Source organism: Mauremys reevesii, linkage group 9 (genome assembly GCF_016161935.1).
Source record: "Mauremys reevesii isolate NIE-2019 linkage group 9, ASM1616193v1, whole genome shotgun sequence".
In the NCBI taxonomy this organism is placed as follows: domain Eukaryota; kingdom Metazoa; phylum Chordata; order Testudines; family Geoemydidae; genus Mauremys; species Mauremys reevesii.
Window position 1 is genome coordinate 87,081,198 of NC_052631.1, and position 140,500 is coordinate 87,221,697.

Below are 140,500 nucleotides of genomic sequence, written 5' to 3' on the forward strand. Positions count from 1 at the left end.
TGTTTGCACAAGACTTCATTTATTTATTTATTATTAGAACAACAAATACTCTGGCTTTGAAATTGAAAAAGTCTGTTATTTTGATGACTTTTTTTTTTTAACCTGAGGAATTCTGCAGAACAGGGGAATAAAGAAAAGGCATTGCCCTGCACTTCTTCTGATCACAGCATCTGATGGTCTTTTAATTACTAAATCACTGAATTATTTAAAATGAATGCAGTTCCAAAACCCACATCTATTACAAGCGCTAGCAACAGTGAAGAGAGGGAGCGCTACCCCTGGCTGAAGTGAACTGATTGAAAACACCGATCTTGAGTTAGAAACATGTTGAGATTTTTCAGTTATAATGCTCATTTCTGCCTCTAATGTAATTAATGCTGTTGCATGTGATGGTGCCCTTAGAAATAAGTGAAAAATATATTTTATCCTTCTGAGCAAAAGGGTCCTGGGGTTCTGCAAAACCCTTGCGCAAATCACATACAGACTGCAGAATATGGCTTACGCCCCACTCAGGAAAAAGAATTTAAGCATGTGCTTAATTTTAAGCAAGTACTTAAATCCCTCCCAGATCAGCAAAGGCCTTAAGCATGTGATTAAGCAGGGGCTCAAGTGCTTTGTTGAATTAGCACCATGTTGTATTGTAGCATACAGGGGTTGTCTATGCTGCAGCTGGGAGGTGTGATTCCCAGCAAAGGTAGACAGACCTGTGCTAGCTCAGCTTGAGGCAGCACGCTAAAAATAGCAGTGTGGAAGCTATGGCATGGGCAGCAGCTCAGGTTAGCTGCCCAAGTCCAAGGCCATTTGCCCCTGGGTCCGGGTTCCGATGGCTAACCTCAGCTGCCGTCAGTTCCACACTGCTATTTTAGCGAGCTAGCAAGAGCCTGTCTGCCCACACCTCCCAGCTGCAGTGCAGACACACTCACAGAAATTAAGAAACAACAGTTCAAATCTGCCGTCTTTACTGAGGTCAGGGGAAGTTTTGTCTGAGTAAAAACAGAGGGGTTTGGCCCAAATACCTGCACTAAAAAGTTAGAATCGTATGGTCCATTCTGTATCAGGCTGCTATTCCCAGAGGCAGATCAGCTCACGCTAACAAAGATTTACAAATGGGATGGCAGATTCTTCAAAGCACCAAGTGCCTGGTTAGATGGGATCCTGCCTCTTTAAGGTATAGCAAAGGAAGACACCAGGGGAAACAGTCTTCCTTTTTCCAATGAGTAGGCATTAAAGCTCTCGCTCATAAATCGGCTGTGTCCAATAGCTTGGAAAAATCCAACTGATCAACATAACATTCCAACCACGTGGATCTCTCATGAGAAGCACATGGACTAAAACCACTTTCCTTGTTTACTTTTCACTTTGCCATGCTACTGAGTTTCATCTGAATGCTCCACTGAACCAAGCTACATTTATAATTAAACAAAAGTATTAGGCCTGGTCTACACTAAGAAGGGGGTTCGAATTAGGGTACGCAAATTCAGCTACGTGAATAGCGTAGCTGAATTCGAAGTACCCTAGTTCGAACTACTCACCCGTCCAGACGCGGCGGGGTCGAACTCCGCGGCTCCCCTGTCGACTCCGCCAACTCCTTCTGCCGAGGTGGAGTACCGGAGTCGACCGCGGCGCTTCCGGAGCTCGAACTATCGCGTCTAGATCAGACGCGATAGTTCGAACTCCAAAAAGTCGAACTCTCCGCGTCGAACCAGCAGGTAAGTGTAGACGTACCCTTAGAGTTGTCTAATGCTTCCCTCTGGCTTAAATAAAAAGAGTGGTTGGATAAGGCACTGCTGAAGGACGCGTGCTGGACCACGCCTTAAGCAGATTCCCTCCAAAAGACAATTTAAAAAGAAACTACAGCCGCAGTTGCTGTTAGCTAGACTGCCCCACCGAGGGCCACACCTCCTTCTTCATCTCTATTCTTTATTTTTTTTAAAAAAATAAATAAATAAAAATAACTAAATACTAAAGAATTAGCCCCCGGTTAAGGAAGGATGCATTCTGTGCTTCAATAAGCTGCGGTTTGGCTGATTCACTAATTAGTACTAAAGAAGGATTTTCAGACTAGCTAACATTTTCAGATGTAAAAACAATGAGGAGTCCTTGTGGCACCTTAGAGACTAAAGATGTGTCACTGTTAAAAGATAAATCCATTTCCAGGTGCTTTTCAGTTTCCTTCTCCTTTTTGGCTGAGGGTCAGTGATGAGTGTGTTTAAGTAAATACAGGCTCCTTCTTTCACTGTAATACCTTTTTTCTCCTGATATTCTATGATGGAATAGCTGATCTACAAGGGAGTGCAACTGTATTCAGACTGAAACCTTGAACAATAACTGGTTAACACACAAGTGTACTGAAAAATAACACCATTACTCTAGTTTGTCACATTGTAGAATTCTCCATTTGAGTAAAAAGGAAAAACCCACTTGTTTGCAAAGACACATTTCATTGTGATCAAGGTGCACTCAGCACTGCTTTTAACTTTCACCAAAACCCAAACTCAGTTGCTTGCACTTCCCCACATTATACCCACACGTTAATGCCAATGAGAGTTACCACATATACCTGGGGAAATGGATTGCTACACTGGATCACGGGGGGAAAAGTTAGTTTCTGGATAAAAAGTGAAGGTTAAAAGCAGCACGGCCTTGTTTGATCAACAACTGCAGGGTCAGGCTGTGGCGCCAGTGGCAGGCAGGAGGTACATTGACACTAGATATAGACCCACATTCAGGGATATTCAGATCCAGGTTTATGGTTCAGGCCCATCTCTCAGAAACACTGACAGAAAAGACACCTTCTAGACTCCTCAGTGACCCTTCAGTGCATCTGCCAAAGTTTAAATATTTCAAAGAAGAATAGTGGGGAAAAACAGCCCCCCTCTATTTTTCCTTAAAACTTTTGACTTTGTATTTTTCTGCTCCAGAGTATTTTTTACATCATGGAAGAACATATTCCAGTAAAACACAGAATGTTTTTTATTAAAGCTTTAATTTAAAATGACTGAGATGCTACCTTGCTATCACTAAGCATTTGGGGGCCAGGCCAGTGTAATGCAATTTAATTCCCACTTCTAGGGTAGTGCCTGCTTTGACTTGTACCTCTCTCCCTGCTCCTTAGGGTTCTGTTGTCTTGCTGTAAAGCTCACCTGGTCTTGTGTTTCCTTGTCAGTATTTCAGTACGCACAAAGCACATTCAGCCACTGATCATTTGCATAGCCCAATAGACACAGGCTGATATCTTGCCTACGTCCTCAAAATAAAGGGAATGCTTTTGGGCAGGAAGGCAAACCTCCATGCCAGCCTCCACAGAAGTGTGCTCTGTACCACTGAGCACAGGCAGGCTCCCTGAATCCTGCCTCTTGTGCAGCAAAACTGCATCCAGGATAAAGCTGGTTGAAGATTTCCCTTTTTCTAATCCGTTTATCAACAGAAAATTGGGTTTTCAACAAAATTACAAATTTTCACTAGAAGTGCGCTTTCTGCAGAAAATATTGAGCTTTTGTCTATACTTTTCTGGCCAAAATTGGCATTCTTCAGCCATTTTGGGGGGGGAGGGAAGAGTCAACATTTTCCGCAGAAGGCAGAAACACCCCATTTTCCAAACAGCTCTAATCCATGACACTTAGTGCCTGCAGATTGGGATGTGTGATTTGCCCCCAAGTCAATGAATGCACAGGTAAACGCTGTCATTCTCACTAGCAAAACTGAGCAAACATTCATCGCAGAGTCACAAATGTGTCTTGCTCTGATGAAGTAGCAAGAACTACAAACACTTCAGCTATCTTGAGGTAGGAGAAAATGATGTTTTCATCAGCTAAGCTGCCCTCTTCTAGCGGTACAGTGAGAATCAGGTAGTCATCGCTTTCAATCTTCCTATGGGCTCAAATGTGTGACAATAATACAAAATAAGGGATGCATGAAACATACGACAGAAGCTTGAAAGGATGTCAGAGTCATTTCTTTGACATAAACAACATTTTTTCTAATCCCAGTTTGGTAATTCAGCATTTTTTGGATGTCGATAATTTACAGTAACATAGTGTGATATCAGCAGGGATGAGGAGGAGGAATGTGAATTTGGATCCAGCATGAAGGAAAATCCTTCATAAAGTTCCTGATTCTGAGGTCCTTGCTCCCAAGAGTAGTCCCGGTAAAGCCAGTGGGATCTCTTGCATAAGTAAAGACTTCAAGACTGAACCCAATGGGATAACTGAAGGGTGCTGCACTTTCTTGATTTGAACTGCCTGTGCACATCTTGAAATAAGGATTTTAAGTAAATTAACAAAGTTAAATACATTATAAAACATACACTTATCTGATCCTGAGATTGTCCCCATAATAAACACCAAAGGAGATAAGCTTCCTGAATACATGTCTTGACATTGTTGAAGTGTATTAAGTGGCTTTTTTACATAGGCAGAGTTGCTTGCCTAACATTGCTCCTTCCCTCATTATTACCTGAGTGCCCGACTAAGACTGTGTTTCCTAATTATCTCATTTGCTAGGATGAGGCTAACAAAACACTCGGGTGGGGTCGATCTCCCTTATCAGGAATTTCATTTGCATTTCTTCTTTTGCAGTTCGGACAAAAACAGTTTTGATATTTTGCCAGGATTTCCAAGACTTGCAGAGTCTTCCTTTTTTTTATTTTTCGGTCAGCAAAGAATTGTGTGTCAGCAGCTTCCTGTCAGAGGAGCTGCTGTGTTGTGCTGAAGAAAGTCCTCACACGAGAGAGAAAACATCGGGAGCAATTGGACGGAAAAGGTGATGACGTGAACCGCAACAGAAAGAAGAAACTCAATATGATGAACGTCAGTCGGGGTGCTGACTACCACGCATTCCAGTTCCATCAGTGCAAAGACCTATTTATAGTCTCTAACAGTGTCACTCAAAGTCAGACATTATATCTGGGGGGGGGTGAAATATTCTCCAAAATTCTGTTTGCTTAAGCACTATATATATATATTAAAATGTTCTGCTTTTTATTATTTCAGTATTTTAGCCCTTGGTCGAATAATCACCAACACCTGTCTGATACCAGAATCTATAAGCAGCCTTAGCACCTGCAGTATTTGTAGAATATCAAAAAACAGCCTTAGCAACAAGGAGTTACCTAATACAGGGAGAAGGCGGGGTTAAATAGATAAATGCAACATGTAGTGGCATTTGTTACCATTAAATGTGTGGCTCCCACAATCAGGCCATAAAACTGTACCATGCAACTTGCTTGCAAGGGGTGGCAAAGAAGACTAAGGTGTTACTTTAATAATCTTATAAACCACTCATTCAACATAGTATTTCCAGCTGAACTTGAAGGTTTTTCCTTAAAAATGTCATTCCTCTTGAGACCACCAGGATCTTACACTCTGTCTGCCTTTGAATTCTGCTGTTACAGCTGTTTGGTTAACAACCTTGTTCCAGTGCAAAAAACCAAACCCCAACCCTTCCTCCTTTAAACTTTAGATTGCCTCACATCTGTCCATTCCTGTTTAGTGTTCTGTAGGGCTTGAGTCTTCTGTTCATCTACCTGGACATAGTCTACTCTCTGCTCTTCCGAGAGAAAAGGTTTCTGTAGGACAGACGAAGAAACAATTGTTTTATATTAGAGAGAACATGGATGCTAGTAAAACTGGTTTTGTTTTCTATTCCTCCTTTTCTTTTTTTCCTGGTCATTTCGTTTCACCTTGAAGTGACATCAGCTGACAAGAGCATTGCTTTGCAGTCCGCTTTAGATAGAATTATCCATCTGTCACCTTGTCACCCTGCCCAGCACAGTGAGATATGGAAACACTCTGTATGGGCTAACTCCATCCCAGAGCAAGGGTAATTATTCTCTTGCCTTTAGTAAGATCCTGCTACACTGATGACCTGTGTAAATTTTAACCATAGGAGGGTTTAAATTAAAGGAGGCCTAGCAAGCATCAAGTCAATCCCCTCAAAGATATATGAGCAAAACTGATGATTGAAATGATGTAAAACAAAAACTCAGCAATCTATCAGGATAGTCTCTACACTTCACAGTAAATTTATTTGCTTTCACTGTATTCCTTCTTTGTCCACCATTGTCTATTTAAATTGTAAGTTCTTTGGAGCAGCAGAGATCTTATCTTTTGGCTGTGTCTAAAGAATCTAAGACACTTCTGCAATGACATAAATAATATTAATACATATTTTTGCCATGTTACAAGATCTCCTATAATGTCTTCCTGTGACCCTGCTGTTAGTCATACTCACGTCACAGAAAGTTACTGCAGATGGGATTTGTGGGAAAATTGGCAGGAAAGTTTTGTGGGAAACCGTGTTTCTTTTGAGAATGAAAAAAGAGCTTGCCGAATTCCTGCAAGCACCTACACATTTTCCCATATATTCTTACTACTGTATATTCCAGTGGAGCCACTATGCCTAATGTGATTCCATTCACATTATGGCATGATACTGGCACCACTGTAATAACTTTAATTGTGGTTTTATCACGTTGCCAGTATGTTCATGTTGAGCCTGTTATGGATGCAATCAGCTGGAAGAGCATGACAGATTTCATTCTGTTGAGGCTACCCAGAAGTGAGAATCTCTGTCTGTTTGCCTCCATCAGAGAGACACCAGGATGTACAAAAAAGGGTGGTATTTGCATAAATGATTCTTACCTTTTGTACAGGGGATGGGGAAGCGGAATTAAAATCCAATGCTAAGTAATCAAGGTTGGACTTCCTTGACCATGGGAAAGCACCACTGCATGGAGATGTTGCCTGGCTGTGCTCCTGTTGAGGAATGAGAGAAGCTTTTAAAGAGTAATTCAAAACCCTTAAATCATGATCCTAAAAGGAAAAAGACCAGACTGTTTAGTATTACTCCTAATCCAGCAGTAAGCAAAGAAGGAGAGCTCTGGCCCACATCATTTGTATAGTATGTCAGGGGATGCATTCATCAACTAATTGCAAGATCCTAGCAATGTCTAATTACATGACTGTACAAAGAAATTCAGGAACTCTGATTTGGGGTAATTACAGTAATATGGGCAAAATGGGGCGGGGGTGATTTTCATTCAGGTTTAGCAAAACATCAGTAAGGATTTTGTTTTGCAAAACCAAAACCTGGGATGGCTTACATCTGGATCCCATTTCATCTAAGCCATTGAAGTTCTGGGAGGTATGGATAAATGGTTCTGATTCATCTCTGTCAATTGCATATCAAAATGGAGAGTCACAGATGATGACAAACATGTTAAAGGTTTTAGCTTTTTGAACAATACAATTGGAGTGTGATTATCACTAGAGCTGAGCTGAGTAGCTATTGTATAGGTTCAGATCAGCTTCAGGTTTAGTCTGGAGTGAGGAGGTAAGATTTCTGTTTGGAGCAGCCAACTGTGTAAACTCTTTGTGCAATCATTCCCAAACTAGAAGTGGAAAGCTGGCCCCTTCGGGCTTTGGATTTGGAACTAAATCTGCCACAGCTGATTCAGATCTAGGAATTCTAGATCAATTCCCACCTGAAATTCGAAGGGGATTAGGTTCTGGCCTATTTCTAAACATGGCCAAAGAATTAATGAAGAAAAGGAAGCCACAACGTTTTTGTTTTATGTAATGGGAAGTAGGGTTAATGCAACTAAGACTTTAATAGGAGTTCTCTTTCTATACAACATTGTGTGTGTTCCTTTAGGAAGTGCACTGAAGATTGTCTGTCATTTCCTAGGAGATTCTGCAGGGGGCCCTTGTAAAAGGTGAAAGGACTTAGTTTTCCTTTGCCTTTAATGAGTTCTCATGTAAATATGCCTGATCCCAGTGATCTCTTGGAACTGCTCCGCGGGGTGAACAGCTGAGATCTGCATAGCAGAAAAAAGGCTTCTCTTATCTCTTTGTAAATCAGACCCAGTGTCTTTAGTTTAAAACCATTTGATTTTTTTTTTTTTTTTTTTTTAAAGAGGGCAAAGGACAAACCTGCTGAACATTTTCCTTAGAAAACGAGCTTCAGAATTCTCAGGGCATGTGACAGAGCAGAACAGAGCACAGGATAGCTGCGTGAAAATGAAGATTACCATTTGAATGTAACTTTCTTCCTCTTCTCCGGAAACTGAATTGCCAAATATTCTTGCTGAATTAATACCGTCTCTATCTGGAGAGATAAAGCTCGTTCGATTGCTAGGAAGAAAAACACAGGAGAGGTTAAGGAAGCATCTAACAGATGCTCTGAAAAGAAGCCAAACTCTGACATGGCCCATATGGTGAATAAACTCACCCTAATTCTGAAGCCTTAATGGAGAGGCCATCCAAAAATGTTTTTTAGCTATAAAGCATGTTACAGTTACATCAACAACATTTCTGGTGGATTTTCTGGGATTTATCTTGACACTATAAAAGTTTGCCAGCTATGGCAGGACAGAAAGCAGGAGATATCAGAGCAATTCTCCAGCAAGGAACGCAAATGGAGGCAGACATTCATCTGTGTCATATGCGCTGATGGAGCAGTTACTTTGTTGTATGGGTACCACCATTTCTGAGATTGAAATGAATTAATCAGCTACTGTAGCTGCCTGCAAAGCAACTTGGCTGGCTTTGAATGCAGTACAAACACATGTTATCTGTGCTTTGGAGCTGTCTGCAACTCAGTTCTTTTAAAAGAAAAATGTAGCTGCTAATCTAACTGTCAGAAGCAGTCTGTATAATGTAATTCAAACCTACTGCAAATTATCACTAAATTACTGCAGTTTGGCCAATATGGCTAGTTAACCAGAGATTAGCTGTGTACTTCACATGGCATAAACAATTTAATCCAAACAGTTATCCCTTTGGTTTTCACTTTATTTGTTCTGAGCACATTTGGTCATTTAAACTCTTGTTTGGATTGTTTAATAGAAAAAAACCTGATATTTAGCTTACAATGAATGAACTCCTCAATGCTCCTCTTCCCTGCAGACCTTGTATAGCAGTTGAATGTGTCAGAGTTCATTAACCATGGCACGCTAGCAGGGACGTTCATGAGGCAGCACTGAACTTGTGGGATTGCCCAATATGCCAAGTACACAGCACCTCAGGGGTTAGCCAGTGTTTAACTGCTAACCTGGAAGCCTGGGGAAGATTCTGATTGCTGGCACCAGATTACCTGGCTCTGGCAGACTGTGTCAGCTTCTCCCAAGAGAGCAAGCACTTCCTCTGAGTACCTGCCACATTAGCTAAAAAGGCAGTGTTTGGCATGCCACTGTTAAAGTGCCAGGCAGTAAAAGGATCCACACAGGAAGGCTTGTGAGAATTCTTTGCTCACCCAGGTATTTTCAAGGGGAAACTGGCAAACCCCTTCCAACTTTCCCCATCAGCTCTGAGAACTTACTGCCACCATTGCCTGTGGCCTGCATGCTTCATCTCATGTCATTGCTTCGATCCTACCAGCTAAGAATTCCTGGCTGTGACTCCCTTTGGGGCACACTGATACTGTGGCTTTGTCATCATTTGGGGAGAGTGACCTGAGGCATTCCCTCCACCCCACAACTGGTTTGCAGTGACATTAAATGAGGAGCAAGAATCGAGTCTCCATTTCGGTATGGCAGCACGGAACATTAGCCCCAGGTCATCAGGCCTCAAATTAGGTTCGTTTTCCCTTTGCCATCTTAATCTTCAAGAACAAAGATGTCTGCTCTCCTCTGGAAAAATATTAGAAGGCGTGAGGGCTAACATTATGGCAGCTGTACCAGAGAACAGATTAGCTCCAGCCTTCTAAAAAGTTACATAAGGAGGTTTCACAAGAGACAATTTAGGCTTTGAGGTAGTGCTAATTTGCAAGAGATCCAAACCACAGAATTTCTCACGGCACAGTCTGAAGGGAGTGCACTGTGTCTGTCTTTAAAAGGAGCCTTTTTTTATGGCAGCAAAAGCCTGTAAAATGCTGGCAGGAGTCCCATGGAATTTGCATAGCATGTTTGTTTATAGACTTTGCCAACAAACTATTTCTTGCGGAATGTGATAAGTTATTTATAACTCCATTTCACAATGCTCATGCTTAAGAGGTTTCAATGTCAGGTTTCTCATCCACTTACTAAGGCACAGTCCACATCCTGGTCAAGGTAGCGTGTTCCCGGATTGTGGAGAGGTTTCTCAGATCCAGCGGAGGGGGTCGTGCTGCAAATGGGTACAACAGGAATTTTAAAAGCAGGATTTATTAATGGCTCCAACATAAATAAATGGGAGACACCTCCCCCAACTCTGGGGGCGCCAGAAGCCAGGTGGTGGCCCCCCCACGTGGCCTTGGTGAAAAAACTGCAGAGAGGAACCAGCCAGAAACTCCAGCTGGTAGAGGCAGAAGCAGCCAAAGCAGGAACGTTCAGATGCTCAGAGAACTTTCCACTTTTCTCACTGGACCTACTCTGCCTTGTGCTGAATGGCTGTTTGCTCCAACTCTCTCAGTCTCTTCACCTCAGCTTCACTCCAGACCTGCCCCTCTTACCCCTTCTGCCCTGTCCTGTTCCCCTCATCTCCCTTCCTTTCCTATTTAGCTGGTTGCCTCCTAACTAAACCCTCCATCCCACCCTCCCAAAAGTCCTGGAACTAACATGTAATTTGCTGCCATCACATTATTCACTTTGCTTGTGTGCTCTACCCCTTCATCGCCTTGCATCTGTGCTGTGTGTTTAGACCAGGGGTCGGCAACCTTTCAGAAGTGGTGTGCCAAGTCTTCATGTATTCACTCTAATTTAAGGTTTCGCGTGCCAGTAATACATTTTAACGTTTTTAGAAGGTCTCTTTCTATAAGTCTATAATATATAACTAAACTATTGTTGTATGTAAAGTAAATAAGGTTTTTAAAATGTTTTAGAACCTTCATTTAAAATTAAATTAAAATGCAGAGCCCCTGGATCGGTGGCCAGGACCCAGACAGTGTGAGTGCCACTGAAAATCATCTCATGTGCTGCCTTCGGCACACGTGCCCTAGGTTGCCTACCCGTGGTTTAGACCATAAGCTCTTCAGGCAGCGACAGTCTACTCCTGCGTTTGTACAGTGCTTCGCACAATGACGCCCTATTCGTGGTTGGCACCTAGGCACTATTGCAACAAACAAGGTTATACAGCCTAGCATTTGTGCGAGATTATACTCAGGAAATCTTGTGGAATAAATGGACCATTTAAATCTGCCTTGGCGACTAAAGTCCTCTGTGGCTCCTAAAACAAGGAGCTAAACATGATGGGCAGCAGGAGAGCAGACTCTCCAGAATGACCGGGAACACGCCTGAACCCGGGTCAGCAAGTGATGTCTCCACAGGGGAGGGGCTACTTCAGTGTCCAGGTCCAGCCAACCCTTGGCCTGTCTTCTGAGACGGTTGCTGCCCATAGGGGTGCCAAGTGTGGTGGTGCTTTTTGTGTTGTGAACATCTCTCCACGGGGAAATGGATTGAGGCCTTCAACTCATTTAACCTAGGTCACTAAGCAAGCCTGAGGCAGTAACAAATTTCTATCAATAGCCGCCTGGGCTGCATTTGAACCAGCAACCAGAAGTGAAAGCCATAGCTTTACCTTTCCCCTGAGCCAACCTCTCCCATTTCACCAGGTTTCTCCACATTTTCTACATGGAAACAACATCTAGCACTTGTTCTACGACCACTCAGGGAGAGATGGATGAGTTCCACATTGGAATTTAGCTTATCCACGGGTGCTAACTCAGGAAGGAGTATAAAACCCTTCAGTCCACTCCAGAACATCGCACAAATCCTGTGGTGTTCCAACAAACAGGCAGAACACTCGAGTGTGTGCATGTTAAGCAGCTTAATGTAGCTGGGTGAACGAGAAATATCACATATTTTGGATCCCTGTGGCACAGGCTGTGGGAATAGAAATGAATTTTTCCTCTTCTCTTGTCTACTTAATGGGCCAAATTGTGCTCATCCTCTCATGAAAGCAGGCCCATAAGGAGTATGAGTAAGGCAAGCAGGGTTTGGTCCAATAAGTAAACCACTTGTAGTCTAAGGAGCTTATGCCCCCAAACTCCCCTCTGCTTCTGACAGGGGATGTGAGCTTGCACTTCCTGATCCCAGGTTGAGGGTGTGTGGAAATGGGAAGTGCCACTTCCACGGTATGCTCCTCCCTCCCCCTCACCCAGTGGAAGCCCCTCTGTATGGGTTCTCTGTTGGGGTTCCAGCTCCATTTGTGGGAAGAGAGAGCGAGCCTGTAGGTCTCCACCAGATTCTCCACCTGCCTCCCCAGCCCCCATGACAAAGGAGTGTAACCTGCAGTGCTTTCCCAACAGTGCTGTGGAATTCTCTCCTCCCCAACCAAGGATCATTCCAGGGGCAGCTTAGTTCCTCCAGGAGCCCCCAGGGAGCTAGAAGGTCCATGGGACTGTGCAGAGACAGAGGGCTTCTGCGAAGATGGATTTTGTCTCCGGGTGGATCCTCCAAATGTGTATGAATCACAGAGGATTTGGAGGTGGCATGGGGCTTGGGGAAAAAATTCTCCCTTTCACCAAATCAGTGGAAGGACATTAGTCCTGTCTACCTCCCCAACCCCCGGGGAACTGTGGTCGGGATCTGGGGTTGGGAGTGGGGTTACGGTTGGGGCCAGGTCCAGGGCTGTGGTTGGGGCTGTGTCTGGAGCTGCGGTTGGGCCAGGAGCCAGAGGCTGAGGCCAGCCCGTGAGCCCAGAACCAAGGCCACAGCTGGAGGTGAGGCTGGAGCAGAGCTGGGGACAGAGCGAGTCCTGCCGTGCCCCCCGCAAACAAGGGGGCATGCTCCACAGTTTGGGGGCCACTAGATTAAAGCATGTCACTCAGCATACCCCAAATTTAACACAGCCAGTACATAGCAGGTTATTGCACTAGGATCTTTCTCCTAGGATCTTCAGCATCCCAGCAGAGTGGATACTATCTTGTTTTTTTTTTAAATTCCATGGCACTTTTAATGAGATAAGAGGTTTGCCCATGTGATCTTGGCCAAAAAAGTTTTCCCCTCAAGGCTATTGGCTACCATCTTCCACCCTAGAGCTGGCTGCATCTATAGTATGTGAAGTGCTTTGTGATGCCCTGGATGCCAGGTGCCATGACATGGAAGTTAGTGGTCAGTGATAGCAATGTACCTTAGCTTTGAATTGCTTACTAGATTGGTCTAATGCCTTACATTTCCTACGGGGCTTGAGATCTCGATTCACTGGAGGTGGTTCCAGGTCTGTGGGAAGTTCCGGCAGCGGGCTGGAGAGTTTGTCATTGGTGACTACAGGAAAGGTAAAGGTCGCTGAGCTTGGGCTCATGGGAGTGTAGCCATCGGGTGAGCAATCTGGTCCTGGGATGGGTGGAGAGGTGCTGGGGTGCATGGGTACATAGCTGTCCTCCGTATTGTCCGATGCTGAAGAGTAGAGCGGGGTGAATCGACACGGCTTCCGAAAGGAGAAGGAAAACAAAGAGCATTCCAGTCAGCTGAACAACTCTAATACTCAAGCAAGGCTAATCCAGACATTGCTACAAATTAGCCTGAACTAAACCCCATGCTTGAACACCCCCATCTGAACTTTTGGGGTGGCCTATCTCTGGAATGGCAGGAGCCAAAACTACCAAGACAGACATCCATGCCAACTTTGGAAAAGTCAGATCTGAACTTGGCAGCTGAGGCCCATGATTGCTGGAAACGTGGGCATAAACGAACTGTTGGCATAAGCCGGTTCAAATCTACTGACTTCCAAGGAAGAGCACTTGCCTACACCAGCAGCAAATCTGAGCCACAGAATGAAAGGAGGCTTATAATGTAATGAGCACTTTCACATGTCAATCATCTGGTGAGTTATTCCTTTGCAAAGGTGAGAGCCTGAGTGCAGAGACACATGCACAGGGATTGCCTTGGATAGCTGAGGATTAATCCTGGGGATTCATGTCACACAGGTTAATGCTGGTTGTGTATCAAGAGACACTGACTACAGATCGGGTAAGATCAATTTCAAATGTGAGAAAAACATGGCGTCCGTCAAAGACAACAGAGCCTGCATCTGGCCTAGCAGCCTAAAGGCAGCATAGGGCCTTCCCATTTGGGAGAATCCAGTTCTGGCTCTCAGGATCTCTGGACTGGTGAGGCAGAGGCAGCATGATCAGCTCTAGGGGGGAGGGAACATCTGGTGGGAACGTCACTGCCTAATGTGTTTTCACATCAACATTGACCTGCGTCAGCTAATTCTCTGTAGTCAAAAACTGGGTCACCACATTATAGGGGATTTTGAGGGTTGGGACAGTTAACGGGTCCCCAAAAGGAGGTAACCCGCATGACTCCAAAGTGATACAGAAACTTGCAACACATGGACTCCATTCTCGGTTGTGACCTATCCCCTTAACATGGAAATGGACCCCAGGAAACACCCCTTAGTGCAAGGGCCTCTGTGAAGAGCTGACCTACATGTTCAGCTCTGTCTCCAGGCCTGCAGCATAGGGGATGTCTGATGGGAGAGAAGCAGTATTCTAGGAGTGTCAGGAGGGGGCCTGCCCAGCATGTTAAGAGGGACCCCGTAAGGGGCTATGAAAAACCCTAGTACCCTAGTGTGAGGCTTCTCTAACTTACAGCAGGGGCTGGGAAAGCCGCCACACACTCCAGAATATAGGAGGTGCAACTATGATATAAAGTCACCTGTGCCCTCCTCTTCCATTCCTGTGCTGAGCACAGGAGAGGAGTAACAGAGCATCAGGTCACAAGACAATTAACTTTAGTGCTTTAGTCTGTTTTGTGCCAGTGTTTAAATATATGCAAATAGAGTACGTACCAAATTCAAACTAAGCCTCTTATCTCGACTTCTGAGAGAGCTTCCTTCCGTGCCGGCTGAAAAAAAAAATACCCACAATGATTAACAATGTAATAAGCAAAAGGGGAATGGAAGCTGAAGGATATAATTCTGGAGCAATGCATATGGCATTAAAATAATTATGACTTTCTAAAGCTCATGAAATATCTTGTTAGTCTTCCTGAATTGGGAAAACCTGATGAAATACGAGATCAAAAATAACTCTCTATAATTCTATGAGTGGGCTACTTATAATGCTATATTAGTTTTAAGCACATTGAAAACAAGAAACAGTCAGCACACACCTATAAACCTATTCTGAGTTTTCTCTAATCACATCTAGATAAAGTGTAAGATTCTTGTCTATGGGAAAAGAAGTCAGGAGATAGGAGATTTAATTCCTGTTCGGTCAGCAACTTGTTGTATAACCTTTGGACTTTCCTATATCTTAACTTCCCATCTGTAAAATGGGGACAATTATACCACAAAGGGGTGCTGGGAAGCTTCATTCATTATTGCTTGTAAAGTGCTCTGAGATCCTCAGATCTAAGGCACTAGGGAAGTGCAAATTATTTATAGATGGAATACATGCTAATATACACTATGAGAGGAGAAGTATGTGTATGTGTTAATGATGAACGATCATAACACACCAGTGGTTTAGAATAAATCCACCTCCCCAACAAGTGAAAAGGTCTCTGTCACAATGCCTGCTAGTGCAAATTTGGCTTATGATACTTATAGTGTTTTCTTTTTGGTTCTTAATAGGTTTTCTTTGCAAAACAGAGGCAAAAGAGGTTGTAAAATGTATTCAGTGTTGATCAGCTGCTGGACAGAACTCGTGTGATTGTTTCCATTGCATGGTGGACAGAGGTAGTGTATCTGTGGAGCAGTAGTGGGACTGGGTAGCAGATTCTGTTAGCTGGGTCAGATTTTGCTCTAAAGCTATGGCTGTATATTGCCATTTGCTTTTGGGGAGTTTGTTTACAGAAGAAAAAAGGTAACTCAGAGAGTGGGAGGGCAAATGGCTGCCTCTTTCCACTCAAACCCTTATTTTTCTCCCTATGCTTAAACTGTCCATCCTTTTCCCTTTGTAGAAAACATCTATAAATGGAGAAATGGGCCATTTCCCTACTGAGATCCTGTAGAGCTTTTCTCTGGAATACCATAAAAAAATTCCATGAGGGTAAATAGTATATAATGGAGTATGATACAATCGGCCTGATGTAGAGTTCTATCTCGTAGTGGGGTATTTTTTTTGTAGTAATAACAGTGTAATGGACAATATAAAGATGACAAGATTGAATGAAACTGTATCATTGGTACCCAAAATAAACAGCTTTCTAGACAGCTGTTATTAGCTACCTGTACTTTCTCAGTTACATGCAGATTTTGTACTTGTATGACTGTGTTGATTAGGGGAGCTATTTTTTACCAAAATAGTTATACTGATACAAGCTCTAGTGTGCATACCATTTTACTGCTATAAAAGGGCCTTAGACCAGCATAGATTAGTCCCCTTCCCATACGGGAATAAACTACACTGGCATAAAGCATCTTTATACTTGTACAACTGAGTTCACACTAGGGGGTTGTACTGCTTTATCTAGACTGGGATAGTTAAAGCAGTACAACTTGTATGTGTAGATAAAGCCTACGAACAGACAACTCACCAGGAGTGTGCTCACCTCGCCTTCTCAACTAGCGAGAAGCAGCTGGACCATTTGTATGTCTTTTGCATGTCTCAATTTTGATTCACACTTGTATTTTAAAGTCAGAAATAGTATTTTTATACCTTATTTTTCTACCCCAAAAGTTGGGGTATAAAAATAAGAAGCAACACTTATTAATTCATTGCTGCCTCCTGTCAGGCTGAGATAACCTTGCAGCACATCCACAGAATACGACATTTGGGCATTTAATCCTCTGAAATGCACTTCAGTGTAAATTAGAACAGAGAAATAGTAACTGTCTCCAGCCAGATTGTATATGTGTGTGAGACACACACACAAGTACCCAGAACATTTCACAGGCAGCTTTCAATCATAACTGATTATTAAGAATACTATTTCCAGCTATGGGTGTTCCTTCTAAAAGCTTCCAAGAATTGCTTGAACACTGATAAACGGGGCTGGGAAAAAAACTCTCCATGCTTTGGGTTTAATAAGAAGAGCTAAACACCTTGGGTCTGCACAATGCACAAGTGACCGTTTAAACTGCAGAATAAAGGAAGCCAATCAATAATGCTGAATACAAATACCTGTTGTTGCCTCCACTTAGAAAGTTATGGCTCCTGTACTATACATTTGATAGTTTCCAACTAGACATTTTATCTGCCCATTCTGTTCTAAGACTCTGCAGAATACAACTGTATTTGGGTCATACTGTACCATGGCTCACACTTCCTTTCTTGTTTGTTTTTTTTCCTTTTCTTTTTAAACAATGTCTCAAGAATGGGTGAAATTATCCCGCTCAGCTCCAGGGCAGCATAGCATCCTGCTTTATTCCCAGTTTTCCAGCTAGGCCTTATTGAGATGCAGGGACATCAGCTGATTCGCTTAATATCACACTGGGCGCCACTGGTTCTTCTGGGATTATGTCCCATCGCCAGCTTCTTCCTGTCTTCCAGTCCCTTGCTCTCTACATGCTAAAACACATCCTCCTTCCATGGAGTGTACTACCTGCAGCAGCAGAGGTGTTGCACTTAAAGGATCCCTGCATCCGACGAAGTGGGTATTCACCCACGAAAGCTCATGCTCCAATACGTCTGTTAGTCTGTAAAGTGCCACAGGACTCTTTGCCGCACTTAAAGGGGCACTTAACTCGAGTAAGCCTGAATTTTGACTCATCTAAGGATGAAAAAAATTCCAAGAGCCATGTAAGTGGACGTTTGAGCTTGGAATTGATTGACGTGTGTGTGTGTGTGTGTGTGTGTGTGTGTGTGTGTGTGTGTGTGTGTGTGTGTGTGTGTGTGTGTGTGTGTGTGTGTGTGTGTGTGTGTGTGTGTGTGTGTGTGTAATTAACAAACCAAACTCACAACAGCTGTCTGCTGACTGGTACTTACACTGTTAATTCCACATACAGGAGCAGGTGCTTTATGTAGCTGAGGGATACCACTTCCGCCTCAATCAATGTTACAATGATACTTGGCCTTTATAAACCACCTGTCAGTGATTGACTGAGCTGCACGGTGGTCCTAGAAGCTGGGGATACTAAGGCACAGAAGGGCCTGAGTTTGAAAAGTTCTTAGCTCCTATTTAGGCACCTGAATGCTGTGGCAAGATTTTCGAAAGTTCTTAGCACCTGGGTCTCAAGAGGAGCCGAAATCCTGGCCACTTCATTCAGGGCTCACCCAGGGTGACTCAGGAGGTCACAGAACCAGGAGGAAAACACATAAGTCTTGTCTCCCACTCTCATTGGGCAGCACAACCTCTAACCACTGCCACTTGGACCCCACTTCATGCAGAGCAGGAGCCTGTGCACACTCACGAAGGCGTTCGCTTGGCTTTAGACACAAGAACCTCTTTAGATGTGATCACACTGTCACGGCACAACAGCTCAGGAGGGGAAGGGAAGAGTTACCTTTCCAGTGCCGCATATTATCCAAACTGGACAAGGAGATTCTTCTTGGCACCAAGGCAATCTGAGCCCCACAGATCCCACCGTGTCCATTCTGAAGAGCCCCTTTGGATAGGTCCTCCCCGCTCCGGTCTGAGAAATGGGTTGGTTTGGGTGGCCGGGGTGGTGGTGTATTAGACAAAATATCCAGTTCGGTTACGCCATAGGGCAGCCCAGCCTGGCTTTTGTCAGTCTGAAAGGTTGGTGTTAAAGGAGGCCCTAAGAGTGGAGAGGAGGAGAGGACATCATTGAACGGCCCGCTAACGTCTATGCTTCTGGGTATAATCCCATGATTCGCTGGCTGGCCCCCATCCTGGTGCATGATGCCGTTGCTGGATGACAGTACGTGAAGGGAGGGTTGAGACTGCAAGGCATCAACGAAAACATCATCTGATGAGGTCTGCTCCAGGGATCTGTCAGAATTCGACCAGCTGTCACATCTGGATGGAAGACAAAGACCAAATTTTATATCTTCATTCTACCACTGTTGCAAGTGAGCTAGTATGTACTCCAATGAGTTCACACTGTATGAGAGGTACACATACATGCTCATTGGTCCACAATAACACAGCCAACCCAAGGCTTCAACTGCTTCATACAATTTTCTTTTCTGGGTTTTTAAATTCAAAATCCAGTCTCATCAGATTTAAGTCAGTTCTTGAGACCAGCCTCACACTTGGGCTTTTCTATCCCACTTCTGAAACTGCGCATTGATCATTTAATTTCATTCACCCATTGTAAGCACCCACCCTGGGAGTGCTGTGTGTGTTTGTCTTTACTCATATTGCAGGAGCCATTTTCCACAAAGGGTCCAATCCATCGAGTGGCAGATTCAGCCCCTTTGTCTCTTTACAAAGCATGTGGTGCAGTGCAGCTGTGCAGCGAGGGGGCACTGGACATAAGGGGGCCATGCAGCGGGCTCACACGCTGTGTGGTGTAGAAACCTGCTCTGATTGAACTCAGTGTGGGACAGCATGTTGGGAAACCAGGGTGGAAACAGAAAATCCACTGCTGTGAGGAACTTCCCTTCCACTTTTATCAGGATGGGGGGGATTGCATGGGGCACTTTGTATAGTCTACTCCAGACATCTTCTTGGCACTTGGGCTGGGGTTCTGGGCTTTGGATGTATGCCTGAAGTCTTAAGTGATGTTACGTACATGCTCATCCGCAGGACAACGTGCACTTTGGGGGTACAGCTCAGAGTAACCCATGTCATTCACTTTTACTTCCTGTTTACTAAACCCTTGTTCACCAGCCAGTTAACAGTCTATAGTAGCAGCCATGATTCCAACTAGGGTCTGATCCTATTCCCACTGAAGTCAATGGGAGTTTTGACCTTTCTGTCAAAGTGACTGGTAGTATATATGAACAAGGAAGACAATTCTTGGGTCACGTTGCTTCTGGAGTTTCAACCTCAACATCGTAGCCAAAGAGGATCTACTCACCCAGACTATAGATAAGTGGCCTCCACAACATTACTTCAATAACGCATGCAGCTCTTCTTGTTGCTCCAACCCAAACCATGGGGGGCTTTCGGGACAGCCAGGGAAGGATTGAGACTATGGTGCTTGGCTAAGGCCTGTGTCACTTTTCATTGCGTAGTGAATGCTGATGGAAGAATGATGCTACCTGCCCCAAAGCGTACTATGGGCTATACCCTGCCCTCTCCTCCATGGGTATGGAGGCCCCCACCCCAGAGAACAGAGGAGGTTGCACTTGGAAGATATAGGGGGCAGGATTAGGGGACTCAGCACAGTGCTAGTTCTGCAGGGGCTCCTTGCACCCCAGCACATGGAGAGGTTTGGGAGCAGGCTATGGGCAGCCGATGGATCCCCAGATACAGGAGTCCACCAGGCTTTCAGCATGTGAAGGGGTAACATGCCAGATACCACCACTACTGCGGCCACTCAGAGGCCTGGGGTAGGAGGCTTTCTCCTCCACAGCCCCCAAGCAGCAGCACAGCCGTTAGTGCTTCCTGCAGGACAGGCGATTGTGTATCTATATTTGACAGATCTATACATAGGAATGATGTCACCCACCACTGAAGAACCACCACTTCCAGGGAGGCATGCAGCTACTGTTTAACACCACATAGCAACAGTCCTAACTGCTGGGGACTGTATCAACCACAGAGTCAAGCTGGGGGAAGGAATGTTCTTACCCCACCTATAGTGTGTCCTGGACACTGAGGTTAACAGCCTAACTCAGGAAAAGTGCCTGGGCCCTTTAAAAGCCACTGACTGTCAGAACCCCAGTTTTACATCCTGTCTGAGAGATGGCACCTCTAGGAGCACCTGGCCCTCTAGCTGCACCCCCCGGGCCTTACTTCAGTACTGGCTCCCGGGGGGACAGCAAACCCTCAGTACCATTTCCTGAAGCCCAGCGCTCCCTAATGCCATGCTGGGGTATTGGAACCAGAAGGGGCAGAATGAGCTGAGCTTTTCTTGGATCTTTAAGATTTCATTCAACCATTTAGAGGAGAGGGACAAAGGGACTCAGGACGAGCGGAGCGGAGAGGGGGACTGTCAGTTTGTTGGGAATACAAATCCTGCAGCATATTTCTGGAAGTGCAGTAGCCCCTGTATGCTGCTCTGGGGATGTAAAAGGGCTGTAACCAGCCCCCAGGGAATTTCCTTGGTGCAAGAGGGTATCGGGAGGGTGGGGGGGTGCAGAACCAGGCCAAAGCCCTACTCCTCACCCTCCTGCAGCTCACAAAGGGGACGTTGGGAGGAAAGGGTCATGGCTGGAATATGCTGCACTCCAGCTAGTCTCACCGGCAGAAAGGCCCCTATAGAGCTGTTGTAGCCCAGTGTAAGTTAAATCAGCCTCAGGGCTGCTCTAACCTATGCTCGGGGCTGCAGCACACCATGGCAACACGAATACGGAAGGCACACAAGTGGAATGAAGCCCCTTTGCCCCCGACTCTGCTTCCTGTGTCCAGCGCAGGAATGGTGGATGTGGCTCATTGGCAGAGAGACATATCAACTGTAACATGGCTTTAGAGCACGACCTGCGGTTTACCTGATATGATTGAACTTGCCCGTCTCGCAGTTTGATAGGAAGAGGTAATCGGGGAGGAAGACGGACTCCGACTCACTCCTGGTCTCTTCGGAAGCAGAGGCGTCTGTGGTGGCACTGCCTACAGAGGAGGAGGGGTCTGCGATCCTTGAGGTATGGGTGGAGACAGCTGGCGAGGGCTGGAGGGACGAGGTGGTGTGAGACAGGCTCTCCACAGAATCTGCAATGGAACAGGATTGCACCTTGTGATGGATTTGCACAGCCTTCCTCCCCCGAGAACGCTGCACACCCACCCATTCCTTAAGAGCATTGAGCAGTCACAGATCACACCAGGTGTTGATACTGACTGGGAACGCTGCCTCCCTACCCCATAAACAGTGTCTGGGGAAGGAGGCCAAGACATTAACTCATGTAATGGTCTAAGAAGTGCAGTATTTACTCAGTAAGAGACATTAGGGTCCAAAAATCACGCTTCCCACAACCACTCTGCATGGACATTCACTAGAAAGAGCGAACAGGACTAGGGAGCATGGGATTCCAGGCCAGGACCCAGACCCCAACATCTGCGCTGAAAGGCAGCCCTAAAACACAAGCAGTTTGTGTCCGTAACAAACTGAATTCAGCAAGTGCCGGTGGCATTTGGAAATCCCCAAGGAAAATGCCGTGCCTCTGCCTCTTGGCAGCCTCCCTGTCATTACCACAGTGGTTCCTGAGGTTGGACCCGGTGCTCCCTGCACAGACAGTACAGAGAAGGAGAGCGCTCAAGTTCTAACTGTACCGTGCATTACATGTAAGTCATCCCACCCTAACAGCCATTTCACAGCATCCATGTGAATGCAGATCCTTCCTAGGCCAGCCCTGACAGCCCCTGAAGATCCTTTTTGTTCTGGGGAAGCATCATCTTAAACTAGAGATTAGCCTAAAACAAAACCTCAGATCTAAAATACCCCTGAAACCCTGGGGGGATTTGGATCCAGACTTTCTGGCTGCCCTTCACTCTGAATGGCCTGAACCAGAACCCTAGATCAAAACTTTGCTGAAATACAGAACACTGGGGATCCATCCAAATCTTGTGGCTTGGAGCCATCTCTCCTTGAAAGCCTTGAAAACTCCCTTTCTAACCGACTCGGTTGCTGCACTCCTCTCTCAGGTTGGGAAGAAAACAAATCACTTCCTCTGAGGAAAGCACCTAGCTGGAGCAGTCAGTTTTATCAAGTATGGTTTTAGACTTCTCTAGCACAAATAAAGAACCATGAGACCCACTTGAAATTAATGGAGACTAGAGAGGGTTTTCTTCCCACTCTCCAAACCTCTGAGGATGAAACTGATCTTTACTTTCTGCTTGCAGAATATCCAGATTTGTTGCACTGCAGAATTTGTTTGCGGTCTTCTCGTCTCTCTTAATGTTGGACAAAGCCTACATGAGCCAGGGATGTGTTGCAATATGATCCACACAGTTAGGGGCTCAGCAACTTAGTCTACTTACACAGCAGACACATGCTCCTTTTTCCATGAGCCGCAAGGTATTTGGGAAATGGGGATTACCAGCACAAAACCCGATGCTTGCACGTGGCAGTCAGCTGCATGTATAATGTGCCCAATGCTCTTTAAAATTTTGTATGGAAAAAATCCTAGGCTCCAAAGGGTTAAAGCCAAGTCTAAAACCACTCAGAAATTATGGCTAGAGTCATCCTCCACTTTATGAGGACCTACAATTCCCCCCAGGGGCGGTATTTGCAGTGCAGCACCCATCGGAAAATGAAAATCTGGCACCACCAGTATAATGACGACTTCTCTTTTGATTGGGTGCTGTGACTTTTTCAGTCTGCCCATGTGATGTGCTTGTGGGTTCCCTGACTGCTCCTCTTATAGAGCCCGATCCTGCACCCATTAAAGCCAATGACAAAGCGTGCGTTGGGCTCAATTCTCCCTGTGCCTGAGCTCTGCTTGGGGCACAGGCAGGGACATCAGGGAGACAGGGCCCCCTTATTGGGTGCCACCTGGCCCCAGCATTAGTTAGGGACTCCTGAGAGACTGAGTGCCAGCAGGCTGACAGATGCCACATCCCCAATGGCAGGGCTGGTGCAGGAGCAGCTTCCACAAACTTGATACCAGCACTGGGTTTCCACCCACCAGGAAAATTCTCAGAGGGCTGATTATGGCCAGGATCTGGCCAATTTGTGTCTCCAGAGCAGCACCAAACAGCCAGAGCAGAAAGTATGTCCCTTTGATTTCAAAGGGGCAGGATCAGGGCTAGGGTCTCTCCTTCACACACAGTGTCCTTCGTGTTTTAACCCCTTGGATACGTTTGAACATGGAAGTAAATAGCTTAGTGATCAAAGAATGGAGAACAACCTAAAGCCGGGTCTGAACCATAACCTAGATACGGTCTCCATCCTCCCCAAACTTTGGGGGAGTTTCGTTCTGAATCTGACTCCCCCAATTTGCAGTTTGGGCCCATTTGTAGCTGAGCAGCTATGGAACAGTGAGTTCCCCGTGGAATTTGTACACAATTCCCTGGAGGTTCTGGCATAATTCCTCCTCCCCCCACTCCCAACAGGCTGTGCTAAAAGATCAGATACATGGGAACTCCTGAAAGTATCTGAGAAAAAGCCTGAGAAGCTACAAAAGCCATCCAAGAAAGAATTATCCTCTTTCCCTATCGGGTTTTGAATGTAATCCAGCAATAAGATTTCATCGGAGTAACTGGTGAGCAATGGAATCCAAAATAATTCCTATGATACTGCACTACCCCATTACGGCCGCCAGATGGTGTGCATCTTGTTCCACGACCAATTGTTTCCCTATTGTTAGTGTTACTCTAACGTTATCAGCAGGTATTTACCATCCAGGGCAAACCACATGTCTCAAAACACCTACACATTTCATAAATCAAAGCAGTTGTATTCCACCAAAAAACAGCAACTGATCAATACAGAACTCCACAAGTACTGTATGCTTTCAAGGTCCTAAGTATTGTTGCATCAAGATTCAGTAGTAGCAAGCTTGTCAGTTTCTCCAAAGTCCCAATTTCAGGGGCTGCCTGTTAGAAATCCTGAAGACATCTCCTGGTCAACTAGCATTAAAAGGTGGGCCAGATCTTACTTTGTGGGCTAGATCCTGAGGTCCTTACTCAGATTTTACTCAGTCCTTCGCTGGACACAATTCCAACTGACATCAATGTTCTTGTGACATATTTGATGAATGTGTATAGCTTCCATTTTTGTACGCCCCTGGAAAGTTGTTGATAGATGCAATGTATAAGTGTAAACACATCAATAAGGACAGAGCAAGGATTTGGCCCTGTATACTTTGATGTTCGATAACCCCCACTTTCCACCTCACCCCCCCAAACAAACGACCCCCCTGCCATATAATGAGCACAGAAGTACACTTCACCCATGGCAGACTCTAAACCAGCTCCTCAACTGGCATAAATGCAGCATAGCTCCATTGACTATCTAGTCTAAGAGTATAAAAACCCATTCAGAGCCACAATTTGCCAGCCTAATGCTGAGTAGTAACATACTCTGCTGACTTCAGTGAGACTAAGGGAGCAAGATAATACTCATACGCAGTATGCCAGCAAAATCTGGCCCAGAGCAATCAAACAGCTACTTATCAAAGGCCCCAGTCCTGGTACCTTTATCAACGGTTCTCAAACTTTTTTTTACTGGTGACCCCTTTCACACAGCAAGACTTTGAGTGCAACCCCACCCCCTTATAAATTAAAACACTTTTTAATATATTTAACACCATTATAAATGCTGAAGGCAGAGTTTGGGGTGGAGGTTGACAGCTCGCAACCCCCCTATAACAACCTTGTGACCCCCTGAGGGGTCCACACCTCAAGTCTGAGAACCCCTGCTTTATATAAAGTTTAGCAATGGAGTTACTGGGGATTTGTTTTTTTCTTTTCAATATTGTGTCTGACAACTATTTCTTCTTGCTGAATTAGGACCCAATCCTACACACAGTTAGGCCCCGATTCAGCAAAGCATTTAAGCATGTGCTTAAATCTATGCCTTTCACATTCACTTGAACTTTAGGCACATGCTTAAGTGCTTTCCTGAATTTTGCATCGAATGGTTTCGATAGCACTGTTCACAGCATGAAGCATTACATCCGAAAGTAAGTGTTTCCAGGATCAGGCTCTTAAAGTGTATTACATCTGCTGGGTAGCGTTGATGGCTCAAAGTATTACAAACAAGCTAAAGAACTTTTCCTGAAGTTTTACCACCAAGACTCTCTTTACAGGCTCAAATGGTGAACTGAGCTATTCAGACTTTGAATTCTTAGAGCTATATCCTAAGCTGTGGCAACTCAAATATACACTGAGCTAATTCTGTGGGAATCTCAGTGTCACCATCTGACTGCACCGAAAAAAACTCACAACAAGGAGAAATCAGTGGCTCTCTGGATTATTAATACAAACACAGAATTGACAGGCACTAATTCCATCTGCTATTCACTACCTTTAGCATCAGAGTTGTCCCACTGGTAAAGACTCTTAGGTCTGGAATACATTGTAGTCACAGTCAACTGCACTGATGGGGGGGAAGGTGGTTGTGCCCTTTTGTAACCTTTGGGCTGTCCTGACATCTGTAGTCAGCTCCCAAGAGACGAGGTCAGCTTTGCGGGCTTTGCTGGTAATAGAATCGGTGTGCATTAAAGTTATCCTGCAGCAGCCAGGGAGAATAAATTATGCATGGCCATTTTCTACAGAGAGAATGCAGAGAATAGGCTTTATGCTGCTTTGACTCCTCCCACCCCACCCCAACAAGAAAGCGAGCTGACTCTGCTGCCAAAGTAACTGCTTCATTTAGTGTGAATTGCCACAAGGGAGAGCTGGGGAGTGGGAGGGGGATTGGTTGCATGTTTTGAATGTAGCACCATCCTGTATGGATTTGGGCTCTGTATTTTACAAAGCGGTAGCAAAGCGGCACCGTTTTGTAGAGGAGTTCATTTGCAAGTTAAGCGACGGCAACGAGTAAAAACCCAACCTCTGTAGTGCAGTAGATCCTGGAGGACTGATCTCCCCGTTGCACCCTTAGTTGGGGGATCTCCCTTCAATGTATGTGCATAACTCCCCTCAAGGGAGGTTCTTTGCCCCTCATTTGCTGGTTCAAATCCTGTCCAGGGACTGAAAGTCGTTACCACCTGATGGCTGTTTGGGGAGGTAGGTGAAATGACTTCCCCATCACAGCACACACCTAGCCGGGTTCCATGTTGGCCGTATCAGCAGAAAAGTCAAGGAGATGAAAGTACCCTCCCACATCTTGTGGCAATGGACCAGACCATGGCATTAAAGAGGCCCTGGGTCACACTGCCCCTGGGTGAGCTCAGGGAGGTATTAGTCCCTTACAGAGGGATTAGTCACTGAGTTCTCCAGTAAGCACTGGGAGGTGCCTTGACACTTCCCCTCATGCTCACACAAGGACCAGAGCCATCTAGCCCGATGAGGATAAGCTGGTTGTGCTGCTGCCTACACCATCCCATGCTGCTTGGCGGGGGGAGAGGGGAGGGCTGTTCTGTGGGGCATCTATCTTGCATGAGCACTAAATTCAGACAGAGGGAAAGGAAAAAAAAAAAAAAAAGGAAAATAAGAACCCCTCCCCTGGAGATGAAACCTACCCCTGCCCCAACACACACACACACACAGAAGTGAACAGCCCCTTTGGAGAGGTGTCTTCAACAGCAAGGTGTTAGGCTGGAGCCTGAGAGGTGCTGTGTAACCCACTCTTCTCTGTCAATGGAGGTTGAAGGTTCACAGCCCCCCTCAGGAACTGCCCTGCCTGACTATCCTATGTTTTAACCAGAGAGAAGCAACTGCTACCGCAACAGCTGCATTGCCAAGGCCCCTGTTGGAGTTACAAGAACAAATCACACCAGATCCAGCTGGGAGCTGAACACCAGACAGGTTTATATTTTTCAAGAAAAGGGTGGAGGTTCCCAGGCTGAGTCTGCAGTCAAAGCAAAACCTGGTGGGGCCAGAGGACAGAAGAATCCCATTAGAAATCCACTCATTAACCGTGCATGTTCCCAGCACAGATCCCACACTGAGGAGCCTCCTGGCTTGCACCGCTCTCACCGACATCTGCTCAGTGCTTTGCACCTGATGAACTTTGCTTCCCCTCTTGTGCGCTGCTCGTGTCCATTAAAATGCCAGCGCTCACCTCTCTTTGCCTTCCATTTGCCACTGATTCCAAAGCATGGGTTAGGGGTGGGTTTATTTGTCACCTGTGCTCCTTCCTACTTCCAAGCCCTGAAACAAAAGGGGAATCAAAGAGCAATCATGACAGTACTGACCTTCAGAGACACTAATTAGCCCGTCCTCATCACACCCTAATAAGTATAATTTCCATTGCACAGAGGGGAGCCTGAGGCAGAGAGGTTACTTACCCAAGCATTCAGAGACTCACAGTCAGAGTTCCTGGCTTCCAGCCCTCTGCTCTCAATACTCACTTCTCAAGTCGGACTCACTCATTTCACATTTTTCTAGTTACCCGCCACAAACATCATGTCTCAGCACCACCCACAATGGAAATGCAGCATATGCTTTATGAGCTGGAATAAAATAATTCCTCCTAATATCCTGATGATCAATAGCTATCTAAAGAGAGCTGAAGTTATTCGCTAGAAGTCAATTTTTCTGCTTGGCTGGTGTGATTTCAGAACATCAAAATGTGGCATGAGGGAGCCTCAGGGGTTGCTCTCTTATGGAAGCCAGGGGCTTCTCCCTGGATGGCCCATATGGAGGACCGGAGTATTAGCCCTTCGCCTCCGGAAAGGACGGTGTTAATCCAGCAGCTAGTGCTGACTGTGATGGTGCATTTTTTCTGGCTGGCTTGCCACTAGCATTAAGCCGTCTCGTTCAAGTGTGTTCATTGCACTTCCATTTCCAGATTGACTCGCTTCCGTATATTTGGGTTACCCCACTTTCCCCTATTTGCAGATAATTTATTGTACAATTTCCCCAACAGACTCCAAGCATGACCTCAAAAAGACAGAAAGACAGTATCCCCAGGCACTCTCTAATAATGGCCCTTTGAGCCATTATTAATTGGCTGGTTTTTTATAGGAATTGTGGCAGGTCTGATCCATAGCACCTGATGGATCACTTCGGGGAGGGTGTTCCATACATGGGGGGGAGGGGGTGGTCTGGAAGAAGGCACAGAAATGTGTTTGTGAGGAGCTAAGAAGGGGGCTGATGAGGCTGGCATTACCCGCAGACCAGAGGAGGTGGGGGCAGGGCAATAAGACACAGGAGCACACAAATAGGGAGGTAAATATTATGAAGGATAAAATTACACACAGAAAATGCGAATTTATTTTTCAAGAGGTCATGGTGGCTAGTCAACTGGACATGAGCTCCCATGAGCTAATGCAATCCTTGGATGTATAACGGGGAACATAGACTAGAAATAGAGAGGATATTTTACCTCTGTATTTGGCACTGGTGCGACCACGGCTGGAATACCATGTCCAGTTCTGGTGCCCACAATTCAAGAAGGATGTTGATAAAGTGGAGAAGGTTCAGAAAGACAAACCCCGAGAATGGTCAAAGGATTAGAAAACATGCCTTACAGTGATACACTCAAAGAGCTCAGTCTATTTAGCTTAATGAAGAGAAGGTTATGGGGTGACTTGATTACAGTCTGTAAGTACCTGCATGGAGGAATATTTTGAAATATTTTGAGCTCACCTATGCAAGGCATCAAGCCCAGGGATTTCACTCTAGACTCTGTGGTACCTGGAGCAGCTTATGGGGCGGGGAGAAACACAGCGATTTTTTGGTGAGCGGAGACCAGTGAGTTTCAAGGATGTTTATGACTGTATCTATTGGATTTCTGGGAACTGGGTGGGCGGAAGCCCGCCCAATGCTAAAGGATCCCCCCCCAGCCTAAGGGGAGGATCTACAGGACCTCAGAAACCCACTAATTTCGGGGGACAACTAATAAAAGAACAGAGACAGGAGTGCGGTCAAAGGGTCATAAGAAGGGAGCCTGACGGGGACACCGAGCAGAGAACCCCAGACAGCGCCCACTGCTCCTCGAAGGCGTCAAGGGAGCCAGTGGACACCGCCCAGAGGAACTCCGCCCGGATACGTGAACGGACTAAGGACCGGAAACAAGCCCCACAGTCGCAGGAGTCTCCATTGGCCAACTGCCTCTCCCTGGTCACGTAGATGGCCAGGTGATTGCCTTTGTAAGCAAGGAGCAGAACAGTCACACTCAATGTGAAATGTTACCGGGGTCACATGGAGGAATTTGAAGAGAGAATTCAAGATGAAAGGTCCCTCCTGGGCTGAGGAGCTCCTGGAGGAGTTTTTAATGCAGAGTTATAATCTTTGAAAGTAGGGCATGGTAATGAAAAAGCCTAAACAACCTTAACAGGTTCTCCAATGAAATCCTGTTAGATTATATTGCTCCTGTTAACCATCCTTTCAGCCTGCATGCAGTATGGGGCGTGTTGCGCTTCTCTGCTGCCTGGTCCTCTCTTCCTCCTCTCCTCTTGCATGGGCGTCTCTGCTCCTTGGTTCCTTTCTTCCTTGGACATGTTGCCCAGCCACTTGGTCCTTTACTCCTCTCGTTTCCCTGGGTGCCTGCCTTGTGTAAGCAGCAAGGCTGGCTCCTGCTTGTTCTCATCTGATTTTGTGGTTCTTCTTTGCCTGGCAGCCTGTAAAAGCTGCTGGGAACAAAGATGAGAGCCAGCACCACATGGCCAATCAGCAGTGAATCTGTAGATCACCAGCATGTGCTCTGTGGACCACAGTTTGCGAACACCTGGTGTACAGCAAAAGGGTGACTCAGCAGCAAGTGGGGTTAGAGTCCTCTCTCTGGGAATGGATCCTGCCATTCATGGTGATGGGACTTGGTGATCTGATAGGTTTTTCTATGTTCCTGTACACTGGTACCAGCGTGCCCTATTCATGCTGTACCTGCACAGGCCTCTGTGGCCTGTGATAGATTATACAAGCCTTGTTTCCCTATCTGTTTAGGTTTTTATATCACTTTGGTAATGTCTTAATTATTTCTCCCTGGCCCATTTTAGGCAGTATAGGCAGAAGTGCTTCCTAGGGATTTCTGTCCTGTGCTTCTCAGCTATGCCAGGAGTGGGAGCAGGCTGTTAAAGAGAGGGAGTAGGGAAATACTAGTGTGGAGTTTCACAACTCCAGCTGGACTCCACTACAGCAGAAAAGGGTGCAAAGCAGAAACACGATGGACGATTGCACAGTTCCTTCTCTAGCTGCCATTTCCTAGTGTAACCAGTAAGTGGCATGGTTTCTTGGGTTACTCAGATGTTGCAGCCTGAACACTCTGGCCTGGTAAACCCTTCCCGACAGCTATGCACACAGGTGCTTCCTGACATCTGTTTGGAACTTGCATTTCTCTTCACTTATTCTTTGCTGTCCCTCTCTGTGTTGACTCAAAACAGCTACTTGCGGTGGGCAGTACGGACCCTGTGTAGGACTCACAAATCGCAATTCGTGTCTGGCCCGTCTTGGCTGTAGAAATGCCAAATTAGTAGCTCTTTCATCGTATGAGCCTGGCCTATTAACCCCGATTCTTCTCCGTTTGAAGGGGCTAATTCGAAGCACAGGAGCGCTGGGCATATGACTAAGTCACTGAGTAAACCTGCCACTGCCCTTTTGCACCCATCATGAACAAAGAATCTGAAATTAGATTCTGGCCCAACAGTCACAAACAAATGAAAAAGGTACATGGAATAAGAATGATCGGGTTAGCTACATAATATTGGTTTGGAGATTAATTTTTAATGCACTGAAAAGCTTATTAAAATTTCCCGCAATTGACATATCTTTGATATGATGATTCACTCCAGGGAATATTTTTACATACAAGACTTCAAGTCAAAAAAGCACATGGCATTTTACAGCTCTGTTCTCTTCTTATATTCATGTTTAATGGTAATTTGTTGAAACTTACAGACACTTTGGGGATTGAGGTGCTTCTAATAAGCATGAGTAATCAGCAGCGGCTTAAATGTTGATGTACAACCTATGCAACTTTATAGGCGTGGTGGTAAACTGGCCCAGAATATGGTCCTGAATCCACCCCTTCCCAATCTTCACCAGACCACCAGGCATTTCAGGATAAACCAGGTATGGTCCTAATGACTCTGGAGATAATGACTGCTCTTTAAAAGTCTGAATAAGGGGGAAGACTCCTATAGTGTGGCAGCAAGACTCAGGGCTTGTCTATATTAGGGAAATGCGCACAGGCATAACTACAGATTCAGTAACTGAATTAAACAACATGGATGCAAGGCTTTTAAAAACCAATTTAAGAGTGCCCACACAAAGAGGCTGAACCAAATTAATCAGTTTCTAAAGCAGAGGTCGGCAACCTTTCAGAAGTGGTGTGCCGAATCTTCATTTATTCACTCTCATTTAAGGTTTTGCATGTCAGTAATACATTTTAATGTTTTTAGAAGGTCTCTTTCTATAAGTCTATAATATATAACTAAACTATTCTTGTATGTAAAGTAAATAAGGTTTTTAAAATGTTTAAGGAGCTTCATTTTAAATTAAATTAAAATGCAGAGCCCCCCAGACTGGTGGCCAGGACCTGGGCAGTGTGAGTGCCACTGAAAATCAGCTCGCATGCTGCCTTTGGCACCCGTGCCATAGGTTGCCTACCCCTGTTCTAAAGCAATTTAGGCCTGGTCTACACTACGCGTTTAAACCGAATTTAGCAGAGTTAAACCGATTTAACCCTGCACCCGTCCACACAATGAGGCCCTTTATATCGATATAAAGGGCTCTTTAAACCGATTTCTGTACTCCTCCCCGACGAAAGGAGTAGCGCTGAAATCAGTATTGCCATGTCGGATTAGGGTTAGTGAGGCTGCAAATCGACGGTATTGGCCTCCGGGCAGTATCCCACAGTGCACCATTGTGACCACTCTGGAAAGCAATCTGAACTTGGATGCACTGGCCAGGTAGACAGGAAAAGCCCCGCAAACTTTTGAATTTCATTTCCTGTTTGCCCAGCGTGGAGCTCTGATCAGCACGGGTGGCGATGCAGTCCCAAATCCAAAAAGAGCTCCAGCATGGACCGTTCGGGAGATACTGGATCTGATCTCTGTATGGGGAGACAAATCTGTTCTATCAGAGCTCTGTTACAGAAGACGAAATGACAAAGCATTTGAAAAAATCTCCAGGCTATGATAGACAGAGGCCACAGCAGGGACTCAGCACAGTGCTGCGTGAGAAGCGTAACGGAAAGCCAAAGAATCAAATGGACGCTCATGGAGGGAGGGAGGGGGTACTGAGGACTCCAGCTATCCCACAGTCCCTGCAGTCTCCGAAAAGCATTTGCATTCTTGGCTGAGCTCCAAATGCCTGAAGGGTCAAAAACATTTTCCTGGGTGTTTCAGGGTGTATGTCATCAATTTACACCCTTCCCCCCGCCCTGAAAGAAAAGGGAAAAAAAATCGTTTCTCGCCTTTTTTCAATGTCACCCTATGTCTACTGCATGCTGCTGGTAGACGGGGTGCTGCAGCGCTGAACACCAGTATCCTCTTCCTGGTGGCAGATGGTACAATATGACTGCTATCCATCATCATCATCAGCCCGTGAGTGCTCCTGGCTGGCCTCGGTGAGGTCGGCCAGGGGCGCCTGGGTAAAAATAGGAATGACTCCCGGTCATTCCCGGCAGATGGTACAAAAGGATTGGTAACCGTCCTCATCATAGCAACTGGGGGCTGAGCTCCATCAGACCCCTCCCCCTTTCATGTCTAAAGAAAAGATTCTGTACTGCCTGGACTATCATAGCAGCGGGAGGCTGCACTCCTCTCCCCCCCACCCTTTAATGTCCTGCCTGGACTATCATAGCAGCTGGAGGCTGCCTCCCCCAGATTTTATCTCACTAAAAGTCAATGTTTCTTATTCCTGCATTCTTTATTACTTCATCACACAAATGGGGGGACACTGCCACGGTAGCCCAGGAGGGTTGGGGGAGGAGGGAAGCAACGGGTGGGGTTGTTGCAGGGGCACCCCCTAGAATGGCATGCAGCTCATCATTTCTGCGGGATCTCTGGGGCTCTGACACGGAGCGGCTGTGCTCTCTGGTTCTTTAGTACACTTGCCCCATATTCTAGGCAGGACTGACTCTATTTTTAGACAAAACAGAAAGAAGGGAATGACCCAGGGAGTCATTCCCATTTTTGTCCATGCGCCCCCGGCCGACCTCAGCAAGGCCAGCCAGGAGCACCCATGACAGCAGCAGACGGTACAAAAGGATTGATAACCGTCATCGCCAATTTCCAAATGCAAATGGTGCAAAATGACTGATAACCATCATCTCATCGCCAATTTACAATGGCAGATGGTGCAATAGGGATGGTTATCATCTCTGCTACCTTGCAAAGGCAAATGAATGCTGCTGTGTAGCACTGCAGTACTGCCTCTGTTAGCAGCAGCCAGTACACATACGGTGACAGTGACAAAAGGCAAAACAGGCTCCATGGTTGCCATGCTATGGCGTCTGCCAGGGCAATCCAGGGGAAAAAGGGCGCGGAATGATTGTCTGCCGTTGCTTTCACGGAGGAAGGATTGAGTGATGACATTTACTCAGAATCACCCGTGACACTGTTTTTGCCCCATCATGCATTGGGATCTCAACCCAGAATTCCAATGGGCGGGGGAGACTGCGGGAACTATGGGATAGCTACGGGATAGCTACCCACAGTGCAACGCTCCGGAAATCGACGCTAGCCTCGGTACATGGACGCACACCGCCGAATTAATGTGCTTAGTGTGGCTGCGTGCACTCGACTTTATACAATCTGTTTTAAAAAACTAGTTTCTGTAAAATCGGAATAATCCCATAGTGTAGACATACCCTTAGACCTTGCATACAGCTATATCGGCATAGTTAAACCAACAAAACGATCTAGTGAGGACACAGTATTATTAGTATCAATGTGCTTATACTGGTGCCCTTGCCATAAATTATATCAGCATATCAGCGCCAAAGGCTAGGTCTACACTACACTTCTGCTGACATAGCTGTGTCACTCAGGGTTGTGAAGAGACCTTATCCCTGATCAATACAGTTGCACTGGCAGAAGTGCCTAGTGCAGGAGCTCTTTATGCCAATAAAACTTCCAAGGATACACAAAGCCTTAGACTGGAGCACAAACTGTGAGAAGGTAAGGCCTGAACGTTGCTTGAGCACTAGCTCTGAAGGTATCTTGATTTCAGACAAACACTTACTGCCTTTATAAAAGGATCTCTTCAAATCTCATTGGAGAGATCCTTTGAGCGAAATACACCCGAGGCCTAGCCAACTAGGCCTCACTGAAACAAACCTTCATCTATCCTGTTCTTTGCCTTTTGATGACTTTACTTCTTTGACTCACTTTGTCTTTAGCTTCACAGGGACAGTCTTATCCTCATTTTAGACTTTTTGACAAAATTATACATACAGTAATAACAACAATGCAGCACCCAACCTCCCAAACCTTACAATTTCAGCAAGGTTGAGAGAGTTTGTTTCTGAACCATCCTCATATTTCATCCAAGCTCAGGTGAGCGAGTGATTCCAGCCCTCTCAAGGCTCCTAGCTCATGTTGCCTGTGTCTAAGTCCGACTTTGCTAGTTGGGAGTTACGGCTATACACTGGCACATACCAAACATGACACCAAGTTTTCCTGACGGACTCTAAACTGAATGTGAAAATTGCAGCTATCAGGATTATAATGGGAACTCTGCCAAAATCTCCCCACTCCCTTCCATTCCTCCTCTGAGCATACTAATGAAGAGAAGATTAAAGAATGCACGAACTGGAATAGAGGAAATTAAAGCATCTCAGCATGGTCTTCTGTCTCCTTTCAGGTTTATGAGATTAAAAGTGCTATTATCCCTTTTAATGAGACAAGTCTTTCAGTGAGTTCCCCCAGCATCATCCACTTCTGTTGTTGCAATGGCCTTCTTCATGACCATGCGACTCAATCTGAATTATTTCCTTTGCTGCTTTCAAATCACTGCTGTATCTGCCCCTTGGAAATATCGGGGGAAATACAGTTTGCATTTATCTGAGGCTGAATTGCTCATTTTAAAAATCAAGCTAATGATACAGGTCCCTGTGTTAATTAATGGCCAGATTCAACCTGTAGTGGCTAATTCTAGGACCTGCTCCAACAAATTAACTGTAATGAACTATCTTACGGGCTCTTTCTCCATATGGGTGGGGGCCTTGACAAAATACTTTGTCCTCATTTTCACGGGCAGGAACATATCTTGGATCTAGACACACATTCCTACCACACTCCTGGAGCATTTGATTCTCTGCCTCTTTTTTCTGCCTTTTCTTCTCTTTACAAGAGTGAGAGGGCTTTACAGCGTTAGCATTAAGATTTATAGATCACATCTTATAATGCTTGAGACAATGTGAACTTTGTAGAACACTTTCTCTCTCTCTCTGAGATGGGTGATTGATGTTAAGTCAAACTAAATAAATACCGAGCATGTAATGAAACATAAAGTCCCATTAGATAATGTTCAATCAGTATTGTACATAAACAGTACCTTCTTTTATAAAAAAAAATCTGTTGGTTTATTCAAAAAGGAGTTAGTTCACGGAAGTGAGACCAAAACCAATTGGCTATTATTTATATTCTGCAGAACTGATATCTTTGATAGTTTTAAGCAATCTTTCTAAACTCCAACCAATTACCACAGGTACTATGATGTTCCCCAGCAGGATAAGTCTCCACTCCCCTCTGGCCACTGTGCTGCCTGAGGGAGATTCCAGCTCCAGGTTATTTCCACAGAGCTTGAGCCATGATTCCGTTCCTACCTGTGCCATCTTCCAAGTGTCCAAAGTTGCAGATCTGGCTGATGTTGTGCACCCATATCTGCATTTCCTCCTCCGTTTTCGCCACCAAGTAAAAGGAGCGGTAGGTGGTTTTCACAATGAAGACAAAGTTATTCTGGAATTCTTTCTTGATGAAGATGGACCCTGAATGCTTCAGCACTTCACATTCGTTAAGGTCTATGATCCGAATGGGTTTCTTTGAATGGTTGTTTCTGTAGTACTCCAGAACGTCTGGGTTCCCACTCATGCGGCCCCTGCGGAGCACAAACCAGCGCTTCCGCCATGCCTGCAGGAGATACAATTGGACACATGTCACAGATGGGGGAATTTGTTTCCTGCTTTAGCCTTCAAACTGGTTGTCACATTTTGTCAACAGATCTAAATATGCATATTTTCTTTAGCTTCTATGCTTATCTTAATCACCGGGCTGAATGGTGACTGGTGATTTGAAATCCGTTCCCATACGGTGCGTCTACTCTAAGAAGAAAGGTGGGCAGTTGTAATTTTAACATCAGTTTGCAGGGCAGGTAAGCTATAGGCTTCTCCATAGTCTCTACCTCGATCTAGTACCATGTGTTAAAGCTACAAATGGCCTTGTCTTCACTAGGATTTTAGTTGCTACGTTAGCTAACATGAAGTAAGAACACATCTTTTATCTTAGGATAAAATCCTAGGCATGCCTTGTCTTCACTGTGTTAGGTCTGGTCTACACTTGAAATTTAGGTCAACATAGCTACAGTACTCGAGGGTGTGAAAAAATCTACACCCAAGGGATGTAGCTATGCCGACCTAATCCCCAGTGTGGATGCAGCTAGGCTGACAGAAAAATGCTTCCCTTGAGCTAACTACTGTCGCAAGGGGAGGTGTTCCTATAGCAACAACAACAACAAAAAACCTCCATCGCTCTAAGCTGTGTCTACATTATTGGGTTATGCCAGGATAATTATGGTGCTGTAGCTATGCTGCTACAGTCCCCATACTGTAGACATGGCCTTACTTGCCATGTGTTAGCTAGCACCTGGTAGATAACACCTTTTCTCCTAGTGAAGACAAGGCCTTAAGATGAACCCAGCATGTTTCCGTCAGATGGTTTTCTGTGCTAATAAAGAGCCGTTAATGAGCTGACAGTTACTTATGCAAATTAAGGAGAACAGACCTTGAGGGGGCTGCAGTGCTAAAAAGTTAAACAGATGACTTCAGAATGCTACAAAATCCTGTATATCTCACAAAACGGCTTGTATAACTCTCTCTGCCCAAAACTGTAAATTAATAAATATTTATCTCTTTTTGGCCCAAATGATTAATAGCCTGGATTTCACACAGGGTTAAGTAAAGTCACATATAGATTAAGACACCATATGATTTTATAAAGCTGTATGCAGGATTTGTGGGGAGCGGGGGGGGGAGATATTTTTCCCCCTCCATTTCACCAGCTGTTTCAGTTCACGTACAGTGCTGTGTTGGTTACAGCTGTCACCAATATACTTACTACAAGACCCAGAAGTGACCCCCCCTCCATATTTCCCATTCCATGGATAAATATTAAACTAAGAAATTAGGAGCTCTTCATCTACTGAATTTGTATAAAGAATGTGATTGGATAAAATCAGGTCACATGATCAAAAATAAAACAATGCTGTTTGATGGCTGGCCCAAGGAAATAGGACATGTCCCTGTGATGTCACCAACCTTAGAGCTGTTTCCTACCTTCACAGAGCTTCAATTACACTGTATAAGAAACTCCTGGCCAACTAAGAACATCTGTTAACACTACCCTGCATACTTGGTCAGCTGGATCTTCAAAGTGACAGCAGAGACAAAACTCAGATTTCTTTGCTCCAAAAGCACTTGAATGAAAGGAGCATCTTCACTGGCTGCAAGCAGTGTAGGAGCTATGACCCTTAGATGAGCAATTCTGATTCCACCCACTAGACAGCAGTGGGGCACGCGCGCGCGCGCACACGCACACACACACACTTTATCCAGTTCACTACATCTACTAAATGGCCACTGGCTGTGTCATACTTCATAAAATTCAAAAGGAACAACAAGAAAAACAATTTGAACAACAACAGAAGAGATGAACTCCTTGCCTGAATCTTACTCAACTCCTGCTTGCAAAATGACTAGTCATCATAACACAAAACTGAGCAGTTGTCTGTCATTTGAGAAATCTTAGCATGAGCTATGATCACACCCATTTTGTGGTAGGAGCCTATTTTTAAGCTGGCAAACAGGTCCAGCATCTCTTGAGACCAAGCAATCGGTTGCAAAATGTTTTAGCTGCTATGTAAAAATCCTCATTTATGTACCTTAAAAGTCAATACAATTACTACAGTTTTTGCTGATTCTCATATCCAATGGGTACAACGGCCACTAAAATATGGAAGAAAATAACCCCTATGGCCTACATTAATCAAGAAGGAAATGTAACATGACCCCCAAAGTAGCTGCCTGACAGCGAAGGCTTTGAATCTGATTTCCATTATTCTCATATTTTTTTTTATGCAAATAAACTGAACGTGAGGGGTGTCCAGTCCTCCCGTCAGGACACCTCAAAGCTTTTGAAGTCTACCATCAGAGATGCACATGGAATAAATACTCCAATAAAATATTAATTGACTTGCTTACTTAAAAGCATGTCCATTCAGCCAGCTGTACCATGACCTACTGCTAAAGTGCAAGGCTATCCAAATCAGGGCAGAGACTAAAGTAATATGTTAAACAAGGCTTTTGCGAGCCTGAACCATCATTTGTCAACCTATGAGAAGAAGTGGGTTTTGAGATGGGACTTGAATGAGGCCTGGTGGACCGGGTCAGGAAGGGGGTGTAGGGTGGAGAGCACAAGCACTGGCAATTCAAGCTTTCCCCTCGCTGCATACTGCCCACTATGGTATACTCTTGATCTTTTGACCTCTAGAAGTCAGACGGTGATTTGATCTCTTTGCCCATTGGCTCTCCTGTTGCATCTTCCAATCAGGTTATTAGCTAGCATGGTTGTGGTTTTTGATATGTGGAATCCTGTCCTAGAGGCCACCAAGGACTGTTTCTCACAAGGCCTGGAGATTCAATCTCTTAAGGACAAATTGTGATATTTCATACCTTAAAAACATGATTATGCAAATACAAATACTGTAAAGTTTTTGGTTAATGATTAGGTCTGTAAAACAGGACCGGTCCTGACAGCTTGTCAAGATTTAAACATCTGTTTCTTTGTTTGTGGAGAAACTCAGGGCACCTGCAGGACAACACCAGCAATTTTTGAAGTGCTGAGGTGTATAATATATCCATAGAATACATATATTTCTCTCCTAACCAACTTCTGGGTTTCTCTACTATCATGCACAGTTCCTGAGTTGGCAGTTGATCGGACAGACATGTCACTAGCCTCAGTGAAGAAGCACAGTTATATTTTTTTCCACTCTTTTTTTCAAGCCACGTGCTTTAATGAAAAAAAGAATACTGGTATGTAATATTCGCCCTTCCCTTCCAAAGTGCCCTCTTAATTGCTTTCAAATGCTGGCACTTAGGATATGCCACCTAACTGTGAATTTTTATCCAACCTTTCGAAAATACGTAGAACCTCAGAGTTACAAACACCGGAGTTACAAACAGGTCGGTCAACCCCACACCTCATTTGGAATTGGAAGAATGCAGTCAGGCACCAGAGACAACAACAACAACAACAAAAGCAAATGCAGTACAGTGCTGTGTTAAAAATGTAAACTACTAAAAAAATAAAGGGAAAGTTTAAGAAAAGAGTTGACAAGGTAAGGAAACTGTTTCTGCACTTGTTTTGTTTAAATTAAGATGGTTGAAAACAGCATTTTTCTTCTGCATAGTTGTATTAAGTCAATATTCAGTTGTAAACTTTTGACAGAACAACCATAACCTTTTGTTCAGCATTACAACCTCCATTCCCGACGTGTTCGTAACTCTGAGGTTCTACTGTAATTACTGTTTATGTGGGGGAATGCCCAGAAGTTTCAGATGTATCTGATCTCATTAGAGCCAAAGAATTTATGGACAAAAACCCAAGAGAATGCTGTTCCACAATTTAAAAAGTGGGACGTTTCCTGAATAACCTAGCAGGGAACAGCTCAATACTCAGTGAAATATCATGCTTATATCATGAACAGCCCATCACAAAACAAAACATATAGGACTCGATTCTTTGGTACAATTCTGGCTCTAAATGATCAGCAGAGAATTCCTATTAAACTCCCTGCTGTCATAAACCGAGAGGAAGCACTCCTGTGCCAGCTGCTCTGATTCCCCCAGGGTAGCTACTCCAGGCTGCGCTAACTGATGCTGGAGCTGGGCTGGCACAGAATCAGGAACTGTAAACTGCTTCCTCCACCCTCTCCGTGCTGAGAATGAAGTACACAGTCTGAGACATAACATTCCTGAGTAGTTCAAGGTACAGTGCAGGACAGCCCTATGTCTCACTTTGTTTAGATTTTATGCTTTGCTGAATCTAAATTCCAGAGAGCACAGTATCGTCAGCTGGAACAGAACTCTGTACAAAGTATTTCAAATCTGCCATTTCAAAACCTTGGGCCAGATTCTTCACTACTGTAAAATGATTCTAACTGGATTGGTTTCACCTTCACATCATTGTGGCCATACAACTCGATTTTTATTTTTTTGATTACAAATATGTGATAAAATTAACATTATTCTTAGCTCTATTATAAAGAATGTGTGTCAGGGAATGCTGGAGGGGGATGGACAGTTAAGCATGCAAGACCCAACTTCAATGGAGGTCTGGGTGTGCAAGGAACGCCAGGTTAAGTCTCAGGGTGACGTGCTGAATTCTGTACGGTGACACAAATGAAAGCAGCTACATGCTTAGCAGTAATGTAGATTCCAAGCAGAAGACTCATTTTCTCTCTTCACTGCACAATGTCTCTTAAGAGCACAGATGACTCCAAACCTAGTCATATAATCCATGGCCAATTTACCCTCCCTTACCAAATCTATAATGAAAACCGAGCTGAAAAAGAGATAAAACAATGTAGGGCCTTTGGTTCTTGTGAATCCCAGTCCTGACATTCAGAAAGATGACTAAATTCCTAATGTGCTTTCAGAGAGCATTTGAAGTAAACAACCATAGCAGAAGGCAGTTTCTACCGCGACACAATTTCTTTTTCTCTGTAATCAAATGTTTGGGGCTAGTAAGCTGCTCTGTGGTTTCTAAGGATAAAGAAAATGAGTAATAGAACATGCATCACAAAAAGCCACTGCCTTCGTCCACGTCAGCATACATAGCAAGTCACATATGTGCTACAGAGCCCACACAGCGGAGACACCCCTAGATTCCACAGAAACCCACCAAAGAGAACTGAAAGACCTCCGTGGAGATGAGCGGGGTTAGCAACAGGCCCCACAACTCATGACCAGGGCCCTTGGGTTCTACTCCTAGTTCTGGTTCACCATTTTAGCCTGGGGAAGTGGCTGAACTGTCCAGTGCCTCAGTCTACCCATCAATAAAGTAAGTCTAAGACCTGCCTCATGTGGGTGATGTGACACCGGATTCATTAGTGATTGTAAAAATACTAGCACGGTGATCCTTAGATAAAGAGCATTACAGTACATCTACCTTCCTTGGTGTTTAGATGGCCTTTATTACCACAGGTATCTGAATGTATTTATCCACACAACACTCCTGCAAAGCAGGGAAGTGCTGTTATCTCTCTTCTACAGACCAGGAACTGAGTCACAGAGAAACTCAATGACTTGCCCAAGGTGCTGGAGTAGGGACTTAAATCCAGGTCTCTTAAAACCTAGGCTAATTTCTAATCACTTGGCCAACCCTCCTCTTTATAAGTGACAGGTATTGTCACTTGTTTTCAACCGACATTACTACTTTCTAAGGGCCCACTACACGGCATGTCTCAGACCTCTGGGGAAAGGCCACGTCAGGCTTTTACTTGTATCCGGGTTTTTATTTGGTTAGTGAACCTGTTTTTCACCTCTTTTCCCTGTTTAAACTTTCATCATACCACCATATCATGGTACAGTTAACAGCTACCGTAGAATGGGTTATTTCCATTTTAAAAAGCTTTCTACATTATTATGCCTCTGATCTGCCAAAATATTTTTAACCTAAAAAGCTTTTGCACATTCAACTATGCTAAATGCATTCATTATGTGTTGAGAGTTTTAAGCACCCATGGACTGCATTGCAAACCTCATCTGAAATGGTTACACATTTGCCAATATGTGATATTCATGCAAGTCTATGAGATATGCAAATCTGGCTGACTTTGAATGCATACTAAAGAAAGCCACTCACATGATATCACCTTTATCTGCAAGCAACTACAGGGGTCAAACTTTCTCTGCCTTTTCTTGGGGTGTGTTTACAGATGGTTAAAGGACTCTCCTACCGCAGTGTAAGTGGGATCCAGAGATTGTTTTAATTCATTCCTCACAATCCACTCAAAGTGCTGCTCATCGAGCTACCAGAGTTGCAGGATCACTTTGAAATAAAGTTGCTTCACTGTCTCAGTTTCTGTTGCTGCTCCGGTTTGTCAATACAAAACTAGCAAGTGACTGGCACTTTGAGGGGCAGGGCAATATTGTGCATGCTGATCGTGCTGAGCTTCATGGACACTTCAAAAACTAGCAAAACCAGAAGTGGGAGCAGGGAGGTGGGGATAGTTTGGTTTCATCTGATCAGAGCCGGTAGAGTTTGGAAAGAGGATTGTTTTGTTTATGGGCTCAAAACTAAATACGGTATCAAATCTACAGGGGAGTTTAGTTCAACTGCAGTGGGAGAAGGGCTGGGACCTCTCCCACAAGGAATTCCCCAGTTTGCATTTGGTTTTGCTATTGTAACATAGACAGTCTCCAGGAGAAATATTACACGTATTTTGGTGCCTTTCGAAATTGTTGAGGACTTCACTATATGTTTATATAGCTTCAGAAGTCTGCCATTGTTGGCACTAGAAAGCCATCTTTGTCAGAAAACGACAACTATCAGATAAGAGGTAACATAAATTAGTAATAATTTTCATCTGTCCTTCATACGTGGAATGGTCCATTGCCAATGAGAGGAGAGGTTTTAGAGCAGCGTTGGTCTGATGCCCAGGTGTTGCTGTGTGCAACACGAGACATCAGTGTTTTCTGCTTGCCTCTGAGTTTTTAATGTCAGGAATCTCCACAGACACTTCTAAAGGAATACCTCTGTCATTATTATTACAATAGCGCTCTTCCATAAATAACTGCTGCTCCCGCAGACCAATACCTTTATATCTGCCAAATAAGTGGTATGAAGTTGGTGTGAGCTGTAAACTCTTGCTCTAGCGTGGATATTGCACTGTCAAGTAAGACAAGCCACAAACAAAATAATAATGTACTGAAAAACAACCAGAGCACTAGTAAACAACAGAAGAACAAGAGGCGTGCCAACAAGGGTTAAGTTTCAACTGAAGAGGTGACTAATGAGCATTTTGTTTGGTGAACATATTTTCATTTGTAAATACTTGTGCAAAATACACACCAACAGGTAAGCACAGATGAGAACACATACTAGCTATGTGATATAACATTAGCATAAAGTATGCAGTTCATACTTTGTATTTTTTAATCACAACCCCTTTCATCCAAAGGTCTAAAAGGTCTTCACCAGGGTGGATAAAAATCAATGATTTTTTAAAAAAATAATAACATTAAAAAAATCAGATTTTTATTTAAATCCAATTTTTTTGATAAAATGCTTTTTGGGGAAAAAACCTATCTAAAGAGAGTTTTAATTACGATATCTTTGAGCGATAATGTATCTCATCATAGAATAGGGATTATTAATTCTACACTATGAGACAATATATTCATGTAATGTTTAAGAAAAGTTTTGTAAATGAGTTCCAATAGTTCTTGGATTAGGGACCCAATCTTATCGGGTTCCAGAGGCGTCTGTATAGATTATTTAGGTTAATCTTTCTATCTACCCAATGGGTCTCAGTACTCAGTCTAGAAGATACCATCAGAGATGCTTAGTTTTGCAGTTCTCAAACTGTGGATTTGTGTCTCCAGAGATAACATGCTTGTTAACAGCAAAAATGTTTTTAAATAAATAAATAAATACTATATAGAGATGAGAAATAACAGACCTCAACCCTACTGTCCCTCTGCAAATTTGTGTACATAGAGTCAATCCCTTACCTCTCTATAAGTGCAAAGTTTCAAAAAGTTCAATGAATAGAAGATTGTTGGGAGCGGAATAGATCTGGAAAAGGAGAAGTCGTCTGGAGATAAATGTGAGAAGGGAGGGACAGGCAGTAGAAATAAAAGTGAAACTGTTTGAGCAGCATATTCCAGAAGTCTTGAGGTCTTTCTGAGTGTACCCTTCATTGATTTGAGATCTACCATACCATTCTCTCACTAGAAGGGAAAACCTATAATGGCAGCAGGCCGTAAAAGAGACCCGGTTTGGGAATATTTTCATGAAGTTCCTCTACCTGTGGGTAAGACAGGCATGCATACAAAATGCAAACAGTGCAACACAGAAATGCAAGGCCTGGTTGCCCAAATGAATTAACATCCTGAGAAGTGTTCCTTCTCAGGAGGAAGCTGCATTGAAGATGATGAAAGGAACATGTCTGAACATGCAGGATCTTCAGGTTGGTCAACTTTTTTATTTCATACTACTTTCTTAAGGACCGCCTGTCTTTCTTCTGGACTATTCTTGAATTCTTGAGTTTGAGCAAAAAATATAATTGTTACTCTGTGGTACTATCATTTTAGATGCAGTTGTGATAAAAAATAAATAGCTGAAATAGGCAGATCTTCTTTTTACAATTTCACCTTTAAAGTAGTACTGAGTGTCAGTGAATGTAATGAGTAATACTAAATGAGCAGTATGGTAATAATAATTAAATAACTGCATTGACTTATTTTGTTTAGGAGAATCCATCCTCAACATACAGGATTCTGAAGACTGTCCACCTTCAAGATCACCATCATTTTCTATAGTTTCAGAGTTATCTGCCAATGATAGTGTTTCAGTCGCATCATGTATGTCACATAGCCACAGTATATCACCTGTAGCAAAAAGAAAAAAAAATGTCCGCCATCCAGAAACAACCACAGATAAGTTTGTGATAAGAACCAGCAGGTTACAAAAAAAGGTAATTGATGAAAAAATTGCCCGGTTTGTTTATGCAACAAACTCTCCTTTCCATATGACTGAGAACCCACACTTCATTAACATGGTTCAGTTATTAAGACCAGGATACAGTCCACCCAACAGAGCAGATGTTGCAGGCAAATTGCTGGATAAAGTGTATGAAAGAGAAATTGAGCAGTGTGCAAAAGGTCTAGAGGGTGAAATTGTTAACCTGACTCTTGATGGGTGGAGCAATGTCCACAATGATCCTGTCGCATGTGCTTGTGTGACAACAGAAGAAGGGAATGACTTCCTTACAGAAACAATTGATACATCAGGAAATGCCCACACAGCAGAATACTTACAAGAAGTAGCAGTAAAAACTATAACAAACTGTGAAAAAAAATTCAAATGTCTAGTACGCAGCATGGTCACAGACAATGCTGCAAATGTATCCAAGATGAGAAGAAATTTAGAAGAGAGTGAAGAGAGTCCCCAGCTAATAACATATGGTTGCAGTGCTCATTTGATGCACCTCCTAGCCAAAGACTTCAGTGTTCCAGAAATAAAGGCTAATGTTGTTGAAATTGCAAAATACTTCTGTATCAACCACTCTGCAGCAGCTGCTCTGAAAAAAGTGGGAGGAACCAAGCAAACTCTCCCACAAGATGTGTGATGGAACTCAGTAGTGGACTGTTTTGAGCACTATATCAAGAACTGGCCTAATCTGATGACAATTTGTGAACAAAACTGTGAAAAAATAGATGGCACTGTCATAGCCAAAGTTCTCAACATTGGGCTTAAGAGAAATGTTGAACACATGCCTGAAACCTATTTCTGTAGCCTTGAACAAAATGCAGGGAAATAGCTGTTTTATTGCTGACCCTGTTGAAATTTGGACGGAATTGAGTGAGATCTTAAAAAGAGAAATATGCAATGACAGAGTTAAATTACAAGCATTAAAAAAACGAATGGGACAAGCACTATCTCCAGCTCATTTTCTTGCAAATATTCTCAATAATCGGTACCAGAGTCGAACCTTAACTGCTGAAGAGGAGGAGTTGGCTATGACATGGACATCCAGCAATCATCCCTTCATAATGCCAACTATAATAAACTTCAGAGCTAAGAGTGAACCAGTCAAGAAATACATGTTTGCTGATGATGTTTTAAAGGAAGTCACACCAATGAACTGGTGGAAGTCACTTAAGTGCTTGGACTCAGAGACTGCTGAAGTGATAATCTCATTTTTAACAGCAGTAGCTTCTTCTGCCAGTGTAGAACAAAAATAAAACAATTTAAATGTCTGTCTAGTGATGTTCTCCTCCTAACACAGCATGGCAAGAAAATCCTCCAAATATTAATGATTAACCTGTAGAACTGGGGATATTTATGAAGTCATTGGGAGGTGAACTATCGGCTTCAATTACCTTTGGTAAATGAAATAACCAAACAATCATTCATTTTCTGATATAGCTGTAAAACTAATCTTTTGAAAACTTTTCAAAATAAATCACTTTAAAAATGTGTGTACCTTCTAAAAATGAAACCTACAGCTATCTCTGAGTTGTGAAGAATATGTATTAAGGTTATAACAACCAACAAGAATGCACTTTTATGTAGAAATCCATGATTAAATAGAGTGTTCCTGACTAGTGACTTAAATCATGATTTAAATCAATTTGATTTAAATTAAATCCACCCTGGGTCTTCACCACCAAATTAAGACTCACAGCTCCTCTGTGAGGCAGGGAATTATCTTATTCCTTTTACAGATGAGAAGTTGAGGCCAAGAGAAATTAAGTGACTTGCTCGAGGATGCCTACAGGAAGTTTGGGAAACAACTGATGTTTCCTGACTTCCAGTCCCATCCTTCTTGGGAAAGTGATTTGTGTTAATCTATTAGCCTACAATGGACAGGTTCAGAAATGAATTCGTAACATGCACACAAAAGGGCAAAAGTTCAGCAATGGGTGAAATTTAAAAGAACTGAAAGCTTGCGACAGGTCTACACGTAGAAGTTCCCATATTTAACCAAACTCTGCGAGGCCCATCTGAGCCTCTAGAAATAGCTGGGCTGGAAATCTCACATGAACAGGATCGGGCAACATTTCACTCCCGTTGAAGTTCTGGAGCAATGTGATCATGCAATGAAGCATCAAATTACAAAGAAACAATGCAACGTGATGTGTCACAGGGCACAAGGGTGATTTTGGAATCCAGGCCACGAATATCCTGCAAGAATGGCTCAGGAAATGTGAAGTGATGATCGGGCTGATCTGGGAGAGCCCAGGATGGAAAACAAGCCTGAACACAATGGGAGAAATGAACTGAACTAGTTTAAATGCTCCGAAAAGGGGTACATTTGGGTTCAAGTCAAGATCTGACCAAAGTTTTGGATTTAAATTCATTTTAGTTGAGCAGGTTCAAACACTCCTAATTACGATACTAAGGGCTTAGTTCTGGCTGCCCTGAATGGCTGCACTAGGGAGCGTGCTGGGAAGAATCCCTTCCCCCACCACCTCTTACTCTACAGTCAATAATATAGAGGGAGTGCTGGGGTGTACATAGGGTTGTTAACTTTCTAATCATGCAAAACTGAACACCCTTGACCCGCCCCCTGACCCGCCCCTTGTCTGAGGCCCCACCCCCCACTCACTCCATCCCCCCTCCCTCCATCACTCACTCACCCTCACTCACTTTCACTGGGCTGGGGCAGGGGGTTGGGGTATGGGAGGGGGTGTGGGCTCTGGGCTGGGGCCGGGTATGAGGGGTTTGGGGTGCAGGAGGGGGCTTGGGGCTGGGGCAGGGATGCTGGAGGAGCTGTGGGCTCCAGCTGGGGCTGTGGGTTCTGGGGTGGGGCTGAGGGGTTTGGAGTACAAGAGGGGGCTTAGGGCTGGGGCAGGTGCATGAGGGGGTGCAGGGCTCAGGCTCTGGGAGGGAGTTTGGGTGCAGGATGGGGCTCAGGGCTGGAGTTGGGGTGCAGGCTCCAGGAGGGAGTTCCAACCTGGGGCAGGGGATTGGGGTACAGGAAGGGGTTTGAGGTGCAGGCTTCGGCCAGGCGGTGCTTACCTCAGGCACCTCCCGTTCTGCAGCGCAGCGGGGCTAAGACAGGTTCCCTGCCTGCCCTGGCTCCACAGGACTCCCAGAAGCAGATGGCATGTCTGGCTCCTAGGCGCAGGGGCAGCCAGGTGGCTCTGCATGGTGCACGCTGCCTGCGCCTGCAGCTCCCATTGACCGTGGTTCCCAGCCAATGGGAGGTGCAGAGCTGGCGCTCAGGGCAGGAGCACCACATGGAGCTGATTGCCCCTGCACCTACGGGCCGCAGGGACATGCTGGGCGCTTCCAGGAGCTGCTCAGAGCTTTTAACAGCCTGGTCTGTACCAGCTGACCGGAGCCACCAGGATCCCTTTTCGACCAGGCGCTCCCGGTCCTGAAAACCGGACACCTGGCAACACTAGGTGTACAAGGAGTGGTTTCAAGTATCAGAGGGGTAGCCGTGTTAGTCTGGTTCTGTAGAAGCAGCAAAGAATCCTGTGGCACCTTATAGACTAACAGATGTTTTGCAGCATGAGCTTTCGTGGGTGAATACCCACTTCTTCGGATGCAAGCAGTGGTTGCAACTTGACAGTGCTGCAGCATTCTAAGCCCCAGACGCAGCATTCTGGGTAGGGCCTAGTGCAGTGGGCGTGGCTGCAGAATGGCATGGAGGATAGGGGGACTCCCAAGTGGACAGACCGGGGAAGCGTATGTACTTGGGTGCTGCTGCACTAGCAGTGTTCCTCGTGTACCCACTGTGGCTGAGGCTTCTAGAGCGATGAGACAGCCCTGAGGCGGGTACCCGAGCAGAGCAGCAAACCAAGTCCTACGCATTCGAGACTGAAGTTTTCAGTGCTTAAAAAAATCAAGCATGGAAATGCTTTAAAATGGGTCATTTGAGGGGAAAACGTTAAGAGGAACCTTACAGCATTTCCTATAAATGATTTTAAAGGAGGAAGTTAAAATTCATACATAGCTTTGAGAGCAGCTGATGTCTAGCCTATTGAGGATATATACGTCAAACTAGTTTCTCCCTCTGCACCAGCCCGGGGAGAGATGGGACTGTGGGGCATGGGACTGAGGAAGGAGATTTGCCTATGTAAGGACCTCAGGACTGAGCTGCGAGGAAGTATGCCCGGATTCAAAGGGAATGGGAAGATACAGTCGGTGTGTCATGTGCTGTTGGAGCAAACACTTTACAAGACAGAAATCAGGCAGTAGTTAATAAACCACGTTCGCTTGGGTTGTAAGCGCTTTGTAGCAGGGACTGTGTCTTCCCTTCCATTGCGTACTATCACACACAGCACTGTGCACAGAAATCTGAGATGAAAGAGACCAAATCAGCCATCTAGTCCATCCCCCTGCCAGAGCTATTGCTGAGCGATTTCAATCCTGGCTCCCGTCAGCTCTGCATAATAGATCTCTCTCTAATGCGGCTGCCTGCTTGTGCCTTCTAACGTGTCTCTTTGCAATACTCTGCAATCAGCTTGGCTGTTTTCACTCCTGCCCATACATTTAATTCTTCACTCCTATTTTTTGGTAGTTGACTTACCTACCTAGATCCACTAATTATCTATCTAGGATCTCACCCCGCACCCATCTCCACAGCATTGACATACCTAACGCTGTGCATTATGGTTGGAAAAATTCAACGAAGATCTAATTTAAAGGTGAGAACATCCTTCCTCCAGGAGACAAGGATTCCCTCTGTCTCTGTGGCCATGTAATCCCAGCAAATGCAGCCCAGGGAAGGGCAGAAGAGGGAGTGTGTCTTCTGCAATTGCTTCCTTCCTGTTGACAATCAGGCCGTGGTCCTAGTGATGAAGGTGAGAGTTCGGCCTACGAGTTAGAGCTAGATGCAGGGTAGGTGGGGTCCAGGAAACAAGTCAAGGGTCAGTATTAGAGGGGCAGAAGCCAAATGCCAGAGCCAGAGGATCAACTGGAGTTGTACACCAGAGGCAGAGTCTCGATCGAAGCCAGAAGGAAGCAGGGGCTGGAACAGAGCAGGAGCAGGGATTGGAAGCAGGCTGGAACAAGGGCTAGAACAAGGGCAAGCACAGCTGCAGGCGTGGTTTGCACTGAGCAGCCACTGAATGGCTACGCAGGCCAGGCTGGGAAGCAGGACTGCAAACCCAGCAGCCCATTGGGCCTGTGGCCACTCAGAGTTCTAAGGCAATGCAGTGGGGCTCACGGGTTGTCCAGCAATGCAATTAGGGAGCAGGCCAGCAGCTATTCCTAGCTGCTCGGGTCCCTGACCAGGATGGATTTGATTTAAATCATGATTTAAGTCACTAGTCAGGAAGACTCGATGTAATCCTGGATTTCTACATAAAAGTACATTCTTGTTGGTTGTTTTAACCTTAATACATATTCTTCACAACTCAGAGATAGATGTAGGTTTCATTTTCAGAAGGTACACACTACACATTTTTAAAGTGATTTAGTTTGAAAACTTTTCAAAAGATTAGTTTTACAGCTATATCAGAAAGGGAATGATTGTTTGGTTATTTCATTTACCAAAGGTAACTGAAGCAGATATTTATGAAGTCACTGGGAAGTGAGCTAACTCCAATTCAATAGGTTAATCATTAATATTTGGAGGATTTTCTCGCCATGCTGTATTAGGAGGAGAACATCACCAGACAGACATTTAAATTGTCTTATTTGACTAAAACAACAATGTTATGTATTCTGGATTTTTTTCTTCAACAGCAAACATATAATATTTTAACAAAACAAGCATATGAATTATTGAATTCAGTTAAACATTCAAGTTTTTAAAAATCAGGTTTGTTTTCATTAAAATTGTTTTTAACTAAAATAGTTAAATGAAATTTAAAAAAAAAATTACATTGACTGGGTCAGCCAGGCCAACATGAGAAACTTAAAATATTGGCTTCTGCAGCTAACTCAGTCATCTTCACTTTCATTTTCCTGTTTGTTCATAATCTGGAAAAGAAAAACAAGCTTTCCTGCTTTTTCAGGTCCCAAACAATTTCTCAGTTTGGAATGAATTAGTCCAAAGGAAGAAAATATTCTTTCTACACCCAGCGGAGGAAGCTACTGCTGTTAAAAGTGAGATGATCACTTCAACAGTCTCTGAACCCAAGTGCTTAAGTGACTTCCACCAGTTCACTGGTGTGACTTTCTTTAAAACATCATCAGCAAACATGTACTTCTTGAATGATTCTTATTCCCAAACTGGATCTCTTTTACGGCCTGCTACCATTATAGGTTTTCCCTTCTAGTGAGAGAATGGTATGGTAGATCTCAAATCAATGAAGGCTACACTCAGAATGACCTCAAGACTTCTGGAATATGCTGCTCAAACAGTTTCACTTTTGTTTCTACTGCCTACCCCTCCCTTCTCACATTTATCTCCAGACTTCTTCTCCTTGTCCAGATCTATTCTGCCCCCAACAATCTTCTAGTCACTGAACTTTTTGAAACTGCACTTTTAAAGAGAGGTAAGGGATTGACTCGGTGTACACAAATTTGCAGAGGGACAGTAGAGTTGAGGTCTTATTTCTCACCTCTATATATTATTTATTTATTTAAATACATTTTTGCCGTTAACAAGCAGGTTATCTCTGGAGACACAAATCCACAGTTTGAGAACTGCAAAACTAAGCATCTCTGATAGTATCTTCTAGACTGAGCACTGAGTCCCATTGGGTAGATAGAAAGATTAATCTAAATAATCTATACAGAAGCCCCTGGAACCCGATAAGATTGGGTCCCCAATCCATGAGCTATTGGAACTCATTTACAAAACTTTTCTTAAACATTACATGAAATTATCTCATACTATAGAATGAGAATTTATAATCCCTATTCCATGATGAGATATCTTTGAGCTATAATGTATCTTAATTAAAACTATCTTTAAGTAGGTTTTGTCCTCAAAAACATTTTATCAAAAAAATCAATTTAAATGAAAAAATCCAATTTTTTTGATTTTTTTTTAAATCAATGATTTTTATCCGCCCTGTCCCTGACGCTTCCTTTAATTAAAGCCCTCCACTGGGGCCCCGAGGGTGCTAGCCTCTATTCACATGGGTAAGGGCCTCTGGATCAGGCCGCAAGCCAGGAAAAGTAGTAGCAAGAACACATTATGCGCTCCTATCCCGAGCCCTCTGAAACGTCCTCAAACCAGAAATTCCAAATTTCAGCTAGCTTTAGTGCCAAGTGCTGGTTTAGTGCTTTGGGAGTGGTCGAGGCACCTCACCAATGTCATAACAAATCTCTGAGGGCACCAGGCTCCAAATAAAACAGCAGTAAAGCCACTTGTGTCTCACCTTCCATGCCAGGTCCTCAGAAGCTTTTGCCAATGCCAGCTCCAGCTGGGTTACTTTCTGCTTTCATTTCACTAAATGGACTGCCGAACCCTTTCTGTTAGTGAGACAGCTTCACAACATACCTGACTTTCTGCTACCCTGGTTACCCAGCCTAACTGCTGCCAATGCAACCATACCAGTCAAGGTGCGAATTCTCCCTTCCCTCTCCCCGCTACTCTGCAGTTTGGTTTCTGATGGTCCTGCTGCCACCAGCCACCTCAAGGCTAGTGCCCATTTAGGAGCAAAGCGAGCCTGAAGTTACAAAGCTAACTTTGTACTGAGACCAAGAATGGTGCCTCTCATCTTATGGCAAATGACTGAGCTGTGATCATTTTAGGACAGACTGTCTAATCTCATTGCATTGCCATCTGCTGAGAAGTGAATCATTTACTGAGTTTCAATACGACTCTGAAATGACCTTATTTCAGGAAAGCCAGCAGAAATCTTGCTCCGAGGACCTACTAAGTTTCTAGCCGTGCAGAGTCAGAGGGGAAATACCTTGTTCCTTTCATGGTGATGCACACATATTTAATTGACTGAAAGCACTAGTCTGAAAATTTCCTGCACCACAGTGTGTGATGAGTGCGTTATAATAAAGCACCTGAGATGACGTCTTCATGAACCAGCAAGATTTTCTCTGTTTCTGTAATGCACAGAAAGAAGCCTATGGTTTGCACAGAAAGAGAAGATTGCCCCAAACTGAATAAAACCAGAGCAAAATGTTGCCTGCTTCCCCAAACACATTCCCATCACATATTCCACATCCTAATCCATAATATTTATGGTACTTTATATATACGAACATCTGCAACTGAGTGAGTCACTGCTATTTAATAAACATGCAAATTCTTTGTAAAGCTAATGTTCCTTTGGGCATGCAGGGTCAAAGTCAAAGTGACCTGAAAGCTCTGGAATGTCATTACTTAAAAGGACCATTGAGAAGATCTCAAATCAAGTTCTTAACATTGAAAAAATGTGTCTAAATCTATCTAGATCCAGACACATTTTTTCAATGTTAAGAACTTGATTTGAGATTTTGTGAAAACTGTGACGACTCCCGTTTCTTTGCCCACTCTTGACTAAAATGACACTTAAATGATGTTTTAATCAAACATCTGCATTTGCCCTCCCCACAAAAATCTATCTTTGTGGGGAGGGCAAATGCAGAAGTTTGATTAAAACATCATTTAAGTGTCATTTTAGTCAAGAGTGGGCAAAGAAACGGGAGTCGTCACAGTTTTCACAAAATTGTTGATCAGCGACTTTCTTGTAGGGTGTTGCCAGGAAAAGAGACTGTCTCCTTCTTTCTCATGCAAGTACTGCAAGCAAAGATTTCCCATTAGGAACATCCTGGACAACAGAAAGTGGCTCCAGTAACTGCCTCTTCCACTTTGTCTTCGGTTACATCTTAGGGCCTTTCTGAAGACAAGCTGTGTATAGCAAGAGCCTCTCCAGTAAATAAAGAATGTGAATGTTATTGGCACAGGGATAGGGTGAAAATAGGAAGGATATTGACTGGACAGGTGATTCCAGCATAAAGATAACTTGCTACAATACAAAGCTCCTATGTTGTTGATCCCAATGCCAGTAAGTTTTATGTCAGTGGGTCTAAATCTGTTTTAACACTGCACAGAATCAGGCCCTGTCCTTTTACAGTGTATTCAGTGCTTGCACTATGAGTGCTATAAGAGAGGAGTTTCATTCTTTGGTGGCTTTCAGAGTTAAATGCTAGCCAGCCTCTGATGGTACACAATGACTGAACATGGGTCCCGTCTTGTAAACCTTTACAGGAGTAGGCTCATGCAAATCCCTGGGGTCGAGACACATAAGTAAGGGACTGCAGGCCTAGACCCATTTAACTGGGCTCACTTAACAATGAAGTCCAAATATAGGTCATAAATAAGCAATGCTACTAGTGGGCACCCCAAAGTAGGGTTTCCTTAACCATCCCGGAGCAATGATGAAATCTTGGCGCTCTTCTGCCAAAAAATGCCTGTGAATATCTGAAGGCTTCTTTTAATTCATTTACTGAACGTGTAAGCATGACTCATTACTAACAAGGTACATGTTTAGTGTGTTGGGTCCTGTTTATTATAAGCCCAAAGTCTGGGTCCCTAGTAAAACTTTCCTAATGGTAGCTGGTCTTTGGAGCTGATCTGGGGTTTTTTTTTTTTGTTCTGTGCTTATCTTCCAAGCTTCAGTAAAAAGGTACAAGATAATAACCACATAAAATGACATCTTTCAAGCACAGTCGGGATATTATTTTACTATGACTAATGTAGAGTGGAAACAGATTCAGGTGACAACGTTCTGAGAAAAGTAATAGTGATTGTCTTGATTGAGCGTCATTTTAAAAGCAAAGCCTGCAAGGATCTGCAGACTGTCAAAAACTCAGTCTGAGAACAATCAAGCCAACCTTTGTGTGAAATCTGCTGAAGCACAGGGCACATCCATCCTTTTTAAGGTATCACATGGAATTCCTCTGAGGATGGCAATCTCAATTAAACTGCTCACTTACTGCAGGCTTGACTAAGGTTCCCTGAAGGCTACAGGATTCTTTTCTTTTTTAAATCGGGGTGTAAAGTAGATTCTGGTTCAAAAGGTAGATCCCAACGGCAGGAGAAACAAGTTGAAACAACTGGATACAAGGGAGTTGGGTTTAGGTCATTTGATGGTCTCCCATCACCCTTGGGCGCATTCCTCTTCTCTACCCACAATGGAGCACCCGCTTCTCTTTCCTTCCCTTCCAGGGTATGCAAGCTGAAAAAACTACTTCTCTCTGGTCCTCCCCCAAATTGCACCTTCTGAATGCTGCCGAATTCTCCCAGGCATCTGAGCTTACTGACAGTGAAGACTTACAGGCAAGGCTCTTTATGTGAGGATGTTTACAGATAAGCCAGCTAGCCAAGAGTTTTAGTTCCATTCCCCTTCTCCCATCAACCGCATATTTATGTGTAATATCTTAGATATTACACATAAGGCTGTAACTTAGATTCCTATATTTCCTTTCACTCAAAAATCCTAAAGCACTCGACAAATTGAACAAGCTGATTACAAGTTACATATGCAGTGACTAGTTCACTCATCACTGAAATGCGTCCACCTCTGGGGTGGTGATCAACTCCGATGTAAATCAGGCCACTTACTTAAGTGACCAATTATGGGTGTAGGTGCTTAAACTTTATGCATCCAAATGTGAACACTTTGATCTTCATCTCTATGTGGCTCAGTTTCTGCATCTGTACAAAGGGGAAAATTAAGGTGTAAGGTGGTTTGAGAGCTATGGATGGAAAAGCACTAGAAACATGCAAAGGACTAATATTGCTATTCTATTCAGTTTGGATCTCATTCTGTTTGACCTGAAGTCGAAGTTAAAGTAAAACTTCCACTAATTTCAAAGGTGGCTGGCCTAGGCCCTTTACATAAACTGATTAAGAAACAGGAAAATTTATGAAAGAACCAATACATTTTTCCCATGGTGCTCCTGGATTTAGATATGTAGCCGTCATTCACAATTATGCCCGTGATGATTTCTCCTGCAATATCGATGTCATTATTGTAAAATGACATGGGTACACTGGCGATTTCTCCAATTCATTTACAAATGGTTTATTAATGATCAATAAAGCAGTAAGGCCATATAATACTGAATATAGTACAGGTAAATCCCTATCGCCTATTAGGGAATCCCTATTAGTTCCATCTCTGAAATGTCTATGGAATCTCAAGTGATTTTCTGGATGTACCCTGAGAGCTTCATAAAAACCGCAGTTACCCTGTTTTGTTTATTCCCCCATGTAATTTAAAAGGACAACAGCACTGAAATGCACACATCTGGGGACAAATTCTCTGCTGGTGTAATGCAACTGAAGTAAATGGAGAATTAGCTTCTTATTCTGAGGGGTTGGGTGGGAAGTGGCTTGTATTAAGGGAACTGAACTTTTGAGAAATTTGGAGTAAGACTGCTAAACTAATTGCTTTTATGGAAAGCCTCCAAAGCTTCTTTGCTGAGGAAAAAAAAAGAGTGGGGGCTAATGCCCTTTCTTGTAGCATGCGAGCTTACTGTAAATACAGATGTGCAGAGCAGTTAAAGGCTGAAAAGATCTGCAGGTGTCTAGAGTCTGTAGATTACGTTGTGTCTTAGGCTATCTGGAGTCTCTCTCCTTTTGCTTTACCCAGAACTGGCAGTTTTCTCAGTACATTCTACAGAAAGAACAAATTTTGCTATTTCACCTTAACTGAGCATGTGGTATGAGGTCAGCAACAGTCTCTCTTTAACTGTCTGAACTCACATGATGCTACAGTTCTGAAGAGAAGGAACATAAACAGGAAATTGGGCAAAGCGTCTCTGGTAGCAGGAGCCCCACAATACTGTTAAATAAACCCAACTCTTCAGCAATAGTAACATTTTGTATTTAATTACCAAGGTAACTAGAACAGTGGGAGTTCAGAAAAAGCCACAAAGGTCCGTGCTGTGATGGTGATGGCTGATTCTTTACATTATTGTTGAGCAGCATTGTTAGTAAGGATTGACTTCCATTTATCAGAGGGGTAGCCGTGTTAGTCTGGATCTGTAAAAAGAGACAGAGAGCCCTGTGGCACCTTCTAGAGTTTTTAGGAAATTCTCACAGCTTGACTCATAGCAGAATAAAAAGATGACAGATCGAATATATTTTCTAAACTATTTTTGGGGACCAAATCTGGATGGTCTTATTCACACCTTACTGCCTTCACTAGTACTACCTGCACAGTAAAGTGAGCAGGATGTGTCTCTGCATCCTGTTTCCCACTGAAAATTGCCTGGAGAAAGAAAGATTCATCCAAGTGACAAGGGGAAGGTCTCTATAAATAACTCCTTTGGGAGGTGATCAAATCTGGAAATATTTGTGTTGTTCTGAGATTTCTTCAGGAAGCTTCAACACTCTCCCTGTCATAAATGACTAGGGTGTCCAGGGCGGATTTGTCCTAGAGACTATGCCAAAAAAAAAAAAAAAATGCTGAAAAGAAGAACTAACATTCCCACCATATACACAAAGAAAGGAAGATGGAAATAGTAATATATCATCACTAGGCTCCAATCCAGCGAAGCACTTGAGCATGGGCTTACTGTTAAGCACATGCTTACTGTTAAGCACCTGAGTAGTCCCGCTGACTACAAATGGGACTCCCTCACGTGCTGAAAAATTATGCAGACCCTTAAATGCTTTGCTGGATTGAGGGCAGAGTAGTCAACACCTTGAAGGACTGAGTCCTGTAGGAAATATCCAGTCTTACTGGGTGAAATCCTGGCTCCACTGAAGTCAATGGCAAAGCTCCCACTGACTTCAGTGGGTGCAGGATTTCATCCCTCAGGCCTGTAAAAGTGGGGTAGAAATCTCATGGGAAGAGGCCTTCTGGTCAGATTCCTGCCACTTCATGCTTCAGGGCAGACTGGGAAGGGAACACCCCTGATGAAATCCTGGCCAAACTCCAGTGGACTTCAGGATTTCACTCCATGTTTTGAACAATTCCAGTACCAGTTGGAACTGAGAAGTGATGGGATGCACCCACTGAGGTCAATGGGAGCTTTTCCACTCACGTCAATAGGGCAGACTTTGTGTATACACTTACTCTCAATGAATATTACCTAACTTCACAAATAGCCCTATAGATTTCAATGGGGCCACTTGTGGACTAAGATATTCATTGGACCAGGAGTGGTTCTTGTGTTTAATCTACAAATATTTGCCTCTTGGCCTCAGTTCAAGTTTTGGGAAAAGATTACTTTCCCATCTGAACTGGCTTGCACACCCCTGTTGTTATACAGCTATATTGTCCATATCTGTCTATAGCTTTATAAATAGCTCTGGATGATGTCGATACATCCGTCTATACAGGGCTGGCACAACCCATTAGGCGACCTAGGCGGTTGCCTAGGGCACTAACACTTGGGGGGCGGCAGCCGCCCCGGTCGTCGTCAGTATTTCGGGGGCGGGACCGTCTGCTGCCTCTGTCAGGGGTGCCATTTCGGGGGCGGGACCTTCCGCTGCCTAGGGCGCCAAAAAAGCTGGCGGCGCTCCTGCGTCTATAACATACAGAAGAGCGGTATGCATACATATAACACTGCATACTATTTTCCAGAAGTATTTGTTTTAATTTTGATATGAATTCCTGTCAGCTGAATTTATGCCCCATTCTCTGAAGATTCTATCCCACAAGTTTACTGATAAGAGGGGTTGTGGAAATAGCAAGATTTGAGCCAATACTGGAAAAAGATATGGTGAGCTCTCTGGGAAGGCAGTAGCTTTTCATTTATGTGTGGACAGCGCCTGGACATTGTGGGCAGCACCAGGGCACAAGTGATAAATAATTATCATTTTAAATTTGTAAATATGAGTACTTGCCCTGGAAACTTGATTCTACCAGTCATGCTGATTCAATCAGTGAATAGAAACACACCATGTGATTTGTGCATCCAATCAAAGCTAACCGTCAGAGCTCAAATTTCAATAATTGAATACTTACAAAAACCCGACATTTGAACAATTTACAGATTAAGACTTATGTGTCAGAATTATTCAGTCAATAATTCTAAGCCTGAACTCACTCAAGAAAATAGTTAGCTGCTTGCAGGCAATTCACAAACAAAAACAAACAAGACAAAGTGGTGACATCTGTTGAATAAATTATTTGCTCAGATTGTATATACATGTATATTACTGGTATGTATAACATGTTGCACATACATAAACCACCCCCCTGACCACCCACCCAGGATAGGCCTGAACTCTGCACAACAGGTAAGGTAGTTTGAATTTGGATCTGAACTCCATTGTAGGCCCATCTGTACTTCGTACATTGGCATTATTTGAAAAACACTGAAGATCAAGCAATAACAATAGGAACCTCTGAATAGTTGATATACACGAGACTGCTTAATTCAGAGTACAGTACTAGGATAATTACAAAATTACCCTAAGGAATTTAAAAAGCTTATCTCCGTTGTTTTTAACTGGATTTTTACCACCTAAGAGGTTTTTTTTTCCTTTCTATATCTAATTAGGAATAGTTCAGTTAAGAACTTATTTTTTTTCTTTTTAAAAGCTACTCTGAATTATTCTTCCCTGATCTTACATTTCATAGGAGCTGGATGTCTACACTTTTTTTAGAATTACTTTTTGGCCTTATTTAGTTTGTGGGATCATGCTGGTCATTCATCGGACTGTCTAGGATAACGCATCCACATTTGTCTGCCTTTTTCATTTCAAAATACATAAATGTAATACAAAATAAAAACAAAACTATCTGCCACTTTTGAGTTTATGTAATTCATTTATTTTTAAGAATTCCTTGTGAGTTGTTGCTAGTGTGGTTTTTTATTTCTTTTCTTTTTTTCTTTTTCCGCATTTTCTTGTGCCTGCAAACAAGCAGCATTCTGAGTGGAAATAATTTTAAAAATTTGTATTTTCATTCCTTATACGAAAAAAAAACTACTTTCCTTTGAATTCTAGCTACCATTTCTAGCTGCATTCTGCACATGGGTAAAGTTGGCTCAAGCATCTAAGCATTTATTACTTAAACTTCTCATGCTCATGAGATAAGCCTATGTGAAGTTTCACACTCTGGTGTGGAAAGGGAACACTGGATGTGAAATTCTACAGACAAGTGCTTTGTTTCTCAGTGTATTGATTTCACCCTCTGCCTACCCTATACCAGTGCACATGTTAAAAGGGTAAATTGGAATTGGAACTTATGCCTGATCCAAAGCCCATGGAAATCAATGGGAGTCTTTTTGTTGCCATCAGAAGGACTTTGGAATGGATCAGACAGCACTGTGCACTTCACTTACACAACTGGTTCACATACAGGTTAAGTCTTTTTCATATTGTTTGCTAATATTGGTGTGCATTGTGTCTTTCAGTTAGACAATGTGTGACTGACTTGCATACTTTGCATAACGTTGCTTTTAATTTATGGACTGTGACTTACCTAAGGTAATGGAAAGTCATAAGACTAAATCAAATACTAACTAGGGTGTATTTGCTGTTTGTTTTAAATTACATTACTCTCAAACTTCCCTTGCTTAACCAAACTATGAAATCACAGTGCTCAAAACTATTAAATCATTTCCTCACCATCAGAATATAATAGGTCAGACATGGAAAACAATTAAAATTGGCACATTGCACACAGAACCTTCTTAGAACTGTGAATTATACATTTCCCTTTATATTTCTGATTCATATACAACGTTACACTCCTATCACAATATTATTGTGAGCTAACGTGTCCCTAAATCTATTTCCTTGGAATTCTCAGTTCTTCCCTTCATGGTCCGACTCTTCTAGGCACAGCAAAAATGCAACTGCCTAAACTACAGGCAGACAGGACTGTATTCCCAAACGGGTGCTCTCTCTTTGGGGTTACCTTATGCAATTTGTTAGGAGTTTTTAAGGCAGGCTTTTACCAGTGCAGCAGAAGTAAAACTCCATGTAAAACTCTATAATTAACTAAACAATTTTTTTTGGGGGGGGAATGCTTTGGAAAGAAAAGTTCAGAGACTATAGCTTGATCTGTTGGGAACAATGGGCAATTAAATGTGCTCAGCGATACCTTAAATATATGTAATGTGGGAGAGGAGGAATAGCTCCCTTTACTTCATTTCACAAACTGTCACAATGCTAAATATTTGAAACAGGGCCAAATTCTCAGCTGGTATAAACGGGCATAATTCCTCTTAAAGTCAATGGAGCTATGCTGATTTACACCCGTTTTGGATCGGGGGTCTTTATCTTTTTTAAAACAGTCACACCATTCTCAGTAATCAGCGTTGATGATAAAAATATATGTTTGTGGAATGGTTACTTGAGTTCACATCCACGAAAGTGCTGATAACAAACCAACAGGGTTTTTCCACAATCATTTTCAGAACTGCAGCACTTATTTCTGCTTTTCTGTAACGTCTCTCTCACTATCTACTGCTTCATCTCCTCTCCATCCCTTCCCCGTCCCTTCTTTTGCTGAAGTCCCACAGCGCTATGGTTTTTACTTCCTGAAGTACATCCAGTGACTGAGGTCACAGATTAATTGTAAAGCCTCAAATCCCAGTTGGCTAAACATTTTCTGGTGGCTTTGCATGTGCCTTCTGGTTGGCTTGACCCCAGCCACTGATCCTGTGCATGCACCTGACTAGGGCTAGAGCAACAGTGATCATCTGGGGACAGAAATAGGGAGCAATGCTGAATGTTTGGTGGACTGGGGTTTTTAAATAGCGTTTATTCTTTGTATTGCTGTGGCATGTCAACGCCGGGGCCCCATTGTGCTACGCACTGTACAGAAATAGAACAGACAGTTCAGTGTTTTTCAGAAGGTAAGTACGGGGAAGTGGGGTGTTGACACGGGGGCAGATTCTCTGACCTGCTCTGCTCCCATTGTGCTGCAGGAGTTGTGTACAGGGAGCAGAGACTAATCCTAAAACCCCTAGCTGAAGATACCCCTCGTGCTAGGGAGACCTCAGCTGGTGTGGTGCTGGCATATCTAACTACTATGCAGCTTCTGGCATAGGGAGTAGGATGGGGCAAGCTTGGAAGCTGCCCTAACCTATACGCAGGGCTGGGAGCAGGTAGAGAATAAGCAGGGCCGGCGGTCGCCTAGGGCGCTAACATTTGGGGGCCGGCGACCGAGGCGGACAGACCTTCCGCTGCCTCTGTTAGGGGCGGCACCTTCCGCCACCTCTGTCAGGGGCGGCATTTCAGGGGCGGGACCTTCCGCCGCCTCTGTCGGGGGCGGCATTTCGAGGGCGGGACCTTCCGCCGCCTAGGGCAGCAAAAAAGCTGGTGGCGCTCCTGAGAATAAGGCAGCCATCACCAGCTACCTGCCAAAGCTGTTTACTGACAGAAAACTGGGTTTGTGTTTTTGCAGAAAGCATCTGCTTTTGTTGGTGACGCTGATGTCCTAGAAGTGTGTCTAAACCAGCGTTACCTTGAGTCTCTCATTCAAAGGGAAAGTTAATGAGAAGGTTAGGGCCAAACTGAAACATGAAGGGAAACATGGGGAGCCCCAGCCCAGTAAAGCATCAATGCCACTTCATGAAGGATGGGAGTGGGTGGAACAGGAAAGCTGATCCAAGAAGGAAAAAAGAGGGAGCAAAATGCAGGAGTCAGTGGGCGTGTGGAGAAATGACTGGGTTCTTCAGAAGCACCAGAAGACCTTTTCCTTTTAGTGGGTCAGTCAGAGAAGCCCATTCCTAAGGGGGTTCAAGGCTCATCAAGGTTAGGAAGAGCTCTATGCATAGAGGAGACCCCTGACAGGGGAGTGAGGCACCAGAAGTTACTGCGATGGCTTTGGCCTTCCTGCTATACAGCTCTGTCCAGCTCCAAAAGTCAGTGCTTATGGGTCTTAATACACCTCTACCCAGATATAACGCGATCCGATATAACACAAATTCGGATATAACGCGGTAAAGCAGTGCTCTGGGGGGGCGGGGCTGTGCACTCTGGCGGATCAAAGCAAGTTCGATATAACGCGGTTTCACCTATAACGCGGTAAGATATTTTTGGCTCCCGAGGACAGCGTTATATCGAGGTAGAGGTGTATCCCTCCCAACTCTCCCTTTCCGTCAGAGCACAATTGTGATCACAGAAACATGGCTGCTTTTCAAAATCAGATCCTCAGTCTTTCTGGTGGGTGGAGTAACCCCAGCTCACATGGGACAAAAGTAGGGAGAAGGCAGTTACTTAAACTGTATTAGATTTTTCTGGCATGACAGATCATTGAAACCTGCATCTTCATCTGGATTTTGAGGACATTTAAAAAAATTATGTGATGTAATGTTGATGGATACTAAGGAATTAGGAGTAGTCTGAACGTAATGCCACCAAAATGTCATCCCATTAAAAATATCCTACGGGTCAAGAAATCCAAGGAGCTTTAGAAACCACATTGCAATAGGAGGTTTTCCTTATGCAGAATGGCTTTGCTAGCATGCAGGGACTGAAGGGTAAAAACTAAGTAGGAGTCATGTTAAGAGAGCTAGATTACATATTGCTCCGAGAGGATGGGGATGTGGCTAGGAGCCAATATTAATTGCTAGGCAAGAAAATATTAGAGTCCTGAGGGACAGTGGGCTTCATGGAGCTTGAAGAGAGCAGCTTTGGTAATTTGGCTGTTATATTTTCTTCTTCACTCTCCCAGGGCTGACTGACACAGCTTCCATAGTCCATTCTGAGCCACCACTCACCTTCACTTTGGGAGCCTGTGACCCACTGGGAACTGGAGTCCAGGCATGTCAGGATGAGACTGAGCAGAAGGCTGGCAGTCACCAGGACATGATTTCTTGCTACATGCTCCTCTCTGTTCTGCCCTGCAGTTGCTGCTGCGATTGCTAGGGCTGATATTGCTGGCAAAGCTGCAGCCTGGTGTTTTTTGACCTTTTACTCTTCCAGAGATAGAAATGGGATTTGTCTGAGGCTTGGAATAACTTCCTGTGATTGTGCTGGAGAGGGCTAGTCTGACTGGCTAGATAGCTATGTCTGTAGGGCCTGCTTAGGAAAGGAGAAAGCCTTTACTGTGTGACTAACAGGAGAAAGATATAAAAGACCCTGAAGAGGCCACATGTGTATTAGAATTGTGCAAGGACTCAGTTACCCAACCCTGCCGTGTTAGGGCAGTAGTGCTTCGCACTGCCATTGAGCCAATAATGTAGAACCACTGACAACTCTTAAAGCTGACCTCTTGCCTGTATTTTTTATAACTATTCCTCCGAGGCTAACTTAGACTCCTTTTTGGAGTAGCGAGGGGTATGTTTGTGTGCATGCGTGTGTGTGTGTGAGAATGAGAAAGGGGGGGAAAAAATGAATCCTTTGGGATTCTAGAAGCATATAATTGTTGTATCACGCCCACACCAGCTCTCCCTAGTTCCCAACTATGGTCAGGGTAAGGCACTGACTCCGGATAGACGCTAGGGATCAGGGGAGGCAGGGCTGCTCCATCTGCATCAAACATTTTACAGTGGGGCCTCTATTATTTCCCAGATTCGTCCCACCCCCTGGAGATCCCTCCAGCACAACTTTCAAGCAGAAGAGATCTGTGTCTGGGTGTCGGCAACTCCCCTGTTGTCATTCTAGCTCTGACGCTGACTCCCTGTGTGGCCTGGAGAAAGTCACTTGAGCTCTCTGTGCCCGACTGTTACATCTGCAAAATAGAGCTACTCATATTTACCTGTCGGGAGAAGATTAGTATCTGAACAGCACTTTGAAAGTGCAAAGAGCCACATACCATTGTTATTATTTGTATTACCACAGTGGCCAGGCATGGCCCAGAACCCCATTGTGTTAGGTGCTGTACAAACACAACAGACACTCCCCAAAGAGTGTACCATCATGAGCACTGCACTGCAAGTGCTAAATGTTATTAGCAAGAGTTCCTGTCCCTCTCACAGGGAGATTAGTGCCACAGTCACATATTCCAGACCATGCTCCCTCTGGAGCCCAGGGAACAGCTTGTACCTGATTGTCCAGCAGAGCAGCTGTTAGCATGGTTTTGGTGGGTTTTTTAAAGCATCATCTCTGATACTCTCAGCCATTTGCTGGCACAGTGAATGAGGAACCAAGTGGGGGACCAAATCCGGATGCTCACCTGTTGGCAGGCAGAGAGGGAGCCCCTCGTGAAGTGAGGGAGCACATATTTTAAACAATGGCTTTTAAAGCAAAGTCTCGAATACTGTACTGATCAGCAGGCAAATGACTGTGTGAAAGTCATATGTGCTGGCGTTTTCCTCTGTGACTCACTCTGCAGACTGACTGATTCTGATATCCTCAATATAGACAGATCCTTAGTCACATTTGCCTCTGAATTTAACAATATATCTGTAGAGTTTTGCTCCTTGACACAAGAAGTCAGGATTTTCCCTGTTTTTTCATCCAAAGCTCCTGGATCCACTAAAAACAACACAATCAACTATGGATATATGCATGTCACATTATGACATTTTTGGGTGATTCTTCTTCATCATTGTGATAGTCTCATGACCCACTGAGCAAATTCTGTTTCAGCAGCAAAAAGTAACACTGTCCTTTTACACCTGTTTTCAAGGGGATCTCAAAGCCGTGTGCGAACAATGGTCTAGAGGTTGGATACAGAGCAGATAGCCACCCCGGAAACAAATATATATCACCACAAAGATTTTTGCTGGATCAGATGTTCACAGCAGTAAAATCCCCATACCAAGCTTATGTTAAATAACAAAATTATAGACTATCCCAAGACTGTCACTCATATAGCATTGCAGTTTCAAAACAAACTGCTACCGGAATAAAATGGATTAAAGCCTTAGCATTGCACAAAGGTCCCAATCTTGCAAAGATTTGGGCAGATGCCCAATTTGCACTGTGAGCAACCCCACTGAAGTCACCGGGGCCAAAGATAATCATCAAAAATGCATCTAAAACTGTTATTGAGGCTTTCACCATATTTTGGAGTAGGGTACACAGGAAACAACGTGGTTCCAAAACTCTCTTCACCAAGTGCCATCCCTTTCAAATGCAGGTTTGTTCCAAACAGTATTGTATGGTGTACAGTTCTAATAATGGAACACTGCTTCCTCCTATGTCCACTCTGTCTCCAGCAGATGAAAACAGCATGTATATGTAACATGTATTTGCAATTAAAAAAAAAAAAGTTAAAAGAAACCAAGTGAATCTTCATGCAAAGATTTTTACACTGCAAGCCTATTTACTTAAAACCACAAAAATCTTTTGCATGCATCAGTCTTTCTGAGCAGATTAAAACAAAAATAAGAAAAAAATTCACTGTAATAGGTTAGGGGGGAAAAAATCAGTTGCATCCTTTCCCTTTCCCCCTTCCAGATTTACACACACATGCACACACACACGCACAGAGGAATGTTTTCTGGGTAGATTTCCTTTTGGTGCAACTGTATGTTTAGAAATAACGGCCAACGTTTTCAAAATTGACTAATGATTTTGGGGGCTTCTAGTCTTCAGACAAAAGCAGGCCCATTAAGGTGTCTCAACCTGAGCATGCAAAACCAAGGAGTCACCCAAAATCACCAGTAACTTTTGAAAATGGAGGCAATTAGTTCCAATAATTATTTGCTTTTGTAATTTGATCTAATTCCAGCTCTGGCCACAGAACGGGAAGCTATGCTAATCAAGTGCCACAGCATGTTCTGCTGTGGTACCTGTAGCTTCACGTTAACAACAAAACTCAAACACAATCTGCAAAATTTATAGAATGCACCACACAAAGAGCATGTCAGAACCTACAAGAGGAAGCGCGAAGTTCACTGTGACCAAGTTTGCTAGCTGAATCACAGAAAAAGCGATGTGAGAAAAGGGTTGTTTTGAGTACAGAACAAAAAACAAACATGAATCTTTTGATCCTTAAACCTCAATAGAGTTAATGCTATTTAAAAAAATACAATCTTTAAATCTAAAGGGAATAAATTCAGGATTCAACTACCTAGACAGAAATCTGAAGAGAAACAACTCCTCTTTGGTTGAAAGCAGTTTTCTGTGAGTACCAAAGAAGCCATTTAGCCAGTACATTTGTCATCAAAATATAGACCTCAATCTCAGATGGTACTTAAGCATATGCTTACCATCAAGCACATGAGTAGTCAATCTTCAGTGGCAATAATCATGTGCATGTGCTTATATACCTGCTGGAATTGGGATGTTAATGTGTCTGGGCCACAATTTGAGTTCTTTGCTCTGTTTTCATTGTTTGACGTCTGAGTGTTTGAGTAAAGATTGAGTGAGACTGTCCTAAGGATCTTAGGATTTGGTTCCAAGCAACTGAATTGCTCATATTTGACAGTTCTTCTTAATGTAGAGACAGGATAGGAAGGTTTTCTTTCTGAATGAATGAGCCTAACTCACCTTGGTTACACTAAACATGATTGAGCACTACTAAGGCAAATGAGAAAATCCTCTAAAGCAAATTCCAGGGGAAAACATGCACCAGATGGAAATGCATGTGTGAGTGACTTACACATACTGAACTAAAGCCTCCTGTCCTTACTCAAGACTTGAGTGGGAGTTCGAAAGGGCTGTCTAAAAATGATGGGCCCAATCAATTGCTCCTGTGGGAAGTAGACACCACCAGGGAGGAAAATCTCTGTGAGGGTCTCCTCACAGAGATTTCTCCCTAGATGCTCCATTGAGGGTTGGGGTGGGGTTTACCCACCTACAGGACAACTCATGAATCCAGCCCCTGAATACATCATGGGATCCACATGCATCCAAAGGTGTCGGGGAAGGAAGAGTATATGGATGTTTGCCCTCTAAGGACCTTGGGATGTGGCCTACAATACGCATTTCAAACTGGAGACAAATGTCCAAGGCTCTCGTCACTACTACACCAATGCAATCTCTCTTCTGTCTCAAAGGCCACCAGGACTATGACTCATGCCCACAGCCATCATATTATTAACTTTATTCCAGCTAGTTATTTCTGGCACTGGGCAGCCAAAATATTTAGTGCTTCTAGTGTAACTATAGAAATGACAACAACAAACACCAGCGGACTGACCCTGGGTCAGGAGAAAAACAAGATCTGAAGACCTCTAATTTTTTGCCTATCATGATGTAAACGAGAGGAAAGTGAATTTAAGCCTAGATGACAATGCTATAAATTTACCAGCTACCTGGAAGATGCTTACCAGAGTTAAGGAACATGAGAATACTGGTATTTCCCTATTAGATAAGGCATGGGCCCAGTCCAGTTACTACTGAAGTTAATGGCCATTCCTCCATGAGAGCAGGAGTGGGCATTTTTTGTATTGTGGACTGTATATGTGTTATGTATTGATAGCTGTCTCTCTCTCACATGTTTCTGCATGTTCTGGATAGTATGTGTGTTGGCCTTCAGTTTCTTAAGCCCTGTGAAAATTTCTGTCCAGTTTCCAGTCTCTCTTGAGTCATACAGTCTTCCACACACCATCTGTAGATGTCATAAGAAGTCAGTGCATAATCAGTTGCAAAAATAAACAGATCCTTGGATTCCAGGAAGGGAGCTCTTCCAGAGGGAGCCACTGTACAGGAAAGTTGATTTTTGATTCCAAAACATTCACTGACATTTCAGACCAAAACGTGTGATTTTGACTTCTTGTTCTGCTTTATGCCAACAGATTTCTACAATTCTTCTCCCTAAAAGGGTCACAGTTAAAATGTTTCTATGGATTTGGGGGAGGTGTGTGTGGGGGGGGGGCGGGTTGATTTATGATATTACAAAGAAAACAGCTCACGAGTCAAATACTTTCCAGATATGCAAGTCACAGACTATAGTGACATGGGAACCATAATAATAATAATCACACCAGCAGAACAAAAATTGTTTGAGTTTCAAGAGGGTTGAATTCCTACAAAATATAAAGTACCAGCCTGATCTCCAGAGGTGCTGAGCGCTGCAGCTCCTCTGGTTCGACTAGAGTTGTGGGTGCCCAGCATCTCCTAAAATAAGACTAATATACATAAGTCAGAACTAATTAAGAAATTGAGCATATGAAGGAACAATTCCAACTACTGTCAAATACTGAACTATTCAGTGATCTTTTTGCTGCATTACACATTGTTACAGTGGTTCCTTACAGTAGCAATTCTGAAGCGGGGAGGGATAGCTCAGTGGTTTGAGCATTGGACTGCTAAACTCTGAGTTCAATCCCTGAGGGGGCCACTTAGGGATCTGGGGCACAATCAGTACTTGGTCCTGCTAGTGAAGGCAGGGGGCTGGATTCGATGACCTTTCAAGGTTCCTTCCAGTCCTAGGAGATAGGATAGCTCCATTAATTTAAATTTAAAAGTATGGATGGTTATACAGGGGAAAGAGATTGTTGTGATCCATTGATAAGGCACAAGAGAATTCTCCCAGCTGAGGGCACAGGACTCTCATAGTGGGGCATGGAGCAGTGACAGCCCCAAATGGAGCAGAGCTAATCCCGGGAAGACTTCCATTTCACCAGCATGATAAATTCAATTCGATTTAGCAACATGTACAAAATAATTAAGGGCCTCAAAGGTTTTGAGGATAAGAGGAAAATATAATGAAGTTGTATTTTCCTTCTGATTTTCATTGAAAAACATCAATGTAAAAGCTGCCTAGAGCCTTTGGACTAGAGCTATGACTACCAGATGGAAATTCCATTTTACAAAGGATTTTGAGATTTGCAATAAAATACAAAATAAAAATGTTTCAAAACAAAAAGTTGTTTCAAAACAAACAAAAAAATCATTTCAAAAATTCATTTGACAGTGTCAAAAAATGTATTTCCTGGGTTTATTCCAAAATGAAATTCCAGTGAAATCGACCCAGTCTTGCAAAGAGCTTTGATTTCAAAAGAACTGCATATTCTGAAGAAATATAGTTCTCGCAAAGTTTCTGTCAGTGACTGAGTCATGGGTGGTCTTGCCTAATGGTTGGAGCAACTGTTTGACCTAACAGAGCTGAATTCAGCTGAGGCAGGGTCCTGAAGCAAAGCCAGAGGTCAGAGCCAGGATCAGAAAGCAAAGCCTAAGCCGAAGTCATAGTCAGAAGTCATAGCCAAGATCGAGAAGCCAAAGCATTAACCGGAATCAAGAGTCTGGAGGCATAGCTGAGGGTCAGAGCTGGAAGTCAGAAGAACATAACAACATAAGAATGGCCATACTGGGTCAGACCAAAGGTCCATCTGCTGACAGTGGCCAATGCCAGGTGCCCCGGAAGGAGTGAACCTAACAGGTAATCCTGCCATCCATCTCCACCCTCTGACGAACAGAGGCTAGGGACACCATTCCTTATCTATCCTGGCTATTAGCCAGTAATGGACTTAACCTCCATGAATTTATCTAGTTCTCTTTTAAACCCTGTTATACTCCTAGCCTTCACAACCTCCTCAGGTAAGGAGTTCCACAGGTTGACTGTGCGCTGTGTGAAGTCAGAAGCCAGGACAGAGCAGGATGCTGGGACAGGGGCAAGGAGTGACTGGAGCAGGAGCCAGGGACAGGACCAAGCACAGCTGCAGGCAAGGAGCACTGAGCAGCCAGTGGATGGCAACTGCTGGTACTGAGCTTAAGTATCAGCCTGTTGACTCCTACAGCCAACCAGGCAGCTCAAACAATCAGACAACTTCTATCAAGGTCAGCTGCGCTCCTTAGGTTAGGAAACTTCAGGCTGGTCTCATTGAATTCTGGAAGGCGGGTGGGTGTCTGAAGGTTCCTCCCCCAGAACTTCAGGCTGGCTCCTGACAGATTCTCCAACTAGTTCTACTTAGGAGAGTAACTTAAGACACTCATTGGAAAGTCTTGGCCAGAGGGACTGGCAAAGAAGGCCTTGGGCACTTAGCAGTGTGTTGCTTAGCAACTTGTGAAAATGGCCCTTAAAGGAACATTGTCACTTCTGTCTGAAATTTTGTTGTAAATAATTGTTACCTGTAACAACCCCACTGGCGGTAACTGAATAAAAAGAGTGAAAAATCATCTCTCTCTCTTTTTGAGTTTGTTTGCTTAGTGTATTGGACAGAACTTTATGCAAAGCCCATTGCCCTGCTTCCCCTGCATAGTCAGTTTCCCCTGTTTGTTTGGATGTATCACACAGCAACAGGGGTGAGAACAACATTTAAAAAAAACAATAGGAAATGTGTTTGTAAAACCAAGATTGGGAGGGGAACTCAGGGATAGTCAAAGTACCTGAAACCACCCTCACTTCAGTTTTCTAAAATTAACTAGATTTTAGGTTGATGGTGTCCCTTTAAAGAACAAAGCCCTGATGGTGCTTTGAATAACAAATTATTTATGTTTTATAGTGAAATCGGCACTTTTCTTCTTGTCCTATTTCCAGAGCCATAACTCATTTTCATACGATTGCTATTAGCAGCTCTCTTTCCGGCAAAAACAACAACAGAACTACAAACATGTCTCCCCTCACCCTCATCAACACCCATGCTATTTTTTTTGAAGGTAAAAGCCAATCCCCAACCACACAGGCACAAGAGATTGATCTGAAAGGAAAGGTTGTACACAGAAAGCACAGGCTGCTTTCCTTTTTTAGGCTTCATGACTTATTTGTTTAAACCACAGAGAAACATTGCCTGTTACCCATTTCTGGGCAGATGAAAAAAAAAAAAAAGGCAAGAGCAAATATCCCCCAACTGTTTACTTTCACGGTTAATTTTAAGCTATGCACCACTTTAGTAAAGAGCCACCAGCAGAAAATAACATTTTGTAAAGATGCAGCGTTATCACAAGATTCCTTTTCAGAGCCATGTGGAAAGAAACAACAGAGCTCAAATTATTAGCTCTTTTTTATTTTAACTTACATCCCACACTGGATACAAATTTAGATGTCAGCGCTGAATTCCTCCTACTCTTCTCCTTCGCGTATGACTTTTTCAGTGAAGGGCTTTCTGAGAGTGTGTGTTAAGGATACTATGTAAAAAATAAAAGATACCGTGTGCCACAAACGAAAAGGGATCAGATGAAGAGCTGGACTCACATGTGGCTGTTAAGTGCTTAAACCCAGCAGCTAGAATGGAAGGGAGCACAATAGAAAGCAAATATCAATTACTAATGAAAATAATTTAAATAGTATATATCTAATTTGCCATATTAGCCAGAGGTAAGTGGGTTTTTAAAAATTAAATAGTAATGTTAAGGAACCCAACCAATGGGTGGGAATATAAATGAGGTAATGATCATATAGAGGACTCTCTGATGGCTTCAAGATGTTTTCAATAGAGTCTAAAGGATAGGAAACACACCAATGACCTTGCAATGAAAAAAGGGGAAATTTAGAGGGGAAACTGGGAAGGGAGAAGCTGGTACCATATTTGAAAATAAATTCAATAGCAAAATTTCCATGGACTGCAATAGGGCCAAGATTTTACCCTATTACAGTTAACCAAGGGAAAAGCAAGAATAATCAGGAACATACAAACAGCAGATCTTCTATGCAAAGGAAGGATCAGCAAGACCATGCAACACCTCAAAGAATGAATTATGAAATTACTTTGGTGGGTTTGCTTTATAGAGAGCCAATGACGTGTCTTAAAATTGGAAGGAAATTTAAGAAATACTTAAAGCCAAATGAAATATTTGCAGCAAAACTGATAACCAAGTAAACGGGGGGGTTTCAATTCAAGCACAAGAACCAGTCAAGAAACTGTGGGCCACTTATGGCTTTGCACCAAAAAACGTGTGAAATTTGTGGTTTCAAATCATTTCAGTACAGAACCAGGTAAAACTCAGAAGTAGTTTTGCTTTGAGTTTGAGCCAGAAACTCAGAGGGCTGTGAAGCTCACACAGCGTGGAATTGAAGGAAATATTCACAGAGACACCCTGTATAAACTAAATCATAGTGTTTGGTGGAGTGCTCTGTCTAATATGGGCAGGTACTCTGGCTGGTGCACGGAGAAGGACCCGTAAGTAGAGAACTGTTGTTTTTATTTATATATTATCAACAGCATGTGACCAGACAGCAAGTGTGAAAAATCAGGACAGGGTGGGGGGTAATAGGAGCCTATATAAGAAAAAAAGACACAAAAATCGGGATTGTCCCTATAAAATCAGAACATCTGGTCACCCTAATGCTACCTGCTTTAGAGAAAGGTCTGATGAGCAGGACCCTGCTGTGAAGAGCTTAAAATCTAAACAGATGACGCACAAATGAAAACTTGGGATGGGATGGAACTCCACAAAGCAGTATGACTGACAATATTCAGCTTTAGATGTCAATACCACATCAGCTGTACTTCCCAGATGTTTAAAAAGAGAAAAAGCAAACAAGATTACTAACAACAATGCCACTGATTCCACTACCACTCCTAACTCTTGTTGTGTACGGCTTATTCTACACTATAGCCTATGCCAGCAAAATGTATGACGCTGAGGGATATGAATATTCCAACTGTGATAGGACCCCGGGGTGCAGCCTGGGACCGTGGGACTGCTGTGCCCCCTTAACTCTCTCCAGCCTGGGCTGGCTCTCATAATGCCTTGCTAGTGACCAGCAGCAAACCCCTCCAGGCGCTGTGATCACTCAGCACAACCACATGTGGAGACCCACACCCACCTAAATTGCATGAATGCTCCCAGAGCCACTCATGTATCACACAGAGAAAGGCACCAGAGCCAAATCCCCTCCAGCTCCCAGAACCGTAACTCAGGAACATACCATCTTGCACTGTAAGCAGTGCAAATTTATTAATTGGTTCACCACTTCATCAATGGAAAGTGGATCTACACAACTTTAAAACCTGAGCAGTTTTGCCACACACTTCATACAAACTCCCTGGTAAAGATAAACAGCTAAATAAATTTATTGACTACAAAAGAGAGATTTTAAGTGATATTACGTTATAGGTAAAGAGTCAGAATTAGTTACCAAAATAAAATGAAATATAAGCACGCAGACTAAACTCTCAACCCTAGCAGACTGGGCAACATCTAAATTAAGCAGTTTTTCTCACCCAACTGGGTATTGCAGTTCATAGTACACAGATTTCACCCTTGAAATCTGGGCCAGTCTCCTCTGCTGGAGTCTTAAATCTTCTCTGTGTCCTTGTTGCTTGCAGCATAGGTGGGGGTAGGAGAAAGGCCCAGCATGTGGCCGCTGGGTTCTGTTTTATACCCTCTGTCCCATGTGCTTGGGGAGCAAAGTCCAGGCATGTCTGGGGGCACTGCTGAGTCTCCAAGCAAGGCTGAGCAATTCCCCTGCTGTGGCCTCATGCAGTCATTGAATTATAGCTCCTTTGCTGGACAACGGTTGTTGGTGGGTTGTTTGACACCCTGCCCGGATGTTAGTTACTTTCCTTGCTGTTGCCTCTGGGGAGCTAATATCTGGCTGATTCCCCAAGTTGCAGCATATTTTAGTGACAACCATACAACACAATTCTCATAACTTCATATGCATTAATAATACACATATATGGATAGAGAAATGACTTTCAGCAGATCATAACCTTTCCCTTGATACATTTAAAGCATGCCTCGTAAGGTAAAATCACGATTATATAAAAATGAGGAATATGGGGGTTACAGGATGCTCCCCCAAGGTATAGAATGTCACACCAACACCCCCCCCCCCTCAAGTGACATAAGTTATACGGATATAAGTGTTTGTGTGCACGGCGCTGGGAGAGCTTCTCCCGCCGACACAGCTTATGCTGCTCGCAGAGGTGGTTTTTGTATGCCAGCGGGAGAGCTCTCTGCAGTCAGCATAAACTCAGTGTGTCTTCACCACACATGCTGCAGTAGCGCAGCTGCATCGGCACATCTGCACTGCTGCAGCATGGTTCATATAGACATGGCCTTAAATGGAACAGTCATACGGGGTGGAGTGATTTAAATCAAAATGATTTAACTCGCTGATTTTAATAATGATTTAAATCACCAAGCAGGAAACTTTCATTTAAATTATTGATTTTCATCTTGGTTTGCATTTGTACTTTTTAGTTATTTTCCTAAAGAAAGGCTGTTTCTCGTTAGTTGGTATAATTTCATACTTCTTTTTACTAACCAGGAGGAAATATCTATACACATTTATTTAAGCAATTATATAGTTAACATATTTATTCAGATTGTTAATTTTATTTTTATTTTGTTAGAAAATGATGAAAGACAATTCTTATCTATTAGATGATTAATTTTTAACTCATGATTTGTGTAAAGCTGCATTTGTATGGAAACTAGAATTCAATTAAAAATGAACAAAACCAGGATTTTAAAATCGATTCAATAAAACCATCTCAAATGTGCTGACACACAAGAAAAAAGTATGTTTATCAATGCCTGTTTTGCATTTAAAACTAACTGATTTATGAAACAAAAGAAGTATTATCAGTAGCTAATTAATGGAACTGATTGTTTCTGGTCACCACCTCTCATCTTTTCTCAACTCATTTTTATTCATAGATTGGAAGAAGAAAATAAACTTTCCTGCTTTTTCAACTCCCACTCGGTTTCTCAACTTTGAATGAACTAATCATTGCACTGAACTACTTCAATAAACTGAAATGAGGAAAATATTCTCTGCACCTGCAGAAGAGGCTACTGCTGTCAAAAGCAGTTTAGCACTTTAACAAACTGTAGTTCCAGATGCTTAGCCAATGGCTTCCACAAGCTTAGTGGATTAAACTTCAGCAGCAAATATGTACTGAATGATATTTTTTACTTAAACTATTTTCATAAATGTAGTATAAGGTTAGTCCTTAACATTGTAACAACCTACGTCAATTTTACTTTTAAATAGGTTTATTAAAAAAAAATGAATTAAAATAAAAAAACCACTTTAAAAAACAGCATTGATTTCTCTTCATCTTGAGTTATAGTGCCATTAAACAACGTTTATGTCAGTGGAAGGGGTTAGCAGACATTTTTCAAAACCCCTTGTTTGTCAGCATTGATTTGAATATATCTTTGAAATCCAGATTTGAACTTTATTATGGCACCAAGCTGGCCTTAGAAGGAACAGCAGGGAGAACAAATCTGAATGCCGTTGGCATAACAGTGATTGTTCGAGGTATAACCTAAAAATAGATGCCAAGAGGAACATATATTCAGGCCATGTTCCTTGTATTTTGTATATGAATCAATTTACATTTGAAAATGGTTTGGAGGCAAACAGTAGCTTATATAGCATATTTAGATTGGCCTTGAACACAAATGAGCATGAAGATGGAGAAATTTTCTGCCTCTGTGTGGCGATCGCAGATTCATCTTCACTAAAGAAGAAGAACAGTAGTGATCCTATAATGTCATGGCTCTTAAGGTCTTAATATCCCCTTTCATGGTAAAAAGCAGCATGCCAGAAGTCCTGACGTATGCAAGAAACCAACGCAATACAATATAGGGAGTCATACTGTAGCATTTATGAGATTCTGCAGAAAAAACACGGACTTGAAAACCAAACACCATAACATTCAGACATTTATTATGAAGATTTAAACTCCATCCCCCAATCTCCCAGTGCTTCATAACTACAACAATGATTATTTAATCCTAAATATGCATGTGAGATAGCTATTATTAATTCCATTTTTCAGATGGAGTAACTGAGGGAAGTTAAGTGACTTGCCCATGGCCACACAATGATTTTGTGGCAGAGCTAGGTAAAGGTCCTTGGATACTCACTCTTATGCCTTATCCATAAGGGTGAAGGGCCAGAGGGAACCTCAAAAAACATTTTGTTAGAGATGTGAGAGGGCTAGTGAGTGTATAGTTAGGGCTCGATTTTCAAAGACATTTAGACACCCAAAGAGTGGAGGGGAGCCTAATGGGATGTTCAAAAGCACCCAACCAGGTTAGGTGCCTAACTCCCATTACCACTAATTGGAGTTAATCATCTAAACTGCTTAGGCACTTCTGAAAATCCCACTAGGCTCCTACATCTTAGGGCACAAAACTACCTTTGAACAATCTGGCCCTTAATAGCTAAAAATTGATCAGAAAGTTAATCTCAGGAATATTTTCACCAGCATTGCTCAGAAGGGCCATCTACAAATCAAAGTAATTGGCAGTGAACTAGCAATGTCATGCTCATTGTATCATCTTGGCTCCGCTTTCAAAAGATAAAATATGGATCACTCTCCCCACTCCCCCTGGAAAAAAGACAAGCTCAGAATGTACCTTCCCAATAATTTATTTATGTGATATAATCAACCATGGAATCTGAGCTAGCTTGGCAGAGACATCATTCCCAGATCTGCTATGGCTTTCGCTTTTAAGCATATTTACATGGCTTCTTGCCAGTAATCACTATAGTGATCTCCTGCTTTGAATTTTACCACATAAAGAGTTTTCAGTTTGCTTCTTTCAATCTACATCAAAATATGGAAGTGTGATGGGTTCGGTCACAGACACCCCCTTGGAACTGTAACCTGATGTGCTGAAATTACCTCTGAGCCCATTTTCCATTGCCAGGTTGGGACTCCAGAACCCTGCTTTGTTGAGCCAGACATGCTAGTTTGCTGCAACACAGACCCAGGTCTGGTCCATGCCCCCAAAGCTGCAGACTTTAACCAAAAACTGCTCAGCAAGTTACCTCTCTCCAGCACCTAGACACCCAGTTGGGATCCAAACCCCAAATACATCCATTTTACTCTGTACAAAACTTTTACAGGGTAAACTCATGAATTGTTCACCCTCTATAACATCTCTGATAGATATGCACAGCTGTTTGCTCCCCCAGGTATTAATCACTTACTCTGGGTTCACTAATAAACAAAAGTGATTAAGTTTAAAAAGTAGGATTTAAGTGGTTTCAAGTAATAACAGACAGAACAAAGTAAGTTACCAAGTAAAATAAAACAAAACACGCACATCTAAGCCTAGTACATTAAGAAACTGAATACAGATAAATCTCACCCTCAGAGATGTTCCAATAAGCTTCTTTCACAGACTACACTCCTTCCTAGTCTGGGCCCAATACTCTCCTTGGTACAGTTCTTGTTAGTTCCAGCTCAAGTGGTAACTAGGGAATCTCTCATGACTGGTCACCATTGTTCTGTTCCACCCCCTTTTATAGCTTTGGCACAAGGCAGGAATCTTTTGTCTCTCTGGGTCCTCACCCTTCTTTCTAAATGGAAAAGCACCAGGTTTAAGATGGATTCCAGCACCAGGTGACATGATCACATGTCACCGTAAGACCTCATTCTTCATTCTTTCAGGGCTGGTCTGCACATACCAACGAAGGTTTGCGAGTAAACAGAGCCATTCACAACCAACTGTCCTAATTAATGAGAGCCATCAAGATTCCAAGCCACCATTAATGGCCCACACTTTGCATAGTTATAATAGGACTTCAGAGTAATACTTGTTATTTCTAGCATCAGATACAAGAATGATACATTCATACAAATAGGATGACCACACTCAGTAGATTATAAGCTTTGTAATGATACCTTACAAGAGACCTTTTGCATAAAGCATATTCCAGTTACATTATATTTACACTCATAAGCATATTTCCATAAACATATAGAGTTGCATTATCACAGAGGATTTCTTTTTAAGAGTAAAATTAATGGCAAAACCACTTACAAGTTTTTTGGTGTTTTTTTTTAAATTAAATTAAGCGTTAGTGGCTTTAATATCTAACTTCCTGGCCAAAGACAGGCAACAATCTTGTCTCATAGTCTATAACTAGAGGAACAAATGAAAGAAATGCTTGGAAGTGTTTGTACAAGATCTCCCCTAATTTACTGGAAACAACCCACAAGACATTAAAAAATTACTTGGAGAATATTAAACTTGGCAACTTTTAGAGCTTCTGGCCTCATTGATAGTAGTGTGGTCTCGCTTTTCTAAAGAAAAAAAAACACATATGAGACTATTTAATTCCAGGAGTTTGTTATTTATAAAGATTGAGGCATATGCACTATAAGACGATTGAAGACTAAGGCAGCACTATTATAGTTATGAATTTATCCCATGCATTGCTCCAACAAAGAAATATTTAAAACACAACACATTTCAAGTAGCATTTTAGCCTGTCTGGGGGCAGGAGTTGAAGAACGTGTCTACTTCATTGGCTTCTTCTCAGTCATCAGATCCAGGACAAACTTATCCCGCTAGTATTCAAAACATGATTTTATCCTACTTCTCCGATCTCCAGCTATCGCTGCATCTGCTTACTTCCCTCCTGTCATCTTGGAGCCCAATTCTCCTCTCACCTGTGGCCCTATTAATGTCAATGGGAGTCTTTCTAGGTAAGACTCTCACACACTTTGAGCCAGATGCAACTCCACTAGGGCAGATTCTCAGGCCATTTACACCAGCTGATAACCTGCCCACTGTTTTCCAGAGTAGTTACACCAGTGAAAGGAGAGTCAGGCTCTTGGGCTCCTCACTTTTGCCTCTCTGTGATCTGATGTGGGGCTATGTCATTCTTTGACTTGTGTTTCTCCCCATCTGGAATTATTTTTCTTTCTCCCTAGGAGGCACTGAATCCGCTCTCTGAATCTCAATTTCTCTCTTTACCTTTTGACTGACTCTCTAAAGCATTTTTAAACCTAGCGAAAGCTATATACAAATCAAAGCCAAGCTAGTGTATAAAAACATCACCAGTTGGATGGCTAGCTGCCCGATTTGCATCTGCAAAAAGGGAGGCCAAATCTTTGAAAATTTAGCTCAGAATATGTTGCATATCTTTATTCATATTTACACTATGTTCCTCATCCTCATACAAGAGCATCTATAACAGAAAACTTGCACTGTAAAACAGCTAGAGAAAAATTCCAGAGCACTCTATATTCCTACACTATAAGTAACAGAAGGCCAGATTCTGCTCTCCATTATGCAGGTGTAAATCTGGAGTGAATCTAATGGAGTTAGGCTTATACTGGAGTATATCACCGCTGTACATACTAGTGTAGACAAGAACAGAATCCAGTGCAGCAATAAAAACAAAACATAGCAGTCAATAGCGATTCCTGTCTGTTCCGCTGCTGCTGATGTGGAGTTTTTAAATGGTGACATGCCTCAGACATGGCTCAAATCACAAAAAGCTCTGGCTCCTAATTTTGAGATTAAATTCAGGGCAAGTTAAATAGCTGACCTATTTGGCTCTTACTAAAGAATTCAGAATATAAAACTAGAAGATCAGATAAATAGGATGGTGCAAGTCCATTCAATACTTTAAACCATCAATAACAAGAATTTTCAAATCAATGCGATTTTATTGCATGTCAGTGCGGGAACGTATCAGGAGTAATATCCAGCCTGATCCAGTTCTAGGGAAGTCAGTGGGGTTTGAATCAGACCCCTACCGTACTCTTGGAGCATGAGAATAATGTAAAGATGTGAAATACTCGCCTGTGCAGAAGGCCAGCAAAAGGCCTATCCATCACTTAAGTCCACCTTAAATTTTGTTTGGAGCACTGAAATAATACATAGGCCTTGTATGACCCCTCTGCACAGGGGTGAATTTCACCTCTGCTCTCTGCCACATTCTGGCTTTTCAGCATCAGAGGTAAAGTGCTCAGGTGCTCTGGAAAACGGTGACAATATAACTGCCAAAACAACCACATTCACAAGCAGCTCAAAACCTTTGCTGCTGCGCCGTGGTTTCACCCTGACAATATTGTGTAAATGGCAAGAAGACTGCATGAATAAGCCTGAGATGTAGCAGAATAACCTCTACACAAGGCACGCTCGCCAATGCACTGATCACGGAGATAAGTAATATTGCCAAGCATTGTTCATAACCTTTAACTGACAAGTAATGGAACCACAAGTGAATCAGTAAAGATCATCGGTAAAGATTTCGCCTGTTCCTGTGTTGTCAAGTCTTTCCTCTCACCATCTCAATTTGCATGGTAGACAAATGAAGTACAGAGGTCTCATTTTGAACTTAGACATACAAATTGACCAAACCCAGGGAACAGAGACTGAACATTATATATTGCCAATAGCGTAACAAGATGGGCAGGCTTTCTATTCATCAGTATGAGGAACTTGCATTAGATCCTGACAATTAAAGAATCAATAGAGAAAGGATAAACTGGTTATGCTAACATAAATTTACCTAGTTAGTTTTCTTAACTTGAGCTAATATTTTTCCTTAATCTTTGCTTATGAAAGGGCAAAGATCTGTGTGTGTATGCGACGGGGTGCGCTATGCACACACTCATGTGCTTCAGAGGCAGAAAATGGTTCTATTAGAAGTTCAAATCCTACACTCCTTTGTCCTTACTCCCATGAGTTTTCTCTGAATAAGGACTGCAAAATTGGGCCCAAACAGACAAGCTTTATTTTTTACTAATTAAGCCGGCACCATGATTTGTGAAACATTACAAATCATGCGAAAACTCTTCCAAACTAGAGCAACGGATTATATTTACATGTCAGTCTTAATAAGAACAGGTTACCCTTGCTGCAACATCATTTCAGTTGCATGTTTCTGTAGAGTGCAAATTCTGCAAATCTTACTCAGACTGAGTCTCACTTCCTCATTTAAGTAGTCTCATTGAAGAAAATGGAATTACTCATATAAGGGTGACTCACACGGAGTAAGTGTGTCTGCACTAGAGAAAAGGGTGTGTTTTTACTTCATGTTAACTAACACGCGGTGATATCCTAGTGAAGACAAAGCAGTTTGTAGTTTTCACATTGCTTGGAAGGGTGGATTAACTACAGCAACAGAAAAACTTCTTCCACAGGAAGCGTCTCTGTAGTGCCTACAGTGTAGACATGGCCTGAACCATAAGTATTCTACATCTCCTATGAATCTAGGGGCCCAGGAAATGGCAGCAGGGTTTATTTCAGGCCTAAAGGCCCCATTCTGGAATTCCCATTCCAAGATGTAGTAGAAAGGGATGGAACTGAACAGACAGAAACTGCAAAAACACCAACTTATGTTTGTTTGCCATTTAGTCTGCCTGTGGTTGTTTGGTCTTTTCCCTGGGGATTGGGGTTGGTAGATCCCATGCTTCCTGCAGCCTAGAGAAGGCTAAGCCTGCAGATGTGTGAATTTTTAGGTTTAACCACTAAAATAACTGAAGGCAACATGCAAGGTGAAGGAGGCTGGTTGGTGGAAGCCAAAAAAAGCAAAACTACAGGCCTAGAAGTAGGATGGAGCTATGATAATTGACATTAGCTAAGGATCTGCCCCAAAGCATCCAGTCCTCAGGTGAGATCAGAACTTAGTTATGGCCAGATGCTGTGAGGACAAGAGTTTCTCCCAACAAAACTGTGTTCAGTAAGGGGGAATTATTACTTGAATTTACATAAGAGACAAACCACTATTTCTATGTGATAGACTCCTTCTGGTTCCACTGAACTGATCCTTTAAACCATGGAATCTGCACTACATAGCATGACAAACTGATTGAAAAGCTGAGCAAGCCCTGAAGTTATTGACAGCTGAATGTATCATACAGTTGAACAGAGGTGTGACAAAGTCAACCTCACAGCTGTAAGAGAGTGGTCTTCTTGGTTTCTGGAAAGTGGGTGGGCACAAGCCCACCCACAGCTACAGGCCCCTCCCCCAGCCTAAGGGGAGGAGCTACTGAACCTGAGACTCAAATAGGTATGGGAGACAACAACAACAACTGGGAGAGGTGTGAGGGTCAAAGGTCAAGAGTAGGGAACCTGAAGGGGACACCGAGCAGAGAACCGGACAGTGCCCACTGCTCCTCAAAGATGTCAAGGGAGTCAACAGATACGGCCTAGAGGAACTCTGCCCGGATACATGAACAGAGAGAGGAACAGAAATAGGCCCCACAGTTGCAGGGAATCCCCTCAGTCAACATCCTCTCCCTAGTATTATAAATGGCCACTTTGGCCATCACTAGGAAGAGGCTGACGAAGAGGTCTCGCGACTTCGTGGGGCCATGGATGGGATGAGCATAGATTAGAAGGTGCAGGGAGAAGAGCAGCCAGAACCATTAGAGTAGATTCAGGAGGAGTCAGAGATGTAAGAGAGTGGTAGAAGGCAGGTATGGCAGCCCTAGAATGGTAAAGGCCCTTTCCCCTATGAGCTGAAAAGAGGTAACCTCAAGCGAGCTAGGGACACCTGAGTCCAATTAAGGGCTGCCTGTAACAATAAAAACCCCTCTCTGGTGAGAGCAGCAAAGAGTCCTCCAGATCCAGATCCAGATCCAGATCCAGATCCAGATCCAGACCCAGACCCAGACCCAGACCCAGACCCAGACCCACATGGCTACCTCTCTGACACTATCTCTGGTGAGAGGAAAGCAGGAGAGGCAAGCTGCAGCAGGGCTAGTGGCAGCAGGGAGAAAAGGCTTCTCCAGGATGGAAGGCTGCTCCCTTCCCTATAGGGGAAGCAACCAAGGTAATTGCCTGTTTGAGGAAGGACTGGCGCCCTGGGGCCTGCATACTAAGGCAATACTCCAGAGAGGGGCCAGGGAAAGATATTCCTTTTTTGTGCTTTATGAATCTGTTTTTTGGTTTGGTTGAAGAGTACTCCTTGGGCCTACCCTGAGGACCACCTTGTGAATATTGAAAAATAAAACCCAATTGAGAAATAAAAACTCTCCAGAGTGGGACTGATTTATCCCAGCCCTCCTCACCCCACCCCATAGCCTGGCAAGGTGATGGAGGTGCCTTGCCACAGTAATTTCCAAAGAGTGGTGGGATAGAGCCATAAAGGACTTGTGAAGGCCCAGTTAGATATGTAGCTATCCGATATCTCACCTCTTCGTTCCACACAGCTAATAGATACTGCAGTCTTATCACACTTGTGGTCTTGAAAACAAATTATATGCTAAGCACTAGAAGAATGTCGTTACCAGTTCTTTGCTAGAAGTTCAGCAAGTCAACATTCTTGTTGAATAACTGGATCATTAGTGAACATTTCCCCCTTTCTCTTTCACTGACTCCCTGAAGTGCGGCTCTGGTATTTGCTGACTAATTAAGAGTGCTCCATAGCATGTTCTCCAAAGCAGAGAAGCACAATGCACGGCTCAGCATTTTTAATCTGAAGAGAAAAAAGTAACACACTTTATTAATCATAGGATAGATGGCAACTTCAAATGGAATGGGTTTTTAAAATGTCAGAGGAATACTTGTAAAAACAAAAACAAACCCAAAACACTCCCCTTGTCCCTTGTCCTCCCCCAAAGACAGGGAATCTCCTCCCCATGCACACAGTCACTGGTCCTGGTCTTGCTCCCATTGATATCAAAAGCAAAAAATGCATTTTTCAATTGAATTCAGTGGGAGCAAGATGAAGCCTTTGGATATAGCGCTGGGAGACATTTATCTTGGCTGAAATTTTTTTCATAAAAAAAATGCAAGTTACGCGACACTGAAACATTTTGCGAATTCATGTCAATTTCACCAAACTGTTTCTTTCAAAAACAAACAATTCAAAAAAAAAATCAGAATGTTTCCATTTTTCAGTTTGAAACGACTTTCCATTTCAGTGTCCTTAATTTTAAAAATGTCAAAAACATTTCAAAAATGGTCAACATTGAAATGCAACATTTCCAATTGTTGAAACAAAAGGTTTCAACGTATCAAAACAAAACATTTCATTCAACCTGAAACAAATCTATTTTTGAATTTGCTGAAAATTTCAGAAATGTTCATTTTTAGTCTGACTCCAAATGATTTTTTTTTCAACTTCTTGAAAGTGACCAACAACCCAAAACAAAACAAACAAACAAACAAAAAGTGTAATTTACTCAGCTCTAGGTGGATTTCTCTAAAATCACCTTACAAAGAACGGGATCCTCTGACTGACTTGAGACTAATGCTAAGTCATGCTTTGTGTTTAGCTGCTTCATGCGGAGGAGACTGCCTATATCACTAAAGACTATTCACACGAGAAAAAGGTCACAGGCAGGAATCCTTCATTTGTCTCATATTTGGTGGAGGGAATTATCAGATTGCCTGTAGTGGGCCGTGCATATGCAGAGCCGTCCCTCGGGTAGGGCGAATCGGGGCGACTGCTCCAGGCCCCGCACTTTGGGTGGCCCAGTGGGCCGGTGTGATTGGCCGGTGCGGTTGCTCCCGGAAGAGACAAATCAGTCACTTCCGCCCCGCGTCCCACATCCCCTAGGGACGGCCTGCATATATGTTCTGCATTATGAAGCCAGCTCTGAAGAGGTCTCAAATGCCTTTTAACTGAAACATGTTGGGCCTGTTCCTGCTGTTCTCATGGGGTATGTCTACACTGAAATTTAAGTCCAGGGTTTGAACTTGGGCTTGGACTTGGACCCAGGGCCCCATAGGGGTGGAGAGTCTGAGCCTGAGTCAAGCTAGGACCCCAGCACTCAAACCCTATTGCTTTGCAGTGTAGACACAGCCCCACAGGACTTGTGCTCTGGGGGTATGTCTTCACTGCATTAAAACACTCACGGCTGGCCTCTATCAGCTTGTGGAGTTTGGGCTGCGGGGCTATAAAATTGCAGTGTAGATGAGCCAGAGCCCTGTCTCCAGTCCAAGCCTGAATTTTATAGCCCCGCAAGCCTGAGTCAGCTGATGCAGGCCATCTGTGGATGTTTTAATGCAGTGTAGGCATACCCTAGGAATCCGCCACAAGGATCCCACAATCCCACGGGCCAACTTCCTTTGTCAAGTTTGGTGGACAGTCAAGTTTTCCCACACTGCACCACAAACAAAGGGTTAGAATAGCCACATTTTGGGAGGGCGCTTGGAAATCTGGGATATGGGTGGCTGGAAGTGGACCCGGATAGCACACTGTAGACTTTGGAGCCCCATGCCAGGACTCAGATTTCAATAATTCCTGAGCTGTGGGTTACAAATGAGTGTAGATTCTGAAACCCTAAATAAACAAACCCAGGGTCTGCTAATGTGAGTTCTAAAAACCCTGGGCTTACATTGCAGTGCACACATACCCATGGAGGCAAAACTCCCATTCAGATCAATGGGAATTTTGACTGAGTGAGGATTGCAGGACCAGGCCCACTGAGAGAGACTGATATTATCACAAAGTAAGAACAATGCCAAACACGATCATTTGAACTGAAGGCGTTTCCTACTGTTGACAGTTCTATTTGGCTGTGTACAGCAACTACAGTTTTAATTCCTTGAAAGTGACTAGCCTGATTGCTGGACTTGTTGAACCATGTAATTTTCCAGATGGCCACCAGTGCTTCAAGCTGTGGAAAAAAAAAACAGTCAGATTGTTGCATTCTAATGATTCCACCTCACAGGTATGTTACGGAGGAAAAACCCATTTTAATTTTATGATGCATTTCATTATTTAATTGCTTTAATATATAAAGATATGATGTCCTGAGGGTTCATCTTATTTATAATAAAATAATAAATCATAGTAATGTATTTTTAAGCACCTTTCTGCTTCCTCTCACTAAAGCACTTGTATCAGATGAGGTTTCATTCACCACGTCCCTAGAACAGAACATTTCACTTCTACTCATAGCCCTGTCGCTTAAAAGACAGTTTGGGCAGCATCATTATATCAACGGTTTTTTGGAGTTTAGTGGTTTTTGTCTATTGTATATAAAAAAACTTGGTTTAGAATGACAGCTAACATTACACCAAATTCTCTGATAAATATTTCCTCGGGAAGCACCAGAATGCACGACGCTCATTGCTAAGCACCCAACAGCAGTACAACAAATAGCACCATTAGCAGTGTCACTCACATACTGCTTTATAGAAACCCCACTGTCTGGGGGAGTTCATGACTCAGGGCAGTGGTCCCCAACCTTTTCCGGGTGGCAGGCGCCAGACGATGAGCCATCAAGGACTGTGGCCGTCAGACAAGCATCCGCCGAAATGCCGCCGAGAAGTGGCAACGTCAAGAGGCGTCACCGCTGAAATGCCGCCGAAAATTGGCGGCATTTCGGCGGCGATGCCTATTGGTGACGCTGCTTTTCGGTGGCATTTTGGTGGCGACGCCTCTTGATGACGCCACTTTGCGGTGGCATTTCGGCGGATGCTTGTCGGCCGGCCAGTACGCGGGCGCACATAGATGCCCCGGAGGGCGCCATGGTGCCCATGGTCACCGCGTTGGGGACCACTGGCTCAGGGGATGAATAGTACATTAGGTGGGTTCAAATGATGAATAGGTAGTTGGTTCAAAGGCAAGCTAGAATAAGTATGACAGGAAGTGGCTAATACTGGACTATATGAAATGGGTTTGGTGGTCATGGTCCAGTTCACATAATGGTGCTAAAGGACACCTTTTTTGGTAGGCTAACCCAGGGGAGACATGAAAGCTGAACTACCCTCTTGTGACCAGAGGCAATGAGGCACACTGGCAGGACAGTGGGAGAAACATGGGTGCCGCTGCCAGCCAGAGTGGGGCAACACGGCATCAGATCACCCCTCATACCATTCAGTCAAGAAGGGTTGTAAATCTTTTGTACACAGCCTCCCTATTTCACTTAACAGTCTCATGTTCTCACGCAGTATTCGGATACCTAACAACTCATCTGCTAGGCCATCTGCTGAGCTGTCTGCATTCTAAATTAGGAATGCAACTCTCAGTTCTGCATGCAGTCCTTACACCCTCCCATTTGGAAACCTTCTCCTTCCTGCTTGGCCTATTATAGCCCCTCCTTTTCAGTTGGGATAGACTTCTGCATCTGCAGCTGCTTTTAGAGCTAGTGCCACAGCTGCTCACTTCACATATTGTCCCGTAGAGGGGAAGGGCAGTAAATACACAGACATGGCACACCTTGTTCTGCCCTTGTCTCAAGGATGCTATGAGAATTCTCCAGTTCGCAGCCGGCATCTGTTTCTGAATTCTCTCTCTCAGTCCTCAGCAATAGGTACTGCTGCTGAGTGTGAGTCATACAAAACCCACACTATGCAAAGCAAAAATGGCTACTCTGTGTATAAATTTTGATCCCTCAGTTAGAAAGTGAGAGACTTTTCAAATAGTGACAGTTTGTTCTTTCAGAGATTAGTTTCTCTCTGACTCTGTTCTTATTTATCACCAGAATCAGATCCAAATCTAATGGCTTTTGGTGGATACTGTTTGTATGAAGAATGCTGTTCAAAAGACAGATGAACTGTGCTATATTTTCCTTCACTATTGATAGATTCTTAGACGCAATTTTTTTTTGTCTTCACTGTCCACTACAATGCATCACAATTTCTATATCAATTACTATATCTCACAGTTACACTGAAGACACCACGATTTCTGGCCATGGCAGCACATTGGTATTTTCCTTTAGAAGACAGAGCACCCATGGACAATGGAGACAATTTTAAAAGCATATGGGGATGATTTTAAAAACAGACGCGTTCAGGTACTGGACTTTTAGTGTCCAGTCAACAGTGCTGATCGGATACTGCCAGGTTCCCTTTTCAACCGGACTTTCCAGTTGAAAACTGGACACCTAGCAACCCTAACATAAACCAGGATGCAAGGAGCTCGAAAGTATGCAGAGCAGGGGTTTCATAGCACCTGTAGAGACTACTACAGCCTGGGTAAGCAGCATAGCAGTGGTAAAGAAGCCAAATTACACATCTGCATAGATGCCACTATCCACTGCCCATAACTGATGACATCTTGCCAGAACTTTCCAAAGTCAGAATCTTTACAGTCTGTGAGATGAGGAACTGGTTTCTGCACATAAGCCCGGATAAAGAGTCCAGCATGCTGACAAGCTTTGCAACACCATTTGTTTGCCAGAGATGGCTGTGCATGCCAGTGGGCATAAGCCCAGCACCAGAGGTGTTCCAGAGAACACTGACCTAAGTGCGGAAGGATTGCCAGATCATATTTTCACTTTAGGTGAAGGTGAATGATACCGAAGCTGAATGACAGAAAACAATAATCGTTTCTACAGCAATTAAGTGACAAGAACGTAAAACATAACCCAGAAAAAATGTGACTCAAGCAGCATGAGGTGAGATACATTGGACATCGGCTCACAGGAGAGGGAATGAAAAGAGATCCCAACAAAATCAAGGCAGTCAGAGACAGGCCAGCTCCAGTGGATGTGAAAGAGGGTTCAGCACTTCATAGGAATGACAAATCTTCTGTCCACACCTGGCTGCAGCAGCAGAACCCATACGTCAGATCACAAGGCAGGACGTTGAATGGGACTGGGCAGGTGCCCAACAGCAAGCATTTGTCACACCGAAACAAATGAAAATGTAAGCCCATGTCCTGAAATACTATTGGCCAGGAGAGCCACTGACACGCCAGTATGATACCTCAGAGAAAGAACTGGGTGTAGCTCTTTTGCAGGAGCAGCTGGCTGCTAATGCCAGCAGACCTCTTTCAGAGACTGAACAAGGGTATGCCCAAATAGGAAAAAGAGCTTCTGGCTGTGGTATCTGGAGTGGACCAATTCCCTCAGTACATCTATGGCTACCCAGCAATAGTGCAATCAGGCCACAAACCTCCAGAGACAATCCTGGCAAATCCCCTTCTTAGTGCTCCAAAAAGACTGCAGAGCATGTTGATGTACCTCCAGTGCTATCACACAGAGATCAGGTATTGTTCTGGATGATTACTGGTGTTAGCTCATATCTTGAGCAGGGCATATATACCCGGCATCAGCAAGCTGGGGAAAGGAGATCAAGACACAGTATAGCATGATAATAGATTCAATCTCTCAGTTTTAACAGCATAACTGATGGAAATCAAAGAGACTACAGAAAAGCAGTCAAGAGAGCAGTCCTAGCAGCGTAGCCAAAAGACAAAAACCAAGTCCCGGTAGGAGCAGAACCATATTTTCAAATTAAAGGTGAGCTGAATGTGCAGGATGGGATCACATTTTGAGAACAGAGAGCTGTTATTCTTGCCTCATTACAGAAGGATGTCACACAAAAAATATATGGCTCGCACCTGAGCATTGATAGCTGTCTTAAAGGGACTCCAGAGTGTGTTTACTGGCTGGGAATAAATACACGACTCCACACCTTGACAAAAATTTTACAAACAAACATTAAAACACATAATTGATGCCCAGAACCCCACCCTGTGTTTCTTCAGCCAGAGGCTGTTAGTACATAGCCAAGTGGGAGTCTCCTCTTTACTACAGACCTAAGTGGTTCCATAGTCTCCTCACCAGGCAACTACGCCAGAAGCAACTTATCTCTGTCTCCCATCTCCAAGTTTAGCAAACTTTTTTCTCTGTAGAGTCTCCTCCCTCCCTGTGGTGTTGGCCCCCCGATGGTTCACTCTGGGTGTTGTCTGGCGGCATGTACGCACCTCCTGTTCCTTTGGATCACTTGTCCTTCTTTGTAGTTACTTCATATGACCTGGATGTCACTGCACTCCTCACGACTCCTTTAGTCTACTCCTGATGTCTCTGTAATGGCTGTATCCTCACAGGACAGCCTGTCTCCAGGGCTTGTAGGTCCTTGGCTGACCTGTTGTTCTCCAGTGCCTGCTTTCTCTGATTGTTGGCCATCTCCTCTCAGCCATGTCCTGATCCTTCTGGCTGCAACAGGTCTCACCACACTGGTTTTGGTCCTTCATCCCATCAGGTTTCGCACTGGACTGTTTTGGCACCCCTGTGATGGGGTATTGCTGTGTGTCAAAAATACTACCAAGGGGTCTGAGCCAGAAGGAACAGCCTTGCGTAACAGTCGCTTAGTGGTTTTCACAGCTGATTCCACCTTACCATTACTCTGTGGGTTGCTGGGGAGGAGATGTAGTGGTCAAATTCCCTTTTGCACGCCCAATCCATTAATTCTAAGGGGTCCGTTGTCATGAACACAGTGTGCAGAATGCCACAGTTTGAAAAGTGGGCCTTTAGTTTGCCAGTCATTGACTTGCTTCTTGTATCAGGCAGAGCACTGACCTCCCAAAAATTTGAGCAGTAGTCATCTGTAATCAAGTTCTGCTTTTCTTTGAAAGAAAATAATCTTACTTCCACCTTTTCCCAGGGTCAGGTGGGCAGCTCATGTGGGCAGCTCATGTGATAACAGAGTCACTTTCTACTGGTGGTTATCACATGACCAGTATAAAGTTATCACATGACTGGTGGTTATCACATGAGCTGCCCACCTAATCCTGGGAAAAGGTGGGAGTAGGATTATTTACTTTCAAAGAAAAGCAGAACTTGATTACAGCCGACTACTACTCAAATTTTTAGGAGGTCAATTATGAGTTTTAATGTTTGTATTAAAAATGTTTGTAAAATAGGGAAGATGTACTGTGATTAGCGGAGCTGGAGTCAGAGGGCCAATGTTCCCCAGAGAGAGAGTTACTGAAAAGTCACCAGAACAAAAACAGGGAACGCAGAGAGTCAGTTTGGAAGCAGCGCTGCCACAAGGACAGAGCAGCACACAGCATTTACTAAAGTACTGCTTGCTCAACTTCTCCTGCATTCAGCTTCACTTTGCCAATGAAACAGATACCAAACCCAATCACTCTTTAAAGGGAAAAACCTGTAGCTCAATTCTTACAATCAAGTCCATTTTTTATTCATGAAGACAAGTATTAGTGATCATAAACTACAGTCAGAAGCAAGGAACAAGTAGAGCAAACATAAGTATTGCCCACAAATTTTAGTAACGTCAAGATCCCAAAAGGTTAAGACTTGAGGAGACTGGCTTACCTGGGTTCTCCTTAGGCTTCTACCTTTCTAGTTTCCAAGCAGCATGAGATTACATTTGTTTTTCAGAATATGTAACTTGGATATTGTAAATTATTTCAATAAGCATGGGAACCTCACATGGCATCCTTACTAACAAGGACAAAAAGGTATTTCGCAGAGGTGTGTGAACCAATGGGTCCAAACTAAAAGCACAGATCTAAACTCCCTGAAACTGGATGCAGTTTGACACCGGAGCTGAACTTCAAGACCCGAGCTAGCACATTGTTATGTTTAATTCTATCAGTTAATGAGAGAAGCTGTCAGCGTTCCTTGTGATCATTGTTTTATTATTTGCAGTGGAGACGCTCCCAGTCAGAGTGCTGACTCAGCCAATGCTCAGGCCTCGCCTCTCCATACCCAGTTGCTGGTGTGGGTGTATCACTGGAACCTGTCCCCTTTTGTCCTGGCACTACGACAATAATGACCCTGCCCTGCTGACAAGTCTATCCAGGATTTTATTTAAGGTGACTCCACAATGCCATGTTCCCAAGCACTATTCACAACAGATGGAGGTGACAAGCTGCTTGATACATTCTGCCACAAACAGATCCCTGACACAAGACAGATATTGGAGTTTGCTTTCATCTACTGAACATTTCTAAGGGTGTATGAATTTTTTAAAAATTTGCTCTCTCCAACGACTACATTCTAACTCAACGCAAATAATGATATTCTCACAGAGCACTGCTGGTCCCGCTGCTGGAAGCAGGAAACCCACATGAACTAGGCAAACTAAACCTTGCCCTGGGCTCACAATAAATTCTGTGCTTAGGAGAAATAAGCTTGACACTGATCAAATATTTATATAATTCAGGGCACTATAACATATGCAAGCTGTCCGTGGATGGTGCTGAGACATGTCGTTTGGATGTGAATTTTCACAAAGTTCAGATCCACAGTTTAGTTCAGTAACTGATTCTCCCTCCTAGCTACTCTTCTGAAAGGACTACGCATAGTTCCAACTTCAAGAAAGCTCTCTCCATTTCCCCACTTCTTTACCTTGCTGCACCTGCACTTCTGCAGCGTGTTTAAGTCTAAACAACCTGAACAGAGGACAAACGTATTAGAGTGTTCTACGGTTCACAACCCTGACTGTGGTGCCTGGTAGTGCCCCAACTCAGTATAAAAATCACACCTTCAATTAAACCAGTTCAGCTTTGTGTGTAGACCAGACCTTAAACAACAGAGGCCAGTGAGCTTAATCCATATCAATCAGTCTCCTCCCTCTAGCAGGAAGGTTTGACAAATTAGATCTGCTCTACTGCATGGACCAGGGCTATCGGCTCTCATGCAAGATCACCTGTACCAAAACAAAGGGATAAAGGCCACAGGCATAACAAGAATGGACCATCAGGTGAGCAATACAATCACACGAGACGGTATGCTTTGGGGATACAGGTATTTAGCAAGAGTTTTGTGGCTAGATGAGTGCACTGTAGAAATGTTCAGCAAGTGGGATAATACTTGAGTAACAAACAGGTTTGTAGCCAAAGGGCATTCACCATAAGCAATACCAGGACTACATTTGCTCCCATTCACACGGATGGAGGCAGGATCAGGCTCACATTCTGGGAGATGAAATGACATCAGAACTTCCGCAGGGATAATCGTTCAGTCTGAAAGCACAAGGCACCCATGACTTGCCTGGTTTTAAGTTTTGCTACAAACTCTAAACTTGCCTCAGCCTCACTGGTTTATTATCGGTTATTTGTATAATACAGGGGTGGGCAAACTACAGCCTGGGGGCCACATCCGGCCCTTCAGATGTTTTAATCTGGCCCTAAAGCTCCTGCTGGGGAGCGGGGGCTGGGGCTTGCCCGGCTCCAGGCCATGGCTCTGTGCGGCTCCTGGAAGCTGCAGCATGTCCCCCGCTCCAGCTCCTACATGCAGAGGCAGCCAGGGGTCTCCGCACGCTGCCCCCACGTCAAGCACTGCCCCTGCAGCTCCCATTGGCCAGGAACCACAGCCAATGGGAGCTGCAGCGGCAGCACCTGTTGACGGGGCAGCGTGCAGAGCTCCCGGCTGCCCCTACGCGTAGGAGCCAGAGGGGGGACATGCTGCTGCTTCCGGGAGCTGCTTGAGGTAAGCGCTGCCCAGAGCCTGCACCCCTGACCCCCTCCCATACCCCAAGCCCCTGCCCCAGCCCTGATCCCCCTCCCACCCTCTGAGCCCCTCGGTCCCAGCCTAGAACATCCTTGTGCACCCCAAATCCCTCATCCTCAGCCCCGCCCCAGAGCCCGCCTCCCAAGCTAGAGCCCTCGCTTCCCCCCACACACTCCAGCGCTCTGCCCCAGTCCAGAGCCCCTTCCCGTACCCTGAACTCTTAATTTCTGGCCCCACCCCAGAGCTCTCAACCCCTCCTGCACCCCAACCCCCAATTTCATGAGCATTCATGGCCCGCCAGACAATTTCCATACCCAGATGAGGCCCTTGTGCCAAAAAGTTTGCCCACCCCTGGTATAATAGTAGCACCAAGGTCCTGTTGTTCTAGGCACTGTACACATGGAGAAAGGGATAGCCCCTGCCATGGAAAGCTTACAACAGGACAGATGAGAAGGGTAAAGGAAGTGGAATTACCCATTTTACAGATGAGAACTGCCACAACGAGAAATTAAGTGGCCAGATTTAAAAGGTATTTAGGCACCTAAAGATGCAGACAGGCAACCAGTGGGATTCACAAAATCATCTAAGCAGGTTAGGTGCCTAACTACCACTGAAAGTCACTGACAGTTAGGCACCTAACTCACTATGGCACCTAGTGGGATTCACAAAAGTGCCTCTTTCTTATGAGGCACCTACATACCTTCGTAAATCTGGCCTTGGGCCACACAGGGAGCCTGGGGCAGAGCCAGAAAGCAAGTCCACGTTGCTCAAATCTCAGTCTGGCACCTTAAGCACAAGACCATCCTCCCTTCAAGTCTACACTATTCATGACTTTTACTGTCTGATCAAACCAACTTGCGCTGCATTTTTTGGACAATCCCCCTCCCCAGAGGCTCCTGGGAGGGCCTTATCCTCAGTTTAAGAAGCATGCAAAACCCAGTAATTTTGCCAGAGTTTCCTTTGCAGATTTGGATTGGAAACTGAAACAAACACACCAAAACACACCAAAGTGAACTCTTGGGGCACAAGAGACCCAAAGCCTCTGGGGTTAGCGCAGCACCCACTTGTGCCCAGAAACACTCTGGTGATTTCTTGCAGAGCCGTCTGGGGTGAAGAAGCAGAAGAGGGGGATAGGAAGGAAAAGTAATAGTGATATATATTTTTTCCCAAACGTCACCTCTGACCTGGCTTTCTATTTTTGGCATGGACTAAACTCCCTTTATTTACTTAGCAGCCTACACACTATTACAGTAACATAGCAACAGTATTTTCAGATGTCAGGGGTTTTTTTCTTAACAAAACCAACATGTGTTTCATAAGAAAAGTCTGTTAAATAATTTCAGTGTAATAACTCTCTAATAATGGTTTCATTTTTCCTTTTAAAAGCCAGTATTACCATGTTTCCAGTTTGGGCAAATACTCAAAAGTACAGAGAGATGCAGATGGAGTCACAACAAAAAAGCCATCGTGGCAACTGTTCCCATAATAAACCTCTTACCTTCCCCCCTCCAACCTTTATTTTACAAATGTGTGAGCATATTTAGTATGGTTTCAAAGCGCAGGAGAGTGATTTGGGGGGGGGGGGAGAATAGTTTGCATTAATAATGCAACTTAGTGGAGGAAATTGGTTTTTCCCCCCACTTTTCAAAAATGGTTCACCGTTATTTGACCATCTATAGTTCCAAAACAATGTGATCTAGGAAGCTCATTGTCTAGGAGTAAAATTTTGAAAAGTGTCCAAGAGCTAGATCCACAAAGGGATTTAGGCATCTGTCACTTTAAGTGCCTAAGTCCAAAATTCAGATCACCACTTCCCCCTCTCAACTGCCTTTAACCCTGTATGTGCCTAAAATCCCTAGGCGTTTCTGCTGATATAAGTCTCCTAAATACCTAAATATCACCCGTGAGCATGTACACAGTCATGTAAGTCATACACCCACTGTCTATCTCACAACTAAGCAACAGTGGGGCCCTCAAACTAGGCATTCCCCTGCCTATCTCACCGGCACGGCCTGATCCGATATGCATTCTCACAGGCTGCCAAACAGATTGTGCCCAGGACAAAGCTGCTGGAGGGGGTGGTCGTGGTGCCACGGATTTCTTTATAATCTTTAGTCCACTGGTTAGAGCATTCACCACTGAGGTGGAAAACCTGTGTCCAAATCTCACTTCTGCCTGATTTGGAGCAGGCATTGGAAGGACTCAGGAGATTACCGCAAACTATTCTGGAGAGTGTTATCTTTTGGTTTCTCCTTTTGAAGCTGTTCCACTGTGCATAAATAATTACATATTCATTGGGCCACAGGAAGAGTGAAAATGACTCTATAGCCAGTAGTTAGGGAGGTGGGAGGCCCAAGTCTTTAGTCCAATAGAATGGCTTCAATTTGAAAGACTGAGAAAGTCCCACCTCAGAAAATCCTGTATCTCAGTAGTTAGGATATTCCCCTGAGAGGTAGGTTCGAATCGCTGCTCCAAATCAGGCAGCTGGAGGATCTGAACCCAGACTTCCTGGGTGAGTACGCTAACCACTGTGCCCAAGGTTATACAGCAGGTGCTGCCTCCACCTCTGTCTTTTGCAACAAAGGGTTTAGGCATCTGAATCCAGGAGAGGCTGTGAATCCCAAGTGGAGAGAAGAGCAGACTGCAGCGCCTAGCTCCCTTTGAGGGATGGGGCTTAGGCCATACCACTCTCCTTGGCATTTCCTATTGGCTAGCTTAGGTGGCTTTCCAGTCACCTTGATGGCTTTTGTCAAACCTATTCTTAGGCACCGCCTAGTCTCCACATGCATTTTATAGGAAGCTTGGACATCTGACTCTCAGCTGTGGATGCAGTTAGGTCACAGGGCACCTAAGTTAGGTGTTGCAATGCTGAGCCTAAGTGCCTTTTCAGGAAATAACCCTAAGTAATTTAAGCACCAAAGTCCCATTTCGCAGTCTAAATCCCATTGACTTTCAATGAAAGTAAGTCTCTTTAAGTGCTTAAATCACTTTAAAAAAAAGGGACTTAGTCTCCTAATTCACTTAAGCACTTTTGAAAAGTTTGCCCTAGGTTTCAGTGAGAATTCAGAAAATTATTATATTAGGTTTGGGTTATTAAAAGCAAAACTACTTATGGTGGAGAAGCACCTAGCTACCGCTGTCCACCTCATTAAATAATAGATGGATTAGTAGGATTAATTATGCTATCATGAATTAGGGTATGAGCTCTTTAAAAATTCACTTTGCTGCCACTGAAAATGTAGTTGCCATCTTAGTGCTAGTTTCTCTGCTCAGACCTACTATATTAGTGCACAACCTTTATGAACTCACGGCTTCTCTGTGGAATTTGCAGTGGATCCTAGAAATGATATTTCACACCTTTTATAAATGTTCAGCTTTTGCAGAGTTTATAAGTTTGTGATCTCAGGGATAACTAACTCAAGGCCTTTATTAACTCAGTTGCTTTCTCTGAAGAGTTTTGAGTGGCTGCAAGTATAAAAATTGCAAGCTCATGACCACTATGAACTGTTGGTTTCTCTTTGGCACGTGTAGATGTAAAAGCAGCTGGTTCATGAGCTAGATAGTCTGCTGAGTTTACAACAACTCTTACTCTAATGGTCCAATTATGACCATTACAAAGTCTGTCCAAAGAGTTTATATAATCCACAATAACGAAAACATGGGATTCACAGAATTTATAATGTCTGCCATTTAGAGTTTATGGTAACCATTGATTTCAGACAATACATTTTAAAAGTTAACACGAGACATCATAAAATTATTTTTAGGGTTCAGTTCAACTCCTGTTTAAATTAGGCCCTTGATTAATTCAATTTTAAATCTGTTCTACTAAAAACAAATATTGTACTGTTTGCAATACTGTTTTTGCTGCATTGGTCCCAGGACATTAGAGAGCCAAGGTGGGTGAGGTGATGTCTTTTATTGGACCAACTTCTGTTGGTGAAAGAAACAAGCTTTCGAGCAACACAGAGCTCTTCTTCAGGTGTGGAAAAGGTACTCAGAGCCACAGCTAAATACAAGGTAAAACAAATTGTTTAATAGAAGTAGTTAACACATTGTCAGCCAACTGGGATGAGGGTGGTGTAATCTAGTGACTGAAGCAGGCATCAGGCCCCAGAGCCTAGGGTCAGAGCCAGAATCAGGAGCCATATCCAAGGGTCAAAACTGGAGGGCAGAAGTTGGATACCAGAGCTGATTGTGAAGCCAGAGGAAGCACTCAGGAGCCAAAGCCAAGGTCGAACTAGAGGGCAGGAACTGGAGTGAGCAGGGTATCAGGCAATGAGAGGTTTAAGGCTGGGGCAGGACAGAGGCAAGGCTGTGGGCAAGGCAGGAGCAAATTTTGGCACCTCACTGTTTACCTGTTTTCCCCGATCATTTTATGAACAGCACTAGTCCCGGTACAGACCTTTGAGGGGCCCTGTGAAAACTGACCATTTATTCCTACCCTTTGTTTCCTATCTTTTAACCACCGATCTATGACAGCACCTTCCTTCTTATCCCATAACTGCTCACTTTGCTTAAGAGCCTTTGGTGAGGAACCTGGTCAAAGGCTTTCTGAAAATCCAAGTACACTATATCCACTGGATCACTCTTGTTTACACGTTTGTTGACACCCTCAAAGAATTCTAGCAGATTGGTGAGGCATGATTTCCCTTTACAAAAACCGTGTTGACTCTTCCCAAAACATACCATGTTCAACCATCTGTCTGATCATTCTGTTCTCTACTATATTTGCTTGGTACTGAAGTTAGGCCATGTCTACACTACCACTTATGTTAGCAAAATTTAGGCCGCTCAGAGGTGTGAAAAATGCACCCTCCTGAGCGACATAAATTTATCCGGCATAAGTGACAATGTGCACAGCGCTAAGTCGGTGGGAGAACTTCTCCACAGATGTAGCTACTGCCGCTCATTGGAGGTGGTGTAATTATGTCAACAGGAGAGCTCTTTCCCATCAGCATAGAGCAGCTACATGAGAGATCTTACAGCGGCGCAGCTGCAGCGGTACAGCTCTGGGCTAGGGTTGCGGGCTCTGGGCTGGGGGTGGGGGAATTGGGGCTCAGGCACGGGCTTATCTCCAGTGGCTCCTGGTCAGTGGCACAGCGGGGCTAAGGCAGTCTCCCTGCCTGTCCTGGCTCCGCGCTGTGCCCTAGAAGCGGCCAGCGGCAGGTCCAGCTCCTAGGAGGGGGTGCCAGGAGGCTCTGCAGGCTGCTCTCACCAGCAGGCACCACCTTCCCCAGCTCCCATTGGCTGCAGTTCCTGGACAATGAGAGTGCAGAGCCGGTGCTCTGATTGGGGGCAGTGCGTGGAGCCCTGTGGTCCCAACTAGGAGCCGGCCCTGCTTCCGGGGTGCAGTGCGGTGCCAGGAACTAGCCTGCCTTAGACCTGCAGCACTGCCTACTGGACTTTTAACAGCTTGGTTGGCAGGGCTGATCGAGCGTTACGGTCAAAAAACGGACACCTGGCAACCCTAGGGTGAATCCCATCTGGTCCTAGTGATTTCTTATTTAATTTATCAATGTGTGCCTCTATTGACACCTCAATTTGGGACAGTTCCTCAGATTTGTCACCAGAAAAAGATTACCTCAGGTGTGGGGATCTCCCTCACATCCTCCCTCACGGTCCTCAGTGAAGACCGATGCAAAGAATTCATTTAGCTTCTCTCCAAGAGCAGGGGCGGCTCTAGGAATTTGGCCGCCCCAAGCACGGCGGCATGCCGCAGGGGGCGCGCTGCCGGTCGCCGGTCCCGCGGCTCCAGGGGACCTCTTGCAGACGTGCCTGCGGAGGGTCCGCTGGTCCCACGACTCCGGTGGAGCATCCGCAGGCATGTCTGCGGGAGGTCCACCCGAGCCGCGGGACCAGCGAACCCTCCGCAGTCATGCCTGCGGGAGGTCCACCGGCAGGGGCGGCTCTAGACAGTAGGCTGCCCCAAGCAGCGCGGAGCGCTGCGCCGCCCTTCCCCGGTCCCGCGGCGGGTCCCCTCTTCCCGCGGCTCCGGTGGAGCTCCCGCCGGCATGCCTGCGGCAGGTCCACCGGAGCCCGGGACCAGCGGACCTGCCGCAGTCATGCCTGCGGGAGCTCCACCGGAGCCGCGGGAAGACGGGACCCGCCGCAGTCATGCCTGCGGCAGGTCCGCTCGTCCCGGGCTCCGGTGGACCTGCCGCAGGCATGCCGGCGGGAGCTCCACCGGAGCCAAATGCCGCCCCCCCGGGAAACGGCCGCCCCAAGCGCCTGCTTGGCACGCTGGTGTCTAGAGCCGCCCCTGTCCACCGGAGCCGCCTGCCGCCCTGCCGGCAAAATGCCGCCCCAAGCGCGCGCTTGACGCACTGGGGTCTGGAGCCGGCCCTGTCCAAGAGACGTTTATATCCTGACTGCTCCTTTTATCACCTTTATTGTCCAGTGACCCCAATGATTAGAAGCAGGAAACTTGCCAAACAATGTACTTAATAACTAACAGCAAAAAAAAAAAAAAAAGTGTCTTTTACTAGTTGCTCTTCAAATTTTTTTTTGGCCTGCCTAATTATACTTTTGCTTGCTTGCCAGAGTTTATGCTCCTTTCTATTTTTCTCAGTAGAATTTGACTTCCAATTTTTAACAGCTCATCGGTAGCCAGCCCTGGAGCCATGGAACCAATGTGGCTGGTGGATGCTGAGAACCCCCTATTTTTTTGCCCCTGAGTGCTTGAGCCTTGGGGCCCCAACCCACAGAGTTGGCACCTATTCCCCTATTGTAAGTTAAATGCTACTATGTTGGGTTTCTTTGGTATTTCCTCCCCTACAAGGATGTTAAATTTAATTAGATTATGGTTCAACTGTTTTCACCTCTTGGACCAGATTCTGTGCTCCACTCAGTATTAAATCAAGAACTGTCTCTCCTTTTGTGGATTCTAGGATTATCTGCCCCAAGAATCAGTCATTAATGGAGTCTAGAAATTTTATCTCTGCATCCCATCCCAAGGTGACATGTTCCCAGGCAATATGGGGATAGTTGAAATTCCCTATTATTCTTGGCTATTCTGTTTTTTTAGACTCGTTAATCTCCCTGAGCATTTCACAATCACTGTCACCATCCTGGTCAGGTGGTCAGTACTATACTCTTATTATTCAAGCATGGAATTTCTCTCCATAGAGATTCTATTATACTGTTTGAGTCATTTAAGATCCTTACTATATTGACTCTATGCTTTTTCCCACTCCCCCACCTGTACAATTTATAGTTATTCCTATGTTTTGTACCCTGGTATTACAGTGTCCCATTGATTATCATCATTTCACCAAGTATCTAGCAAAGTTACGAATTTAAGCTCCCACATCTTTTGAAGGTATTGTGCAGGTTTCCTTTGAGGATGAGGACTGAGAGGTCAGATATACAGTGATTGTTTTGTGAAAAGTGTTTGCCTACTAGGCCTATTAACCTCAGAGGTTTACCTTGAACTTTACCTTGAATGGTCTCTTAGACCATTACCTTGAATGGTCTCTTAGGGCTTGGCTACACTTACAAGTTGCAGCGCTGGGAGTTACAGCGCTGCTCATGCAGCTGTGTAAGGGCCAGCGCTGGAGTGTGGCCACACAGCTACCAGCCCAGCAGCAGTGCAGTGTGGCCACCACACAGCACTTTCGCTGCTGTATTGAGAGAGGTGCATTGTGGGCAGCTACAGAACACCTCCTCCTGTTTTGCGCCGCTTTGCGCGGAGGGAAGGAAGAAGAAGAAAGTGAAGTGTCGCGTTCCTTTCTGTCCCCCAGCCCCCGCAGCATCCGCGCATCACATCATCGCATCAGCGGCGGCGTTCCCGTGCGCCATTGTGTCTGTCTGTCTGTCTCTCTCGATTCTGTGGCATGATGGAGCCCGATCTGGAGAGGACTCTGCTGTGCTGATCTGCAGCACAACACGCACGGCAGAGCACAGCGAGCTCCTCATTCCAGTGACAGTTCAGCTCCAAAGTGACGATATTATGATGATGTGGGTGTATCACTAGCGTGTGACACGGACGGTGCGGCGGGAAGGCCGGGAAGCGCCGCTGAAACGCTCGCGCGCGCTTTTGGGGGGGAAACAAGCATGGAGTGGTGGGATCAGGTGGTCTGGGGTGGCAGTGGTGGCAGAAGGGATGTGAAGAACTTTCCACTTGAAAAAAGCTGTTTGCTGGGCTCTGTTCTGGAGCTCGCCGCTGAAGGACACGCAAAAGCCATGCGATTGAGTGGAAAAATGGTGGTGGGGTGGCAAATGGTGGGCATGGCAATATCAGAATCTAAGAGATGCGGGGAAGGTCGGTCGTGAACGGAAAGTGGTGGGTGGGATCGTTTTGATGCAAATTTGCAAAAGTGCAAGTTTCAATTAATCAGAAAGAAAGACTGAAGGGGAGGGACGGAGGGGGAGGGATGGGATGGCTGGCAATTGGGGTTTCCTAACTGTGGAGGGCGGGTGATGGACCGATATCTGGGGACTGGCCCCTCTGGCTGGCCCTCATCTATGGTGGTATAGGCGGTATTTCTCCCAGGGCCTGGATCACACAGCTATGGTTCTCCAGGCGCTTGTGGCTCACCTGGGCGGTTCATGATGCATACGCATGATGCAGTGATGCCGCAGGGAGATGCAGAAAGAGAAAGAGAGGAGAGGAGAGAGAGGAATCAGAGAGATGGAGAACGAACCCAGAAGGGAACATCAGGATCACAAATGCCCAACTGCCTTGCCTTGGCCCCCCTATACTGGGACAGCTTGCTTGGAAGGACTTGGGGAGAGCAAGGAGGAGCAGGAGAGGGGAGACTAGCAACTGTGCTGTAGTGAATGACTGCTTGGTGTGCTTGCTTTGTTTGGCTGGGGAGGGAGGGGAGGCTGGATGGGGTTGGGCGGGCAGGAGCCTGGTTAAGCGCCTCCATAATATTTGTGTGAAGGTGAGGGATAAGGGTGAAGGAAGCCATAGAGGAGGCAAAGGAAGAGGGTGAGGAGTGAGAGGCAGGAAGCAGGAGGCATAGGAGAGAGAGAGCAGGGAGGGGGAGGAGGGGCAGGGGGCTAATGGGATTAGAGGCAGGGGGAAAGAGGAAGGGGAGGCCCCCAGGAAGAATTTGAGTTGCTGCATTGCAGTGCATGCAATTGTTTACTGCTATAGTTATTTTTAATATTTTAATAAATAAATTTTATTCTTTTCAGTGCCTCTTTCTTGCTTATTTGCTATTTCTTAAGAAAGCTTTTTTTTCAAAATTGTTTTTAAAGAAAAAAAAAACTTCCAGACAAGACAGACAGACACACACAACAACACACACACACAACATGTCAGGGGTGGTGGGGTGTGGTGTAGGGTGGGCAAACTGCATATGTTGTTGTCTGTTGTTGCATGGGTAATGCATATGCATGGGGTGGGGGTGCACTGCAGGGCCAGGGGTTGGTGTGGTGGTGGGTGGGGTTGGGTGGGGTAGGGGGTGGTTGGGGGAGGGGTGGTGGTGTAGGGGGCTGGGCTGGGGGGTGGAGGGGCTGGGGGGTGGTGGGGAGGGGTGGAGTGACAACAAGGGGGCAGGTGGGGGGGGGGACAGGGGGGGGTAGGCGGGCAGGGGTGGGCTGGGGGGGGGCTCAGCTTGCGCTCTGCTGCTTTTCTCGCTCTCCGCTCTCCCTTTTCGCTCCTCGCTTTTCCTTTTGGCCTCTGCATCTTTCTTCTTTTGCTTTCTTTCTCTTCTCTTTCTCTCTTTCTTTCTCTCTCTTTTTGAGTCTCTTTTTTTCTCTCTTTTTCTGTTGTCTTCTTTTTTCTTTGTTTTTTTTTTTTCTTTTTTTTTCTTTTTTCTTTTTTCTGTGACAGTTTGTCAGTCCAGTCAAAACATCTGTACACACACACATCACATACACACACTCACTAACACCACCACCACAGTGACCACTACAGACTTCTCCACTGCATCAGTTATCTATTGCAAGTTCTTGACAGAGTTCTCAAAGGAAAAAACATCAAAAAGGAAAAGGAACAGGTGAGTGAGGAGAATGGGGGAGAGAAGAGGGGGGGGGGAGGAGGAGTGGAGCTGCTTGAGGGGGTGAGGGGGATGAGGGGTGGGAGCTCTGGATGCTTCTCTAAAGATCTTCTCTCTCTATCTCTTTCCCCTTTCACTTTTTTCCAATCTGGAGACTCCCGGGAACAGAGAGTCACTAGGGAACAGCGGGGCTCTTTTAGGGCGGAGTGGCCCTTAGCGGGACCCTGATGTGGATTCCGCCCTGTCACTAGAGAGCGGCGCGACTGGTGGCGGACGGGCGGACACGGGACAGGGGCTTTCTGCCAGGACACAGTGGCAGCGAAACTGCCTATAAACCTGCTATACGATGCGCGCCACATGCTGATAAGAAGCATTGCATCCCACGACACGATCGATTACCACATCGCATATCACATCAACAATCCATCCATGCACCATAAATGCCCTCCATTCCCACCAAAAAATCCATCCCCATCCGCCTCCAAATCCTGTCCCATTGCCCGCCTCTGCCTCTGCTTGCCTGCTGGCTGGCCGCTGCTGCTGCTGCTTGGGCTGGCTGCCTCTGCCCTCTCCTCTGCAGCTGCTGGCTCCTGGCAGCCCTTCTGCTCCCCTCCCCCCCCCCTCCCCCCCCCTGTTCCCCCTCCTCCCCCCTCCCCCTCTCCTCCCTCCTCCCCCAGCCTGCTCCCCAAGCATCTCTGTCCCCAGCCTGCCTCAGTGGGTCATCCCTGTCCTGGGTCCCATCACGTCTCACCCCTCTCTGGGATGCGGAGGATCGTCTCTCTTTTCCTCTCGATCTCCGCATCCTCTCTCTCAGCTCTCGTGGCACTGTACTGCATTGTCTTGCCCCCCTTGATGCCCTGCATCCTTGTGAGTGATGATATCTGCTCAAAGATATCGTAGTTCCATCTGATAGCCGCCTGGCCTGACACCTGCAGACGCCTGTGCAGACTGCCTGCACCTCCTGTGCTCACTGCCTGACTGCTGCATGCCTGCCTGCCCTGCATGCTCCATGCTGAGGCTGACACTGACTGATTTGACACCAACTTGCCTGTTTTGCAGCAAACATTTAGGATTTTTTGCATTTACTGGCGGGGAACATGAGGGCAGAGCAGAGCAGGGCAAGAGCAGTACAGAGCAAGCCTGAAGCAAGAACAGAACAGATGGGATTCTGGGATGGCAGGTGAGCGCAGGATGTCCTGGTGCAGGTGAGAGTGTCTGCTGCGAGTGGCGCTGGCTGAGCAGCGCTGGTGTGACCAGCGAGCGCTGGGTGTCACCAGCGCGCCAGTCCAGTACCACCAGCTGGTGTGCCCAGCTGCAACCAGCAGCAAGGGAGGGCTGGGTGGCCAGGGCTGCAAGTGTAGCCAGCGGGTGCAACTTGCCCTTAGAATATACGTTCACTACGGCTGTGGCTACACTTAGCACTTCAAAGCGCTGCCGCGGTAGCGCTGCCGCGGCAGCGCTTTGAAGCGCTAAGTGTAGTCAAAGCGCCAGCGCTGGGGGAAAGCTCTCCCAGCGCTGTCCGTACTCCACCTCCCTGTGGGGAATAACGGACAGCGCTGGGAGCACGGCTCCCAGCGCTGGGGCTTTGACTACACTGGCGCTTTGTAGCGCCGCAATTTGCAGCGCTGCAGAGGGTGTGTTTTCACACCCTGCTGCAGCGCTGCAAATTTGTAAGTGTAGCCAAGCCCTTAATATGCTAAACAATCTTTTCCACCTTATATTTAACTGTAATACTCCCACACCTGAAAAAGAGATTTGTATAGCTCGAAAGCACAAAGAGAAGTATTTTGCTGGATTCCTAGGAAACAGACAATAGCAAAGTAACAAAAATTAAAATATAAAGTGATAAGTTTTGAATTCTTTAACAAGGAAGTGAACTTGCATTCATAGACGTAACATCAACATTATTCTTCCGAATGTTACCTGTGAACTGCAAGTTCTGCAGGAAGGGAGCCCCAGCAGAGCAGGACCCATGTAGTCTGGACCTTAATCAGGGGCCTAAACTGCAGGTTTTCGTGCAGCAAACTAGACATTCTGTTGCACATTCCGGTAAATTTGAGAATGCAGGTTTTGAGTGAATTAAAACATCAGTAAATCAGCTGTTTCTCATGCTATTTGATACTGAATTGAATTTGACATTGCTTCTCTATTTTCAGTTTTCACGGTGCTTTAGTATTTGCCATGAAAATGCAGAACTGTGCTGCACAAGTTGTTGGGAGGGAAGCTGGAGGTAGTTGTGACAGTCCAGGGGAGCTGGGGCTGTTGACAGCCAGATTGTTATTGGTCAGGGATGAATCTTTCCCCCGCCCGTCCCCATTTTGGGAAGGGCAATGATTACTTTAAGTGAAAGGGGGTTCTTGAATCCCTTATTTCAGCAACCTCTGATAGCAGTTAATTGCCCCCTCCAGTATCTGCCAATACATCCAGTAACAATGGTTGATGTTCCTGCTAAAAATGACCGGCAGGGAGTAACTAACAATGTTGACATTACCATTTGCCTTCACAATTCAACAGCCTGTTGACACAAATGAATGGGGCAGCTCACACCTATAAGAGCTATTGTTTCAGCTCTGTCTCTTTGCAGACTCAGGAAGATAACACTGCTCAGTCAGCCTTCAAAATGGTGAAGGGAGCATTTCTCCACCACCAAGGCTAGATTTAATTTTAACTGATAGCTCCAGAGCACAAATAAACACTCTTTCTAAAAAAAAAAAAAAATGGACTGCAGAAGTAAGTTATATTCAGAGCCCTGCCTAACCCCTTATATTGTAAGGCAGGGCCCTTACCTTTAAGGCTGCAGGATCTTCTTAACTATATTTCAACCTCACCCCACTTTCAATGGGAACTTTACAACACTTTACCCTCTGCACCTTTAATGTCCAAACCTTATACAGTGCTGCCAGCTGTCATGATTTCATTGCAACTCTCATGGTACTTGTTTTTCTTAAAGCTTCAGCTCAGAGTCATGTGACTGTGAGAATCTCAGATCTAATTAAAAAAAGAATAAAGTTTCTAGCCCTCATGATTATCACTGCGGAGAAAAGCTTAAAAACATGGACCGCACAGGTGCAAAAAACAGAAGGCTTATTTTAAAAAAAAAAAAAGTTCATTCTTGTTAAAAGCATCTCATTACTTTTTTGGGATCTGACTCGTGACTTCTGAACGCTTGGGGTTGGTAATACTGTCATTTACACAATCCTTAACAATACCTCTCAACCCACGTTACATTTTAATTTTCTCTTGATATACACTTGGAAAGCCAGTTGTGTCCTGGTGCAAGTTGGGTGAAACAGAAAACCAACCAAGACAGAGATTTTAAAATATAATAAAACAAAAAGTTGAATTAAAGCATTTTATTCAATAGTCAAATAAGATAGAGCAAGTTTACATCATCTGCCGGGATGCAATGTTTTGACATGCAAATTTCATTTCTAATTTAGCATGTGTGGGTTTTTTTTCCTGCATGATCATATTACTAATTCACTTCCAACACAGATGAAAATCCTCTCTTCTAAAGAACTTTATACGTGTAAATTTGCTACATAATCTCCCTTCCTTCTTAAAACAAAAAAATCATAAAACATGTTAGTATACAACAGATTAAAAGTGACAGAAGCTCTGAGATGACCAATACAAATATTGCTCTATTGTAATGTTTTAAATAATAATAATGGGTAGAAGAAATATTGTTAGGTGCCTTACCATTTTCATAGGCTATAACAAAGAGTCTACCACTACTTTAACAGCTTTTTCCTCTAATGTATGTCTGATTTCATCACTAGATTAATTACCAGTAAGTTAACGTTTCCTTCTCCACTTTAGTTTGTGGAACTGCTTTTTTTTCTTTTTCTTTTTTTAAAAAATTATATATAAGTCCTTATTTTCAAATGTGAAGACTTGATAACTTCTGTGTCGCTGTTTTGAAAAGAAACCAATAGCTGGACATTCCAGGGCACTGAAAATATGTAGTCAAAGATTAAACAGGGACTTCAGAGCTATTACAGCTCCACCCAAATTAATAGTCTGACGGAAATTTTGATATTCAGGGTGCCAAGAACAGCAGTGGTTATTTTTTACAAATTTGTTTCTTAGAATTCATCGCCATGTCAGAAGACTAAGCATTGTATCAAACCACCAAAACATGGTTAAAATAGGATAAAATGATGTAACACTCACCAAATTATGAACATTTAATACTAGAGAAGGAAACTCTGCCCTAAAATAACTTCACAGTTATTTACTCAGAGACATCAACTAGTGCTTCACAACAGAGGAGAACATGGTCCTTGCTCAAAAGTAACTTCCATTGCAACCAGTCTTCACTGGCACCTTATTTTTCTGCATCGTTCTCAGAAACTAGTAGCCTGATCAGAACACCAGCCAGTCAGATGTTAGATTAGGTTTTATATCACCAGATAGAATAGACTACATAGCTGAAGAACACACAGTTTATACCAGGGAGACAGGCTCTATGACCTCCACATAAGGACATAGGGTTCTTCTGTTGTCAACAGGAATTAACCTTTCATAAAGTGGTTGAGTCCAATCAGCTGTCTCACTGTGACAAGTGCAGTTTGTTAACTTCACCAGAGCATAAAGGGTAGGGGGACCAAGGCAAAAATGGGAAGATTCTGCAGGAAATAAGTTGGCTTCGAGAGAAACTTAAGTTGAAGGTTCTCTTCTGTTATTTTTCAAGAGCTACCAGAAAAGTCAAACCGTACTAATGGGGTTAATTTGGCCTGTACCTAGAATGTGCAGACTTTGTTTGGAGCAGGGAGGACGTGTCTCCTGCTGATATCAACTCAACTACTAGGGAATCAGACAACCTTCTGGATGATATTTTACATACCAGCAGCCTCCAGAATTTTTGAGAGATTTTTGTTTCCATTGCTTGAACAAATTTTTCCCATAATTAATTTTTTCTTGGTTTCTTCGTAGCTGCTAGCAGCTTCCTGTATGTTCTACTGACAAATACCAGAACTTCAGCAAAAAATGGAGAAGTTGTTCAGAGGAAACAGTTAGCCATTTTCATATCTTTTTAAAGCCTCACATTCAGCGTCAAACCATATATGTGGATCATGAAGCTTCAGATATCTGGAACTGATGTTGTTTACCACAACCTAGCCTAGACACTTAGTCACACTATCAAAAATCTAAAGCAAGCGTCAATTCATGACATTTCTAACACACAAACTCCAAGAAGGGTTATGGTGAGAAATGCAACTCAATCTCTACTTACATGGGATTCATTTTAGCCTATAATTTTCAAGCTCCTAATAAAGAATCTTGATTGTTGGTAGTGTTTGAAATATTCACTCACCCAAGTCAAGTGGGACCTTGGGCCTGGTGAAGAAGGGGACCTACTCCATCAATTTCTACAGTACAGGGCCACCTAGAGGATTCAGGGGGCCTGGGGTCTTTGGCGGCGGGGGGCCCACGCCGCTGAATTGCCGCCGAAGACCCGGCACTTTGGCGGCGGGTCCCAGAGCAGAAGGAGCCCCCGCTGCCGAAGACCCGGAGCGGAAGAAGCTCCAGGGGTCCGGGCCCGCGAGAGTTTTCCAGGACCCCTGGAGCGAGTGAAGGACCCAGCTCCAGGGCCCCCGAAAAACTCTCGTGGGGGCCCCGGGCTCGCAGCAAATTGCCCCACTTCCCCCCTTCCCCTCTGGGCAGCCCTGTTACAGTACTGAAGGTTAAAAACTGAAGGTCAGATTTTCATTGGCTGGTAATCTTTGCAACACTGACTTCAATGGAGCTACTACCCTGATTTACACCAGCTAAGAACCTGGCCTTAGAGTTTATCGTTTTTATGATTTGGGGGGGGGGACGGACGGGACACCAAGGGCTGGCCTTCTGACCTGGAGTTCACTGGCACAGCTCTGGATCCTCCTCTTTTCTGTCTTTCTTGGCTAGTAGCAAATCTGGTAAATTTCACGCCCGACTCTCAATTCTAGGCCATGAAACAGTTTTGTTATTTTTATCAACAATGAGAAACTGGTGGTTGTTCCCAGCTACATCTACAACACTAAGGATACCAAAAAGCTCCCTATTGTTCAGGGCTCATATTGTGTAACTGATTGTAGGTGGAACATCCCTGCCTGCTCTTCCTTTCTGAACGCTCATTGCCTTATCTACAAGTAGCTAGAGTCAGCTTTGGCTGGAAAGATGCACCCTTAGGCCTTGTCTACACTGCCACTTTACAGCGCTGAAACTTTCTCGTTTGGGGTGTGGAAAGACACCCCCCGAGTGATGCAAGTCTCAGTGCTGTAAAATGGCAGCGTAGACAGTGCACCAGCGCTTAACCAAATTCGGTGTTTATTAAGTGCTAATAGGGGGGATAAAAGCACCCCAACAAGAGACCTAAATATCCAGGGCCCATTCACCAAACAAGCCCAGATAATCCCGTTTCATCCAGTATGGAACCCCGGTGTGGGGGGGGGGGGACTGAAGTCAATGACAAAAATCCTATTGACTTCAATGGGGTCAAGATTTCACCCAAAGTGTTGAAATATCAAAATTTAATTATATTGAGTCTGATACACCTCTACCCTGATATAATGCGACCCGATATAACACAAATTCGGATATAACACGGTAAAGCAGCGCTCCGGGGCGGGGGGGGGGGGCGAGGGGGCTGCACACTCCAGCGGATCAAAGTTAGATATAACGCGGTAAGATTTTTTTACTCCCGAGGACAGCGTTATATCGAGGCAGCAGTGTATTTAGTATTCTTATTCTAGGAAACTATGGTCCCTACTATGTAACCTCTGCTTTCACTGCAACACCCAGCGTCTTCCCACCCTCACCAAACCCTACACCAGCACTTTACAGAACCTTCCCCCAAAACCTACATAGATTAAACCAATGAGAAAAACCCACAATAGAACACAGTGGGGAAATGAGAGCTCAGCAGTTTGCAGGTCACATTTATGGGACAAAGAGCTGCAGCAAACACCAAATAGTCTCCAGGGAGATTCCTTGCACAGTTGAGCCTTTAGATAGGCTGATGAAAGATTAATGTTTCACGATAAGAGAGTGGTACAATACTGTATAGGATATTAGAATACTGTTAAAATATTTCCTTATAAAAAAACCAAGTGTCCTGTGTTTCTAATGAAGTCTCTGCATTTAGCATTAGCCTCTGTTTTTACAGAAAGTTACATGTTGGTAATTAATCTCATGTTCATTTCCTGCACATGTAAGACAGCACCCTTTGTTAGGGAATGATAAGACACTTCTAAGAATAGTAATACTAAGAGTGTCAGCTTTGTGAGACATTAGAGGAAAAATACAGACTCCAACACCTGTTTTTCAGTTTTCACAGGCTTCAACATAATTTTATCCTTATTTACTGCCAAATTCGGACTTTCTTTATGCTCACAAAACCTAACTGAGTTCATGGGGTACAAGTGCAAGGCCATGTCTACACTTTACGGGTGATACAGCGGCACAGCTACAGTGCTGTAGCTATGTCACTGTAGCTCCCATGTTGTAGACACTTCCTACAGCAACTGAAAGGGGTTTTCTGTCATTGTAGGAACTCCATCTCCCTAAGTGATGGTAGCTGGGTCGAGCTGTGCCTACATGGAGTTAGGTTGGCATAACTACAGCACTCAGGTGTGAGATTCATACCTTTGAACGCCGTAGATACTTTGACCTAACTTTTAACTACAGACCAGGCCTCAGTGAAGGCAGGCTTTCACCTTTAGGTCCCTATCCTGCAAAGACATACACATATGCTTAATTTTACACACTGTAAGTATTCCCAGTGAGTTCAGTGGGACTACTCACAATGCGTAACATTAAGCACCTGTAAGTCTTTGAAGTGTCAGCACACTAAGGCGTAGGTTTGAAACTGAGGGTCTATTCCCTTTCCCTCAATATACCTTTGCTCCTTATCCCCTTGAAATCACTGAGAATTCCCCAATGGCTGCAATGGGTACAGGATTAGGAATCATTTGTGTGTATAACAGGAAGAGTACCTGAACCTATGTGGGCCTTGTCCTATACTCAAATCAGTATAAACTTGGAGCAACACCAAAGTCAGCTGAGTTACTCCAGTGTAAAACTGGTGCAAATGACTGGCACATCAGACCCATGTGTACAATTTGCACATAATTTTTAAAATCTGTGAAAGCTTCAGTATCAGAGTATACATTCTGACAACTGGGCACAAAGTGGTGCAAATCTTTGGGATTAGTGGATGGTTTCTGTTCACAATCACAGCCTACAGCATTCTGCAGTAAATGGTTTATACTTATACCTACAGAAATTAATTTAAATTAGTCACTCTTTTAGCAGGGTTTTTTGTCTTTATAACAAAAAATTGTGGTGATGAAACCATAACAGAAAAAAAAAAAGAATCTTCCAAAGTGCTTTGAGATCTATGGATGAAAAATGCTAAAACTAGATATTATTATTACCACCAAAAATTACTTTACCATTCAGATTACACCACCCACACTCTAAGCATGGGGATAAAAGAAAGGATGTTAATCTTTGCTGTATTTAGAGCAGATTTGCTTCTGCTTTACTGTGAACAAGGCGGTAGTTTATCCCATTGACCAGAAAACAAACATTAATCAAGAGAAATCTAGCTAATCTAATGGCTCAGGTTTGAGGAATAATGTAGACTCAATTCCACTGGGGGTTGTAGTGCAAGATCTAGGGACAGCTTTTGCAGATTGCTGCTAGTTTTGTGAGCTGATCAGTGCCCCTGCTGTGACTATTATCTTGACTGTATAATGGGGGCTTTCAACTCCCAGCTTTGTCACATTCTGTTTTCTCTTCCTTGCCTTTTTATGAATATTGAGTCATCAAAAATAGTTTCACTGGCAGAGTTTCTAATCCTACCAGCTGGATGAATCAGTGGCTTATACACTGCTGCAAAACAGTCTTAGTATGCTATTTATTAAAGAAAATACTACAAAAACTAGATTTCCCTATTTATATGCTGTTCTCTCAAGACAGATTTCATGGGTTATTTTAGTTAGAAAATGTTAACTGAACAAAGCAAATTTAAATGCACTACCATGGTGTGAGAGGAGAAACTGATGCTTAGAATAAGTTTGATGTCAATTTTATCATCAGTAAATTACTCCTTTTCTAAAAGCAAACAAAAGAAGTCCATTTCAAAAGAGCTGTGATTTTAGTCTTCAGAAGCCAGAGTGGTTCCCCATATTACTAGAAAAAAGCTAGCATCAGCAACCCAGAAAAAAAAACGCTGATAAACCCACGCAAATATGACAAATGATGCAAGCCATGTAAATGGCTACAAAATTATGATAGAAACATATGGTGGCATCCTTCTAGTCTAGGGAAGTGCTCTGGGGCAAGATAGATGTAAAGTGCATTACTTGAGGGAACATCACAAGGTTCCAAAAGACTGAACAATAACACGCCTCGATAAGGATTTTCATAAACGTGCATGCAAAATGGCCCAAGATGGGTTTAAGTTTAGTGCTGTTCCAAGCAATTTATTATTTTTTTTAATAAAAGGTCATTTACTTCTGCCTGGAATGCCTTCCTTCGCAGCCCTGCAGTGATACAGTTTCCTATGTTTGTACACACACCCTTTTTTTTTTTTTTTTTGCAGAAAAACAGGCAGACAGATAGAAAATGAAACAAGGGGTCCCCGTCGCTCAGAATGCCATTGCTGCTATCCAGGCTTGGAAATCCCGGTTTGTTTTGTTCAGTCCATTTTACCTTTTGACCATCTGGAACTTTATAGCAAGGCATCTCCTTGCACTACTTTATGACAGGCAAAAAGCGTAGCTGTGTAAATGCAACTGGAATGTTAATTTGGTAAACAAGAATATCACAGGCATTGGCATTATCCAGTGTCATTGCCATTACATTAGCATCTTAGCAAAACATGCCACCCTAATTCAAGCAAGGAGTTAAAAACCTTGGGACAGTAGGTTCTTCTTAGCTTCTGAACAAGATACCCATGAGTGACTGTTACAAAACTGTTATAGTTATGGCAACATTAACTGAAACTGAAATGTGGTTTAAACCTAGGCTCTGTTGCATAACATACAATTGAAGTATTCTGACCTTGCGAGCCTCAAAGGTTTCTTTTAAAAGGGCACAAAAATATTGCTGAAAATTAAATTGCTTAATAAGCGCATCGACTTTTCTCTTATTGTTTTGGTCCCGACAAAAGCTTATATCCCCCACACATTTCAAAGTAAGAGTTAGACACGGAGCAGATGCAAAAATGCTCTTGGATGGAACAATATCAGGAGCGTCGCTTTACTTACATATCTCTTCAGTTTCTTCTCGGGGGGTGATTTGATGAGCCAGCCAGTGCAAACAACGTCCCCCGAGCTCATCTTCCCCCCCTCTCAAAGAGAAGCGACACGGAATCCAGTGTGTGTGGTTGTGTGTATTGTTCCTTCCCAGCCAATTTGAAACTAGCAGCAATCGGCTTCCTTCAGCTGTGTTTCCAATGCTGCTACAGCGCAAGAAGGAAGTCACAACATTGATCACGGACACAGGCAGCTCCCCCCCTCCCCTCCCACGGAAAACACAATGCAACACACAGAGCACGTGACGGGGCCGAGAGGACAGGGATAAACAAAAACAAGCGTGTGCAAAATACCCACACCCACCCTGATACTGACACGCCGCCGGTTATTCTAGCCGCTCCGGCGGGCAGAGCGAGCTCTCCCACGCCCCACGCCCACACTCTGGTGCAATTGTGTCCCTGCTGTTTAATCACCCCGGAGCAGGCGGCTTAGCACTGGGCTAGGCAGGGCGCTAACAAACACACACACACACGGGGAAGCCGGTTCGAGCTGCCAGCACAACGTTCGGAGAAGGAACCTGCTGCGGATTGGGGCGGGGCGGGTCAGGGCTCCAGCCGGGGCGTGGGGTGCGGCTCCGAATTTCTCTGCATTGAGCCGCACGCTAAGCAGGGTGGGGGCTCGATACACAGCAAACGCCGCCTCCCTCCCAAACCGCAGGGCACCGGGTGGCGACAAGCGGGGCGCTGGAAGCCCCCTTGCCTTGCAACGAGCTGCCACCAAGGCTGACCACAAACCGGAGCCCTGGAGGTGTCACATTGGACCGGAAGCGAGGGCTAGGGCTCTGTCTCTCTTTGAGTGAAATGAAGGGTCGCTCTCCGGGCTTGGAAATGAAATATTCATCTAGCCCTTTAATAGCGACCATCCCTGTAGCCTCTGTGTGCTTCCCTATCAAAATAACTGGCATGATCAGGTATCTAGTGGACTTCAACATAGGGGCTGGAACTAGGGGTGCTGCAGTCCCTGGCTTGAAGTGGTTTCCATCATACACAGGGTTTACAGTTTAGTTCAATGGCTCTCAACACCCTTGCTATAAAAATTGTTCCAGCATCCCTTGGCTTCTGGAGTCTTCTGCTCTTCCCTGATACAGAGGTTCCCAAGGGCAGTGGTTTTCAAATTTTTCAGGCCACATACCCCTTTTCAAAGTAGGCTAGTGTGTACCCCCATCTGGTTATAAAAGACGTGATTAGATTGCCAAGTGTTAGCCCTTAGTACAGGATCACTGCATACCTCAGTTTGAAAAAAACCCAGTGCCCTAGAAGTATTTTCACCCACACACACTCATGAGTTTGGTTATGGTGGGAAAGAGAGGAAGGGTTTGTGCATCCTGCCTTGAAGGTGATCAGATGCTGGCTTAGTCTGAGCTCCTCTGGAAGCTCTCATCACTGCAAAGCCCACTCAGCTGGCAGCGATTTGTCCCCAGCTTTCAGATTCTTGGTTTTGTGAGCAGAACTGACCTAGCAGTGTGCAACTGCCTTGGCGAGTCATAGATGATATGTTGTCATTACAGCTCGGTATTTGTAAATGATGACCAGGGGAGACTGCTAGGAAGAGCTGAACAAGTGAAGGTGAGGTGGAAGATGAGAATCTTCTAAAGGAGGCAAACCCCTTTTTGGTGGATTTGCCAACATATGATCTGAATGTAGGGCATGAATCTGACACAGTGGAGGAAGAAGTGAGACATGCAGTCCAGATTTTGAAGAACAGTAAGCAAATAGAATTAATGGAAACAAATGGTTGTATATAAAATAAAATCACAACACACTTTCTAGAGCCTAAACTTACCTAGCAAGACATTCTCCTGTCTCATAAAGAATGGTTCACCCAAAGTTTTTCTCCCAGTGCTGATCAAACAGGCCAGCTGTGATCATCCATTCATAAGACAAGTCGGTTGACAGCTTGCCTCTAGGTGAAGGATACCTGTGTGTACGTCTGCGCCCTTAGCTATAGTTTCTACCATCCTTTACTTTTACTTGTAAACAGGGTACCTCCTGATGCTTGTTTTTTCATAGTACCTAATCACATCAGCCATACCATCAGGGGCTCATTCACCTGCACATCTACCAATGTGCCAGCAATGCCCCTCTTTCATGTACATTGGCCAAACGGGACAGTCTCTACGCAAAAGAATTAATGGACACAAATCTGACATCAGAAATCATAACACTCAAAAACCAGTAGAAGAACACTTTCACCTGTCTGGTCATTCAATGACAGACCTGCGGGTGGCAATTTTGCAACAGAAAAGCTTCAAAAACAGACTCCAACAAGAAACTGCTGAGCTGGAATTGATATGCAAACTAGATACAATCAATTTAGACTTAAATAGGGACTGAGAATGGCTGAGCCATTACAAACATTGAATCTATCTCCCCTTGTAAGTATTCTCACACTTCTTATCAAACTGTCTGTACTGGGCTATCTTGATTATCATGTCAAAAGTTTTTTTCTCTTACTTAATTGGCCTCTCAGAGTTAGTAAGACAACTCCCACCTTTTCATGCTCTCGGTATGTGTATATATATATCCTCAATATATGTTCCATTCTATGCATCCGAAGAAGTGGGCTGTAGCCCACGAAAGCTTATGCTTAAATAAATTTATTAATCTCTAAGGTGCCACAAGTACTCCTGTTCTTTTTGTTTTTTCCTGTATATGATCTTCCCTGGAGACTGCAATCACTTGATTAGTATTTTGCTCAGACAGTAAACAGGCATTCATTGTGACATATACAATACTCCATTTACATATAGCCTGACAGAAACCTGCTTATCACCTTCTGCTGACCAATTCCAACTCACAGACTTTAAGAGCATAATTTTCAGCATATATGCACATGGAACTCCTTACATACATTTCACAATGATTATGATGATCAGTGGGACACAGGCTTTCATTAGAGACTTTACATGACACCTTTTGACAAACAATGGAGGCCAGACCCACAGGATCCCTGTAACCCTGTGCACCCAGGTGCCCTCTGCCAGTATGTACCAAGAGGTCCTTGGGTCACACATGGCAATAAGAATGTCCTCAAAAGAAGATCTAGATCAGGGGTAAGCAACCTTTCAGCAGTGGTGTGCCAAATCTTCATTTATTCACTCTGATTTAAGGTTTCGTGTGCCAGTCAGACATTTTAACATTTTCAGAAGTGTAGTAAGATACGCATGCAGCCGACTGTTATCATCATCGAACAAGAGCACCGTACCACACCGGTAGCTACTGACAACAAGAAGGTCTCTTTCTATAACTCTATAATATATAACTAAACTATTGTTGTATATAAATTAAATAAGGTTTTTCAAATGTTTAAGAAGCTTCATTTAAAATTAAATTAAAATGCAGAGCCTCCTGGACCGGTGGCCAGGACCCAGGCAGTGTGAGTGTCACTGAAAATCAGTTCGTGTGCCGCCTTCGGCACGCGTGCCATAGGTTGCCTACCCCTGATCTAGATGAAATAGTAAACTAGTGGTATGACCAGCTAAGCAGGCCTGGGGTGAAAATGAACATGACTAAGACTGAAGACATGTGGGTCAGTAGAGGTGTCATCAGGAAACTGCATATAGAGATTAATGGGGTGTGACTGAACCAGGCTGACCAGTTCAAGTACCTTGGCAGCTGGGCTATGGAAAACAGCAAGCTTGTACGAGATACAGTCCATACTGGGGTGTGCTGGAAGAGAGTGGAATAACATCTCGGGTGTTGTGTATGACAAGTATATGCCACTGAGACTAAGCCCAACTTTAGTGAACAGTGCTGTGCCTCTCAAGGCTGTATGGTTCATAAGCATGGGCAGCAGAGAGACAGCAGGTTCAAAGCTTACAGGTATTTGAGATGAGATGTCTTTGAACAATAAACAGAGTTACACCAAGGGGCAGAGTTTGAAATGAAAGCATTAGAATGGAAGTCAATGTCTGTAGTGTGACCGACCAAATCCAGGAAGTGCAGCTTCACTGGTTCAGACACATAAAGAGGATAAATGAAGAGTACTCCGTGAAGATAGCAGGGCAGGAGAGGGTGGTTGGAAAGAGACCCTGAGGAAAGCCAATGAAGTGAAGGATGGCCTGCATCAGAGAAGATGGAAAGCAGGTGGACCTTGGTGCTGCCTCAGATGGATGACAGATGCTTGCATGACAACCCAGCCCTAGATAAAGAGATAAGAAGAAGATATTGCTAGGTTGGTCCTGACCAGCTGATAGCCTTGAAGATGAGAGGCCTTGAACTAGCCCTGGAAGCCCACTGTGAGCCAGTGGAGAGATTGGAGCTCAGGGCTGATGTGTTCTTGTCAGTTCCTCCCCTCTCAATATTAGCACTGAGTTGTGACCTTCAACTTTCAGTGCATTGTAGCAGTCCCAGGCTGTATCCTGGTCTGAAGCCTGATTGTGAAGTATTCAGGAGGTTGGCAGGTGGCATAGAGTTTGGTTGTCACAACTTTGTAAATGATTTTGCTTAAGGATGGGAAATTAAGAACAGGGTGGTTGTTGCAGAGGTCATATGCATAGATTGTTAGCTTTTTGAGGCTTTTGCAGACTTTTTCCAGGGAGGTTGGCAGGTTCACTTCTCTGAAGGAGATGCTGATAATTTGAAAGTAGTGGTGGACATAGTTCTTCACTGGCTTTCACCAGCCAGGTTGTGGCTTACTTAGTCTTAAAGGCTTTCACCTGTGTGTGTATTGCTAGGACCCAACTCCAGCAGGGGTGATTAGAGTTTAACTGCCTTACAGAGTTCCTCACTTTTGTGGTTAAGATTTTCTGCAGAATATAATGAAAATGGTTTACATTAGTCAGTAGTCTAGTCTAGTGCCTGCATCACAGTCTCAGTTTACTCGCTCCTTCCCTACACAGAATAATTTTGCTGGCCATGATTTTGAAGCTGTGATGCGGTAGAAGGCTCTCTCTCCTTCCATTATAGCAATGGCATATTCCTGTAAGTAGTTGGTGATCTTGGCAGATAGATTCCAAACAGGTTTACACCAACCACATTCTAGTCTACTGCCTATCCACTTCATTCAGTATCGTTCATTTGTGAACCCCATTGATCTTTCCAGTCAGTTCAGGAAAGAGGCTGTCTCAGGGACAGGCATTGGTGGCTATGGTCACTAGGAAATTATAGTGTTTATGAGCAAGTAGAAGCCTTGTACGTGAGTAGTTGGCCTGCCTAAGGTGTGCTGAAAATATGTGGGATAAAGCAGTTCTTGGCTGAACCAGCTTTGTTGCTTCCTTTGCCTGGTAGAGGAAAAGGAAGGCCATAATCTTTGCCTGGGTGAGTGTCCGTTGCTGTGTCCCCACCCAGACTAAATGTCAGGTGCAGAGTGTGTCTAACTGAATATGTGGGACTGGAAATGGTTTGCATGAATTCCATGGTTTTCATACAGGGGAGGAGTTTGGAAATTATGGCATCCTTGTATTGTCTACATGGAGGATGTAGTCATCGGGAACAGTGAACCTGTGGGATTCCAGCACCGTGCTGCTCGGTTAGTTTCTCCTGAAATCTGCCAGATCTTTGTCTGGAAATCTCTAAACCACTGAAAGCCCTGGATTTTTTTGTCTTTAGTCTCTGACCACATGGATGCATTCAGAAGTTTTGGTCATGTCTCTGTGCTTTTCCACCCCCTCACCTCTGTAGTATTTTGAGTATCTTGTCTGTGGATAGAGGGCCAAACCCTACTTTACTTACTAGAGTAGTAGTCTCCCTGAGTTTAGTTAGACACTCAACGTATGCAGGATGTCTTGGTTCTCCCCTGAACATTACAAGCTGTATTTTGTTTGTTTTTAAATTAGATTTATTAACTGGAACTGCTGCGTAAGTTTGATCTTTGTGAGTGATCACTTCCATTGCCTAAGTGTATGTTCAACAGACATACAAACAAGAGAGAGATCCCGCAGTACAAATAAAGCATAGTTATACTTATCCATATAGGTGTGTCATATGGGTGATGGGGTGTGTGTATGTGCAGGGAATTCAGCAATACTAGAGACCCACACCCAGGGACAATCCTTAACAAACTACTTCAGAAATTCCCATGCAGAACATTTTTGTTCAGTTTCAAGGTAATGCAGCATTTCTACTGATGGTAGACTTTTCAAAAGCATCTATGTGACTTAGGAGCTCCTGAGGTTTAAGGGGAGGAAACACAAGAAAATGGGTCAAGGCTAAAACAAACCTAAAACCATACCACAATGATGATGATAAAGTTGGCTCACTTAATTCAGTTCCTTACAACTCAGTCATGGCTTAAGCTCCTAAATCACTTAGGTGTTTTTGAGAATTTTGTCCTCAGAAACTAGTATTTGCTAGTCCCTTGCTAGTTGCTTGAAGTGAGTTTCAGTATCAATCATCAGTGGTACAATGGCCACTTTTTTTTTTTTTTTAAACCACAATGATTTGCAACAAGGGTGAAGTCCCTATAGCTGTTCGGTTAGTCTGAAAGGGGAGGGAAGCAAGCCTCATTTCAACTAAAATATCTCCACAAAACTAAACAGTCTCCAGTGACCTTATGTAAGCCTGGTTCTTGGAATATACTAACGTGTAGGTAGGTGTGTGGAGGCACCAATAGATTAAAGAAGAGTTAGGGTTTGTTTTGGTTTCTTGTTTTGTTTTTTCAAAGACAAATGAATTCATCCTAGTTAGCAAATCCATGTTTAAGGTTGCAACAGAGAGAGAATAGTGAGTGATGCTTTGACTCAAAGTGGGAAACATTTTGCTGCTACTCTTGGAAGGAGAGTTAGTCTGGTTTTAATAAATGTTTAAATGACTAATAGATTACTTCTCTTTTATCATATGCAATACATCAGAATATTAAGAAAGCCTGTTTTATGGATGTGGCCAGCCATCACACCACTTACGAGAAAACTAGGCCAAAATTATCCATCTGATTTTAAGAACGTCTTTCCGTATTTTTGCTAACACTAGCCAGGATGAAAATGTATCCTGTGCATGCAGGTTTCCTATGAAATTTTGGTCTCAAGTTTATACATATGACTAAGTTCACTCAAGGGTGAAGTTTTACCTTACCTCACTTTTCCTGATCCAAAGGAATCATACAGAAAGCTCGGGCCTATTAGGCCTGACTCATAGGGCTTTTTTCCTCTTGTAGAGAAGTCAATAACTGGGTCAGAATGTTTTCAGTGCTGTTAGTGTTTTGGTCACTAACTTGAGTGGGCACTAGTAGATCTCACTAAATCGATTTACTGTAAATAGTACAATAACTCTTAATGTCACGGGTAAATTGTTTGGAGTAATGCTTCTTCAGCAGTGTTTCACAGCATTACTTTATTTTTACTTTTATGAAACGCATCCAGTATCAAGGTCTGAACCCATGAGCATTGTTTTGAAGAAGCTGACACCCACAGAACAAGACTCTTACCCAATTCCCCTTTCTACCAGTCACAGGCCTGAGAAAAAGAAACCACAATGGTCTGAAGTGTAACCTGACAGGAATCAGTAACCTGACAGGAATCTGTCAGATGTGGAGGGGAAGAAATGAATGCCTATTGAAGGGCCCTGTGACAGAACATCCTTCCCAAAACCCCTAGACATTCAAATCTGTGGACTTGTTGGCACAGATGGCTCAATTGATCTCAGCTGCAGTAGGATTGCATGGATGTGGTCTCTCAGGTGACCATATAGAACTCCATAGAGCAATATCTAACCCCCTGGAACTTCACCAATGAGCAAATAGGAAACCAGTGCTGTTTTGAGAAAACTAATTCAGCTCACACCTCGCCACAATTATTCTTATCTTTAACCCTACCTGAGTCTCAGAAATAACAGGATAAAAATAAATCATGGCAAAGTCAGATTCGGCTCCTGTATCTGGAGTTGGAAAGCAGGCTGAGCCACCTCAGAGATTCTCTCAACTCATGCTACATAGAGCGAGTCTGGAGAAAGCTGAAACTAACAAAGGGTTAGTTACATAAACAAAGTCAAGGGCTTTACCCATGATTTAATCATGGATGGAAGATACCTTATTAGCCACCCCAGGCTTATATTTAACATGAACAGATTCCCTGTCAGCCAACTCCCACAGATTCAGAGAAAAGATCCATAGAGCAGTTGTCTAAAACTAGGGCTCTAGCTGATAAGTGGCCTGATAGGAACATTTTTGCTCCCACACGTTCAACTGCATCTTTCCATTGTCCTCCTCCTTAACCTTCTTCATATCCCCAAACTGCAGCATTGTTGTGTTATTCCAGCCTCTTAACTGACTAGGAAGGGACATGACTGACTAGGAAGGGACCTAAAACCATACCACAATGATGATGATAAAGTTGGCTCACTTAATTCAGTTCCTTACAACTCAGTCATGGCTTAAGCTCCTAAATCACTTAGGTGTTTTTGAGAATTTTGTCCTCAGAAACTAGTATTTGCTAGTCCCTTGCTAGTTGCTTGAAGTGAGTTTCAGTATCAATCATCAGTGGTACAATGGCCACTTTTTTTTTTTTAAAAAAACCACAATGATTTGTACCTGCCCAAGGCAGGTACATTTCCCTAAAGGTGAGTTATCAAAAATAAATACATAAATAAAATCCCATTTGGCAACATCTAGAAGTTATGTAAAGAATAAAGTGTTTTACAATAGCCATAATGTATCTGTCATATTCCACGTGTACAAATCTAAACTGAGCTGCATTGGAACAATTTTTGAAGTGTCTAATTACAAAGCTGCATCCTTGTTTAATTACTAACTCCCCTCACGGGATAGAGGTAGAGAGGCATGCAGAAGACAGCCAGTGCCATGCCTTTTTTGCTCATCTGGTGACTGATCCTTGTTTACATGAGGAGCTAGTGCCACACTTACTCAGCAAAATGTAACATGCTTCCGCAGCATTCCCACAGCAAGCAGAAGAACCCAGTCTCACAAAAAAGAAATGATACACTATACATGTTCCAGCTGTCCCTGACAGTCACCACTCTAATCCCTCCTACAGACTAAATATTTCCCTTCTTTTCCATTTGAATGAGGAAAGTTAGAGGGGATATTGTCAGCCCCTGTGCCTCCCACTTCTTTGTAGTAGTACACCCCAGCCTTAGGAATCAGGTTTGTTAGAGAGAAGCATGCAGATTAAGCGCAGGAGGATTTATTCATTGCATAAACTAGAGTCAAACCCCTGTCTGCTGGTGAGCACAGCAACACACAGCATATGTTTGCACCTCTCTGCTGGGTTAGTAGGTGCATTCCTGAATGCATAACGCCGGCGAGGAGGCATCCAGTCATTCTGTGCCAACGGCAGTGGGGCCAAATGGCCAGCTACCTGCTTTTGAAAGACGGAGCCACTGTAAAAATAAAAGATTAAAGCAGACACTTGAACTTGTGTCCCCATTGTGTTTGTGCTGGGAGAAACACGTCAAGCTGGTGAGAGCAGCCTGTGGGTGGTGTCCATTGTTGACACAGACAGGGAAGAATCTCACTTTGCCAAAAGCTGGCTCATGCTATCCTAATACACAGGCAGGCTTTTGTTAGTTTCTCCCCCCCCCAGCTCACAGAAGTGGGAAAGCCAGAACTATGCACTTGAATCCCACTGATCCTCTGGAGAGTAGCAGCGGGTCTCCCAGGTCAGACTTCCCGTTCGGAACAGAAATTTGTGACGAAGGTGGCCTTTCTTCATGTAATCGGTTTATTTACAGAAGCGTGAGTCCTGCTTTTTGAAGCAGGGGTGGTAACAAACAGTGCACAGGGAACCCCCCTTTGACAAAAAACTCTGACCCTGCACTTCTGTCCTGTCCCAAAAGATGGCTCTGTCTCCTCCCTCTCCCCCAGGGATCCACAAGCCAGAAACTGTCTGCTTCTCTCCATCTCCTGATTCCTCGTGCCAACTGCTTAAACACATATGGAACCAGCCCCTCCCCTCTGCTATAGCTGTATGGCTGGCCAGGAGAACCTGGGCCTGTAGCCTTAGGTTGCTTCTGTACTGTATGTGTTTGTATGGGCTCGCCACTTTCTGTGGGGAGTGTTGCTCTGGGGTGACTCTGTCAATGACCCTTAATGGGCAGCCATTACACACTTTTATAGCAATACTGTGGTGATGGGGACCAGAAGAGGTTTTTTATTAAAACTATTCTTTGACTTGCCTTATTTTCCTTTCAGGTTTAGACATTAGATCCAAGGCTGGTTATGTCCCAATAAGAAGTGGTAGATGGCAAGAGTGGTCTTAGCACAGTCCTCAGGGATCCATCAATAAACCGTCACAGCTGGATTTAAGTAGCACCTTTGTCAGCAAAAGTACAGTAGAGAAAGGAAAGAGATTAAGTAGGCCATGGACAATGAACTGTTTCAGCAGTTCTGGTCTGAGACATCAGCAGGAGCATCGAGCTCCTTTCACCATCATTCATCAGCCCAAATTTGGCCTCAAACTTCAGATGAAGTTTTTTATGTAAATATGAGACGTAACTTCTCTGGTTATTTTTTTAAAAATAAAAACATGTCTGTCCCGCAATGAATCATTTGCTGTGCTTTGCTGGGGGGTGCTGCATGTATTGAGAGGGCAGCAGCATTTGTTAAAATGATTGGGAGCATCCTGAGTTTAACCTACATGCATTATACACTGTGCAAGAAGTGCTGCAAAACAGAGGCTCACCCGCCTAATACTGTTATGTTGGGGGTTGGGAGATGCTGGCAGGATTAACAGCCATCATCCAGTCAGGCTAATTGAGGGAATAATTAAATGCCCCTTTGTTTAGAGATAGCTGAAACAATGGGAGACACCCCGTGAAACAATGGCCGCAGGTAAAGCTGCTCAGAAATCTGGCTTCGTGGGAAGAGAGGTTTCACAGTGGGCTGAATGGAAACGCAGGGAGGGAAAGTGATTTTGGTTGCAGCCAGGTGTGTATGAGAGGAAGGGCAGCTACATCACAGAAGCAGACAGAGAAGGAGCAAAGCCCCAAAGGATAGGTCTACACAGCAAAAGAAAAAGAGCCAACTTGGCTTGTGGGGCTCCGGCTGCGGGTGGGAGGGTCGCAGAAGGGCTCCAGCTGGAGCCAGGAAGTCTACATAGCAGTGAAACAGCCTTCCCCACAGCCTGAGCCCCGCAAGCCTGAGTAAGGTGGCACAAGTCATCTGTGGATATTTCTTTGCTGTGTGGACACACTCCGAAACTGCCAGAGAAGCCCTGGTAGTATGGCTGAGAAAAAGCCTAGAGAGAACTTTTTGGGTAGAGTGCAAGCTGAAGGAGCCTTAGAAATGTCAGCAAAGAAACTGTTTCCTGCTGTTTGATTCCTCCTGTGTTTAAGGAAATATGACTTTGTACATTTTGTATATAAAGGATTGCATCTAAGAAATAACTGACTCCATCATCAATTCCTCCTCCTAATGGAAACAACCTGCAAGACCCTCCAAATTAGCTAAATGTTTGGGTCAAAAAGAGAGTAACAGTATATTTAATCCATGCAATAGATACCAGAGAAGAGATCTAAGCAAATGGTCAAATCATAACTTAAAGCTACAGAAGAAAGTCCAGATCCTTACCTAGTATTGTTTATGACAGGAGGATTTCTAGTCTAGTCATCTTCCAGAACTGTTGTTTCTGGTCTCCGAGCCACCTGGCATATAGGTCAATTATTGTTCTCCATATTTTTTGTAAGGGAAGATTTCCATGCAAATCTTTATACATTTTTACAATACCTTGGAGCTATAATTTCATTGACCCTTTTTTATCTGGTTCTAGGTCTGAGATTACTTGGAGACTGCACCAGTAGATCTCCCTCTGCATCCTGTTGGGTCCTCAGCTGCTTCGAGACAAAGAGAGCTTCGCATGTCTTCGTACATTCCTACTGAGTTTGTGACATTTCTTTTGGATATAATCTATGTCTGTGTTATCTTTGGACTAGACTTTGGCAATGCACACTACTTGAAGTGACCATTACAAGCCCCTCAGTATGTCTTCACTGCAATTTGTCTGGGCTCTTACCCAGGTTTTGCCTCGAATTCCCCGCCCAGCCACACATATAGTTCTTACCAGAGTTAGAGGATTTTCAGTTTAGGCTATCTGGCATGCAGATATACTGTAGGTTAGAACCCAAGTTCCACTTTCATTTGGAGTGGTAACCCACCCTCATTGCACTGAGGATGCAGGCTCCACAATTCGCTGGGAAAGAATCATACAGCAGCTTGGGTGTCGGCAGCACAAAGAATTACAGGCTATGCTCCCAGAAGTCCAGTGACACACATGGGGGAATAAGCATCAGAGGGGTGAAGAAGTGGGTTTTTTATCCACGAAATAAAGCTGTTAGTCTTTAAGGTCCCACCGGACTCCTCGTTGTTTACATGGGGGAACGCAGCACCAGTGAAGACACAGTAACTCTGGTAGCGCTTTGCAGTGTGGCTACTCATACCGGGCTAAATTAACCTGGGTGCTGATCATCCGGAATAGTGCTGTAGTGAAGATAGACCCTCAGCAAACAGTGGACCATTTACATAGCAGTACTTCTTGGGGACTGCCCTAGCTCCTGCTTTGTTCCCAGATGCTATCTGAAGTGTTAGTTTTGATCTATCAAGCTAGGTATGGTTTAGGGCCTGTGTATTTATAGGCCTCCTCATGGTTTAACTCCACAGCGAGAGCCCTTGAACTGATAGTCCCTAGTTCTGTACAGATAGGTGTTGGGCCACAGCATTCAATGGAAGGCCTCTTGAATCTGGAATTTGCTCACCCCTTGGTCCAAAACCCAAGGGCTTGTCTTCATGTACAGCATTACAGCGGCGTGCCACTGTAGCGCTTCAGTTAAGATGATTTTATGCTGATGGGAGGGCTTCTCCCGTTGGCGTAGTTAATCCACCCCACTGAGAGGTGGTAGCTATGTCAGTGGGAGAAGTTCTCCCGCCGACATAGTGCTGGCTACACTAGAGGTATGATGGGGTATTCACCCCACACTTCCCTGAAAGGGTTAATGAAGACAAAGAAGGGGGCTAATTAACCCAAGAGGCCTCAGCTGAGAGAAATCAAGTGGCTAAGTAATCCCCTGACTGAGTGAGGGAGCCACCTGAGGAGGAACAAAGTGGGTTGGGGCTATTAAGGCAGGAAATTCGCAGCAGTCACTCCCTGGGAAGATGGGGGAGGAGGTTTTGGAGCTGGTACACTCAGACAAAGGGGGCGGGGGGAATGACCAAGAGTTGTAGGAAGCAGTGGGTGGGCCTTGGCTCTCTTCCTAGCCACTGAAGAAGTGGCAGCTGGGGAAGTGAAGAGGAAGACTGCCTAAGAAGAAAGGACTTTGATATACCCGGGAAGGGGGGGATGCTGAGTGACCTGGCCAGAGCGCCGAGTCACGAAGAAGATGCTGCAGTTCCTGGAGTCAGAGAGGGGCTGCAGAGCAGAGAGAGAGAGAGAGAGAGAAGTAATAGTGTGCAACAGCGGGACTGGGGCTGAGTTGGAGGCACGAGCCCCCTCCACCTGTGCGCCAGAATGCAAAATATCGGGACAATTCGCGGCCCGACCGATGTTCGGTTGGGACACGGGACAAACAAGTAAATACCGGGACAGTCCCGATAAAATCGGGACGTCTGGTCACCCTATGCCAGACTAGCAATGAGAGGAGCATCCTGTGATGGGGGTTAGGTCAGTTAGCTGGACTGATGCAGTTGTGCTATAGCACGTCTGGGGAAGAGGCATGCTCTCCCGTTGGTATAATTACTCCATCTCGTCGAGAAGCAGAAGCTATGTCAGCAGGAAAGCGTCTCCCGCCAACATAGTGCTGGTGTGGACAGTGTGAAAGTTGTGTTGCTTGAGGGGGGAGAGAAAGCTTTTTCACACCCCTGAGTGACATAAGTTATTTTGACTTAGACAGCAGTGTAGATGTTCCCTGAGTGATGACGGCAGTACTAGTGCATTTACAGTGTATTTAGGTAAGCAATCTTTTCAGCAAGCTTTGGAGCTCAGCAGGTAAAACAGAGTTGAAGTATTGCACCACCTCAAAGGCAGCTATAAGAGGGTTTACTTTGATACTAAGGAATGGATGTCATTCTTAGCATGAAACTGGGAGTTTTATATTTAGGACCAAGTAAATAGATTATAGTATGACACTGCTATCTAGTGGCAATTGAACAAAATACTACTCAGTGCTATATTATCTAAAGTCCACCAATGTGACAGAAAACTATGATGACATAATCTGTTTCTGCTAATACATGTTAGCAAGTTGATGAAAGCCAATATGTCTGCACTTGGGAAGTTAAAACCACTTATTTTCGGTGCCTGTTTGAGGAAGGAGTTGAGCATCCACAGCTCCTGGACCTCTAAGGAAGCTGCAGATGCTCAGCAATGCCTCAAATCAGAACTGTTTTGGGTGCCTTAAGTGGAGTTAGGTGCCTAATTTGCGGGTCCAAAGTTTGAAAATGTTGGCCTTAATGTATAGTGTTGCCAAAAATATTTTTTGCAATATATACTATGCATGCACAGAGTTAATGCATGGATTAAGATAGGATAGGTGTAAACTGCTGGGGAGTGGGCAGCCTATCTAGTGGGTGGAGCAGGACCTTGTCTAGTAGTTGTGGTGGCAATTCAGCGTAATGGTGGGCATAGATCCAGGAGTCAGGTACTGGGCTGCGGGTAAAGCCAGAGTCAGCGTGGAGGAGCCTGTAGTGGAATGCTAATCTGTATTATACTGTTCAGCCACTTGGTGGCACGGTGCATAAGAAGTACATGACAGAGCCAAGCCAAAGATCAGAACTGGAGACAGGAATGGGAACACCAAGCCAAAGGGTAAGCCAGAGTCAGGGTCGAGGAGCCAAGCCAATGGTCAGAACTAAAGTCAGAATCAGGAGCCGGGCAGGGTGCAAAGACTAGACTGGAGTTGGACTGGAGCAGACAGGAGTCAAGGCTGGAATGGGACTGGAAGCAGGCTGGAGGAAGGGGCTGGAAGCAGGATCAGGGCAAGCACAGCTGCAGTCCTGGTATGCACTGGGCAGCCACTGTGCTGCTGTGGGTGCAAGGCTCAAGTAGTAGGCTGCAGGCCCCTTTGCCCAATCACGGAGCATAGCCATTTGGAGAAGGCACATTGGGCCCAGCTGAGCTTGGTGGGTTGCTTAGCAATGAGGCTGGGAGCCAGCTGTGCTCCTTACAATACCGACTCGTGTTCACGCTAGATCGGAAGTTCATTCAGTGGCACTGGGCTTCTTACCAGAGCCTTGCCCCAGAGCCTTGCTGCCGGAAAGGCCCGCTTAAGTGTCATATCGGCTTCTGACTAGAGGTCTGGTACAGGCCTCTGTGGGGCTAACTCAGGTTAACCCGTAGAAAGAACATAGGGTTCCCTGCTGCCTCCAGATTCCACGAGGAGGCACAGAACAGGGATACAGGCTTCTACAGCGCTAGCTCAGATCAGTCCCACAGAGAATAGAGAACTTTTCACAGGCCCCAAGCGTCTAGTCATGGCCGTCTTTAGGATTTATGGGGCCCTAGGCAGTATTATTAAACTGGTGCCCCTATGTCCAACTTGAGGCACAGCCACCTCCCCCACCCGCAGACCCCCAGAAGAACCCCCCCATTGCTGACACAGCAGACGCTGCAGCAGCCTGGGGGCGGGGCGGAGGGAGGAGGCAGCAAAGGACACTGAACCGCCCGGCCCACCTCATGGGGGTGGAGGGTCACAGTTCCCCGCAGAGACCCCTATACCTCCTCCCTCACGCAGAATGCACAGCGCCGGTGCATTCAGCTCTGTGAAAACGGCCTCTTCCTAAGGAGACTGCAGTGCGCGCTGGATGTGTGGGAGCCGACCCACTCTTACCTGCTGTCCCGGTGGTGCCCCAAATTTCTGGGTGCTCTACACAGCCGCATACGCTGCATATGCCTAAGGAAAGCCCTGCTTCTAGTCTCTCTCTCCCTCATTTAGAGGGGAATCTGAACTGGGGTTGATGTTAGCAGCCTGGTGTTAGCAGCCTGTGAGGTGCATCTTTGTGAGTTGGTGATATCAGGTGGGAATGGGTTCAGAGGTGGGATGGTTCTGATGGGGAAGTGTCAGGAGTAAGAAGTGGAGGGATTCTCAGCCTGGGGGCAGGGATACAGGGGTGTTTGAAAGGGTAGGTATTAGGCAGGAAAAGGTAGGGAGATGAGGTTGCTTGGGGTGGTGGTGGTTCTGAGCTGAGATAGGAATAGATGGGGCTGAATGTGCGTGTGTGGGGAATGGTACTGACAGAGCTAGACTGGATGGGGAGAGGGTGGGACTCCGTGCAGGAGTAACAGAGGGACAATCACCATTTTCTCCTACCCTTTTTCTTTATAGTAAAGTGTTCATTTAAAATCACCTCTTTGTTTCCACTTCCTGACTAGTCTTCCTTTCCCCCACCCCCGCAAAATGCTTCCCTCGGACAAAACCCAACTAGAATTCCAGTTTTTACACTTAGAAAGTACGATCAGCCTGCAGGGAGGAAATCTTTCTACTTGCAGCTCCACCACTTAGTTTGGGCATCAGCTGCCACTGGGTGGATGGGAAGGTTACTCACCGGAAGTAGTTTCTTGGAGTCCTCCCTTTTCCCATCACATCCATCCACCCACAATCCTAGCTATCAGCATTGTGATTCCATTCGCCTGATGTACTCAGATCTCAGTACAGCCCCTTTCTATCAGTTAGGAGAACTTCCAAAGCAGGGAAGTACGGAATAAAGAGAATGGACAGCGTACTCCAGCAGTGTTGCTTGGAGAAAAGGATTGTAAGATTAGATGAGAGAGGATGTTATGTTTCCTGTAGGCAATCTTCACTTGTATGTTTGTGTGTCTGAAATCTGTCAGACGTCCCTTCTTGCAGCATATCAGGCTCAGAGTGCTAAGGTATCTCCTACTTCCTGTAATGGGCATCTGGTTCTCCTTTCGCACATTTATCTGCCCCTGTTAGACCTGATATATGTGCAGGGCCGTCCGTAGGATTTATGCGGCCCTACGCAGTATTATTAAACTGGTGCCCCAATGCCCAATGGCAGCCCAGGCTCGCAGCCCAGGCGATGGGGGGAAGGGAAGGGAAGGGACGAGGCAGCAAAGGATACCAAGATGCCCAGCCTGCCTCATGGTGGGGAAGAGTCACAGTTCCCCACATAGACCCCCGTACTCTCTCCCTCACACAGAATGCGCGGCGCCGGCGCATTCGGCTCTGTGACTACGGCCCCTGCCTAAGGAGACTGCAGAGCGCACTGGATGTACTGGAGCCGACCTGTTCTTACCTGCTGTCATGGGCAGTGGGTGAAGCTGTCGCTTGGGGAGGCTAGCTCCCCAGCCCACCTCTTCTGCCTGTGGCCCCGCCCATACTCCACTCCTGCTCTGCCCCAGGCCTCGCCCCACTCTGCCCATGCCCCCTCCTCCCCACTGTCTCCCTCCTCTCTTCCCTCCCCCACCCTGCTCGCTCCCTTCCAGCCAAATCCCTGAACCCAAATGAAGCAAATGACATTTGAAAAAAACACTCTTCTGCAATTTCCTTCTAAAGAAAATGGGGTGTGTTTTCCACTGCATGCCAGATGGTGAAGACTGGACGTGCAGAAGATACCTAATTAAAAGCACTAAACTTGGGAATAAAAAATGTCAATCACAGTTTTTTTGATATGCCCTGAAGTTTGTCAGAGATTTATTTGCAAAAACTTTGTAGGAAGGGCGAGTCAGCTGTCTTGCTGAATACATTAAATATTATGGAATACACAATGCAGATCTTCTCTGTTTTACATTTTCTTAATCACTATTTCTAAGCTGATTTCATATTTTAAATGTACTCTTAAGCCTTCATAAAGATTACTACATATTTAACTCACTGAAACAAAGATATTATTTTAAATCAATCAGTCACAGAGGTTTAGTGTGTTCATAACAATGTTCATTGCTTTTAGAAAAAGGGAACACTAATTTACTTTGTGTGATCTCCATAACAATAGACATGTTTATGAAATTTCACCAACTTTAAAAAATGTTTGCAAAGAATTTAGACATAACAAAGGAATTTATATCTTACTAGGTACTGATTTTGCTGGAGGGCTCTGTTAAAACTAGTTCACCAGATAGAAGTAAAGAAAGGGAAACTCTTTGTTCCGCTATCTGGAAGGAAAGGGGTGTTGTCCCTTTACTGGCTCTCTTAAGGCGGGGAGGCACATTGCAGGGAGAAAGGGACAGACAGAAAGGACAAGAAGACTTTGGAAGCAAGTTTTTTTTTACTATCATAATTAAAATTAAAATGTGTATTTTAGATAAGGGTGGTCTTTTAAAGGATTTATTTAAAAAACTGTATGTCTGAAGATCCAAGCATTTAAGGCTAAAGATGACTGTGCATCTAAAAATCTATGCAAGGATTTTTTAGAGATGTGATTTTATAATCTTCGCCAACTCACTAATGACATATTTTAAAGTGAATTTTAAACTAAGGTCCTGTAGTCCGAATGGTGGGAGTCTGAGTGGCTTTTTTTTTTTTCGCTTGGGGCAACAAAAATGGTAGAGCCGGCCCTGCAGCACAGCGGGGTGGGGGAGGGGTGCTCAAAAATTTTTTACTGATAGGGTTGCGTGATCAAAAAAGTTTGGAGACCACTGCTGTAGACTAACATGTTCTGAGGCCTTGGCTACACTTGCAAATTTGCAGCGCTGCAGCAGGGTGTGAAAACACACCCTCTCCAGCGCTGCAAATTGCGGCGCTGCAAAGCACCAGTGTGGTCAAAGCCCCAGAGCTGGGAGCGCGGCTCCCAGCGCTGTACGTTATTCCCCACAGGGAGGTGGAGTACGGACAGCGCTGGGAGAGCTCTCTCCCAGCGCTGGCGCTTTGACTACACTTAGCGCTTCAAAGCGCTGCCGCAGCGCTTTGAAGTGCAAGTGTAGCCAAAGCCTGAGTAAATATTACAGTAATGTGTAACTGTTTTTGTCAGTAAATTCAAAAACTGACAGTATATACTTGGTGGTTGGCAAATGCCTGTTAAATGGCTTCATTGCTACTTGAATGGCTCTTTAACAGTTTCAATGTTGTGCTAATAGGTCTGGCAGGCTGGAAGGCCTTTTGACTTTTAAGTTACTAGATCCCCTCCAGAGTAAGAGCCAGCTGTGGTGGGAGCCTGCAGGAAGGGTCAGAACAGGGATAGGAAGAGCTGGGAGGGTGGACACTAAGACCCAGTGGTGCCCCAAATTTTCAGGTGCCCAACACAGCTGGTATGCTGCCTATGCCTAAAATGGCCCTGTATATGTGGTATCCATCTGCTGACCTGACCTGAGATCCAAAGAGGTGTGCTGCCTGCCTGGAGCCCACATCTGAGATGTCACAGAAAGGTTGCTGAGGCTCATCTATCCCTCTGACCACTACCCCATGGTGCTCAACCATGTTGGTATTAAGGATACTGTCGGGTATGAACCCTGAGCAGATCAGTAGTGACTACAGGGCACTAGGAGCAAGGGTGAAGGATTGGGGGCGTGGGCAGTGTTCTCATCCATCCTGCTGGTTGAGGGTAGGGGCTCAGGTAGGAACAGACACATCCTGGAGGTGGAGAGCTTTGACTCCCTGAACTATGAAGAAGGACTGCTGGGAAGAGATTGGGGTCCACCTGACCGAGAATGGGAACAGCATCTTGGGACATCAACTCACCAACCTAGTGAGGGGGGCTTTAACCAAGGTTTGAAAGGGGTAGGTGACAAAAAACCACAGGTATGCATTAAAAAAAGACCTTGTGAGAGGGCTAGATGTTGTGGCAGGAGGAGGGAATGGAAAATTACAGAAGGGTCATAGGAATAATGAGAGAAAACAGTGGTGGAATCTGCTTAACATAGATGTCTATACACAACTGCAAGGAGTATAGGGAATAAATAGGAAGAAGTGGGAGTATTAGTACATAAATAAAATTATGACTTAATTGGCATTATAACTTGGTGGGATAAATCTCATGACTGGAATATTGGTATAGAGGAGTATAACTTGTTGAGGAAGGACAAGAGAGGAGATCTTACATTATACATCAAGAATATACACACTTGTTCTGCGGTCCAGAAGGAGGTCTGAGGCAGACTAGTTGAAAGTCTTTGAGTGAAGATAAAAGGGGAAACAACAGGGGTGGTGTCATGGTAGGGTTTGTGTATTTACATATGTATGAGTAGGGTGATTCAATAGTCCCTGCCTATGCTGTATTCTGAACATCCTAGAATTTAAATGAATTGTAAACACGGGATATCTCAGTATTCATATCTTTTTGAAATGTACTGTGAATGGTGGAAGAACAAATTGCCTTATGTTAATTCTATATCTAAGTACCGGTGATGGATCTCCTTCAAAGTCATCCCAATTACCTTTTGTTCATTTAAGATTTTTACTTCATTTCACTCTACACTTTTTTTCACATATGCCACTCCCCCCATCAGCACAACCTGTTCTGTCCTTTCTATATATTTTGTACCCTAGTATTACTGTGTCCCATTGATTATCCTCATTCCGCCAAGTTTCCTTTTGTTCCCGGAGGAACTCCCAACTTATCAAAGAGGACATGAAATTGTATAAAAGATCCTTGGGTCCTGATTCTGTCATCTCAGATCTGCTTGAGGCTTCATACAGCGGAAGCTTAGGCATAAGGACTGAGATCCCAGTCCTAAACTGGAACACCCTGCAATGACATTGGACTATAACCTATGAACTATTTTTGAAATAACTCTTTGCAACTACAAAGCTCACCATCTCTGCTATGAATCTGAATCTTAAGAATTGAACTAATGTCTGTATGTATATTGATCTTTTAACCATACTCTATCTTTTGTTTTTTAATAAATTTTAGTTTAGTTAATACGAATTGGCTGTTGCATGTATTTGGGTAAGAGCTGGAATATTCAGTAACCTGGGAGGTAAAGTGTCCGATCCTTTGGGACTGGTAGAACCTTTTCTTTTATATGATGAAATAAGATTTTCAGAAATCATCATATTTGACTTAGGTACCTGGATGGAGGCCTGAGGCTGGGTACCTTTAAGGAAATTGTGTTTGGACTTCTGAGTAACCAGTGAGGTAATAAAGAATCTGCTTTATGCTGTCTTGGTAAATCTAAGTATTGGAATATCCACCAGCTTTATGGGGATTGTCTGCCCATTCTTTGCAGTTCACCCTAACTGAGTGACCACCACAGGCGCCAACTTTTGTTAGCACCGGTGGGTGCTCATGCCCCCCCCCCACCCCACTGGATCCCTCCCCAAATCCCTGGCCCCCTCTCTGCCCGATTGGCTCCCTCCCCAAATCCCTGCCCTGGCCCTGCCTCTTCCTCAAGCGTGCCAGCGGAGGCGGAGTGGAGGTGAGCTGGGGCGAGTGGAGTGGGTTGCACCCACCAATTTTTCCCCGTGGGTGCTCCAGCCCCGGAGCACGCATGGAGTCGGCGTCTATGGTGACCACAACTGGCCCCCACTAGGACCTTGGTCACAGACTACTATAGACCACCAAATTAGGAGGAGGAGTTAGATGAGGTATTTTTAAAATAACAGAAATATCCAAAACACAAGACCTAGTTGTCATGGGGGACACTAACTACCTAGACAGCTGTTGGAAAAGTAATACAGCAAAACACAAAATCTCCAATAAGTTCTTTGAATGTACTGCGGACAACTTCTTGTTTTAGACGGTGGAGGAAGTAATCAGGGGGACAGCCATTTTAGACTTGATTCTGACTAATGGGAGAACTGGTTGTCAATCTGAAGGTTGAGGGCAATCTGGGTAAGAGTGACCTGGAAATGATGATTTCATGATTCTAAGGAAAGGAAGGAATGAGAGCAGCAGAATAAAGATAATGGACCTTCAAAAAGCAGACTTAATAAACTCTGAGAACTGGGAGGTAAAGTGCCACGGGAAGAAAATTTAATGGAAAAGACGAGTTAAGGTGTCAATACTAAAGGCACAACTGCAAGCTATCCCAATGCAAAGGAAAGATAGGAAGAATAGTAAGAGACTAATCTGGCTCCATTAGGAGCTCTTTAATGACCTGAAAATCATAAAAGGAATCCTACAAAAAGTGGACAAATTGCTAAAGATGAGCACAAAAGGACAGCACAAGCATGTAGAAACAAGGCTATAAAAGGCAGTAAGAAGAGGGTCTATAAATACATTAGGAGCAAGAGAAAGATGAAGGAAAGTATGGTCCTCTATTAAGTGGGGAAGGAGAGCTAATGATGGATGACATCAAGAAGGCTGAGGTGTTTAATGCCTATTTTGCTTCAGTCTTCATTAAAAAGGTTAATTGTGACCAGATACTCAGCACAATTAATATTAATAAACAAGGGTGAAGGAATACAAGCCATAATAGAGAAAGAACACTTAAAGAATAGTTAGATGTATTCAAGTCAGCAGGGCTGGATGAAGTTCATCAAGGGTACCTAAGAAACTAGTTGGAGCAATCTTGGAACTGTTTGCAATTATCTTTGAGTACATGTTAGGTCCCAGAGGACTGAAGAAGGGTAAACATAGTATCTGTCTATAAAAAAGAAGACTGAGGTGGGACCTGGTAACAGATACCAAATATGTTAAGGGCTGTTATAAAGAGGATGGTGATCAATTGTTTTCCAAATCCACTGAAGGTAAGACAAGAAGTAATGGTCTTATTCTGTAGCAGGGGAGATTTAGGTTAGATATTGGGGGAAAAACTTTCTAACTATAAGGATAGTTATGCACTATAATAGCCTACCAAGGAAGGTTGTGAAATCCCCTGGCTTTGGAGGCTGTTAAGAAGAAGTTAGACAAACACCTGTCAGGGATGGTCTAGGTTTACTTTGTCCTACCTCAGCACAGGGGGTTGGACTACATGACATCTCAAGGTCTCTTCCTGTCCGTTACATTTTTAAGATTCTCTGATTAATTTATCTTTACAACAATATTGTGAGATTAGGTGGCATTATTATCCTCATTTTACAGATGGGGAATTGAGGCACAGAGAGATGAACATTTTAAAAAGAAAAATATGAATGATAATTGGGAACTGTTTAAGAACTCTTTTACTGGATGCCTAAAAAGCCAGAATTTCACAATTGAGACAGAAGGCTATACTGGTAAATAAAACAAGTTGACTCAGAAGTGGGAAGTGAAAGCAACTAATAACAGGCAGACAGACAGACAGACAGACAGACACACACACACAAAACAAATGGGAAAAAGAGGAATTTGATTGCTGTGAATATAAATTAGAAGCTAGGAAATTTGAAAACAATTGTAGAAAATTTAAACAAAAGTACACAAGGAGAAATCTATGGCCAGCAGAATTAAGGACAAGAAGAAATAATTTTTAAGTATATCACTAACAAAGGGAATCTCAGCAATGGTATTGGCCCACTATTAGAAGGTATTAGAAATGGTAAAATTTCAGTAATAGGACAGAAGTGTTCTATGAATATTTTTGTTCTGTTTGGGAAAAAGCCAGAAGATGTGTTTATATCTAATGATGAAATAACTTACATTACAAGAGTCACTCAGGAGGATGTTAAACATCAGCTATTAAAGGTAGATGTAAATTAGCAGGTAAGAATAACTTGTACTCAAGAATTTTAAAAGAGCTGGCCAAGGAGCTCTCTGGACCATTCATGCTTATTGTCACTAAGTCTTAGAACACTGTGGAAGTTCCAGAGGACTAGAAGAAAACTAAAGTTGTGCCACTATTAAAAAAGGGTAAATAGGATGAGCTGAGTAATTATAAGCCTGTCAGCCTGACATCAATTGCAGGCAAATGAACTGAACATCTGATGCCAGACTCAATTAATAAAGAATAAAAGGATGGTAATATAATGAATGCCAATCAACATGGATTTATGGAAAACATATTGTCAAATTAACTATCTTTTTTTATGAGATTACAAGTTCTGTAAGGCATTTGACTTATTTTGTATCATTCTAATTTCTTAAACAAAATCAGCATAGCACACATGAAATAGATTAAAAGCTGGCTAACTGATGGGTATTAAAATATATTTGTAAATGGGGAATCACCACTGAGAAGACATAGTCCCCTTCTTGGCCCTATGCTATTTAACATCTTTATCAATGACTCAGAAGAAAACATAGAATCATTACTGATCAAATTTGCAGATGACACAAAGATTGGGGGAAGGATAAATAATGAAAACGATAGTCCACTGATACCCAGCTGATCTGGATGGCTCTGTAAGCTGGGAGCAAGCAAACAATATGCATTTCAACATGGCCAAATGTAAAATCAGACATCTTAAGAACAAAGAATGTAAGCCATACTTACCGGATAGGAAATTCTATCCTCGGAACTCTGAAAAAGACTTGGGTGGGAGGGAAAGGGTAGATCATGATGGATAATCAGTTAAACGTGAGTTCCCAGTCTGCTATAGCCACTACAGGAATCCAGTGTCCAGTTCTGGTGTCCATAATTCAAGAAGGATGTTGTAGAGAGATTAGAGTAGAGCTATGGAAATGATTAAACAATGGAAAACATGCCTTATAGAGAAAGACTCAAGAAACTCAATTTGTTTATCAAAGAGAAGGGAAAGGATGACTTGACCACAGTCCACAAATACCTACATGGGGAAATTTGGTAATAGAGAGCTCTTCAGTATTGCTGTCAAAGGTGTAACAAGATATGCTCTATTTCAGACAAGAACCAGTTTAGGTAAGTCCAATAGCTTATGTTACGCAGGTGGTGATCAGAGTGGTCCTATCTGGCCTTTTAATCTACATATAAGGCCAAAATTATCAAAAGTGTCCACTAATTTTGGGTGCCCAACTTGAGACATGCATGGCCCAATTTTTCAGAATACTTAGCATTTTTATTGCACTTTCTATATTAAAAATACAGCTCAAATCAATTTCAATTGTGGCCTTAAGCACTCAGCACTTCCACATATTTGGCGCTGGGTGTCTTACACTGGGCACCCAGAAAGTGAGCACAAGTAATTGCTGACCAACTCTGAACATTCTGGTTTAGGTAACTTCCCCAGCATCACATACTCTGTGGCAGAGACAGGGTGAGAATCCAGTTCTTCAGGGTCTCATCCAACTTGCTCAACCATAAAACCATCCTTTTTCCTTCCTGAAACCCCTGGGTCATTCACTACAACATTCCAGTGTCTGCAACAGGTAAGACAGGAGTCTTCCAGCCACTTTCACTATACAGCCCCAGTTAATTCCTTGAGCACTATCTATTCTGTGCACTTAAGAAGGCTGGGACCCTATGGAAGAATAGTATGTGATCATTGAATAATTAAAGACTGTATCATAATGCATATCCAAAAGAGCTGTATTAAGGTTGCACAACCTTAATTCTAGCAGTTCCTAAATTTTGAGTGCTTAATTTTGCAACCTTAACCTTCCTTTAGTGTAGGTTTTTTAATGTTATTTCCTAAATAAATAAAAAAATGATATACAGAAATTCTATTGTGTGGAACTAACACCCAACTTGGGTTATCAACATGGTTCAGTTCTTTAGATCTCTACCACTTGAGCTAACAGAGTAACTGGGAATGATCAGATACTAGAAGGGGATGAGATATCCACTTTGCCAGATATATGCTGATATCAAATGAACATAGAGACAGGAGTCCTGGGTTCCATTTCAGGTTCTGTAGGGAAATGTGCTCTAAGGGCTATAGACTCTTCTGCCCTTAGGCTGTCTCTGCCCTTCTCTGCACCCATCCCAAACCATCTTGTGTTCTTGTCCTCTCCCTGGTTCCTTGCTGAAAGCAGGAGAGACAGAGTTTCCTTGCTTTCAGCTCCTGTGCCCAAGGCCATAGCAGCTTCCAGCAGTTAGGAAGCTCAATTGCTTGGGGCAGTACTGCTCAGCTCTTCCATTCCCAGGAAGGAGCATGCTCAGGTCACTCTGCGGGGAGGTGCTGCACACACACTCCCCCTGGTCAGCACAGCAGAGGTGAGAGGGGATGGAGCATGCTCAGGTCACTCTGCGGGGAGGTGCTGCGCACCCCCCCCCCCCCCGGGTCAGAACAGCAGAGGTGAGAGGGGATGGAGCATGCTCAGGTCCCTCTGCGGGGAGGTGCCGCACCCCCCGGTCAACACAGCAGAGGTGAGAGGGGATGGAGCATGCTCAGGTCACTCTGCGGGGAGGTGCTGCGCACCCCCAGCCCCCCAGGTCAGCACAGCAGAGGTGAGAGGGGATGGAGCATGCTCAGGTCACTCTGCGGGGAGGTGCTGCACACACACACACACACACACACACACACACACACACGGTCAGCACAGCACAGCAGAGGTGAGAGGGGATGCAGCATGCTCAGGTCCCTCTGCGGGGAGGTGCTGCGCACCCCCAGCCCCCCAGGTCAGCACAGCAGAGGTGAGAGGGGATGGAGCATGCTCAGGTCACTCTGCGGGGAGGTGCTGCACGCACACACACACACACACACACACAGACACCCACCCACCCAGAGTGAGTCAGACTCTTTGGAGAATTGCCAAACTGTCACAAGTCTCTGCCTAGCGTTGCGCAAACCGAGGTCGCTGCTGAGGTTTAGAACTGGACCCGAAGTGGGTGAATTACCGTGAGGATGCACAAGGCACATCCCAGACACCAGAACCCCCCACCGCCCGCCACGCCAC

At 44.3% G+C, this 140,500-nt stretch overlaps 1 protein-coding gene across 4 annotated transcripts; it reads right to left on the reverse strand.

The window, feature by feature from the left end:
• Positions 1-1,671: 1,671 nt before the first annotated feature.
• GAB3 (GRB2 associated binding protein 3) lies at positions 1,672-114,683 on the reverse strand. Of its 4 annotated transcripts, none has more exons than XM_039489579.1 (11): positions 114,353-114,683; positions 114,002-114,192; positions 36,192-36,495; positions 21,367-21,583; positions 18,309-18,784; positions 14,709-14,764; positions 13,088-13,343; positions 10,022-10,103; positions 8,030-8,132; positions 6,642-6,755; positions 1,672-5,566 (listed from the first exon to the last, which is right to left on the reverse strand). In XM_039489579.1, exons 2-11 carry the CDS (start codon positions 114,071-114,073, stop codon positions 5,450-5,452), a joined length of 1,797 nt encoding a protein of 598 aa, XP_039345513.1. In that variant the 5' UTR covers positions 114,074-114,192; positions 114,353-114,683; the 3' UTR covers positions 1,672-5,449. The 4 variants fall into 4 exon arrangements, with proteins under 4 accessions (XP_039345513.1, XP_039345514.1, XP_039345517.1 ...); XM_039489580.1 differs by having other exon boundaries at positions 114,002-114,195; XM_039489583.1 differs by lacking the exon at positions 114,002-114,192.
• Between the last annotated feature and the right edge of the window lie 25,817 nt (positions 114,684-140,500).

Bases quoted from the DNA above. Each gene is read 5' to 3' on its own strand.
- GAB3 (XM_039489579.1), bottom strand. From the start codon at position 114,073: ATGAGCTCGGGGGACGTTGTTTGCACTGGCTGGCTCATCAAATCACCC. The intron at 18,785-21,366 runs GTAAACCGCAGG...TCTTCCATCCAG, and splicing joins GGCAAGTTCAATCATATCAG to ATGTGACAGCTGGTCGAATT. The intron at 13,344-14,708 runs GTACGTACTCTA...TCCTTTCGGAAG, and splicing joins AGAGGCTTAGTTTGAATTTG to CCGTGTCGATTCACCCCGCT.